This window comes from Ictalurus punctatus, chromosome 25 (assembly GCF_001660625.3).
Source record: "Ictalurus punctatus breed USDA103 chromosome 25, Coco_2.0, whole genome shotgun sequence".
NCBI lineage: Eukaryota > Metazoa > Chordata > Actinopteri > Siluriformes > Ictaluridae > Ictalurus > Ictalurus punctatus.
Window position 1 is genome coordinate 12,752,520 of NC_030440.2, and position 144,179 is coordinate 12,896,698.

Consider the following 144,179-nt stretch of genomic DNA (forward strand, 5'->3'; position numbering starts at 1 on the left):
CCGATGGCAAGTTAGCGCCTTGCATGGCAGATCTGCTACTATTGGTGTGTGAGTGTGTGTGTGAATGGGTGAGTGAGACACAGTGTAAAACGCTTTGTAGAACCGCTAAGGTTGAAAGGTGACCGTTTATAAATAAGCGTAGACTATTTACCATTTACAATCTCTGCTTAAAGAAAATTGATTTGATTATCAATAAGTCATGAGGCCATAGCTCACTCCACCTCCAAATGTATGCAGCTTAAAACTCCTGCGTTCCCAATGTAACAGTGACCCTGATCACCCCGTGTCCCTGAATAAAATATTCACCTTCAACATAAAAACATTATTCAGTTATTTGACATATATTGTAAATGATATGGTAATTATTCATTAACTATAGTAAACATTTATAGCATGTAGTCACAGGAAGCAGGATTCTACATCTGGACCCAAGAACAAATCCTTGGAGCTGAAATGATTGAATTACAACATCAGAAAAAATAATAGGTGCTTCAGTTTGGAATGAGTCATTTCAAATGAACGTTTTACATGGAGTGTAAGTGTTTAATATTTTGCAGGTTGGAGTGTGTTAATATCTGGAGTGGGTTAATCTGCTTTTACAACAGCAATTTTTGAAAGATTACGATGTTTAATCTATTAATGAATGACGCATCACATATTTTTAATGGTTTAGAGTTAGATTTAATGTTGTGGAATGTCCAAGAGAGAAGTTAGTCTCTGTTATCACTTTTTCTGTCTCAAAAACAAAACAAAACACACAGCTTGTCATATTATAGACAAACCAGAAACTGTAAACTCATCACTCCTGAAGACTTTCCTCTGCTGGGAAACTTTGCAAAGCACAATGACTGTTACAAAGTGCTGGCATGTGAGACTCCATCCATAAATGTTAAATAAACGTCTCCTAACAAAAAAAAAATCATCAGCACATCAATGACTATATGTTTCACTTTGTTAAACAATAACGTTTTATAAAAATTAAATCTGCTTTATATTACTCTAATGTATATGTACAGTGTCCGTCATATAAATCTCTGTGTATGAGCTGTTACTATAGAAACAATAATGTATTAGACCAAGCACATAAATAAACTCAGCAAAAAAATAAAAGTCCCTTTTTCAGGAGACTGTATTATAAAGAAAATTTTGTAAAATCCAAATAAGCTTTACAGATCTTTATTGGAAAGGTTTTAAACTATGTTTTTCATGCTTCTTCAATGAACCATAAACAATTATTTCACCTGCACGTGTGGAACAGTCATTAAGACACTAACAATTTACAGGCAGTAGGCGAATAATGTCACAGTTACAATAAGATAGGACACTAAAGAGACCTTTCTACTGACTCTGTAAAACACCAGAAGAAAGATGCTTAGGGTTCCTGCTCACCTGCGTACACATGCCATAGACCTGCTGCAGGGAGGCATGAGGACTGCACATGTAACCAGAGCAATAAACTGCAATGTCTGTAATGTAAGACGCCTGAGACAGTGCTACAGGGAGACAGGAAGGACAACTGATCGTCCTTGCGGTGGAAAATTACATGCAACCATGTGTCCCCCCAGACGTGATTGAGAACTTGCAAATACCTTGGTGGAAGAGTGGAGTAACATCTCACAGCAAGAACTGACCAATCTGGTGCAGTCCATGAGGATGAGATGCACTGTAGTACTTAAAGCAGCTGGTGGAAACACCACATAGTAACTGTTACTTTTAATATTGACACCTCTCCCCTCCCCCCCTTTGTTCAGGGACTCGTTATTCCATTTCTATTCATCAAATGTCTGTGAAACTTGTTCAGTTCATGTCTCAGCTGTTGAATCCATTTATGTTAATACAAATATTTACACATTAAGAAATTTGCTGGAATTAAAAGCAGTTGAATGTGAGTGGATGTTTCTTTTTTTTGCTGAGTGTATAAACCTGTCATTCAGGTTACAGCAGGAACTACTCTCCGAGCCGTGCTGTTATACAGAAATAATGCATACCTTCTCACCAATCAGATTCAAGAATCCTGCACTGGTATAAATGTAGATATCACATCTCTCAGAGCAAATAAGATAGCATTAAATAAGACAGTAACTGTATTATTTATGTACCTTTGGGTAGTTTGTGTTTGTTCCTGTTTTCCTGTACATGCATGTGACAAAGCTTTGAACCAGAAGTGACAAACAAAATGCCATAAATAATGAAGTCAAATCAAGGCAATAACTATAATAACAATAACTACAATAATCAGTTCCAATGAAATGACAGTGATGTGGCAAGGCACACATTCCCTTGAGTCATCTCGGTGGCCTGTTTCTCTGGAGCAGCAGGGTAGAGACATGTTTATCGGGGGAGACTGCTGAGTCATGGGTAGAGTCCTTTTGCAGAAGCACCACACTCACCCCTCCCTCTCTTGCTTTTCAACAGCTCTCCTACTCCATCCAGTCCTTTCTCTCTGGCCTGCACACCTCCTCCCACTCGCTCCCTCCCACTCAATCGCTCTCTCTCTCTCTCTCTCTCTCTCTCTCTCTCTCTCTCTCTCTCGCTCTGTTTCATCTCATCTCCCACTCATGCCTGTACAATATCTCCCTACTACCCCCTCCTAACATCACTCTCTCTCTCTCTCTCTGTCTGTCTGTCTCTCTATTTCTCTCTCCCTCTCTCTGCCATTTAATTAGGAAGAACCAGGCAGTGAGAGTAGGGTCAGAGGTCACTGATCAAGCACACACAGAGTCAATAATACATAGTATACAAATCTTCATTTGGACTAGCTGTCTCTGATTTAGCATTAAAAACAGATACCATATTAAAGAACTGATAAAAGATTCAGCTATCAGCACCATATAAGTAAACAGAGCAGACAGGCTATTCAGAGCGTAAGAGAGGACTCTCATTTGCACAGTCATGGCACCGCTCACATTCCAAAATGTGTCTTTATAACAATCGTATTAAAATGTAAACACAGCTTGATGGCTTATTGGTAACATTTGGTTGCTTTATAAAATGTAGTAATGAGATACTTTGAGTATCTGATCAGGTTGTGTGTGAGTAGGACCTTTTGACCTATTTCAAAATTTTGCAAGTCATTGGTGCTTTTTTATGCAAACTGTCAAATTGTTTACATCCTTCTGCCTTTGTACCATTTCCAGAATAAAGGGCTGTCAGAAGCTAAAGCCGAACTTTAGCGAAGTGAACAGTGTTATTTCTATCCCTCCATTCTATCTTTTTCTAGATCTTTAAAGTGGTGTGTGTGTGTGTGTGTGTGTGTGTGTGTGAGAGAGAGAGAGAGAGAGAGAGAAGGGGAAAATACAAGACAGTGGATACAAATGCATTCACTCCATTGCTAAGGTAGGCCTATAGTGGCTCATTTTTCAGTCTCGTCCTACCAAAGAAAAATATCAACATGACATTTTTTATTAGAAACCCTGCATTTTATATTAGAGCATGCAAAACCTGAACTAAAGCAATAATTAGCGAGCCTGCTGGCAAGCAACATAAATAAAGCAGGACGTACCAAGGGATTTTGTGCTTTACAAGAATTCTGGGAAATATGAGAAACACTCAGTGCCTTTTTCTTTTTTTTTCATTACTATTATTACGGGGGTTAGGGGTTTCATTCCCACCTCTGTCCTGTGTGTACAGGGAGTTTGCATGCTCTGCCCATACTTTAGGGTTTTCCTTCAGGTACACCGGTTTCCTCCCCCAGTCCAAAAATGTGCTGTAGGCTGGTATTTCCAAATTGTCCGTAGTGTGTGAACGTGTGTGCGATTGTACCCTGAGGTGGATTGGCACCCTTTCCAGGATGTCCCATGCCTTGTATCTCGAGTTACCTGGGATAGACTCCAGGCTCCCCCGCGACCTTGTGTACGATAAGCGGTACAGAAAATGGATGGATGGATGGGTTATTTGTTGCCTCAGACATATGCAAATACTGAAATACTTCTACATAATTACAGAAGATTCAGAAAACCGTAGAAGAATTATATTAAGCTGAATTATTTATAAATTATTATTATATACAAAATAATTTTTAAATTATGCAATATTAAAGAAAACAAAGAAAAAAGAAGACGAAAACAGATTTTCAGTTCATTATCTATCGTTATCCCCCACTCAAAAAAATGATCCCCCTGCAAACAAACAAACAAATAAACAAACAAAAATCCCACATTTTTGCTTCAAAATAAATGCCTCACACCACAATGGCAAGATGACATGATGACATATGAACAGCTCTTACACCATCACTAACTACATCACTAAGCTTTCTTGTTCTTATAAACTTTTGGGTTGGAAAATTATTGACGGTTAAAGAAAATCTATTTCATTCATTCATTCATTCATTCATTCATCCATCCATCCATCCATCCATTCATTCATTCATTCACGTGTTTTGTTGTCCCTGTAGCGTGTGCAAACACCGATTTCGGTTTTGGCCTCCTCTTCCCCCCCGCGCCAGACTACTATTAAAAGGCGCTGACGTCAAAGCGGCGGCCATGTTTGGCGCGGGCAGAGCGGGTCTCCATTGAAGAAGAAGCTGCAGTAAAGCCACGCAGTACCAGCAGGAGCGGGTTTCAAAGCGGTCAGCTGCTGAATAGTGCACATCATCAGGTAAGGGTCTATTCTTTTTAGAACTGTAAGACAATGTAAAAGAAAAAAGGCTCTCTTTCTCTCTCTTTCCCTCTCTCTCTCTTTCTCTCTCCTTTTTTTTTTTTTTTTAGAATGCTATAGAATGAAACCCCAAGAGAGATTTGTGCAGATTGACAATATTTTCCCTTAGAGCACTGAGCTAATGTGTGTATTTGGTCAGTGTTAGTGTTGTGATTAGAAAGGTGGATGTGGTGTGATATGATTAGGATGGTGCTGTCAGAGGGTTCTGTACTGGATGCCGCGGGCCGGTGCGCACGAGGTGGGCGGATTCTGCGCTTCAGCACCTTGGACAGCGACAGCGCTTTGAACACCTTCTGTTTCATCTGGTTTCTGGCACTGAATCATATTTAGCTAGATTATAGATTATAGATTATAACGTCGAAACGAACTGCACCTTTGTCTGGTACAAGGGTAAGGTTTTGGGGGGTTTTGTGCCTTGTTTATCTATATTCCACTAGATTTTTTCCCCCTTCAAATTCGATTTGACCATCAGTCATATTCTCTCTTCCGTCGATCACTACAATGTAAAATGTAAACTAACGTCGTGTTTATCTGGTCGCTGAGTTAACACGTCGTATTTAAACACACGTCTTGCTGCGGGGTTTTTACGCACCGCGTGTGCCTTTGGATTTTAGCCAAAATACTAGGAGAGGAGGAAAGCAAAGGAAAGGATTCAAATTGTATTGATAAACTGGCGTGACGTCGAGAAAAAAAAACAATCATATATAGGCTATGTATCATATATAGCCTTTATGATCGCGGAAACAGATCGACGAGATCACGGAAAGGGGTGGAATTGGTGTCAGATGGCGTGATAAACTGCGACATAACATGAGAGAGAGAGAGAGAGAGATTGGGTGTTGAGGACAAGACAGAAAGACATTATTAGTTCCTAAAAGAAAAAAGGGGAAAAAAGAAAGAAACGGCCATATCCTGTGTGTATTTACGTGACAGGGGCACTAATTACCGCCCGTGTCGTGTCAGTGATGGTCGGTGGGTGATGGGCGGGGCCTGGCTGGTGTGCGGTGCGGGGGCGGAGAGGGGAGAGACCCGCACTGAAGGCGCATCTGAGGGATCGCTGCTGTTCACGTTCTAACGCAGTATTTATTCATTTCAGCGTAACACAGTCATAATCAACATCATTAAACGAGAGCAGGTATTTTGGTTTGCTGCATGCAGATCTGTCTCTGTCACGTGCCTGTTTCGTTTTGTGTGTGTGCTTCAATTTATCTTCTTATATATTTTTTTTTTTTTCATTTAGGCTGTTATTGATGTTTTTGTTTTTGTGTTTGCTTAAGCCATGTTATGTTTACGCCATCTCCCTACCACTGATTAGTCATTGCACACTCGTGATGCAGGAGAGAGGGAGAGACAGCGAGAGAGAGAGAGAGAGAGAGAGAGAATAACATCTTCATGTCGTGCTTTCTGGGAGAGAGGCTGGAAAATCCCGAGAGCTCTTCTCAGTGACCTGAAATATTGATAAAGGCTTTTTTTTTTTTTTCAAACCAGACACCCGTAGTGGAAAGGCATCTATTGTGTAGGCCTACATTGTGTGGTTGTGTGTGCCTTTGTGAGAGGCAGGTGGGCTTGATCAGGGCACGACTGTTAATGCGGCTGTTGGACTGCAGAGCTGCTTCTGCTTCTGCATCTGCTGCTTCTCTCCCTGAAATGGTGACTCACGACGCCAACCACGTTCACCAATCTGCACCAATAGGCTATTCACACCATGGTGCTGCTTTTCATTAATAAAACGCGATGTTGTCGAGATGGAACAATTTGTTGATAGACACGGACGAGTGCTGATACACTGACTGCATTTTTAAATGTCGTTTTAACCCTTTCATGCATCAATGTTTTCAACATCCAGATTCTTTTTCGTAAGACCCCCCCAACCCAGATATTTATAATATTAAAAAAACAAATGCATTGTCCATGTGTAAGAATACCATGAGTTTTTTTATTTTTATTTTTTTAAATAATTAAAACATGATTGTTCAAATGTATGGCCTAAAATATTTAATGTTCATCACTAAAATGATAGAAAATATAGGCTATATGTTTTTTCATGCATCATTATCATCATTATATCATTTAGATATATTAGCCTACCATGTCATTTCTGACCAAAAAAAAAAAAAAAAAGGTAATATTGACATCTGTAACATTTACACTGTTTAGGGTTGGATTTCAGAGGTAAAAATATCGGTGTTGCGTTTCCACACACACACAAAAAAAAAGAAGAAGAAAGAAAAATAAAACGAAGCTAAGACATTCGATGGAGTATGGCACTTCATTGTTATTCTATTTTTCATTTAGTATTTTGTGTGGAAAGTATATAAATACATATCAGAGCCATCCTGCACTGGGAATAAACTGGACCGTCGAAAGCAAGACAGAAATCAAGACAATTATTCATATTTTAAACTGTAGTAATGATATCAAATTATTTGGTGGTGATTTAAAAAATATATATTTTCCTAAAAACATCCTTAAAATTGACTGTCCATAACTATTGTGCATGAAAGGGTTTAATTCGCTATACACAGCCACATATTCCAGGCTTAGCATGCAAAATGTGAACATATTTAAAAACAAAAATAGAGTAAAAGCTTAAAATGGCACTATTTATCCTAAATTCTGATAACTGTGTTTTGTATGCCGTTTTACAGACCAAATCCACTATCCACATTTTGCACTGTGTAGCGTATAATTAACACTTGAATGTTTGGAAAGTGTGAATTCCTGACTATAGGTAGTGCATTTACTGTATATAGACTAGATAGTAAAGGATTTGAGTGAATATTTGGCTTATTTTTTTGGGTTAGGTTGTTTAGTTTGGGCATCATGGCATTGTTTCAGAGTCAAGGGAATGCAACATCACAAAAGGATATTTGTCCTCGTAGCAACATTCTGGGGAGTTTTCCTTATACATGTATGAAACCCATTTTAATTCAATTTTAGTTTAGCCTGACAAATGTGTAGGCAGTTTTGTGGGCCTTTATATCAGCAGCCTGTTACAAATGTTAACATGTTAATTGAATGTTAACATTACACATATATGCAGGCAATCAAACATATCAGCATGCTTGTGATGCATGCAGTGCAATACATAAAACTATTCAATAACACCAAAAGAATGCCTTTATAATAATCTTTATACACTGTATGTGTCACTCCATTGTATCGTTACATAGCCCTTTTATACAAGTTGATGTTGTAAAGGCAAATCATTATTTATGATGTTGGACTTTACAGTTTGTAGTACAGCAAAAATAATGCATCATTAGTTAAAACATTTGCCTTCATGGTATTTGGCAGACACTCTTGTCCAGAGAGACTTGCTCAAGGGCCCAGCAGTGGCAGCTTGACGGTGCTGGGATTTGAACTCACAACTTTCCGATCAGTAGTCCAACGTCTTACGTAGTGAACGTCATATGAGATTTAATGCATAAGGAATTATTATCACATTGTATCGTCATAACAGCTTTAGCTCCTGTTTAAATCCTGTTGTGATATCGGAGAAATATAGGAAAGATGTAGTTCTCCATCATTCTCTGAAGAAGCAGATATTTTTCTTTTTCTTATCCATCTTTCATGCATAAATTATTTACAAATATATCTAGAGTAGTTTTGGGTTTGTTTGTTTTTTTGTTTGTTTGTTTGTTTGTTTGTTTGTTTTACGCGTATGACTAAAATATGACTTAAATTCAAAAGTAAATGGATTGACCATGTGTAGGAATACCAACGTGAAGAAATAATGAATATTCTTTCAACGTGTGAACAAAAACTGTTAACATTTAAGCCGGAAATATTTCATGTTGACCAAAAGGATATTGAACAAAAAATATAGCAGTATTCTGGAACAATTTTACACATTCATTTTAGATTATCATAACGTGGAGGGACTATTTTCAATAAAAAAAAATAGTTTAAATAAGATAAGGTGTTAATTCTTTGAAGCATAAAAATGTGGTTTAATGAATTTTAGATTTCGTGTAGAAAGCAACAGAAATTAAGGTAATGGTTTTTGTCAAACTACTGTAATAGCTGACTGTCTATAATTGTTGACTCTGTTGATAAAAGGGTAAAAAAAAAAAAATTGTTGCTGTTGAAAAGGTTAAGTGCTCCAAGTTGTTTTTAGACCTGTTCGTTCAGGCTGTATTACAGTTTTTAAATGGCAGATCCCTACTGCTGTATTTTTCGTGTTGGAACAGCTGCAATGCACTGGGTGTTGATGCCATATATATCTCCCCCTGTCCTCTTATTTATTAGGGATGCCTGTCTCCTGCTGCAGAATCCTCTGGCTGCACTTACTGTAGCCGAGGGGGTCTGAATAATCATCTCCTCACCTGCTCTTTATTTTCTTTTTCTTCAGTGACACTGCTGAGATTATTGGTTAGCTTACAGAGAGCACAAAGTGTGGATGAATAGAATTTGAGATTTAAAAAGACCACTAGACCAATAAAAAGTTGACCCTGTTCATAATGACGTGTTGGTAAGTTGAAAGCCAGTGGAATCGCAAATGTAGTGCGAAGGGAACTGAATGAGTTTTTCTTATTTCTGCTTTTTTATGAAAGAATGTAAGGATGCACAAACATGGCATTAAAAACAAGTATTGTATAATGAATGATGATAATGATAATGTGTCTTTATTGGTCACATATACATTACAGACAAATTCTTTTTTCTTCACATATCCCAGCATGTTAGGAGGTTGGGGTTAGAGCGCAGGGTCAGCCATGATACAGTGTCCCAGGAGCAGAGAGGGTTAAGGTTCAAGCTTGGCAGTCCCACGGCTTGAACCCGCATCTTTCTGATCAGTAACCCAGAGCCTGGCAATGCTTTTTACAAACCAGTTTGAGAGCTATCTGATATACAAGCTTCTGAGGATGGACAGATTAGAGAGGATGGATGGATATAGGAGATCAGATAAAGACCATTAAGGGGGGGTGGGGGTGGGGGGGGGGAGAGACAAGATGCCCAGCATAATTAGTCCTTCTTTTAATTAATGACTGTAGAGGGTGCAGGGGCTTGGGGTGGGATTGGGATGAGGGTGTCATCTGATGGTATTCAAACCTTCTGATACGTTTAAAAACAACATTTAAAAAGATACAGGAATTGATGTCTTTTGATTTTGCAGCACATGGCTGCAAGCCATAAGTTCGTGTTTGTATGCAAGTGCAAATCCGTTTGACTGAGGTCTGTCACAGGTCACAGCATGAGCCTGAGCATCTGGGATTATTATGCCACACACTAATCCCTTTCTCAATGCGTATGTTAGGCATTTATAGTCTCTTAACTTCTTTACTTTTACACTTGTATCCAATCACTCCAGCAAAAGGTCCTTCACATTCTTTTAGTTAATGGAAAATGATATTAGAGTAAGTATGATTGGAAAATACTTAATTCTTTCTTAACATAGCTTTCATTAGTTTGGAATCTATATTCTCTATTTGCTGTTCAAGCCTAGATTATTTTTCTGAATATTATATGCATTGATTTGAATGTGCCAATTTAAATCATCATGATGTAGGACTATTATTAATCACAGAAGCACAAATGCAAAGATTGTTCTTGTTACATTTGTTCCAAAAAAGGGTGTTTTCTTGGAGTAGAAGGTGTCTGCAGTGTTTTTTCTTATGAAAGTATATTATACTGTATGGCCTGGTTACTGCAAATCTTATAATTTCGAGAACCTAAGTGAAGGTATTGTTCATGTGTTCTGGCTTTTGGCTCCCTAATTGCTTTTTAATGTCTTTTTTTTTTTTGCTGCTCTTTAAATATTTATCAGTCACTGATGCCAAGACCTGCTGCTTTCAGTTGAAAAGCTTCTGAGCTTTACTCTTCTTCTCAGTGCATATAGTCAGGCCCTGATCCTCATCATCGTACCTGGTCATCAGCCTGGTTTTTGAGATGCAAATGTGAAATACTGTATAATAATAAGCCTAATAATAGGTATGAACATGTGCACATGCAACAAATACACTGCTTGTATTTAAGATATCTGATGAGCAAATGAAATAGTGATGCTCATTTTGTAGCTGAGGCTGATTGATGGTGAGGATGTGTAACGAGAAAGCTCCATTTTCGAAGCTGATTCGGTCCCTTCTGGACCATACTTGCAGTGCTAATTGCCTGTCATAAAATACAGTTGATCAGTTTGGCACCCTAAAGAGATCTGGCAAAAATGTTTGCTTAGATTTAGAATTTCTTGCTTACATTTAAACAAAAATGCAATGTTAATTGGATTACTGGTATTGTTAAGGTACCCTGTCCAGGGTGTACCCCGCCTTGTGCCCGTTGCTCCCTGGGATTGGCTCCAGGTTCCCCCGTGACCCTGAAAAGGAGTAAGCGGTAGAAGATGGCTGGATGGATGGATGGTATTGTTAAGGTTTAAGCCATTAGAAGTAGGTTGTTTGGAAAGTGTCATTAGAACTTCATGTGTTGTGGTCAGATGAGACCAAAACGGTTTTAGTCATGAACACCATCAGCACAAATATGTTACAGGAACACAAAATCAGTGTTTATCAACAGCCAACTCAGTCTCAACCCCAGATTTGAACAGTGGTGTGAATTACAGAGTGCAGTCCACATGTGCAAACCCAAGAATAGCATGAGCTTGAAATGTTCTGCATGGAAGACTGGTCCAAGATCCATCTACACGCTACAAAATACTGCACTAAAAACAACCCAAATCGGGTTATTTTTAGCCCAACAGCTGGGTAAATATAGGACAGAACACATTTTGGGCTAAACTAACCCATCAAGTTTGGTTGTTAATTTTGACCCAGCAAATGGGTTGTTTTTCAACCTAAAGGATGGTTTCAGTTTTACAAAAATGCTGGGTTAATTTTATTTCATAAATGGGATAATATTTTCAGGATAATTTTTTTACCCTTTGAGAATGTCTAATATACCACATCATAAACAAATACGTCAACATGGTATCTCCTTTATTTATACACAAAAAGGCGTTCACAAATGCATTGCTAGAGCTGCTAAAGTGGTGTTTATATATAGACTTTGAAATAAATGACTCAAATAGGTCATATATTTAAGACAAAAATGTCAGGTTTTGATAAAAGGAGACATTTAAAACAGAGTAACCAACTTATGATCCAGTGGGCATAGTGTCATGTAAACTGGATTGTTGTCGTATTTTTTGCTTTTCTAGTGTACAGTAATGGTTTTATAGATAAATATATTGATATGAACCTTGTTTCTCCAAATAAGTCTAACAGTCTGTCCATGAGAAAAGCGCTACCTCCACCTGAGGCCAAATTCGAACAGTCCGAGTTGATTTGATTTGACCCAAGGAGCTGGGCTGAGGCGTCGGGTGGGGGAGGGGTGCAGTGATTCAACTGTCAGTGAAAATGACCCAGCCACTAACCCATCGGTTGGGTTACACAAAACTACCCAAAAACTACTCAAGACTAAGAAAATAACCCAATTAAATGACCCGAAAGGCATTTTTTAGAGTGTACGAGTGTGGACATTAGAAGAAGAGGAAGAATTACAGAATGAGGCTTCAACAAATATTAGTTGTGGATGCCAATACTTAAGAAAAAAGTTTTAATGTTTAAATATATAGCATAATGCTTAAAATATCATCATGTTGTTTACCATGTTGATTTTTGGTCATTTTCATGAAGCATGCCCATATTTCTGGAATTTACTGCAACTTCAAGGAGTAAGGAGATGTAAGAGAAGAGTGAAGAATAAGACTACTAGTGTGCTTTTAACCCTTTCAGTCCTGCTTTTTACATACTTCAAAAATGTTCATGTGTTTGTTTTCACATCTATGCTTTTCATATTTTTTGATATTGATTTATATTTTCCTGTTCACCTTTTAATGTTTGCTATTGTTTCATATTTTGCCTTATTTCATATGCAGGGGTTTTTATATTTGTTTTTTTATTTTCATATCCACTGTTTAAATTTTTTTCTTCTCATATCTGCATAACTTTTCTATTTGTATTTGCATTCTTTATATACTTTAACCAAAACTGTCTGTTGATCAGCAAATTGAAAAAAAAAATATTATTATTATTATTATTATTATTATTATTATTATTATTATCATTATTATTATTTGAATCACGTGACAGAGATTACAGTGGATGCAAGGACTAAAAGGGTTCACGCGTGTGCACAATCCATCTTATTAAGGACAAACATAAGTCTGGCTCGGTATGTGGATAGACTGCAGGTGGACTGTTAGATGTCGGGGTTGGGAGGGGTTTCTGCAGAAGTCTGCAGTGGAATCTGGCACTTTTACTGCAGAAGGATCACAGATGGGCTTGTGAAATGCACCAGTGTTAGATCAACTGCAAAGACGTAAAGATTCTCATTATATCTCCAGCTTTCAGCAGTGGGCACAGGGAACGTACTCCAGCCATAACGACCCTTGTAACCTTATCATTCCAAGGTTTCCTATTGCGTCCACACAGAAATAAATGAATTGTCTTGCCTGATGATTAGAAATACAGTGGGCTAGTTTACATCAGTAAAAAGAAATATCATGTAAATTAGTAGCATGGCACTGTCAGCAGTATAAGCTCACAGCATTGTACTATAGGGACTGAGCAGTAATGCCTACTTTTGCATGATTTTTTCATGGTTTGTGGGGGTTTATTTGGCTTTTCTTCTAGTGTTCTGGGCTTCTGTGGATAGAGTATGTTAGAGATACGTACATTCCCTAATTTATCTCATTAAAAGGCTAGATCACATTATGAAAGTATATCTCACTGGCATTTCAAGTATACATAGAATTTAACCGTGTACATTAAATGTACAAGTGGTGTGTTGAGGTTGCAAGTGGTGTATGTTAAATAAACAAGTTTTGAAGAAGAAGCCTTTATTGGTCACATATACATTACAGCACAGGGAAATTCTTTTCTTTGCATATCCCAGCTTGTTAGAAAGTTGGGGTCAGCCATGATACAGTGCCCCTGGAGAAGAGAGTGTAAAGGGGCTTGCTTATGTGCCACCTCAGCTGTGCTGGGACTTGAACCCCCAACCATCTGATCAGTATCCCAGAGCCTCAACCATCAAGCCACCATCTAAAAATGGTTTGAAAAGGCTCTATTCAAGTTGCTACTCTATAAATAATATAAAACATTTCACGACAGTCAGATAAATTCACAAATGTGGATGCATCACTGAGAAAATAATGAATAGTGAGAAATGAACAACTATCAGAGCCCTGTATTTAACATATCCAGAATCCAGATTTCAGAGATAATATCACAGGACAGTTCTATTTCCTTAACTCTAAAATTCAAGGTCGAATGTAATACGTTTTCTGTCCCCTTTCAGGGGACAGAAATGCTATTAGAATGGCTACAGGAGAAACGGAGGCTGCAAAAACAAAATGGCAGCCAGACTGGCACAAAGACAAGCTGCTCTGATTAGGCCTGTGTAGGAAGGTGTTCCAAATTTTCACACCTCTCGCTATTTTTTTTTTTGGGGGGAGGGGGGGGTCTTGCAGATTCTCATATGAGTTCAAGTTCAAGCATCATATGCAGTGGGGGAAATATTACAAAACTGACTAGAGTAAAAGTGCTGCTACTGTGGTAATGGGTTACTTGAGTAAACAGAAAAGTAGCAATCAAGACAATGACTCAAGCAAGAGCAAATAAGAGGTCAACTGGTGAGTAATTACTTTACAAATGACTTTTTTTGTGCACATCTACAACTAACACAACTAATCCGAAAATGTTCTATATCTGAGAAATGCTTGTGTGAACAATTATGTGAACTAACCCATAGAGCTATGAAATGAACATGACATGTTAATTCATAGGTACACAGATAGCTATCTAGCAAAGATGCCACTTACACACTATCCTAGGGGGTTACCTATAGGTAACGCAACAGTCAATGCCACTGAACATCGACGTGACATCTTATGTTATACAGAGCTTTCATACTGTAAACCATTGAAGGATCTGGCTAGATCACGCTCACACTCTCCTTTGAAGCATTTAAAACTGAAGATACTTGATAAATTGGGCCAGGGATGCACGTCTGTCTTTAATGTCTCAGACATTTGGTGAATAACAACATAACAGCTCTATTTTGATTGGGTCTCAAATGTATTTATTATTATTATTATTTAAGCACTTTTTAATTGGCTTACAGAGTTTAATTGCATCATTATGATTATTATTTATACCCTGTAAGGGTGATCAACAATAAATGTAGCAAAGCTGAATGTTTGTAACAAGAAATACTGTAATGAGACTTTATCTAGACATTATGACACTTTAATCGATGACTATGCTTTTATAATTACTATGTTTTTGTGTCCTCGTGGTCTTTTTTTCCACATATACTGTACAATTTGGACAATTTGCTTAACTCGTGTGTTGGAGTTAATATCATGCCTGCATGAGTACAGATGTGAAATCAGAATCAGCTTTATTGTCAAGTATAGGGTTTACATGTACAAGGAATTTGTCTTGGTGTACTGGTGCTTAACAATGACAATAAAATACAAGAAATAAAATCATATTAATAAGATAAACACGAAAGAAAGTTATGAAAATTAGAAGCATTAAAAACTATAAAGCTATGTAAACTATGAAAAGAATTAATATAAAGATTTAGGAAACTAGAAATAAAGATATCATCTGTACATTAGTGCCGGATGTGCAAAAGTTGGCCAGTGCAAATGCTCACAGTTTTTCTGTGAATTGTTTGCCTTAATGACACACATATGAAACCATAATGTGGGGTTGTTGGTTAATGTAATGTATAATGTCCATGGAGGCAGATAAGAGACCTTGGTGGGTCCTGAGTATTGTTAATGAGGCCAGTTGCAGTTGGAAATAAACTGTACTTGTGCAGTGATGTTTTGGTCTTTATGGACTGCTTTGCGGGGGTTCTATCTCTTGAAGAGTCTGTTAACGTCTCTCTCATGGATGGAGAGAGTCATACTTGTGGTGGGAGAGGAGGTCGAGGTGAGGTGTGCAGCTGTGGGGAGGCCCCAACCTCTACTGTGGTGGAGGAGGTGAAGCTGGTGGGCTAGAGCTGAAGCTGATGTCTGGTATCACGGGGATGTTATCAGGACTGACTCATTGTCTTTCAAAGCAACAGTAAAACTCATTCAGGCTGTTGGCCAGACGCAAGTCGTTAGCAGAGTGGGGTGCTTTAGGTTTACTATAGAGAAAGTGAAAATAATGACAGCTTTCAGGGGACTGGAAATGAGGCACTCCATTTTTTTTTATTATTTTTTTTATCTTTTTCATTACACAGCAATAGTTGATTATGTTGCTGAGGACATTTCACAAACCAGTGCCTTTACAGTGTAATGAAATATTGATGGTAACAAAAGCTAAATAATTCATGCCTAATAAAGCCAAGACATGATGCTGATTGAGTATAAATGTGTTACATTACTGTGATCTGTCGAGTGAAAACAGGATTAATAAACCTGGTAGAAAAATTGTTACAACCTAAAGAAATTGTAATAATATGCACCGCTGCACTGTTCTCTGACATAGTCAGACTTTTATGCTTTTTTTATGCGTGTGTTTTGCCCTCTAAGGTGCTCTAGAGAGAATAGTCACTGTGCTCTGGGGGAGATCTTTGAGTCAGGGATTTCATCTCTGGACATACAGTAGGCTCTCATACCTTCACTGAAATATAGGGAAAACAGGATATCAGGTCACAATAGTCCGAGTCCAAACAGAATGGTCTCTCTCAATGCAAACTCTAGAAGGTGGATAGAATTGCAAAATTTCATTTCAAGTAATTATTAAGTGCATTCTTCTAAATATTTGATAGATCTATCACTTCGAATGACTTACACAACACAACAACAATTAAGGGATGCCATTTGTACAATAATGAAGAAAAAAAAATGACATCTTAGCAAGTTAAAATATCTTAAACATAGTGAAAATGATCTAATGATAAGAAACCAAATATAAGATTATTAAACCTATTTATAGACTATAAGTTTGAGTATATTCAAGATATTTTCAATACGATGTCATTTTTTGCAGTGCAGTACTTTAATGGTCTACGCTGAGGTTTTGTTTTTTTTAAATTTTTTAATTTTTTATTAATTATTTTTATTTTTTAGCAGCAGTCTGTGCATTCTCCTTGTTATTGTGTAATGTCTTTTCTGTTGTTTGGATCTCCGCTACATTGTTGTGGTTGTTATTCCGTGTTTCTATACACTGCCTTTCAGTTAACCTTGACCAGTCGAGGAAATCAGTGAGTAGCTTTTACATTGTCAGAACACATTTTACTGGTCAAACAGTTTACAAAGGCTTGTTTTATTCACTCAGCAAAGCACAAGCTGAGAGCGAATGACAGACTGCTAGAAATCGGGTAAATGACGCACTAAAGGAGCAGGAGGATTGAAAAATAACAGAACAGAAGAAAAGGCCAAAATGACAAGATGAACAATACAAAAGGATGACACTAGTTAAGCAAATACATATCTGCATAACATATTTGTTCAAATGTCAAAAAATGCTTGGCATTTTTAGCATAGATGGAACTTCACTCTGCAGTACTTTAATGAAGACATAGTATTTATTGTGCATTTAAGTGGGCGTGGCCTTGATTGTTTTTCATAGCAAGAGCTTTGGGTTTTTTCCTAAAAGTGTTTATTTGAAATCCATACCATTAAGTGAAATCAGCATTGCTATGATCTATTACAAATGTGTTTCCAAAGAATTAAGTTTTATGGCAAGGCTGAGCCTATGGCTTGTCTCAGTAATGTGTTAGGGTTAGCATTCTTTCAGTGCTATTCCTTATTGCAGAGTTACATATCCAAAGCTTGTGAAGGGTGAAAAAGGAAAGGCTGGGTGGCAAGACGGACAGTAAAGTAACTTGTAGTTTAATAGTACTGGGTTTAGGCTTAATATTGATTTTCTCTTCCATCTGTCAAGTGCCATGGGACTTCAATTTGGTTTACTTCAGAAATTCCCTCCACTGCATGAAGATAACGATAAAGATAAAGATAAAGTTCAGCCCTGGTGCTGCTTGGATTGTCTGGTTATTTTACGGCTGCTGTCGACTGATGTTTGTTTTAACATGTCCTTGTTTGACAGGCTGTCCGTGGTGAATATGGCTTGTTCATTAACATTTTGTTGGGGAAATTTCTAGAGATCATTTTAGACATTAACCATTAACACATGATCCAGACAAATAATATGAAAAAAGATAGAAATCCACATCTATTTCCTGTTCTGCCATTGATAAAGAGGCTTTGTACTGTATATTGACCTGGTGCCTTGGTCAGGTGAAGTCGTGATGAAGTAAGTTTCAGTGTCTCCATTTTCCATTGCAGTATAAGGTCAGACTGTCACATTAAATCTAAGTGCTCAACTTTGGTTCATGTAATGAACGAAGGGCATGTTCTGATTTTATAGCACATTTAATGTCTGTTCAGACCTAACTGAATTTTAATTGTAAATGCAATGTCTGAAGGGAGAATATGTGTGAACTCTATAGCCACTCTTCATATTTGACAAATGAATATGACGTAGCATACCTTTGTTCCTGTACTGCAAACTGTTTAATTCTAATATTTTTAAGAGTGATAGTTTTCTTTGGGAGCAAAGAATTCCACCAAAACGTTCTTCCAGAACCCTGGGGATCTTGCTAGCTGCTAGCAGAGAAAGTACATATTTATCTAGTAATGCACATGAGAAAAAAGTGATGGTTCACCAAACTCCTTGGGGTTGAATTTTTATAGGCTGAGTTCAACAGCCATGAAGATGCTTGTTACATTCCCACTCATAAAGGTTGCTCTGCCTTCATTGTTATGCAATTCCCTGCTGCGTCATCATTATACAATTCCCTAAAAACTCATCCAATACATAACACAGAGCCACTAGGTTATGGAACTGGCAAAGTAATCGTATAAGGAACCAGGCTTCCTTTTCCGAGGTGTTTATTGATGCCATTTAAAATAGCCTGGGTAAATGAAATGGCTTTACTGTGACTATAAATCCAGCTGACCTCTACAATTGCGAACGCTGTCATGGTGGATAAATCTTCGATGGAAATGGATCGGAGGAACATTTTAAATCTGACCCAGACTGACACAAATCCTCCCCCAACACTGGCCCCTATTTAGGAGACTTGCATGGTTAACTGATGTACTGTTATGTAGGAGCATCTTGAACTGTTGACTCAAGGGCAGTGCAGGATTAATAAACAGACATGTGATGTGAATAGTCTCACTCATGTATCTCCTCACTCTTTGTCCCATTTTCTTCCAGCTCTCCCCATTCTCCCTGTAGGACCCACACTTCCCAGTTGGAGGCCAGCTCCACCAACTCCACCCCAACAGCCATGGCAGATGACTCAGACATGCGCAATGAGCTCTCGGACATGCAGCAGCGTGCCGACCAGCTGGGCGATGAGGTGAGGACGAGTGCCAGATCTTAAATTACTTTCCATTAATGTCTGTTATAATGTTTCATGCAAGGGTTCAGTTATGATTCATTTCAGTGATCGTTAAATGGTAATTGTGTGGTGAGGTGAACTTTTGTAGTTTTTGAATATGTAGCTGATGTGGCAGTTCTTTCCTTTGCCTCTAGAATGCTTCAGGCTGTTTGTTGTGTTGCTACAGGGGGAAAAACTGGTTGGAATGTAGACATTGCAGATATTTCTGCCTCCATGTGCTAAAATGCATGTGATATATTTATGAGCAATGTGAGGAGCAAAGCTTGATCTCATGAGAAATTTGTACCAATTCAAATGAACTAGGGTGATGAGGTTGGAATCCTCCAACCTCATCACCCTATCCTCCAAAGATCGCTAGTTCAAATCCCAAGGTCATCCATGTCCAGAAGTCCAAGAGAGCAATTGGCCATGCTTTCAGTGAGAGAGAGGTGACATATTCTCCAACATTGGCCAATCATGGGCCTCTGTGATCTCATGCTTGCTGGACAAACAGTAATGACACAGAGTTTAGTATGTATGTGTAGTTTTGGATTAATTGTACAGTTTAGAAATAATAATTGTTCCAAAAATGTAATATTTGCCTCCTGGAAATTTTTTATATGTTGTATATGCTAGAGTGAAAGTTAAAAAAGAAGAATATCAGTAACTTAGTTCTGTCAATAAATATTAACTGCTCACTCATTAATTACCATGTACTTCTGTTCTCTACCCTGCTTCTCCCACATATCTCAGGTCTTAAAGCTTTTTATCATCTAACTTACTTCTGTTTATAATGTCTTCTCTCCCTTTCCACAGTCACTGGAAAGCACTCGTCGCATGCTGCAGCTGGTGGAAGAGGTAAGTCATGTACACAGTATATAGGATATACTATATAACAACTATATATATATATATATATATATATATATATATATATATATATATATATATATATATATATATATATATATATATATATACTTATTTATATATATATATATATATATATGTAATGCTATCCAATAAGGGGAATTAAATATGGACGATGCAATTTTAAAGGAGTACTTTAATACAAAAATGCTATCTATAATAATACCAGTAACAGTTTGAAATGTAATGGAAAACTAAAGAACCCCATTAGAGGCTGAGACTCCATTAACTGGCCCTTACCAGCACAAATTATTTTGTTAGGCATGTTAAAGAAAATTATTTTGAGTAAACTTGAGATTGTATTGTGGGAAGGGGGGAAGACAAATTACAATACGGGAATCAAAATGAAAACCACAAACTGATATCTGAATAAGAATTGTTGTGGTATATCAGTTGGGTTTCATAGCCTCTGTTGCATTTCTGTCTGCTGCCTGCTGACCTCAACTGACAGATGGACTTTGTGGCCAGGAGCAAGTTTAGTCTTTCTTAACAAGGCTAGACAGGATGACAGTTGGGTGAGATGGAGAAAGGAGATGGATGGAAAGAAGAGAGAGAGAGAGAGAGAGAGAGAGAGAGAGAGAGAGAGAGAGAGAGAGAGAGAGAATGACCTCTATGCCGTATATTTCAAGGTCATGTTTATAATCAGTAATAATACTCTTTAGGCAGAAAATAGGACAGCAGTGCATGGCCTCTAAAGTAAGGAGCAGTGCAGAATAAGGACAAACCATGGGTGATGGAGGGAAAGACTGACTGAACATTTAGACATACTGGCTCTCAGCAAATGATTATTCAGTTATTGACAAGACCTCATCATCTGGGTTGCAAAATGTGCCGTACATTCTCACAGAACAGACGGTCAGTAGCGTATTTCAGGTTTTCCAGAGCTGGATGGATAGCCTGACATGAACACATTAACACCCCTTAGGATTCATTTCCTTGCTGAAGCAGGGGTGGCTGCTGTTCTCCATCTCAGCCTGATTTATGCCACCATGCAGCCTCTTGATTATAGAAAACATTGATGATGCCTCCCTGCAAATGCTGACATGGCCGTTCTTCTGATTTAAGCTCAGGCACATCAACTAACACTTCCAAACAGCATAAAAGAGGACAGTGGAGCAAAAACATCCCATGAAACACAGCTGTTTTTTTTTGTTTGTTTGTTTTTTTGAAGAAGGGTTTTTTAAAAATAACTTTTGTATAAAAATAAGGTGAGAGGTGGGAGATGTATGCAGGCCAGCAGAAGTAAATTTTTCACTAAAGCTAATCAATGACTCAGTCAACTACTGAGTACTCAATATATTGATTTCTTTGACTTAGTCTTTCATAGAGTCACCCCAACATAGTCTCTTAGTGTAAAGGGTACAACTGAACTAGTACTGTTAAAACAAGCAAAAAAAAAAAAAAAAAAGGCCATGTGTGCCTTGTTCAAGAGTCAAGGACTCCACAATGCTCTAATTTTGTATAGAAATAAATACTAGATTCATTGAGCAATGACATATGTTTTTGTCTATAGAACAGTTTCCCTGCTTCATGGCATTTCACACATGTGGTAAAAATTAGCTGGATCATATAATAATACTAAGAAATGACATTCTGAATAAACATACCCTGATTTAAGTCATTCTCAATAGTGATGATTACCTGCACTTCAGCTTCCCAAGGCCAGAGTCCAACCCGGTATTATAATTCCCAGCAGTAACTATTTGCTGTATTATTTTCATAAGGGTTCAACACCCCTGAATCCTGAAGTCTATCTCCAAACTTCATCCATTCTAAAGGCTTCCTTAATCCTTGCTTATGGATGCCACTGAGCCATTCATTTCGGCCCTTTTATGGTTTCCATGATAAATAAGCTACAACAATAAGACTGTAATCATTGCTGACCCAGCCAATAGGTATCATCCTTATCACCCCGCTAACAGCTTTCTCAGAAGCATTGATGCATGTCGTACATAATTAAGCACAATAAGAACATAATTGCTTAAATCTGAGGAAAAGAAGAAGACAGTGTTTTTGGTAATGGTACATTCTTAACTGCTGATATTTATCTACACCTTTCCCATAAAACAGCTCTGTAACCCTGTAACCTGACATTTCGTTATCCTGTACCTTTCCTTGACTCCAACTCATAAAAGAATCCTGTAACTTCTCCTAGTGATCGTACCTCATCTTTGTTTCCACTCTTTCCTACTTTCTTTCACCATCATCTATGCCAACCTCTCCATGCCACTTGGTGCATAGAGTAAAGATGCTGGTATCAGGACTTTGGTTATGCTGGATGAGCAAGGAGGTAAGTCTAAATGCTTTACAGATGGATAATGAAAGCATGATCTGCTAAAACATGATTACTTATATAAAATATGTCATTTTCATTGTAAATACATATCAGGTATTAATTATATTAAGTAATCTAACTGATGACTTAATCCAATTGATTACTTAATAAACCGATGGATAATCAATTAATAAACTGATGGATAATTCAGTTTATTTATGTTTTAGAGTGTTTATTCACTGTTTTCCTTTCAATTAACATCTTTCTGAATCTTTCTTTATCCTTTATTTCTCTGTCCTCCACCCTTTTGTGCTTCTTTACTTCAAGATGCACACTATCAGAAAAAATATGGCTACTGAGACTCTACATCTGGCCAGTTTAAAACTGTACCATCAGTGGAGAAAATTTTAAATATAAAGAAGAGTGAGTTTCTTTCTCTGTGTGGGGAAAGAAATGATCGATTTAACTGGTGATGACAAACATCACTCTTTCCCATTAAACACTAATATCTTTTTTGTATAATCCCTGGTTACATGTGTCAAAATAAAGCTATGTTATGTGATTGTTTGGTCTATGGGATCAGTAAATGAATCCACAGTGCCAACCAACGTCCAGTGCCTTGAGCCCTTGGGGTTTGGGACATTTCAAGGAAATTGGAATTGTTTCATGTGAAGCAAGGCAAATTGTGATTCAGTAAATTTAATTGCCACTAAAACCATTACAATCTCATGACGGCAAATGTTTAAGAATCTCCATGAGGGTAATAATGGTTACAGTTAGGAAAACAGGTTTCTTTATGATAGTTTTTTTTTTTTTTTTTAATGACTTCACCTGCACTTAATTCAGTCAAGTTTTCCAAATTTTGTCTGAGATTTCTTTGAATACACCTACATACAAGAAACCAATAAATATGGCTTCAAAGCCAGGGATTCTACAAATTTGACAATGGTGCTGGGCTTTCTTCTTTCCAGACCCATCCACAGTCTGCCTTTCTTTTTCTACCCTAACAACATATCTAACAGTGCCAGACTGCATTCCCACTGATCACGCAGCCACCTCCGCCATGTTCATGCCTTACCCCCACCCAGACAAATAAACTGTGATTTACACACACTGTTTTAGTGAGACTTGCAGACTCTGACTCAGCATGCTATAGCCTTCGGGTTGGGGTGAGAGATTTCTATCCTGAGGTTTAATTAATGTCAAAAGAGCTTTGAAATGTTTCTGGGCTCTTGTCACTTACTGCTTTTGACCTCAGGGATCTGTTTTAATACTCTGTGGAACTTTCCATCCATCATTTTTTGTTCTCAAACCCATTATACTTTAGATGGAAATACTTTATATATACTGTATATATATGGAAAGTTTTCAAGCCTAGGTATCATGTTACTGTCAGTGGATGCACTCACATGCATGCTGTCCCCTCTAGATAAGCCACGTCCAGCTTGATAGTGTTCATTTCTCCAAAAGCCAGTAAAATTCATTCCACTGCTGTCATCCCTTTGTCCTGACCAGAACAACTCGATCGTGTTGAAGATGGCATGAACCATATCAACCAAGACATGAAGGAGGCCGAGAAAAATTTAAAAGATTTAGGGAAATGCTGTGGCCTTTTCATATGTCCGTGTAACAAGTAGGTACTGATCATGTGACGGAGGGGTCTTTTGCGTATGTGGTGGCGTCCGTTTTTTTTTCCTCCTTTGTTTTCCTTTTGTCACAGTGACTGTCTGAAGTTTTTTTTTCTTTCTGTCTTCTCTTCTTTGTCATCTCTTTCCTCTTTTTCTTTCTTTCCTCCCTGTCTTCTTCTGACGTGCTTCGTTCTGTGGGGGATAAATTGCTTGTTGTTTAATCAGAACAACTGGAACGCATCGAAGAGGGGATGGACCAAATCAATAAGGACATGAAGGATGCAGAAAAGAATTTGAACGATCTAGGAAAATTCTGTGGTCTTTGCTCCTGTCCATGTAACAAGTAGGTGCTGCTTGCCTGCCTGCCTGCCTGCCTAAAAATATTAGAACATAAAATAATACACCCTAGAAGTCTAGTAGCCCCATCCAGCAGTAGCCAAACTCACTACCCACGCTCTTCATCACGACCTGCCCCAAAGGAAGCAATAAGCATGAGCCATTGGTCGTGCACACACTCTCACACACACACGTCCAGCTGCCCTGCAGACTCGTCTCTGAGTCCTCTACGAAAGAGCGACTATCCATCAGATATATGAAGTAAGGCATGCTGCACTGATCCTACAGTCTGACTTTGCTATAAAACCTGCTCTGAGAACCGCATGCAAAGATGAATAGGATGGTCCTTTAGAAAACCTTAGCGTTTGAATTGTCAAAGGATCCGCAATAAAACTGTATGGATGTGCCAAAGTTGAATTATTAATGTAGGAATAGATTTATTAGTGTGAGTGTCAAATCGGACACAATAGTCATTTTGGTGGGCTTTTGGTGAGCTAATTCATCAATCACAAATCAAATCAGTCATGGAATTTTTTTTTAATTTAGCCTTGCTTTAATGTATTAGGAAAAAACAAATTCATTAAACATCATAAGCTGACCAAAGTAATAAACTACTGTCCATGCAACTTTGAGAGCACATCCATCAATGCCTCTGACTTGAATGACTGAAACAGCATGTCCCTGAATGCCAAATGCATGTTGATGCAACTCTTGCTATTAATGACATTAATGCTGCTACCTCTTAAACTTGTTAAACAATGGTGCATAATGAAATTCACAATGCTGAAGATGAACACATATTGTTTCTCGCTAAGCACATTAATTAACACAATAATTAAGCTAGTCTACATTAGGATTTAACACAAGAGTGGTAAGGAAAAAAGAAGATTATGAGATAGCATGTGCGGTGGAGAGAGCTATGTTTTCACTAGTTTCCCCGAAGGGGAGAGCAGGCCAGATCTAGGTCAGGCAGAGGGGACTACAGTGATGTCTGCTATCATTTGATTATATTAGCTAATGTTAGCAATGCCTTTAGTTGTATAAGTCAAATAAAAGAATATCTAAGTGTATAAACCATTTCTGTTTTAGCCTAGAGCTAATCTAACCCTGATTATAAGTAAGGAATAAACTGCGCACATCCTGAAGTGTTATATTCCTCTTATACTACAGCAATTTAATTTTGAAAGTATTAAAGAAGGAGACGTCATAATTTTTTTAACCATTTATGGTTTCATTTAATGTTTTACAATGTCCTTGAGAGATTAGTTAGTCAGCTGTTATCACTTAGATTATAGCAGCTCTATAAACAATCGCTCCTTCACTTTCATTTGAAGTTAATTAGACCAGAAAGAACAAAGTCCTAAAGTCTTGAAGACTTTCCTAGGGTGGAGAACTTATAATAGTAAAGTAATAGTTTTACCTCTGACTGTTACAAAGCCTTGGCTTGTGTGGAGCATCTGCCATACATGTCCTAACGAATTAGTATTTAATCACATTTAGCTTTAACAAATTTCAACTTTAGTAAAACATAAAATAAACAATTAGTAAGCAAGCTCTAACCTGTTTATTTATTTATTTATTTATTTATTTATTTATTTATTTATTTGGCAGTGTGATATAACACATGCTAAAGTTAGTTATAGCTCAGATGTTGGGCAATACAACATTTTTATTTACAGAATAAACTCAATTACTCCTTGAGATATATCATTCCTAAGAATAAATCTTTGATAAGTTCCTCAAAACAGCTTTTTTTTTTATTTTTTTTTTTTTTTATGAATTATGGTTACGTCATTTAGACAGAAATTGCTTAAACATATACTCAGGGGTTAGAAAAGGCATTTTTGGTTCAAATATCTCAACATCACCTCTTATGCAACTCTTCTGTTTCCTTGTCACATAGATTTTACATGACGTACAGTACATTGCTGTTGATTACATACTGTATAACATTTATTTGTATCACAGGCAATGTGGTGAAGCAGTTAAATCATCAACCAGTCTGCAACATTAAATAAAACTAAACACACTGCCAAGATCGTTAGATGGTGGAGAATATAAATAACACTGCAGTGGGCAGTCTGGCTTTTCCTCAGCTTAGCTTCAAGATCTGGATCCCTGATAACAGTATTTATCCATGCGAACGATACTGGAATTAAATGTTCCAGGTCATTTTAAACAAACGATGCGAAACTAGATTGCACTCCTGGAAGATAACAGATGTTCATATACTGAGTGGAACAGAATGAGAATAAAGGTTCAGTCTAAACGTGATGTTCTACTCCGGTCGTTGTCAATCAATGCAATTTTTTTTGAAGGACTTGCTGCATCTAATACTGTACATATCTTACTGTAGAGACAAATCTTTATATAATTAATTTGTTCCCTTTTATATGCCGAGCCAAATTGGTCAAGCCTATGGAATTTACCAAAATAATCACCAACAATACATATTAAGGGGAATAATTTTACCAGTGGAGCCCAAATTAAAATGGTGACCAAGGAATGGGTTCTCGTCCTTTCAGTTTCTTTTCTTTTGCAGTTGTTCACACTTGTCTCTGACAGTGTGGCAGTCCCGTTATTCTGTGTTGTCTGTCTGCCAAGGCTTGTCTTATTTGTTATTTGTCATAATCAGAGATAGGGAAACAAGACATTATCACTGGGAAGGGGAAACAGTCCAACAGGAAGTAATGCACGGATAACCTCTGAGACCCAGATTTCTGTTGTTAGCTAGTTAACCCTTGTTTTTTCTTTTGTCAAATACAGGTATGTGTTTTAGCCAATAAGCCATGTATATGTCAGCAAGGCCTAACATTTCAGATAGAACAGATTTAAGTATGCCTGTTAGTGCCTGCCTGTTCGTCTAGCATTTGTCCACTGTTGCTAGTGTGTGTGTGTGGGTAGAAACACTTGTCATATGGAAGCTTTCCGGCCACCTCGGCGTTCATGTTCTTCATTATTCATGCAGAATGAAGAGTGGGGGAAGCAAGGCCTGGGGCAACAACCAGGATGGTGTGGTGAACAGCCAGCCTGCCCGTGTTGTTGATGAGCGGGAACAGATGGCCATCAGTGGAGGTTTCATCCGCAGGTAAGGCTACCTCGGATGAGAACTTGACTTGAGATGAGAATGCAGGGATGGTTAAGACAGCTAAACTGCTGAGACCATTTTTGACAAGACCAATTGATGTCAAATATATGTTATATAGAAAGGGATGAGGCTAACTTAGATGTTGTGAGTGAATAATAATGTGCATGCTCAGAACAAGTACTCATTCATCTTCAGTAACCACTCCATCCAGGTAAGAGTTGACAGGGACATACCTAGGATAGGACATTAGTCCATCGTGCACACACACTGTGCACTCATTCATACCTATGGATAATTTAGAATCACCAATCCAACTAGTGGCTAGTCTCTGCAAAGTGGGAGGAAACCGGAGCACCCAGAGGAAACCCACTTGGAGAACATGCAAAAGACAGTAACCAAAGCCATGGAGCCATAAAACCATGAAATACTCCTGCAATGTACTCATGTCAAGTCCTATATGTGATCGTCTGTGCAGGGTAACAGATGATGCCCGGGAAAATGAGATGGATGAGAACTTGGAGCAGGTGGGAGGCATCATTGGTAACCTGCGCCACATGGCTCTTGACATGGGTAATGAGATTGACACCCAGAATCGCCAAATTGACAGGATCATGGACAAGGTAGGTCCCATTAGAACATTCAGATTTTTAAAGGAAAGATTTATCATGCTTCTGTCTATAAAAGTTCACATCACGTTAATAAATTCGTTTATGATTTTAACAAAATGAAATGCGTTTATACAGTCAGATGCTATTTGCACCTGGGCGAAAATAGGAATGTTGGAACCGTTAGTTGCTGCCAATATAATACCTAACATTAGCTAAGTAGTTAGCGGTCTTAGTTACGAGTTTTAAGGACACAATAGTTAGTCTAATAGTTAGCTAGCCAACTCGGCTAGGGAATTTTTGTTAAATTTACACATAAGCTAGCTTGCGAACAACCTGAGCGATATGGTTTATTTGCGCTATATACAACAGTTAGCCTAACATCAGCTAGGAACTTTTTCAAATCACCCAATATTGAAATGTTTACATTTGCTACTGTTACTATAAACTGTTATATTGAGTGACGGATATATGGTATTTTACGCTAGGCAATAATTCTAATGAGTCAGATTTAACACTGCATACTTGTGTTTGGGTACACTGCAAAGTACACAACAAAATGCTGTAATGACTTACATTTTCTTTTGTTTGTTGTCTCTTAGGCTGAGTCCAACAAGACCAGGATTGATGAAGCTAACCAGAGGGCCACAAAGATGCTTGGCAGCGGATAAGCGCCTGAATTGCCTGCTTTTACTAACCGTGCAGTTTGTCAAAAGGCGCAAACATGCTTTTATCTTGGTATTTACCTTCTAGGTTTGCACACATGCACATATCACTCCTACATTGTAAATGTTGTTCTGTGTGCTGTCTGTCGGCTTTTTCAATGATAGTCCTCGTAAAATGATTTCTTATACTCTGTATCATTCTTTCCAAAGGTTGTATATAGTGCTGGCTCGATGGCTCTAGCTCACTTGTGATGTTTTTATTCTTTTTTTTGTCACCTATATATGTATATGTATATATGTATACATATACACAGGCTTATATATATATGTATACATATATTATATATATATATATATTTATGATATATGATATAAACCTCTTTACTGGATGAAATATATAATAGGAATGCTCTACAAACTGTTTTTCCTTTTCAGTATCTCAGTATCGTCTTAGTAAAACTGTGCCATTTCATTAGGCTACTGTCATGCTCCTTATTTTGATGTTGTCATGGCAAATGATGAATGGGTAAAAGATGATTAATTATATGACAGTGATACCAATGCAAAAGCACTTACAGTATCCTTCCTTGGTTCATTTTCCTCATCATAAACATAATCAGTTACTGTTTAGACAAAGTGCAACTAGATTCTGTAGCTGTAATAGACATTGCATTCCAAGTGGTGTGAATTGTGCATTATGCATGACGAATAGTAGATTTTAGAGTCTTATAAATAAAACTTGTCTTAAAAATATATTAAAAAAAACAAACAAACATGGCAGTAGCAAAAATTGACAAAAGCATGCTCAGTATTAGGACACAGTTGAACGTTCCATATTCCTGCAAGTTTGCAATAGTGCTCTCTTTCTGTCAATATATATTTACAGACTGTGATCATTGATGTAACATAATGCAACTTGACCGAAAGAAGAACTGTAACAGACATGACAAAAATGATGGTTCTGCAAAAATGACCTGTTTTCTAAATGATTATGCAGCCTGGAAAAGATAATGACTGAAGTGTTGAATGGTGGAGAGTTGTTTTCTGTATCATAGGTTTTGGATGCTCTGAGAAAAAAAATAATAAATAAACAAATATTTGCAATGTAAAGCAAAGATGCATATTTCTGAGAGATCTTACTTTTATAAGAAGACTGTATCCTGTTATCCTGTTCCCTGTGTGGTTTGTTATTGGTTAAAAAAAAAAGAAAAAGAAAAAAAAAAAAGAAAGAAAATAATCCGTGACAAAAAAGAGGTTTTTGTTGCTTCTGTACTTTAGAGCTATGCACACCAAATTGCTACGATGTTGACTAGTCTGTATAAAAAGACAAATAAATACCTTACCTGAATGACACATAGGTTAAACTGTGAGACTGGTATCCTCAATGCATGTAATATTAAAAACTCCCACTGTATCTTGTCAGTCTGTGACGTGGTTGACATTTTGTAGCTAGGTGAATTAATTAAAATGAATATAACCCCTCCTGTATGGGTTGTCATTATTGTTTTGCATGGATGTATTGAACTGGAAACTATCAGAACTGTCTTTTTGGACAGATCCTGAGTGGTCATAGTTGATAACCCTGATAAAACCTAAGGGGGGGTTATGGATTCATCCAAATTTAACTATAAACTACAGTTATGCACTGTTGCGTAAATGACAGCATTGTTACTTCATAGCACATAACCCTGCTCACACCTGCCATTAACACTTGTCCTGAGTGATATGATCGAAAGCAGGTTTGGGAGGGTTACCTTAAAAATTTATTCCGTTACAGTTAGAAATTATTTCATAAAAATGTAATCAGTAACGTAATTCAAGTATCACAATATGAAACTAATGCAATTTGATTTACTTTTGGATTACTTCAAGATCACATGTGTAAATAAAGTCAAGAGGAACCCAATATGATCTAAAGTACTTTTATTTAGAGCTTATTTTAGAGCTTAAGATCATGTTCAATGTTCACATTTGTTTAAAGAAAATAAATAAATAAATGAATAAATAAAAGATCGCTGTCCCTGATGTGGGTAACGTTACATCACAAAAGTTTGGGTGACCCTATTCTGGTTTTCCAAAAAGAGGGCACCTTAAAAGTGTTCAGAACCGTGTTACCATGAATGCAGATTTATAATACATGAATGGCCATGTAATACGAAGCAATGTGATAACATGAAATTAAAATTACCTTATATGGCCATGGGCATTGTTTTGACTCAGGACAGCTGTCATTTGCTGCTATTGTCAAGCAACTGTTTGATGTCGTACACAGCAGCACTTCATCTTCGTGCGTTCACTGAGAGTAGGCTAACGGTTGAGTGGCAGGAATTTGGCCAATTAAATATAAACATAGCCGAACCTATCTGAAAAATACCTAATCATTTCGAGACACTGGATAAAGTTGATGCTATAACAGCACAGACAAAAGCAACTGCTTTTCCTAGATTCTTTCCTTGTCTCAGCTTCCATTTGTTTATAAGTTTCGTTTACAGACGTGACCGAAATGTTTGAAACAGCCTGTACAGGTACATGAAATTTCATAGGACAATTCTGCCTGCAAACAATTTAACGTTTAAAATGCCAGGTGTATACGTTTCGGCTGTCCACTTGTGAGCGGATCACTCGAGAAGGATGTGAATACCAGATGTGATCAAGGCCTAAGGTCTTAACTAGTAGCCTAATAAACAAAAATATCCACAGCAAAAACAATAAAGCAGCTTTTTAAAACCTCTTCAGTCTGTGTGGTATGGCGTCTATATTTGTGCTCTCGAAGTCTTCTTAGAACGGTGGATTGTGATACCTTGACACCTGCCCTGTGGATGTTGTTCCTGACTGTTGTTTTTGGGCTTTTCTTCACAGCTTTCTCAATGTTTCTGTCATCAACTGCTGTTCTTTACCTTGGGCGACTGGTTCCATGTCTTGTTGCTAGTACACCAGTGGTTTTGCACTCTTTCAGGACATTCCAAACTGTTGTAGTGGCTATTCCCAATGCTTGTGCCTCTTTTCTTCATGTTGGTTTATCTTTTTTAACAACAAATACAGTCTTCACTGTATTTGAAACCCAGGGCTCAAACCAAGAGTAGACATTCAGAGCTTTTTATTGTTTAAACAATCAATCTAACAGGACACACCTGGAGAGCAAGAAGAACCTATAAATCACATGTTTCAATATTTTTGATCACATGAAAAATGGATGGGTTCAAACAAAGGATACCATGTTCTAAGTACACCTAGATGTACTTAAGTATCAGGAAATGAAAGCTGGAATTCTGATCTATCATCATATTTTCTCATCGTCGTCATCTTTTGATCTCAAACCCAAATTTCTTCAGTGTATAGCAAAAGCAAAAGAATTGGCCTTGCCGTTCCAATACTTTCAGAGGGTACTGTATATGTTGCATTATATATGGATCTGTTGTTCAACATATGCTGTCTTACTGGTAGTGCTTCATTCATCGTCTCTTTCTGCATTGTAAATAGTCTGACATCTGTTGCGTTATATTCTGCAAACAGATCTGTCTGTTCATGCTGGCACTGTAAGGTTGTGTAGGAGAATAATACATGCCTTTGTTTTGTTCCTGAACCAGACATATACACAAGGCAGTGAGAGACACCTCTTTTCTCTGTTATTTCCCCTATCTGAGCTTGTAAAAACGAGCGTGTTGAGCCGTAGCCCCTCCTGCACTGGAGTAAATAGGATTTCCTCTCTCCCCCGCACCAGGATGACAGAGGAGGCACGGCTGGCTGTGTTTGCGCCACTGCAGTGGTGATTAAACATGATGGCAATTGATGAGGGAGAAACAGCCACCAACAGATGAAGGGACAGTCCCTGTTCAACACCACCTGCCCACAGTTAGCTTTCTGGATCCTTCACTTTTATTCTCTCCCTGTCTCACAATCTGAATTTCATGTCCTTAATAACTTTCCTGATATCCCATCACTTTTTCCCTTCTGCCCTACATCAAAGAAAATGTTGACAGGCTGAGCTGATAAAGGCCTAGCCCACGCTGCAGTGCCCACATGCGTCTTACTGCTCTGAGGTGTGGAATCTCCAGACAGCCCTCAAGGGAAGGGCAAGGGAATCTGAGAAGACACGAAAGAAAAAAGGGTGAGTGGAGGCGGCTGGTAAGCACTATGTTGGTATTGCAAAATCGAGTTAAGTGTGGGCGTATGTGATGGGAATACCTGAATGCAACAGAGCGGTGGAGGAGAGAGAGAGATGAGGAGAATAAGGGTGGGGCTCAGATCACACTGCATTCTCTTTCTCTCTCTCTCTGTCTGCCTCCTCTCTCCTCTCTCTCTTTCCCCATCCTCTCAGCTCCTCAGTAATGTAGGCATGTTATACACATTGCCTCAAATTATATCATCATTGTCATCATCATCTGTCCCATGAAGCGTGAACATGCAGGGAGAAAAAAAAGCTTAGGTGACTTCAGAGGTGACTGTCACATGATGTGTGACAGGATAATCTGCTATGCTGTGATTGGTACATCGAGCCGCTCACGTAAGATGGCTGACTCATAACCGCATAGTGACGGGAACTCCGGATCTTTTCACTGAGTCAGACCAAATGATTCTGACTCTTTCAGCTCGCCAATGACTCACTGACAGTTTTCATGAGAAAGCTGTTCAACTTTGTTTAGTAAAATTCAACAAAAAACTCATACTTTGCATTGAGATTGTTCTAAAAAATTGAATACAATTTTCATGTGTTTTATTAATTGTGTCATCGTGCAGCAGTGCAATCACACCCTCATATACACTCTCTCTCTCTCTCACTCTCTCTCTCTCTCTGTCTTTCTCCCTCTCTTTCTCTCTCACACACATACATAAATAAGGACATAGCCTCAAACAAAATGAAGTTGAGAGGCTGTCACGCTAGAGAACTGTTTAGAGTAATCCTTTAATAACAGTATCAGTTTTAGATGTACCTTCAAACTGAGAGCTGTCGACTCTTTTCAGAGCCAAGTAGAATGCTAGATGATGCCATCAACTAATTTGCATATTCATTTATTCATCATCATCATTTGCATACCAAATTACAAATTAGGGTACATGAAGAAGGAAGATTTTCATTTAGAATACAGAACAGAATCAAGTTTTATCAGAATAATAAAGAATTCATTATCATTTACACTCAACGTCGACTTTATTAGGAACATCCGTACACCTACACATTCATGCAGTTATCTAATCAGCAAATCATGTGGCAGCATCACAATGCGAAAACATCACGAAGATACAGATCAAGAGCTTCACTTAATGCTCACATCAAACATCAGAATGGGGGAACAGTATGATCTCTGTGCTTTAACCATGGCATGGTTGTTGGTACTATTTGGGTGGGTTTGAACATTTTAGAAACTGCTGATTTCCTGGGATTTTCACACACAACAGTCCCTAGAGTTTACACCACTGGTAAAAAATAATAACAATCCTGTGAGCAGAGAGTCTGCAGGCTAAAACCCCCTGTTGATGAGAGAGATCAGAGGAGAATGACCAGACTAGCCTGAGCTGACAGGAAGTCTATAGCATCTCAAATAAGCACTCTTTACAATCGTGGTAAGCAGAAAAGCATCTCAGAAAGCACAAAACTTCAAACCTTGACATGTATGGGATACAACTGCAGAAGTCCTCATCAGGTACCACTCCTTTCAGCGAGAACAGGAATCTGAAGCAATCACGGACACAGACTCACCCAAACTGGACAGCTGAAGACTGAAAAAAGACCAGGTGATTTTTTAAATAATTTTCAACTGTCCAGTTTATGTGAGCCTGTGCCCATGATAGGCTCAGACTGACTGGACAATATGTCAAATATTGAAATTATTATCACATCCCGGGGCACCAGGCTGATTGGCGTGTTTAAAGTGTCCGTAGTGTATCAATGGGTGTGTGTGTGTGTGTGTGTGAGTGTGTGTGTGATTGTTCCCTGCGATGGACTGACACCCCGTCCAGGGTGTACCCCACCTTGTGCCCAATGCTCCCTGGGATTGGCTCCAGGTTTCCCCGTGACCCTGAAGAAGGAGTAAGCGGTAGAAGATGGATGGATGGATGGATACCGGGGCACCTGAACGCACTCTCTCAGAGTGGAGATTATAAGAATACTAAGATTTGCTAACATTAATGGACTCAGCATCTTTGAATCCTTTGAATCCACCTCCTTAAATCCTTCACAAGACCAGTGGCATTGCAAGAGCTGCAGGATCACATTTACGAGGTGGCAGCTTTGCTTTTGCTACATTCTGTAAGCAGACACAAGCTATGTTTGCTGACATGATGCCAGGATGTCTGAAAGTGGGCCTTTTATTGATCAGTAATAGCTACAGCTAATGTTACAAGGAAAACAGTGTGTAATGAAGAGTCTACCTTGTAGATCACATTTAATACAGGATGCTAGTGACTGTGCAGAACGATATGGTTAGCCATCTTGCTGTATCAGTCTGGCTATTAAAAACTGTACTGCATTATCTAGATCCACACAGTGGCGCCATTTCCCAGCTTACTATTTATTTAATTATTCATTCATTCATTCATTGGTTTAATATTGTCTGAAATATTCCTCCACAGGTCCCACATGCAAGCAAACATTGAATAACTCTCATATCGGCTTTCATAACATAATGGCAGCATTGGAAAAGCAGCATTTTTAGTGCTGCATCTGTTCTCATTAGAAAGGTGTACCTCGCAGGCTGGTTTGCACAGCATTTATACAATGCACTTTTTCACTAGCTAAAGCAAAACGATGTACAGAATGAAAAACCTACAAGTGAAGGTTTTTCACAAAACAGTCTTTACAAATTCCAATCCCACTGGGACCCTCTTACGAAGATAATATTAACCTTTTAAACCACACAAGATTGAATCAAGGTGGCAGCCAGACAGGACAGACTTGATATTTAGTTCTACATGTATACTGCATCTAGTCATACTTTATATTTAGTGTTAATTTAGATAATTTATAATATAATTTAAAATCAGTGGAGGAAGAAAAGACAAAAGGACTCCTTAATGCTATTAGTAGGCCCCAATAAGTCAGATGTTAATGGCCAGAGTTCCTGCTCACTCTGCCGAGCCAAGATGGCTGACTTCCATTTCCCTCCATGATCACAGTCACAACTATGATGAAGACAGAAAGCTGAAGTTCAGCCAAAACACACTGCAGGTCACAAGTCAGACTCAGCATAGGTCTAATTCAAACAGCTGATTATAAGAGCCAAAAATATCCTTTCCAGTTGATAAATGTGCCTTAAACGAAAACAAATCTCATTAATGCCAAACCTTTTAAATCAGCTTTAATTTATTAAGAATTAATATGTAAAGAATGTTTCTTTTATACATGTCATTTTTTTGCAATTTGTGGGTGCCAATAATTGCAGGTTTGTTTGAATTTATATTCATAGTTGAATGTATTTAGCATAAAGGGTTATACACATTATACAATGAACTTTTCTGTCTGTGTGAATGAGGGCACACGTAACAAAAGCATCTTTTTCATATGGACTTTTAAAAATAGGACAATGAATATAGCTATAAATAAAGTTCGGAATAATTAAAAAATACACAGACACATTTCGGTGTTTGTTCCAACCAGTGTTGGGTAAGTTACTCAAAAAAGTAATCCACTATAGATGACTAATTACTACTTTAAAATTGTAATCTGATTACATTACTGATTACTTCATGTAAAAAGTAATCAGATTACTAATTACTTTACTTTCACTTTACTTTCAAAACCTCTGAAACCTACAAAAATACACTACAAAGTGAAACTCAGAGATCTTTCAGTAAGTTTTATAATAAAACTTGCGTCAGGTGTTATCACTGTTTGTAGGACTACCAGACTGATTAAATATAAAACTTTTCTAACTAGGCACTTTTGGTGTCACTAGCCAAGATCTCACTGTATGGGTTTAGCTGCTACAGTACCATGCTGAGTACATTATCTTTCCTTATGCTCTGCTCATATCATCTTCATGTAAACTGGAACTCATATAGACATTTACACACCTTGTTCTCCTGCTCAGCATCAGATGATGTTACTGTTTCAATTTCAACCCCTTTACTGGTGTATATATCCATTTTTCCTCACACTGTAGCGTTGGCAGAATTGAGAGCTGTCAGCCAATAAGACACAAGTATTTCCATGTATTTTCCTGTAAACCCTGTCTGATTGATCTTGTCTCCATTCACTGAAGATATAAAGTTACAGACAGTCTTCTTTTACTGACATTCAGTAAACTGCTCCAGACTGCTCCAAGTGGATAATTATTCGGGACTAAAGAAAAAATCTTTGGGGCAACAGCCCCCAATGCCCACCAGGTTACTCCCCTGGCAGCCGCGCAAAACGTGATTTATTTTAAAAATAAATTTACTTCATATTGTTTTCTTTAGAATAAATTTGTAATGCAAGTAATGTAATTTTATTGACATCAGTAACTGTAATCAAAGTATATCAATTTAAAATGTAATGCCTTACATTACTGCATCATCAGAAAAAGTAACAAAACGCGTTACAAAATAACACATTATACCCAAATCTGGTCACAAGTCTAGTCATAATTACTGTATAAACAAATGATTAAACAGGTTGTCTTAATAGTAAAATTAGAGCACATAATACCCTGCTTTTCATGTGGACCTGTGCTGTTGGTTCTCAGGTGCATCAAAGTGATCTGTTCATTTGCATCAATAGAAATACAGCCACAGTAACACTGAGCAATGCATTTCAATTTAGCACAGTGAAATTTCCAGATGTGTGCAACTGTGAGTAATAAAATATTGTGAGCATAAAATATTGTCTGACATTATAGAATACTAAACAAGGTTACATTTTTATAAGCAAGCAAATTATGTGGTGATTTGTGAATTGAACTGAAATGAAATTAATTAGTGAACTGATATTTTTTTAAGTTGACAATACATAATTATGGAATGTTATTGCTAACGAAACACAAAAGAAATAAAAATAGATCTGGTGAAACAAGCCACAAGAGCATAGAATTATCAGTTAATTAGATGCAGTAGTTAATATAATGTGAATTCTACACAATCTGTGTATAGTGGAAGATGAGCCTCCAGTAACTGACAATACTTTTACACTTGAATTGAGTTGTCCAGTTGTCTTCACCAGGTAAAGAGGTATCCTTTGTTTCTGCTGTTTGACGTTGAAATCATCAGATGAAGGAAAAACAGGAGTGTGTTACCAGTGCAACAGAACTATGATGATGCAGGAATGAACCAGGGTGTGAGAGTGTCCACCACTTGGTATACAAATCCAAAGTAAAAGTCCATGTTGTGTGAGAAATCCATGCAAATATTTGAATAAGCCCCACCCAGGAAGCAGTAGAGCATGGTACTGCCCATGCTGATGAGCACCGTTACCAGGCACAGGACAAGGAAGAATAAACAGGAGTCTTCACCAACTTCATCTGTACATTAATATGATACAAATATTAATACAACTAAGTTGTATCACACCAAGTATAAAATTCCACACAAGAAAATCATACCATTTTCCAGTAAGGCATCTGTTTCACTGAAGCGGACTTTGAATTTGGAGGAGCTTCTAGGTGGAGAGGGACTGACAGGACTGCATTCCTCTGGACATGCTCTCTTCTTCAAGATGGAGATGAGACCACTGGAGGGAAAGGTCTACAATAACAAATGCAGATACCCATTAAATACTGCACATCCCTCAAGACGAAAACATGGAGGGAAAGTGTTGCATGGGTTTGTTCAACCACCACCAATCACATAGATTAGAAAAGCACTGCAAAAGGATTGAGTTATCATATACAATTTTTATTACTGTGGTAATAAAAAAGAGTCACCACATGAGGTCAGTAGAAACAACAATTAATTCATCATCTCAGCCTACACCTATCACTTTTAAGCATTTAACCATGTTAGAGCCATGACTTGGAATAAATGTCAAATATTGTCTAATTGCACACAGTCCAAAGTAGCGAAACTTACTGAAGTGTCACAGAGCAGTTATTTCAGGCATTTTTTCGCACACAATATTTTATTTGATATAATGTAATCTATCTATCTAACTATATACAGACCATATATCTACAATGGTACTTGAAAGTTTGTGAATGCTTTTGAATTTTCTATATATCTGCATAAATATGACACAAGTCCTAAAAGTAGATAAAGAGAACCCAATTAAACAAATGAGACAAATATATAATATGTGGTCATTTAATTATTGAGGAAAATTATCTAATATTACATATCTGTGAGCAGCAAAAGTATGTGTAACTTCACTTTCAGTATCTGGTGTGACCCCCTTTCCTGATTCCTCATCCTGATTTCTTCTGTTTTTATGTATACCTCATACTAAATAGTTTTAGATTTTAGAATACAACATAAAACAAAGGCAACCTGAGTAAACACACAGCAAAGTTTTTTTTATTGAAGCAAAAAAAAGTTATCCAAAACCACCCATGTGAAAAACTAACTGCCCCATAAACTTAGAATCTATTGTGCCACCTTTAGCAGCAATAACTGCAACCAAACGCTTCTGATAACTGGAGATCAGACTTTCACTTACTTCTTGGACTAGGATTTACTCCTATAATTTGGATCATTGTCTTGCTGCATAATCCAGTTGTGCTTGAGTTTCAACTTATGGACTGAAGACCGGACAATCTCCTTTAGGATTTTCTGGTAGAGAGCAGAATTCATGTTTCCTTCAATAATTGCAAGTTGCCCAGACCCTGAAGCAGCAAAGCATCCCCACACCATCACACTTCCACCACCATGCTTGACCATAGGTATGACGTTCTTTTTGTGGAATTTTGTGTTTGGTTCCACTTTCGATTCATCCGACCACAGATTATACTCCCAATTGGTTTGAGGATCATCAAAGTACATTTTGGCAAAATTCAAACGACTTTTTTAAATCCAGAAATGTCTGATCTGCATTACTCCCAAAGGCTTCTTTGCTTTTTCATAGTACTGTAATTAATGGGGATTTGTACATGAGTGGTTTGTTCAATTTAAATACTAAGTGTAACTGGGAAATGCTAACATAACCAGCAATGATTGTTGTACCCTTTAATGTACAGTTTATGTAACAATTTAATTTTTCTGAACATCCTTTGTTTAGAGAATGTAGTACATCACCCTGGGCTTTTGAGTGAGCACATTAGACAGTTACATATGCATAAGTATGCCATTTGAGGCAAAGCCTAGGTTTCCTTTGATTAGTCCAAAAGAGTGAATATTTGCTGCTTTTCTCCTGAGGGCCTGTGTGTTATATAAGAGGCCCACACCCAGCTGATCCGCAAGTCATTACTTTCCCTCAAGTTGTTTTCCACAAATTTCTGCTGCTGCCTGTTGTAAGTCCTCCAGACAGCATTATAATATGTTGTTTTTTGAGACCTACTGGACTGACCAATGGAGTCAGATAACTAGAAGCAGATGCTTTGAGGTTTGGTCACTGATTACTGAACTGTAGAGCTGTTTACATCCTTAGCCAGGCAACTAAATGTCCAAAATCACAAATATAATGATAATATCTAGACTTACTGTGACACCAGTACAAATGTAAATTGATTCATAATGGAACTGCAATAGAGCAATGCGTTTGAACCAGTTTGACAAATAAAATCAAGTCATCCATATAATTAATAAAAAATAAATAAATAAAACACTCACTTCAAGGGTACATATTGAGGGTATTTTTTAGACTGAAAGGCTAACAAGTATTTGATGCACAAACCTACTTTTCAAGTCTTCTTACCTCCTCAACTTCAACTAGCTCAGTCAGTTCCTCCCCAGATAACTTCTGTCTTCTGGCCACCTCCTCCTGCACCACCTCTGGCAAACTTTCAGCATCCAGAGCCTCCTCTGTGTTCTCTTCTTCATCCCCATTTTCCTCTTCTGGGTCAGTCCATGGCTGCTCTGTCCACTCCTTCATTTGAAAAGGATTTCCAGTACTTGTCTGCTGAACTGTAACGCTCTCCTCGATTACCTGCTTTTTCAGTCTCAGACAAGCCATGTTATTAAAAAAAAACTCAGAATGTGTGGAAAAAATAGAGGAGAACTTTATATCTTACCTTTTCCACACTGTGATTAGGTCTGGGGAGAAAGAAGCTGTGTGAGTTCAGGCATGTTATCTGCACACTTAATAATGATTACATTTACACTGCAGCACTATGATAAAGGACTTACTATAATAAATTACTGTTGTAGGTGTGGTAGATCAGCAGTACAAGACCGACTACAAAAACACACTCCTATAAAACTAGAAAATTGTACTGAAGGAAAAGCCAAAAATCATAAATTCAGGAATGCATTATTAATAAGGTGTGGTTTCTTGTCTAGACAATTTTTTTTTTTTTTTTTTTTTGGGGGGGGGGTTAGCTGTGTTCACCCTGCCTTATAAACAAATCTATATTCAAGATTACCCAAAAATGTGTACACAAGTTTCAAGGCTCGTTAATATTGCTCAGTGAAAACCAAATGAGGGTTTTCATTCACAGCAGGTATACAGAACATATAAAAACATACAGTATTGTACACCATCACATTCTTTTAGCTTTTTCAAATAAGTCCTTGCTCTCAGGTGTAAAACTAATCTTGTTTGTGTCTGTTTGGAATGAATATGTATCTGGCCTCCAGAACTATGTTTACATTGCGTGAAGAAAAAAAATCAAGCCTTTGACCCACATGATTTTATACCTTTGGTGTGTTCTACAGATGCGTTTCAGAGAGTTCATGCGCTTTGCCTCAGTCTCGGTATAGTGGATCGTCACACGAGAACAGTTATTGGCTTGAGAGACAGCCTTCCACTGGGATTCTGAATGCAACCATGGCAAGGCACGCGCATACACACGCACACACAGACATACACACACTCACAAAATGAAAGTCTACTTTCACACTCAACAATGTCTACAATCATCATTACTATATTTGGCCTTTGCAATACTGATATTATATAATCAAGGATTTGCAGCATACTAATCACTAACCAAGCTTTTTTTTCTCCAAACATCTTGACCAGCCTCAGATCTTCTAGATAAGAGTTGTGAATGTGGATGTTTGATAACCAACATATGCAAATAGCAAAATAATCCAAATAATGGTGCTTTATAACCTAAACATTGATCTCTAAAAAAATCACAAGTTAACCAAGGCATTCAATAGCACTGGTTTTGAGTGCTGTCAAGTAAATCACGTACATACTACTGAGGAAAAGAGGAAACCTAACTACAATCTCAAAGCAGTTTTGTATATTAGAACAGAGGTCAAGATAACTCCTATCTGGAACAGTGCTTAAGTGCTGTAATGTTACTGGAGAGCAATTTTAGGCCTGCAGTGTTCCATATTCAGTTTTTGATCTAATTATTTTGCAAAGAGTTTGCTACTGTGCTAGCTTTGAAGCCTTTTTTAAAGCTTACTTACCCCAGTCCTTCTGCATAGAGAACAAGTTGGAAAGCAGTCTTTCATGATATAGCATCTCCAAATGCAGGAACTGAAATGCCCAATGATCTGCCAGAGTCAGCGAGTTAAAGCTAACACTAGTAGTAACATTCATAGTATGTAGTTGTGTATTGTATTGTATATTTCCTTTGCATACAGTTTTTTTTTTAATTAAAATATTTTAAAATAGATTTACCACCCTTTGAGACATGCTAAAACTCAACTCAAAATCCCACCCTCATTAGGGTTCCTGATCAATATGACTACAGTCATAACTCCATATTTTTGTAACACCATATAAAGGATACAGTCCTCTTCAAGAAAATAAGCTTCTGCTATCTATAAGAAAAGGAAGCTGTTAGAGGAATAAAAGCCTCCTACTTTAAGACAATTAAGTTTGTCTACAGAGTTCCTACAGTTGCAAGTGTTCATCTTAAAGCAAACATGGGTAACACTTGTACATGGGTACAAACATGGGTAACTGGAGACTACATCCTGGAGATTGCTGAGGATGGTACCGCTTGAAGTACCATGGAAATGGTTTTGGACGTCAATTCCACATGGACATTCTCGTTGTGGTTGCTGGGACTACGGTTGCTACTATGGCCTTGGAACTGCAAAACCACCTGCAGTTTTGCCATAATAAGCATTCTTTTACTTTCCCACTATCCGTTGTTACCCAGATGAGGGCGGGTTCCCTTCTGAGTCTGGTTCCTCTCAAGGTTTCTTCCTCATATCATCTTAGGGAGTTTTTCCCTCACCACCGTCACCACCCGCTCGCTCAAAAGGGATAAATTCACACACTTAAAATCTGTATCCTGTGTTTATATGCTTCTGTAAAGCTGCTTTTAGACAATGTCCATTGTTAAAAGTGCTACAAAAATCAAATTGAATTGAGTTGAATTGAACTTGTGACCTAATAAATGTTCAATTTTAAGATGGCACTTTTCAATATATCATGTTATCTGTTTCTGAAAACAGAAGATTATGAATGTAACCACGGTTCTATGACAGCAAGTGTGGTGAGGATAAGAATCACGCAGCATTTTGATTCTGTCCTTTATCGACGATAGGTATCACTCAAGCCCACTGCAGAGCACACTGGGTGCAATGAAGCAATATTCAACCTGTAAAATCTGATGAATCTGGACCATGACATCATGTTGCCACTTTACAAACATACAAAAGTCTGTGTGTGTGTGTGTGTGTGTGTGTGTGTGTGTAGAGTTTAGAGTCACTGATAAAATTCAACCATTTTAACTCTAGTAATGGCATGATGTTTCTGGGAAGCAGGAGGTGACAGTCTCATGCCTTCCAGGCCTGTGTGCCAAAGACATGTCTAGGTGGCACAGAAAGGTTTTTTTTCAGGCACTGGGAATGATATTTGAGCTAACCATATTTCCTTATAGTCTTCGTTAATAAACCTAATGATCTACTACAGTCCACTGCTCTGTTGCTTGAAATGTTGGATTGGACCCTGTAGGATTTCAGGTTGACTGCAGTTATGGGCATTATTTTTATTAAGAGCCAAGAGCAAACTGTGCCAGAGCATCAGAGGATGGATAATGAATTGTCAGCAGTATTTACAGTACCTAGCCTGCAATCTCAACATATCGCTGTTGGTATCATGTTGGAGTTAGGGCACTACAGGTATTCCAGTCACAAATAATTTGGGCATTGATTATTGTCTACCATCCAACTCCATCAACTCACTGTCCGGCCCTGAAAGCAGGTATGACATTAAAAAAAAAGTGTGGATAACATAGCAAAAGAACTCGCATACTGTTCTAAATCCACACATTGAGGATTGTTGAGCCTGGTAGTACTGAAATCAGTTTCAGCAATTTAATTACTTAATTTAATTAATTTAATGAGGCTTTAATTACTAATATTGCTAGTTCTGCAATCACTCAGGCTTGAAAATCATGTTACTATTAAGTCTAGCCTGTAAGCCTTTTAAGCCTGTAAAATCTGTAATGAACAGGAATATAAAGCTTTCATATGGACTTGAATTGCCATTCTAAACATCTAACCTCTAATACATATTAGAAGGTTTAATGAGAAATTCAACAAAATGAAAAGGAGTAATAATAATAATAATATTTAATGGGTTTATATTTAATTTAATATTTAAATTCTTGCTTATGTATCAACAGTTGCAGTGAAAAAATTTATATCTATCTATCTATCTATCTATATATATATATATATATATATATATATATATATATATATATATATATATATATATATATATATATATAGTCAATTTAAATAAATATACCATAGGACTTTTTAACACACACATAGGACATTCTCTGAATCTGCTATTTCTATACGCATGACTGCACAATCATTTTACAGTTAATTAAACCCACCTGATGTAAGGAGTGAGGCAAGAGCATGTGATCTGTGTGTTCACCCAGAGAACTCAGTGTGTCTAAAAAGGCAGGACTGGGCCCTGGAGCACTAGTACCTACAACACATAATTAATATCACTACATCATCAAGCCATCAAATGGCAAATATATTTTAAGCACTTTTTTGACCTTCTCTATCAGACTAAATGGAAATTCTCGTTGAGAAAAGATACTATACATCATATTTCAGAAGATCTTTCATATGACAGTGTTACAGGTTTATATACAGTATATATTTTGGCACCCTGGCACTTTTCAATTTTCATATCAATTAAAATAAATAGAGAGGCGAGTTCTACACAAAGCCACTTGAAAATATAAGAAGTTAATTTATTGGCAGCTTCGGAGGACAGATTGCCTGCAGCTCCAACTGTAGCCACAAGCTGTTGCAAAGATAGCTCCAAGACATACAAGAGCATGTACAAAGTGAGAAGATGAAAGGGACAAATAGACAACAACAGTGGAATTTTATATGAATTACTACATCATATAGTCACCTCATGACTTCTCCCCTTAGTGGGGGCGGGGGGGGGGGGGGGGGGTGATGAAACTCCATACTGAGAGTAACCCAAGCTTCAGGAGCCTGGGGTTGTGAAATGGCACTGCTACTCACTGTGCTAGCATGCCACCTAATTCCATTATTTATTTTCAATAAGAAATGTCTAATATTTTACTCAGTTTTCTAATGTTGTACATTGAGAATATAACATGGTAATGGACAAAACACTACTTCATGTTTCAGCCCATCAACAAAAAATTGCTAGGCTATAAATAGGATATGACGTGGCATAAAAATTCTGGCATACTTGAGACATGTTATGACAGACTGCAGGTGCAAATGTGTGCCATACATTCATGTGCTTTAATAGGAATGAAAGCTGACCCTAGCCTAACCTTTCAGAAAATTAGCGTCAAGAGGCTCTTTAGCTTGGAGTGGAAAGCCTAAGGCCTGTTCACTGCAGTGCACAGACAAGTTTACCTGATGCACTGCCGTCTAAGGAGAACCTTATGGTGTCGTTCTCAGATTTCTCTTCAGGTTTGTTATTAATCAAGTGTTGTTTCTCCGCTGGCCAATCCATAGTTCCTCTCATCATCAACTTGTGCTGGTTCTGATGAGAAACAGAGAGGTCTGAGCTGATGATGGCTTCAATACCATTGGGCCAGAGAGTGCTGCACTCATCATGTCTGATCATGTCCTCTTTTGTTTTGGGGTCTCCCATATTCTTGCAGGTGATTATTCCTTATTCAATGTTCAAATCTGCCAATGAGATTTTTTTTTAAATTTATTCTCTATCATAAAAAACTTACTATTTTTGTAAACACAGCTAATATAAACCAATATAGACTTTATGTTTAAATATACTGTACATTATGGTATATAGCAATGTTGCACACCACTCCAAAGCATGATCTTAATTGATGGAATAAAGATATCATTCACATTACTGCTGTTATAATGCGGTTAAAAACGTCTTATAGCTGCTCAAAAGTCTCACTTCAAATGCATATTAATACAGCAGTTTTACTACTTGCTTTACAATTACCTGATAGCTTCTGTATTGTCTAGAGCATTTTTACATCTTTATTTTGTAGTACTGAAAATAATATGTTAGGCTACAACAAGTCAGTTCGCTCATACTGAACACAAGCTAATGTTAATGGGTTTTAATGTTAATTAAGTCGGCTTGTCCCATGACCTATATATATAGAGTCAACTACATTCAAATTCACATTGTACCATAAAATGCCATTTATACATGCTGCAACCTGTTATGGACATATTTAATGTACTAGGCTTAAAAAATGATATTTTTACCTATAAAAAGATGCTCTTCTGGCTTCCTGATGAAACATGACATCTGTCCATACAGTACATAATTAATGTGTAAGCTCTCAACATTATCTAGACAGCCTATGTAGTATATTCCGTTGCTCTATTTATTGCATGGTACGTCCCTTCACTCTGTCACACAGCCTGTGCCTGCTCTTCAGCGTTTCATTTCCGAGCTAAACAGTGTTTCGTAAAGTATAGGTCTACTTACATTTGTATTGCAAAGTGGACATGATAAGACCTGCAGCTGTACTCGTAGTCCAGTGGTTTTCTGTATACAAAGCTTTGCCTGGTTGACACAGACATCTGGAATCAGGTTTTGGGTTTGGCCTTTACAGCTGTGCAGTTGTTTTCCATGCGGACTAGGGGCGTATATTCTTTGAGCCCTTGTTCCATGCTTTTAGTAAGTTTTTAGTGCCACTTGCTGGCTCACTGGCAGAAGTGCACCATATGGCTAAATGCTTCCCAGAAAACCCAGTTCATCATACGGATAATCTATTTAAAATAATTGTGAGGATGGATCGGTTATGTGATGGACATCCAACTAACATTCGGAGGCAGGTGCAGGAAACAGTAAAGTTCAGCGTTTTCATCAGCCATTTAGTGAGGATGTAGAAATGGTAAAACAAGAAAGAAAAACCCTGATAAAGCCTTACTTTCTCTATTGTTAATATTGTTAACGTTAGACAATGAGTAACTTTGTTACTTTCAACCACCAGAGCATCCATACACATGTCCAGAAAATATGAATTAATGAATTAAAAGCTTTTTAACTTTTCTGTGGTCGTGAACTCTTCTTCTCACCCTCTGTTTAATAATCACATTTGGATGACAACAATGAGAAGGAAAAAGCTGATCTGACTCAAACACTCCATGTTATTATGATAAAGTGGTCACTAAATCTTGCTCCAGTACATGCGCACAATTTAGGATTGGATTACAACTAACATAGAGATAAGAACAAATTTTATAAAGTCCGGTTTAGGAAACATGTAAACAGCTCATTCTGGATCTGAACTGGCATTAATTAATCCAAATTCACAAAAATCTTTGCATATAAAAATAGCCAATGACATGTTTACATTACTCAGTCATGTTACTAACGAATTATTCGGCTGCATGTCAACCAGTGACTTTATACAAGACAACACACAACACAGCAGTGCTGTGATTTGCCCTCACTCCTGCACCATTGGGGCTGGGAACCACGGTGCACACATGGACGAGATCATATCTGTATGCTTTCAACTGATCGCTCTGCTCCCGCAAGTTCTAGCTAGAGTTTGCCCCTATTGATGGAGCATCTGTCGGGCAACATCCTCTAACTTCGAGGTTTATGCATGGTGTCAGGCGGCTGAGGCCCATCTGCAGACCATGTATACCTTCCCTGGACCTTTCTGTGGTCCTGGAAACTCTGTCAGGTGCCCCATTTGAGCCCTTAGAGTCAGTCTCAGAGAAGCTTCTGACTCTAAAGGTAGCTCTTCTGCTGGCCCTGACATCTCTCAAGCGAGTAAGAGATCTACAAGCTCTCTCTGTTGTACCTTCCTGCCTTCACTTTGCCCCTCTATTAGCCAAGGCCTTCCTATATCCTAGGCCGGATTATATTCCTAAAGTACCTACATCTGCTGCCCACACCAGAACAAGAGAAATTGCACATACAATCCAGTAAGGGCTCTCTGTATGTCCACCCGCTACGGCCAGTGGTGTAAGTCGGAGCAGCTTCTGGTCTGCTTTGGCAGTGACAGTAAAGGTAATGTTGTGTCGAAGCAGCGCATCTCTAATTGCATAGTGGAAGCAATCTCTATCGCTTATGAGGTGCGTGGTCTCGCTACGCCTCAGGGCCTACGGGGTCATTCCACTAGGGGAGTCACCTCCTCGAAGGCTTTGTCCAAAGGGGTACCCTTACAGGATGTGTGTGCTGCGGCAGGGTGGTCTATGCCACACACTTTCATTCAATATTATAACCTGTATATACGTTCCACCTCGGGCTCAAGTGTCTTGCAGTGACCTTTTGTAGAGGCCATGTGCTCAGTATGATGGAGTGGGTATTCTCGTTCCCACAGCGTGGAGCTCACACAATTAGCTTTCGTTCACTTCTCAGGGAACATGCTTACATGCGTAACACAAATATTCCTTTTCAAAGGGAACTGAACGTTGCATAGCTTTGTCATACTGATGCATGTCTGTGAATTGTGTCTTCGCTTTAAATAATAGAGGTTGACATCGCGGTTCACAGGTGCTGGTTTTATATCATGCGATTCACTTAATTGCAATGTCACCTGATCACGGCAGGCCTATAAATAGGCATAATGTTACACAAGCTTCAGATACAGTTCATGCGCAAGGGCGCTTCCCACGGCATGAAGCTCACGCAACGTCTTGTTCCCTTCTCATGGAACAGGGTTACATGAGTAAACCAGACGTTCTTGAGAGTGTGAGGGGTAAATATATATTTAGAAATATTTGTGAATATGTATGAATATACTGTAGGTTTATAGCTTTTGTTTATTTGTGTGTGTGTGTGTGTGTGTGTGTGTGTGTGTGTGTGTGTTTCCTAAGTATTTGTTTTTTTCCTGTTGCAAAAGGGTGCTTTTTGATTTACGGATAAGTATATGTACATCTGCATAATTTTTTTTTTTTTTCTTCCTTTCTCTTTTTTTCTTTCCCCTTTGTTTTCTTAATAATAATTTTTTTAAAAAATAAATAAACATTTAAAAACTAAAGGAGCCTGATATATTTGGCATCTCCACCGTCTCACTGTTGACTAAGCATTTGGTACATGAAGTGTAGAATTTGTTCAGGCGATTGCTTTGATTTGATTGGCTTTGCAATTTTAATTATTTAACTAAAAGCACCTACTGTCTCACTTAAGTGTCTTACAGTCTGCAGTATTAATGCATTATTCATTATTAAATGCACAATAATAATTCATTCATCCGTGCATCCACCAGAGATTCCCGTTAGCACGATATCTCAAGAACAAGTGCTTGAATGTCTGTAGGATTTATATGGAATTATCATTGTAACCAGTAGATGAACTGATTCGATTTTGGAATTGATTCAAACAGGGCCACTGTTTGGATTTTCTTCAATAGCTTCCTTCCTGAATTATATCTTAAGGGTATTTCTGGCATAAAATTTGGTAACAAGGAGAACTAGACTTGTTGTCTGTTGGTGTGTTGAGTTCTACTTGTTTTACTTTGTAGCAGTAATCAAAAATAATTGTAGCAAAGTTTAATATATTATTTGAAAAAAATATATATATATAAAATAAAATAATAAATCAAGTAAAAGTAATATGATTTGATCATACTCGAAAGAGTACCATTACAGTGAATTTACTCAAGCACTGTAAGGAGAGTTACTTTTCACAAACTACATACTATTTACAGAAGTAGTAATTATAAAACAGGGACTAATCATCTTTCTTATAAAAGTGATTATTGAATATAACTACATGGGTTACTAACTGCAATTTCAGGAAAGCCATATCTTCTTCTGAGCACTCATTACAGATTCGTCCACCATGTTGGACGACAGGTTTGTGAGTGGGCGTGGATAAGCTTCACACTTTGTTCTGAACCTCATAACACGTTCTGGATAACACATTATCCACATTATCTTTAAACAATATGAATATCCAGGTTAATGAAGTAAAATGTTCTTACCTTGCACAAGTACTGGTTATGTCATTGTGTCTCCCTTATTCTGAATCAGTCTTCATCTACCGGTAACATAAAATTCTTTTGTTCTTTTAATAAGTATAAAAAAAGAGAGATACAGAAAGACCTATAGATATTTATGTAGATCTATCTATATATTCCATAGATGTTTTCTATAGAAATATAGAAACACCTATATTGGCACCCCCTCATGAATGAAACAAATGAGTATATAAAATGAATCACACACTTTATAGACTCTGTATTTTTTGATAACAGTTTTACCATGGTGTGATTTTCAAGACCCTACAATTGATAGGCTATTTGGTGCTGAAAATAACAGTACTGAGCCTCTTCTTCTAATGTCTAAGGTTGGAGACACTTGTAGAGACATCTTGGATTTCATACAGAGCATTTCAAGCTCTATAATATTCTTAAATTTGCACATCTTCATCAGTGTGTATAGGGCAGACTGCTCATCCTTTGTCTTAGTCCAACTGTTCCAGACTTTTTTTTTTTTTTTTTTTTACTTATTATGGCCCTGATAGTATTCCCTGGTAACTTTTTTAAATGTATTTATATTATCCATTACCTGATTTGTGCAGGTCAACCACTATATATCTCTTTTGTGTTCTTTGGTTTTCACCTTGGTGATTGCATGTCTGAAACCTCATTTATACCCCAAGAAAATACTCAGAGGCAACAATTGGGTTCTGTAGACTGTATGTAAAGAATGTAAAGAAAAGAGTATGTAAAGAAAAAATATATATATATGTATATGTAAAAAAATAATAATAATAATTAAATCAAGAATAATACACTGTTTTACATTAATTAAACAATTGAAGCTTTATGCACTTACATACAAAAAAGTCAAAAGGTGCACAATTAACAGTTAAAAGCCTGCAATACATAATCTTTCTCCAAGTATTTGTTTCTATAGATTTACATCTTAGAGTGGAGATAAATCTGTTATCAGCTCAAATGTAGGAACTGGAGCAGAAAGAGAAACAAAACACTACCCTGGAAAAAGGAATTCTGAGGTCTTACTGAGTATGACTACACAGAGCTGCTTTCCCTGTTTTATCTTAGATGAGACATATTCTTTCTGACAGGATAACGGGCTGGTTAGGTGAGTCACTTTTTGCATTACAGTTTACAGTGACCTTGAAATATATTTTTCACAGTATGTGATGACATTCCAGTTTTATTATTTAAAAAAAAAATTCACAGTAAATTTGAAAAAAAAAAAAAATTAAACACTACACAAATCCATTATAGGGGTGCATGGTGGCTTAGTGGTTAGCACATTTGCCTCACACCTCCAGGGTTGGGGGTTCGAGTCCCGCCGCTGCCCTGTGTGCAGAGATTGCATGTTCTCCCTGTGCTGTGGGGGTTTCCTCCGGGTACTCCAGTTTCCTCCCCCAGTCCAAAGACATGCATGGTAGGCTGATTGGCATGTCCAAAGTGTCCATAGTGTATGAATGGGTGTGTGAATGTGTATGCAATTGTGCCCTGCAATGGACTGGCACCCCGCCTTGTTCCCCATGCTCCCTGGGACAGGCTCCAGGTTCCCCGCGACCCAGCAGGATAAGCGGTATAGAAAATGGATGGATGGATGAACAAATCTGTTGTAAAGTGCTAAATAAATGAGTGCATGAAGAAATTTTATTAAAAGCATTAAAATTAATGATGAATACTATATGTAGTACGCAAAATGAGTATGTTTAATTACAGTGTGAAGTATCCTACAAACAGTATAAGGTTATTTGTTAGTGTATATTTGTGAGAACTTCGTGAGGATCAGTACAGTTCCCATATTATATACTGATTAAATTTTTATATACAGTGCCCTCCACTAATATTGGCACCATTGGTAAATATGAACAAATAAAGCTGTGAAAAATTGTTTAACTTTTTGATTTTTTGTTAAAACAATTCACAAATATAGTCTTCTCTCATAGATATCAAACAATTGCCAACACAACACAGGATTATTCAAAAATATCTTTGTTAAATATAGGTGTGCCACAATTATTGGCACCCCTATGAATTCATATGAGAAAATATATTTGAAGTATATTCCCATATATACATTATATGTAGATCTTTTAAATTTTTTATTACACCTAGGTGACATAGGTGTTTCACAGGTTTATAAATATGAGGTCACACATGGGCCTAATTCCCTTACTCATTCATAACAACGTTTAAGACCATGGAATAAAGCTGTGATGTTCAGCAAAAGGTTGTTGAGCTTCACAAAATGGGAAGAGGCTATAAGAAAATAGTACAAGCATTGAAAATGCCCATTTCCACCATCAGGGCAATAATTAAGAAGTTCCAGTCAACTGGAAATGTTATGAATCAACCTGGAATTGGACGTGTGTCAATATTGTCTTAACACACTGTGAACAGGATGGTCTGAGTGGCCAAAAAATCTCCAAGGATGACAGCTGGAGAATTGCAGAAGTTAGTTAGTCTTGGGGTCAGAAAGTCTCCAAAACTACAATCCGAAGTCACCTACATCACCACAAGTTGTTTGAAACTCAAGCATCTTCAGTTTGCCAGACACTACTGGAACTTCATAGGGGATCGGGTTCAACCAAAATAGAGCTTTTTGGCAATAAACACCAGAGGTGGTTTTGGCACAGACAGAGAGGCAGCCATAAAGTACCTCGTGTCCACATTTTAAAAATATGTTGGCTCTTTAATGTTATGGGTGTGTTTTTCTGCCAGAGGACCTGGACATTTTCTTAGGATACATGGCATCATGGACTCTATCAAATATGTTTGGATCTTCCAGCAGGACAATGATCCAAAACATACATCAAAATCAACACAAAAATGGTTTACTGACCACGAAATCAAGGTCCTGCCATGGCCATCCCAGTCCCATGAACCCCATGGAAAACCTGTGGGGTGAACTGAAGAAGAGAGTCCACCAGCGTGGACCTCGAAATTTGAAGGATCTGGAGAGATTCTGTATGGAGGAATGGTCTCAGAGCCCTTGCGATGTATTTTTGTGAATTTTTTTAACAAAAGATCAAAAGGTTAAACAATAATACAAATTTTCACTGCCTTCTTTGCTCATATTTACCAAGGGTGCCAATATTAGTTGAGGGCACTGTAAATAAGACCATTGCAAATAAATATGTATGAACTAATATGACCACTTGGAAAACATTTGTATTACCACATAAAAAACCTTACTACAAACTAGATTTTTTTTTTTAAACATACATATATATCATATATGAAGATGAATTTTCAAAGTGATGCATTTGGTATGTTGTTTGTATGGTTGGGGAAGCAAATTAGGAGCAAAGGCATTTGTAAACTAGTTTTATTGGCCAGCTTGATTTAGGACCTCCATCTGCCAGGGTCATTTGTATCTCTGCTCTCCAATATGTTGCCTTGACCTGTATCCAAGCATTAGCTGTCGCCAAAGTGGCCATTTGTTTTCAAGTCTGACATGACCAGCAGCAGTGTGTAATAGCTACATACATTAGTGGTACTTTAGAGCAGAGGTTCCCAAACATTTTTGTTTTCAGAGGTCTGGTGAAATGACCCCAAAAGGACATTATAAATTTTCTGTGACCCCAAGCTTTGACTTTCTTTAATCTTTGATTGAGGGTTTAGGACTATAATAACATTTGAAATTTTTTTGTTTGCAACATACGTATGTGTATCATAAGTGACTAAAAGCCAAATGATTATTTCTTGCTCTGACTTACCACTCTAGTGGGAATTATTGTTGTTAGAGGAAAGTAATCCATGCCAGGGTGATGTAATATGGCCTGAGGACTCTGGTTTATACGTGGCACATTACTTTGCATGCACTTGCAGAAGCAAAACTGTAAAACCTTTTTGCGTTTTCATGCAAAGCTATGTTAAACACACTGACTAGCTCTGTCTCTTTAAATTTTCAGCTGTCATCATGACTGTTATCATGATCAACTTCTCAAATCAAAAACTCTAACCTTACATTCAAAGGTATTTGCTAATCTAGAAAATTCAGAATACTGGTACATAAAACAGACCTTTCAGTAGGTTCAAAGGCCACATGTGAGGTTTTTAAAATCCAAACTTCAAAAACTGTAATAGGAAACCCGGTCAGTGTTACTATTCAAAAGTGCTCTAGAACAGTACCTAAGCATGGGATTTGAGAACCAATGTTAGTTTGTTTAGCAGAGATAGATGGACAGGGAAATTTGTCCATTTTTATTGCTGAACTACACCAGTGATGCATGTCAGGATAGTGAAGAATACTAAAATAACATGTACCTTATTCATTTTAATGTGTCTTGTTTGAATATGACTCCCAGTAACATTTCAAAATATTAGCACACAGTATCGGTCATTGGTATTTCTAATATTAAACTGTAAAATTATTGAATGGAAGAAAAGAAGAGATGATAAGTTTCTCTCGTGACCCCATTTGTAAATAAATAGTTTGGGAACCCCTGCCTTAGAGGCATACAAGATGGTTTCATTTCTCTTCTATTTTACCCCACCTAACTTGCAGTAAGAAACGCCTGGATACTTCCTTGTGCATATGCACATATGCTGAGATGTTCCATAAAGTCACATACTTATGATGCAGTACTTGCAATTAATACAGCCTTCATACAGCCATCTTTCATTTTTCCTTTCTTCTTTCTCTGGAAGCTGTGCACCAACTTTATGCAAGTTGCCTTATTATACAGTATGTTCTCAAGGATGCAGTGTCTGCCCACTGGTGAGAGATAATTGCTACAGATGCCTTTGTTATAGGCTGGGAAGTGGTGTGGTGTCACAAGGAAATGGTGGATATGTGGTCCCTTTTTGTAAGGTAACAACTAGAGATGCACCGATGTATTGGCTGATAAAGGCTATTTTTCACGCTATGGGCCATCAGCCAATCGTTTAAAAACATCTGATGTTCAGGGCCGATTATATCCTGTCAATCAAAAGAGGGCGGGAAAACACATGGATTTCGTGCTGTGTGTAAAGATGATGTCTCTTGTGTGGAATGACGACAAAACTGCAGTTTGTAATCTCTGTAATCTCTGCACTGCTAAAATTTTACACCGGAAGTGATCAGCGGTGAAGCGGGAGTTTTGGCGTTGAGTCCAAAATTTTTTTTTTAATTTAAATTTGCCACGCTGCTCGCGCTGAATTAAACACCCAGTACACCGGTGAAAGATTTAAATAAAGATGAGTTGACAAAAAAGTATATATTGCACAGAAAAAATATATTTGTAGAGTAGTATATTTCATATCCAGTTAATGTTAATATATAAAAAGGTTTATATTATATATTACCAGTTTGATGTTCAGTGATGAAGCACAAATGCTTTTGTTTGTGGTGAGTGAATGTGAGACTGATAGGAGTTTTTTTTTTTTTAGAATTCAGTCAATGTTAAAATGAATTAATAACATTCAATAAATTAAGAAATCTTACTTTAATCGTGAGAATTTAGTTCATGTGTTAATGTTAATTTGAGTAAGTTTTCTGTTTACGAGACCAGTTACTGTGAAACAACTTGTTCAAATGGAGAGATTAAAGCTTTTATTTGCATTTCCTACAGAACTGTGGAATTAATTATTATTAATAATTATTATGATTATATAATTTAAAAGAAGGCATAAAATGTAGAACTATCGGCATCGATTATCGGTATCGACCGATATCACTCTGCATAATCAGTTATCAGTATTGGCTGAGAAATTTAGTATCGGTGCATCTCTAGTAAAAACTCATAAACCAACCGGAATTGAGGAACAGCCATACGGCCCTTGAGTGCTTATTGCTTCTGAGATGTTGCCACATATTGGTCAGCCCAGGCAATGTTGTGACATCAGCTATATCAACCATTAGGATGGCACAAGGTCAAATGTCTCTCAACACCTTGAAGAGAATCTCCTCAGGTGGGTCCATCCACAACTAACCTCACTGAGGCCAATTCATCTGCCAGGACTGTACAATAATGCAGCAGGTACACTGTCCAGGAGAGTAATGTCTGCACCCAGAAGTGTTAGCCCAGATCTGGGAAATTTTTGGCAAGTTATAGGTGGACCTCTTCACCAAGGTAACCAAAAACTGAACAACCTGCTAGTATAGGATACTTTGGCCAACCACTGCACACAACCTACCTATGCCATTCTTCCTCAATTGCTGATTCTTGTTACTCTGCAACCGAGCAGTCCAGGAAACACTCCTGTACACAAGAGCCCCTAGCACACAGGTTTTTTATGCCATTAGGTGGGAGCTGTTCTGCAAGTGATGTTTACCTCATTGTGTGAACCCAGCCCAACTGCCAAGAACCTGGCTTTTTTCTTCAGGGACTGCAAGACTGCAGCGAATTCCATATCACCATGCATGGCATCACTGTGTGGTCTCAAAAAGGAGAGAAAGACCTCCATCTTTAATGAGCCCATGATGTCTTGAAATGGCCTGCTCGCTATTTTGCTTGGGATCACTTTGGCTAAAAGACTTGTTGAGCTGCATACTCCGGCCCCCCAATAAGTGCACCTCTAAAAGTTGTAGTCCTTTCTAATGGGCATTTATTAGGTGGGCTGCTCCAGGAAGTCTGTCTTATTGCTACTCGATATTACCATACACCTTCAACAGGTTCAACAAGGTTATCTTTCATTCCTATCTATCTTTCCTATCTAGATCTTTCCTATCTATCTATCATTCCAATACTGTGACTATGATGGTCATCTCTGAGCACCTTTCAGGGCAGACTTGACAGTCCAGTTCCTCATGACATTGTTGCTGTGGTTAGGAAGGGTGAAATAGCATACCAGTTACATACAATACGTAACTGGTTCTATTTATACAGTTATTGGCTTGAAGAGAAGGTTTCAGGGAAAGATGGCTGCATGACAGAGGTACAGGTATTTATTGCAAATACTACATCATACATCATTACAGGAAGGTCCTTGAATGCATGCACATGCATAGAAGGAGCTGTATTTCTCACCTGATAGTTTCAATGTTGGCAGTTATCCAGCATTCATAGAACCACAGTTAATGTACACACTGTATGAAACTAGCATTTTGTACATCGTTAAAAGTTAAAGGTAAAATTAATTTAAACTCTTGGTATGCTACATTCCTATGAACCCCTTATAATTGACAGGTGATCGGTATTTCTTCTTCTGTCTTCGCTTTGGTGACACATCAAAACTGGTTACCATCATGACATGCGCCTTGCAGCGGAAGACTTGGCACTCCAGACGCTGTGTGACCAGCTCAAGGGCCTCTAAGTGCTCCAAAGAATCTACTTCAAATGTCTGCCAGAGGTCAACTGTGATAACCAGAGTAGAAATTAATTATTGAAAATTGTAGAGCACTTGCTTTTTATATTATCTACAACAGTCTGTTATAATACTTAGTAATTAGTAACCAAATGTAAGAGTCAATTTGATGTGCTAAAGTATTTCCATTTTGTTGATACTTTAGTATGTCAAATTGACTCTTTAATTTGGTATAAAATGGTTTGTATGATAACTTTGTTACAAAGGACTGAGGAAAAATTGATGGAATATTGCCCATCTCAAACTATCAGTGTGCTCTACTTTATATGTAAGGGAAAAAAGACATTAGTCATAAAGCATGTCATAAAACTATAATGCCTTGTTTTATGGTATCATTATACAACTAATATTAAAACACATACTGGTCCAAGAGAGAGTTTTTTTTTTTTTTTTAAATTAGGAACTTTACTGGAATGGTGATCCATGACTAAATATTTTACATCATAAAGCTAATTGAAACAAACTGTCTTGAAAAATCAGTGTGTTTCTGGGCAAAACTTGTAAAAGAGCAATGACCAAAGTAAAACATTATAAATTTACTTTTGTCACTCACATTCATGGGTCCATTTCTCTGGATCCACCATCAGATGCTGTTTGGCTAGTTCCAGCTCTCTCTTTAGGGTGTTGTACTTGGCCCTCATCTCTGCAATCCTTTGTTGTCGATGCTCCAGGAATTTCAGCTTGGCACTGAAGCAGACAACACTCTGACAATATGGCCAAAATAAAGTCCCATTAACCACAGCCAAGACTATGAATGTATGCCAAATTTGAACTGAAATTCCAATGTGCCCATATAGCTTTCATTATTACCTTCACGGGTAGTGGTATAGGGACCAGTATTATAACATACTGTAACAACTAAGTAGGGATGTGGATGGATCCACCAAATGACAACTTAATATATTTACAGTATTTTTAGATATTACCTTGTTCCCTGCCTTTCCTCTCCTCTGCAAACTATCCACACTGTCGATCTCATAAACTTTAATTTCATATGCATCTGTGGTACCACGATCTACCCAGTGTATTTTGGACCCACTCACAGACCTTCTTAAAGATGAGAGGGTGTCCTGTGATGGATGTCTTTGATGGGATACTGTAAACAAAAATATCAATGTTAACAAATAACTGAGAATTAGTGGTGAAAAAGGCGTTAATTAACATTTAAAATAAAAATGATTCACAGCGCTTCACTTTTTCCACATTTTGTTATGTTACAGCCTTATTCCAAAATGGATTAAATTCATTATTTTCCTCAACATTCTAAAAACAATACCCCATAATGACAACATGAAAGAAGTTTGTTTGAAATCTTTGCAAATTTATTAAAAATAAAAAACAAAAAAAGCACATGTACATAAGTATTCACAGCCTTTGCTTGATACTTTGTTGAAGCACGTTTCGCACCAATTACAGCCTCAAGTCTTTTTGAGAATGATGCTACAAGCTTGGCACATCTATTTTTGGGCAGTTTCTCCCATTCTTCTTTGCAGGACCTCTCAAGCTCCATCAGGTTGGATGGGGAGCATCGGTGCACAGCCATTTTCAGATCTCTCCAGAGATGTTCAATCGGATTCAAGTCGGATTCAAGTCATTGTTTTTAGAATGTTGAGGAATACTTTCCAGATGCACTGTATCTATAAAGATTTTGCCTGATAGATGACTTACCTGTGTTGTTTCTTTTCTTGGAAATTCTGGCATCCTTTAGAGTACTGTAGAAGCAGCTCTGATCGCTGATTGAGTCATGTATTGAAGTACTACTATATGTGGTTTCACTGTCCCTCTTCAGGCTTTCATAACCACTGCTGACCATACTGTTGCGATGGTATAGCAATGCAGTCTTATACATGGCAGGAGGAAGCTCCCCACTCAGAACACTTGTGTTATCACTGGCATGTCCACTACAACTGTTTGGTTTACGTGGCGCTGTAATCCTACTGTATGGGGAAGATAAGGTTTGGTTCAACAGTTTCATTTTTCTTTTTGACTCCTCAAGATCGTCGATATCTGAGCTACCTTGGCTAGAGCTAGAGAGAGAGTCCTCACTTGCTCTAAGAAACTCAACCCGTCCATTCAATATTTTGCTTGGATATTTGGAGGAGATAGATGCTTTCACCTGCTTTCGGGATAAAGACTGGGATGACCATGAGATTTGTTTTCTGGAAAATCCATCAGATGTCAGACTTGAGCTTCTATTTATTGAGCGTCTGTTAGATTTTGGTGATACACATATATTGGGGGCCGTTCCAGACAACGTGTGAACTGCTGGGCTAGACAAAACCTTGTTTATACTTGACATATTAGGCTGACTATATTTGCAAGGCTGAGTAGTGTCACGTTCATCAACATCATAAAGTGGGAAAAACCTTGGAACTCTCCTAAGGCTATGATTAGCCTGAGACAAAGTGAGGATATCTGCTTCAGAAACTGTCAGCAAACCAGGACAGGCAGTGTTTTTGGCATGACCTAATGCATATTGTCCTTCCAAATGTCCTTTAGAACCCAAATCCTGGCAATTTTGCTTCTCAAGATGTCTGTTGACCCTTGGTGGGGTACAATTGCCCTCCATACTCCTTGAAGAACCCTGAATGAACACAGCATTGCTCTGCTCAAAAGGCTGTACAGCAACACACTCTACATGTGATCTACTTAGGGATCGGCTTCTGTTTGTTAGCTGCTCCAATTTTGCACTAAATAGCTTAGTGCTCTCATCAATAGGGGATTTGGGTCTTGCAGTTTTGAGCTGATTCTCTGAGTTTGTCTGGGTCATAGTAGGCTGCACATGTTTTCTGTTTATCTTAGGACTGCTGTTATCTGATCTTGGCACTGAAGGCATTGATTTACTATATTTTGCCCATTCTACAAGGCTTGGTTTCGCAACAGAATTTTTTTTTTCTAGCGTTGCTTTTGGATTATATGACGTCTCATTTTTCCAGCTTGTACAGGGATAAAGGGAGTCCTTACAGGCATGCTGTTTGTCAGTACCAAGCCAAGCTCTTGTAGGACTGCTTGTGTCATAAGTTGAATAACTACTGACTAGATTTTCTTCTGGTTTCATCGGAAAATCTTCTAATTTCGTCTGATTTGTTGGAGAAATCTTGTCTTTGAACTCACAACAAAGCTGCCCACTACTTTGGTTACACTTTCTCTTAACACATTCTTGCTCTGCTGCCATCTCAAATGCATACTCCCCGAACCTTGAGACCTCATATTGGGAAGTGGAGCCAAAATCAGTTTTGGCCACCTCTGTGACAGTCTTAGACTGGGATTCCTTTGACCTAACGTCAAGTGGAGAGGGATTATTATCAGTCTTTAAGTTGACAGCATGGTTTTGACCCATAGAAATGGTCTTGCCTGCAGATAAATCTGATGATGGCTTACCAATTGTACTTAAAGCCTGAACTTCGGATACAGAATCAGCAGCTGTTTGTTCCTTTCCAACACTGCCAATGATCTTCACAGGCTGAGACCCTAGTGGCAAGTTCTTAAGAGAATCAAGCTCAGCAATATTTGCTATTTTTGCAGATTTGCCTTTATTAACTGGGCTATTGACCTCCACTTCCTTAACCACAGAATATATAAGTTCATCATGTCCATTCAAATCCAGTGGCTGCTGAACTGTTACAGTGATGGTTGCTTTCTCTCCTTGGTTCTCTATAGGAAACTGTGGAATAACTTCACATCGGGTAATAGGGAAAGAAACTGGGGTCCCTAGGGCAGAAAACGGGGAGGATGAGCTTTTGCCCACAGGAGGTATCCGAATCTTGAGGGGCAATGTGGACTTATCAGATGACAGCCCTTCCACTGGAAAAGGTACAGAAGGAGTCGTGTCCATTGTTTTAGTAAGGCTTTGGGATTCAGTGACTTGTTCACATTGCATAGAGCTACTAGACATGCGAAATCTGGGTGAGCATGGGAGAATATTTTGAGTAATTTTGTCTTGACCACTATACTCGCAAGGTATTTCCTTAATGTCCTTCATAAAGGCATCTCTCTGAGTAGGTTGTCCTTGTTCCTGGTTATTAGCCTGTTTTTTACATTGAAATTGTTGAATCTCTGGCTTTTCAGCTGGTATCTTCACAACTTTGCTTGAGAGAGGTTCAGATTTAACGATAGCATTTGCAGGCTGTATCTTGCAAGAATGCAAGCCCACCATTTCACTTTCATCAATACATTCCAGTCGATTCTGTAGTTCAGCAAAGGTGTTGCACTTGAAACACTCCAAATCAGGAGTACTAGAATTTTGTTGAGCAGGAGGTTTTTTCATTTCTTTTGAATTTTGATTCGACTGTATGATATCACTGTGTTTTATAGAGAAAGAGCTTTTTAAGTCTGCCTTGTTCCTTTGCAAAGATGGAATTATTGGCACAAACTCTTGATTCCCTCTGACTCCTTTATTATCATGAAGGACACCTTTTGGATCCACACAGAACACAGTGTCGCATGACTTATCACTCTCAGAATAGTCTCCTGGATCGTCAAAGAGGTGAGGCAAAGAAAAAGTATGTTCCAATAAACCTGCATAGCGAAACGCTCTTAGCTTAGAGGAGTCGTTTGCTTTTTTTTCTTTGCCCAAGCTTCTTGATCCAGGTGAGTTGCAGGTTTGTTTCTAATAATGGGGGGGAAAAAAATCACTCAGTATCTTTAGTTGATTTAAGAGGACTGTCTCAATCATACATAGAATTAACTGCTTTTATCATAAGCAATAAATGCTTGTATTTAAATCTCATAAAAGCTTAAAAGACACACTCTGATCCTTTGTAATCTTCGAATGCGAGAGACAATCTGGATGGTGCACAGAGTTTCAGACAGGTCTTCATGAGAGGTGGAGACATGGGCTACAATCGTTGTGTGGCAGTTTACATTTCCAAGGGAGTCTTGCATGAGCATGGCCAGTTTACTCCCCCTGTTAAAAAAAAAAAAACCCAATGTGTCAATGCTCATATCCAGATTTTCCATACATGTATTTGATTTCAGTGTGTAACTAAAATATTTTACTGACGTACTTGTTAGGGACATGTTTGTGCCCATTTATCTTGGCCATAATAACATTGCCCAGGTCAAGAAGACAGACCTCTGTGTTGTTTTTACTTCTCTCTCTGGTACAGCTTCCTAAGTCAATTAGGCTCAGCTTGCTTTGTTCTACATACACTGAGGAAGAGTTCAGAGTGACACAACAACAATAGAATGGCTAAAACCAAACCCATTTATATTATTTTATAAATTATATATTATATAGATATGCATTTATTGCATTATTTTGGTCATAGAAAGCATGATATCAGAATCAGACACATCAGACATAGAATCAATAGAAATCAATAGAATCAGTGCTACTTACTCCCAGATGTGGGGCTGCTCTCTATGTGTTTTTGGCAGACATGAAGAGTGTAGAACATATGGCAGTGATGATGAAAAGTCCCTCTGCACCCTGCGATGCCTTTGTTGCGAGATGCTAAGGCGGTATCCAATAGGCAGGCTGCTCTTTCTGCTGTAGGAGCACTTACCACCCTGTTGTTGTAAAGCTAAAAGGAAATTTTGACATGAAATTTTAATTAACACAATTATAATGTCTGAATTATAATATTAATGAGGATTTGATTTATTCAACATGATTTTTGCTTCCTTATAAATATTCACATATGCCATAGTCAATGAATAATGCATTTATTTGGCCGTTTGTTGCCGCTCTACCATATGTTATCTCTTAATAATCTTTTCAATTGACATATCCGAGTCTCAAAACTGCATCTGAAGCCTTACCTGTATTCCACAAACAGGGTCCTCCTGGAGGTAAACATTTGGCTTATGGGTGTGATCACCAGCCTCAAAACCAGACAGTAAATCCTTGATCACTTCAGTCTCCCCGCACACCTCAACAGCTGACACAGATACTGAGATGTTTGCCCATGTCTTGTCCTTCTTCTTGTTAATGAGCTTGAAAAGCCAAGAAATGGCACAAGGGATGATCCCAAGGTTTGGTGTCCCATCATCACATCCGATCATTGTGTAAGATGTTCCTGTAAATAACAAATAGAGTGATCAGGAAAGATATAAGGAGAAAACAGAATATACAAGTATGTTTGTGTCACAGCTGTGTCAATTCAATTATTATTAATTCAATTCAATTCAATATCAATTCACATATGATGTAAAATATGTTCCTAGAATGTCATCTCCAATAAAATTGCAAGCCACCATTAGCCATACATAACTGCAATCTGCTTTAAAAGATTTATAACTTCTGACTCTGTGCCAGGAATCATGACTGATAGGCTGCAAATTCAATTAGTTAATAGCCAGTGATGTAATTCTCCAAGGTTGCTGCAAGGAAGAATTGTATTCATGATTTTAGGTGGATAACTATTAATAACCCTCTAAGTGGATAGACCACGATGACCTCCAATATAGAGACCCCACTAAAGAGAGGACAACATTAATGCACATCCATTAAGCATCACTCCAAGTCACTACCACTGACATTTTCAGAGTTGAATCTCAGCCTCTATGTGCTGATAAAGTAATTGGCGCATAGTGGCCTAAAACACTATACTGTGTTTTTGCTCTGTATAATTTATTAATTTAGCTTTAAGTGGGAAAATGAAAAAGTTAAAGACCTAGATGCAAGGCAGAGAGAAGAGTAATACATTTCTACTAAATACAGCTTTCAGCACCAGGTTTTAATATACAGTAGTATACACATTTACACATACCCACTTTGGTTTGTCCAAAACATAAGATGCAGCCATCTGCTCCAGCAACAACAGACTGGAGAACCTCATACAAACTCTTCTCACAGACCTTTGCCTAGTGAAAATATTAAATGAGTTAATGTAGTTTGTGCAAAAGAATTCGGGTTTGTCTGGTTTTTTTTCTTTTCTATCCTAGTCTGAATCGATTGCACTAAAGTACAAAGCGGAAGCTCTTCCAAAGAGATTTACCTGTAGGCTATTATACAGTAAAACTCCCCATAGTATTATAACACCTTTGGAGTATTTGAAATTTGCATCTAGCTCATGGCTACAGATTCCATTTGATGTTGATGAGCAATATATTGATACATGCTATGCAATTTTGTCCATGTCCCTTACCACTGAGCGTTAGTTATGATGGCTCAGTGGTTAAGAATTTGAGTTCATATGTTCAAATCCCAGCACTGCAAAGCTGCCATGGTTGGGTCCTTGAGCAAGAGATTTAACCTTCAGCTCGGTTGTGTCCTACATGAGCCACATTAGCAAATGTACTGGATTATGTTTTATTATATACTATAATTATATTTATATTGATTTTACTGTCAAAACGGAAACATGCAGTAATATACTGTAGATAGAATTACAGGAATTATCTGTAAAGATATTCCAGTACTTTGTAAAATACTTTGTAAATAAGTGCTTTGCTGGCAACGGCTTTACGGTGTGGCATCTTGACAGATTTAATTGATGCCACATTTTCATGCGAGATGAATATAAATCAATTGTAGTATAAATCTAACACACACACACACACACACACACACACACACACACACACTGATAACCTATGTTAAAATAATAGAGAATAGGAATTACGACCATGATTATTGTGAAGATTGCATGGTAAAGGTGTATGATTTGACAGAAGTAAGAAAAACAGTGTGATTAGTACCTGGGATGACTCAGGGCCAAAAGTAGCATCAAATGTGAACGTCTTTGGAGTGAAAGTGGTGCCTGATGCTGATCTCTGTGTGTTTTGTGTGACAGTATCCAACACTGTGACCTGTTTCTTATGTAGGTCCACTTTAAGGGCATGGGACTGAGACATGTCTGCCGTCAGAATCGGGTTGAGTCTCAGCATAACTCTGACCTGGAAACATGACAAAACATAAACAAATGTCAGCCAGTGAGGGGTTTATGAAAAACCAGTCCAACTTTCTAATACAAGAGTTAACACTTTTTATGAAGGCCACATGTATAATGACTTACAAATACATTTGTAACACATTATAATGCACTCATAACGAGGCATTATACTGTATGCATCATCATAACTATTTTTGAAAAGGCATTGCGGTTTGCAGCACTGTTTTTTTTTTTTTCATTTTTAAAGGAATACTTTAAAAGTAGTGCTTATAACACACTGTATCACCATTATATCTTCTCATAATGGATTTCAGAAAGTGGGGCTTGCTGATATATACAGTATAACATTTAGTAAACACTACTTAATACATTAATACTTCACACTTATGTTAACAATTCATAATGCATCACAACGATAGCTATAAAGTATACTGCATTTTCATAGATAATTCTAAAAATGTGTGTACTGCATTATAGCATAATAGTACATACAGTATGTGTTCATGGTTTATTGTAGATATTACCTTCATGGAAAGTGTTACCATGATTCTTTATATTAGCATTTATAATAATTTAAGTAAATGAGGAGTAAAAAAGTGTTACTTTGTTACTTATGGACTAAGTAATAATTACTTCTTTTTTTTTTCAAAAATCACAGCATAAACTGATATTCCATTTTTAAGCAAGAAATCAACAACTGTGACAAATACATCAACCTTTTTTTGGTTGTTGTGTTTTTGGGGGGGTTTTTTGTCCATAAGCTAAATATGAAGGTCACTCATAGATTTCTGGAAAGGTAATGTTCCTGATCTCCTGAGTGGCTATGTGATGATAAAAATTGATTACCCATTACTGAAGCCCTGAGATGACCTGTCTCAAGGAATTATATGATCGAATCGCTAGCTCACTAAACTTGAGTCTGATATTGAATGCACTTCTTCAATGACTAGCAAAAAGTCTTCTGAGTGTCCTTTTACATTGCGTTTATGAGAGATGAATTATTTAAAAGCCCATTTGCTCGGGCAGATTTTCTTGGTGCAGCCAGACTAAGTGCCTGTTCACCAGCAGGTGCTACTGTGAGAGCTATCTACTGTGAAACTCAAGAAGATCCTCCAGCAGTGTGAACTAGAAGACATGAAAGCAGCGTATGCTTCAATTAAACTGAATCGATTTTCCTACTCTTGGGAGAAGCCACAAAGTAGAGAAAGGGACAGTAAAAGGTTTAAGGGCTGTGTGGATGTGAACAAGTGAGAAATCCAGGATCAAATCCAATCAAATCTTATATCAAATATTATATTACCATATATAGATTAAATAATAATTAAATAGTTTCAAGCGTTTTAATTCTCATAATTTTTAATTCTATTTTAGCGATTTAGACGACAAATAAAACAGGTCAGTGGTACCTTTGCCATCTCTGGTAACTCTCTGCTCTTGCTGTGAGTCTGTAAAAGGTTTAACGGTACAGGAGGAGGGTCCTTCTGGAGAAGACCACAGAAGTTTGTGGGATAGCAATCATTATCAGAGCACTGCTTCTTCCTTCTTGAGGTCAAGTGCAACTTCTGGACAGCCCTGGGGACATGTGGTTTGGTGTTGTTAAAAGAAGTTGACACATTAATACCATTTTGTCTGCGAGTTCACTTCAGCAGTCCATCGTGTTTCAGTGTACTTCAAATGGAAACAATGCAAACTCCCATTTATAAAGGATTCAGCAACAGTTTTTTATAATTATTAATAATTAACTCTGCATCCTAATATATTTTCAATGATCATCAATTATATTTACTGTCTGATATAAAAAAAAAAAAACAATCCTCTCTCCTCGTGCTAAGAACACTTGTGATACCTGACGATGAAAGAGAAAGCTGCAGAGGTTCCAGCAGGCAGCATCGCGGCAACTTTGGAAGTGTTGAATGTCAAAGGACCACTGAAGCGGCAGAGAACCGTGGCCTCATCGTCTTTTTTCTTTTTCATACCATCCTGAGAAACCTACAGAATATAACATAACTTAATTTATCTACTCAAATATTAAGTTATTCTTTTAATTCTTTTTTTATTAGTGTCTGAGTCATACATTAGGCTTATGCAGATGAATTTATCTTTTGACAACAGCAATGTTATATTAAAGTAAATGCTTTTCTGTATTTTCACAGTGGCAGACCATGATCACAATTGTACAGGCTTGATCACTCCATCTTATTTTTGTACGTAGGTTTACATTCAGAGGAGCTGAGTCAAAATCACAGAAGGAGCACAACCTGATTCATATGGTTAGATGAGGTCATGAATGCTGGAATGAATGTAAAATGGCTGCCAGGGGCTACAGACACTGTCTGAAGATTTGTGACCCACTTATACAAGAAATCATACACACTGAAGGCACAGTGGATGGACTGTCTCCAACCGACAGTACCTGTCCACATCCACTGTGATTGGCTGGTAGATGGGTGTGAATAAATAAGTGATTGGCCAGTAGAGATGTGTGAAACCAGTGGGAGCTCACACCCTTTCCTCAGATGTGTTTATCACAGAAAGTGTTGGTTGTAGTGAACCTAACTGTATTTCTGTTAGGAAACATTCTTCCTCTCAAAGAAAGCAGCATCTAAATAGTGAAACTCTTTTATTGACACAATAGCAGAGACAAATGCTGTTTTTTTTTCTTTGTATACTAAGTATTTTTTTTAACTTATGGATGAACATGAAAAAATGAAAAAAAACAAAAAACAAAAACAGAAACATACAATAAGAATGAAAGGATGTTTATCTCCACTACTCACTCAATGACAAGTTCATTGGGTGGAGCCAGTTTATATTTAGAGCATGACTGGGTGGGAGGGATGGCACTACTCACGCCCCTGTCAATCAGAGTAACACTAGCCAATGATGGGCCGTCTGTGAGCACTACTCACTCCCCTGTCAATCAGAGTAACACTAGCCAATGATGGGCATTTTAGAGCACTACTCATTGCCCTGTCAATCACAGTAACATTAGCCAATGATGGGCATCTTACAGCACTACTCATTCCCCTGTCAGTCATAGTAACACTAGCCAATGATGGGCATCTTAGAGCACTACTCACTCCCCTGTAAATCAGAGTAACATTAGCCAATGATGGACATGTATGAGCTGACAGGACTGTCAGAGTGTGTTGTGCTTCCCTGTGATTTAGCATGAGCAGCAGTTTGAAAAGATCCAGTTGGCTGGCTTAACGTGTCTTGCAGGAAGCATGTAATAGCCCTCACCCTTCCCAGTTGGTCGCTAGGAGAGTGGGTTGAATGAGAGTGTGAATTGGCAAATGACCAAATTGGGAGAAAATGAGGTAAAAATCTAAGTAAGTGAATAAATAAATGTTTCCCAATCCTTTATTTGATTCTTTATAACCTTTTCAGAAATATAAACAGTAACATCCTGGTTGCAGTTGCCATTTTATTTGAACACACAACAATAAAATTGTGCTTTTCCATATTGCACTTTGCAGTTTACTAGCCACCCCCTTGTCTGATGGACATACTGCATAAAATCCTCCTTTGTTCCTGAGAGACTATAAAAGCTCTGAGCTTCATTTCATTTCAGTCAGCTCTTCAGCCCTTCAGACATCAGTCTGTGGCCCGTCTCTCCAAATCAGATCTCAGATCAGCTTGATCTTGATTATGGTCACTCACATTCATGAACACAGTAGGGGGGAACACTATGTACAACAAGGTCTGCCTTTATGCCTCATCGATGTTTTATTCCAGCTATGTGAAACGGGAGCCCGCTCCATGCTTTTCGAACAAGAAAATAATGCCAATCTGTAATGCCAGTTACTGCTGAGAGGGATCCTGTGACTCATTTGGGAGACTGGATGTGCTGAGGTCTCTGTACATCATACTGATACTCCCTCTGCTCGCTTTTTCTTTCCTTTGGCCTCTGTCTACTCTCACTTTGCGCTTAGCTTCTCCACTGGGAGGGGTGAGATTTAGTTACACATACATGCACTTCTTCAGCTGAGCCTCTAGCCCACCCCACATCAGCAGTGGAATACAGGAGCAAGCGCTATACAGAAACATTATTACTGTAGAAAGCTTTCCATTTTGTCTGTATTTATTGCCCTGCACAGTGAGAGTATGAATATTCCACTAGTCATTAAATATTACCATGATATTGATCATGTCCTTATTTCTGACTGGCTACTGTATGATAGGAATAAATCACTAAAGCACTTTGCCAGTAACTATATAAGGCACACAGCCAATTTCTTGGTTTCTAATTGAGATTGGTTAGAGCGGGTTGTGAATCACACACACACGTGCCCTGGACATCATCAGTGCGCGCATAAAATGAAAGTAAAGTGACATGTCATTACAAAATGCACAGGGATTGCATCATACACTGGGGATAATGGTTCACAGTTCATATCAAGTGCACAGAAATGCAATGGATAATCATTAGAAAACAGGGCCTGGGTTCTTTCAGTTGGGAGGTTATATATAAAAGGTTCTAAAGAAATAACTAAAGGTTTGTTCTATTGGAACCTTGTCTGGTAGGCAAATTCTCAGTTGTAGGGTTCTAGATTTTTAAAAAATAATATTCTAATAATTTGTGCAATCAATGCGAATAGTCAGCATTTTACAATAATAAAAAATGGATTAAATGTATTTAAACAGAGCCACCTACCGTGTCAGCAAAAGGTGATGTTTCATTATTTGCACACCACAGGGTCTCAAAGCGCGAGTGTTCTCTGACCCAGCTTTCCGTTCTCGGATTGCTGAACTTCTGCCGTTTATTGGGGCTTGGAGAACGAGCACTGATGGCTCTAGGCAGAGTGTGAGAACCCAAGGCATCGTAGCCGGGTGAGACGCCGGCAGGGGGAGAATTGGGCCAGATGGTCCGGTTTTGCTTTAGGAGCATGTGGATGGCCTCCCGCTTGAGCTGGCTCAGGTGAGTGAAGCAGACGTCACAGCAACCAGCAAGGCCAATCCAAGCAGGCACTCGCAAGCTCTCATAGAGAAGGATGGAGAGTTTTGGATCCTGATGTAAAAAGAGAGGGGAAAGAATGCAAGGCTATGGCATAAATAACTTGTCATTTAACATAGTTGCATAATGTTATTATTATTATTATTATTATTATTATTATTATTATTATTATTTATGCATGTGAATTAAACTGCAAATTCTGTGTAGTAGAGAATACATTCATGTCATAAACCAAGATGAATTCTGCATGTAAAGTCACATCCTTCCTTGCACAACTACAGAAAATGGACATCAGAATTAATTAGTGCATATGAAGCATGCAGAGTCTACAAGTCCAAGATGTTATGAGTGTGACTGGCTTACATTAAGGAGTGGTCCACTAACCCATTTAATCTACTGCATACTGTATTGACTGAGACAAATGCTGCCCACTGGTGCATCGCTGTCGTTTTAAATACATTACATTTTCATTTTATCCTCTCAGTAGGAACTGGGTTTTTTATATTCCGCCCATTATTTCCCATCTTCCCTGTGTAATGAGAGGTGGAGAGGGGGGAGACATGAAGTCACGGGCTCTATTGCAGAGCTTAATCGATTTAAACTCGTTTGAGAGAGAGCAAGGGAGAGAGAGAGAGAGAGAGAGAGAGAGAGAGAGAGATTAGCCTGTGCGTGTAATGTGTAATGGAGATTAAATTACAAAGTGTGTGTCAGTCCCATGTCACATGAAACTGTTGTATGAGGACTGTCAGTGTGCGCAAAGCAGTGACGCACAGACATGTCTTCACGTTATAGTGTCTCAAATACACCGATTGAGAGTAGGTATAGTGGAGATGTCCTTACTCTGGGGGAAAAGTGACCATCCTTTAACACTCGCAGAGCTTGTTCCTGTAAAACAAGCACTCGAGCGACGCATTCTTCACAGAAACGAGCCACGTCTGGTGTTACAGGTCTCTCGCTTTTGGTTGTGAGGGATTTTGAGTCTCCGGAAGCTCCTGAAGCTCCTGCGCCTTCTGGAGAGAGTCGCTCGGCGCGCGGGACACACACAGCGCTGAACTGAGCCTGAGAGAGCGACTTAGTGCCGGTCATCTGCGCAAGCTGGAGGCAGTCACATGCACAAGATCGGACATATCATCACTCCAGCCAAGTTAGACAGCCACATGTTTGTGCATGCCTGGATGCACTTATGCGTCATTAAACAACACCAACAAACAAACAAACAAAAACCGTATGAAACACCACCTGTACTTGCGTTTTATGCGCATTATCTTACTAGGTGCGTTAGATTCACGTGTGCCCGTCACGTAGCTTTATACTTACGTATCTTTGTTTCCGAGCTATTTCCGAAGACCCCATTGTATACAAAGACGCCCTTTTAAAGTACCGTTCAGTAACCTGTAGGTTATTCAGTTCGAGTGATGTGAAGAAGGCTGTGGGTGCAGCCGCACGCGCGTCAACACGGAAACTGTGTTTAAAGTGACCTGCGCTCGGTGCCTTGATGCACGCGCTTCATCCAGCTCCAAAAAAGCACTCAAATGTTCACTCGAAGACTCCAGTGATCAGTCTCTTGCATGACATTCCCCCACCCCACCCCCCCGGAGAAGTCCCGGAGACTCGCCTTATATTCACTTAACTCAAATGAACTGTGTTACGCTAATTATTAAATTGATAGGCGTAATAAATTTCCCTGGACTAGCTTGCTTAGCTGTGAATAATCTGTGAACAAAACAAAACAAAGAAGAAGAAGCGCTGTTTTTCCGCCTTCATTGTCTTTTCCAAGTCCGTACAGAAGAAGGGTGCCACCCAGTTATTGTCAGGAGACCTGAAGCTTGGGACCTGTTTTGGTTACCGCATGGTGAGATAGCCTACTGAAGGGAGATTCACAAACAGAATCGATTCATTTAAACGATTCTTTTCGATTTGCAAAGCAAAGGTTCTGCCCAAGTTGTGATTTTCATTATGTTTTATACAGTGTGGCTATATGGCATGCTTTTAAAAATTAAACTTTGGTTAATCTCCTTTTTACAGGTTTAAGCGTGAACTTGGTTTGTCACCACTCTATTATCACATAAATGCAAGATTCATACTATAAATCATCTCAATTATTTTATGTGACCTACACAACGTGACAGTATGAAGCTTTAAATATAGATTACTGAATTGGAAATCATGTAGATAATACACGATGTCACTAGGTGCTACTCTGATGACGCAAAGTCGGAAATTTCAATTCACTTAAACTGGTAGTTCAAAAGAATCGATTCAGTACAGTGAGTCCTTGTGCCCTTCACTACAACCATTAGCATATAGAAATAGCGCCCCCCATCGACAGGTAGATATGGGTAAGAAAATATTACCACCATACCAGTTTTCTGTCAATCACCTGTTGTAGACTAATCTCAATCAAATCTACTGTTGTACTTTTTGTAGATTCTGTGGTGTTGAAAGTATTCCAAAGAAAGTTATTAGAAACTGAAATCGCCACAAACCTCCTGTAAGAGTCTTATCAGAAAAATCCAGATATAATGTATTAATTTATTATTAATTGTTGACTTTGTTAGCTAATATTTAAGTAACTTCTGATTTATAATACGTGTTGTTAGGGTTTTTTAAGATTTAAAATTCAGAGAAATTACATTATTATCTATTATCTATCTATTATATATTATCTATTCTTAACATTCATTCATTCATTTTCAGTATCTTCTTTATACAGGTCAGGGTCACAGACTACAGGACACACAAGTAGCCTACATTATTATATATTATATACAGCATATTATTATAGCATTATTATATACAACTGACTGTATATTCAACAATCAGATAGATATAATAGATAATAGATAATAATAATAATGTAATTTCTCTGAATTTTAAATCTTAAAATAACAACACGTACTTTATAAATCAGAAGTTAATTAAATATTAGCTAACAAAGTCAACAATTAATACTAAATTAATATATTATATCTGGATTTGTCTGTTTTGGTTACCGCATGGTATGCGGTATGAGATGCTCATTCACAATGAGACGTTGGCTACCTCTCTTCTTCGTTGTAAAAAATTATTTCTGCGGTCGATAAATATATAACACATTAATTGCATAACTTATTTAAAATAATAATAATAATAATAATAATAATAATAATAATAATAATAATAATAATAGTAATAATATAGTTATCAACTGCAGATATCTGTGATTTTGGGTAAAAATCCACACCAGTTACCTAATTTTCTACAATAAAAAGACCCTTGAGAAATGCGAGTAAACTTAGCATTCTGCATATTATGTAGTACAAAATTTTAAGTAAAATCTACCACATGCAAAAGCCTCATTAAAATGTACCCAATTAAATTACAGCCACAGACAAGGGCATTAATCACAACCCATGCCGAAGGAAACCAGTTCTCCCTGGTTCAGTATTTCGGTGTGATTTTTTTGGCACACTGGCCATTCACAGGACATGACATTAAAAAGTGTGATATTTAATATAAGAGAAATTTTGCTCTTTGTGACAAACAATATAATTTCAGTTCATTTGTGAATGCCAATTAATTCAAATTTAATGTCCATTTTATCTGTACAATGCTTTTAACAATGGACATTGTCTCAAAGCAGGTTTACAGAAACATATAAATTCAGGATGTACATTTTAATTAATATATTTATCCATAATGAGCAAGCCAGAAGTTAATTAATGCTAGCTCGATTGTGGCTAAGCTAATTAAATGATAATTGCCGTTTGTTGGCAGCTAGCTTGGAGAACATAACATAGCAACCACTCCTGGCACATTACTACACAGACATATGCAAAAAATAAGAGTCAAGCACAGTTGTACATGTACTTCTAAATAAATAGTTTATGAGAAATTGTTAAATAGTGAGCTAACATTAATCATTGTGGCTAACTTAGTCCTTTCAAGTCCTGTCTCCACTGTCTCAGACATTGCGACCGCTTAGTAAGCATTTGATGCCTGATATAATAAGTAAAAAATAATGAACATGTAGAACCACCTTTAGCATCAATAACTTGAAGTAAACATTTTCTGTATGAGTTTTCTTCTTTACCACATTGCTTCAGTTCATTGAGGTTGAAGGGCATTCATTTATGCTGTGTTTGGGTTTCACTGTGTGCTGTGCATTAAGACCAAACATCTCCACCTTGGTCTCATCAGTCCAAAAGATATTGTTCCAAAACCTTTGTGGTTTATTCAGACGCAATATTGCAAACCTAAGTCATGCTCCATATTCTTTTTGGAGAAAAGGGGCTTTTTTTTTCATTCCAAGAAAGCCAAACTTGTTTTTTATTTTTCTGATTGAGCTGTCATAAACATTTAATGTGCTTACAGAGTTCTGTAGGTCATGATGTTGGGTTTTTCTTTATATCTCAGAGCATTAAACAGTCTGTCTTTGGACTGAATGTGCTGGGAATCTCACTCCTGGGAAGATTGGCAACTGTCTCAGTGGCTCTCCATTTGTCCATTTGTCTCCATCATCCTGCTCACTGTAGAATGGCGAATTTCAATTGTTTGAAGATGGCCTTATAACCCTTCCCAAATGGATGAGCAGCAACAGTTGCTTCTCTGAGGTCATGGCTGATGTCCTTTCTTCTTGGCATGATGTAGATACATACCTGAATGTTCCAGAACACCAAACTGCCAAAGGTTCAGCTCATATAGAGGTAGTCACACTTCTTAATGAAATCTTGAAATCTTGTGTGTTTCATTAGTAACACCTGGCTGCTAATGATTGTGGAAGTGGGAAGGGTGTACTTGTTTTTTCCCATCTGGTTTCTGAATGTGGGTTTACTTTTTGTCTTTTTTGAAGCCACCTGAGGTTATTTGTTTGTTTATAGAAGTTGGTGAGGACCACACACACTTGTTATTTAGGCCCTGATAAATAAAAAATGTATATAAAATTGAAGGATGGTGTATTTATTGAAGCAAAAAAAAATAATCTGGGCCTGTGTGAAAATGTTTTTGCCCCATAGTTACTAATTTCCCAAATCTACGAAACTGCATTCCTAATGGGGTTCAGCTGGAGTGTTTACAACCAGGTCTGATTACTGCAAACCCTGTTCAATAAAATCAACACTTTAATAGAACTTTTTCAACAGCACAACATTGGTTAAAAGGTCTTACCCAGTGACACACTATGCCAAAATTGAAAAAAAGAATCCAGAAATTAGGAGGAAGAAGGTGATTGAAATACATCAGTCTGGGAAGGGTTACAAAGCTATTTCAAAGGCTCTGGGACTCCAAAGAACCACCGTGAGAGCCATTGTCTCCAAATGGAAAAATTCGGCACAGTAGTGAACCTTCCCAGAAGTGACTGACCTTCCAGAATTCCTTCAGAGTACAGCAACGACTCATCCAGCAGGTCACAAAAGAGCCAAGGACAACATCAAAGGAACTACAGGCCTCTCTTACATCAATAAAGGTCACTGTTCATGACTCCACTATCACAAAGACACTGGGCAAAAAATGGCATCCATGGAAGAGTGGCTAGGTGAAAACTACTGCTAACCCAGAAGAACATTAAGGCTCATCTGAATTTTGCCAAAGCACGCCTTGATGATCCTCAAACCTTTTGGGAGAATGTTCTGTGGACTGATGAATTGAATGTGGAACTTTTTGGAAGACAGGGGTCCTGTTACATCTGGTATAAACCAAACCTAGAATTCCACAAAAAGAACATCATACCTATGGTCAAGCATGGTGGTGGAAGTGTGATGCTGTGGGGATGCTTTGCTGATTCAGGGTCTGGGCAACTTGCCATAATTGCGGGAAACATGAATTCTGCTCTCTACCAGAAAATCCTAAAGGAGAATGTCCGTTCTTCAGTCCGTAAGTTGAAACTCAAGCGCAACTGGTTTATGCAGCAAGACAGTGATCCAAAGTAAGTCCTAGTCCTAGAAGTAAGTGAAAGACTGACCTTCATTTATTCATCTTAATCTTAAAATAATGTGCAGCAACAGCCTTTTTTTTTTTGAAGACTCGTTTCTGCTCATGCTTGCACACGAAGAGTGTACCCCTTCACACTTGAGTCATGTGAGCTTTAATAGACCCTTCTCACAATGATGTCAGAAAACCTCCACCTTTCTGCAAAGCAGTGTATATGTACTTCTGTTTCACGTTAGGTTGCCATAGTACCATGGGTGGTGCAACTAACATTCCACTTTTGACAACAAAACAGTTTTCTTGCTGCTAAAATTAAACATTCTGGAGGGAGATGATCTTAAATAAAATTCACCAGTGTATATATGCATCAAATACTACAAGATGAAGGAGAAGCAGTGTGTGCAGGGCTATCTACCTGTGGCAAAACACAAGTGCTAATTAGTTTAGCTTAGCTTAAGGCCTTAGCGTGTTTAAAGCAAAATAATAATAATGAAGCACTCATTTTTTGTTGCAACTGAGCAAAATCCTATTTCAGCATCACCATCAGGGTGTCATTCACTATATGTTCAATAATGACCAGGAGCCGGACAGCAGTGTTTCCGGGGTGAAGAGTCCGGCTCGGTGCTGCTCGTTCTCGGGCGTCGAAGCAGCGACAAGTCGGACACTTCATCCAAGACAGGAGCTACACTGGGATTTTGCTTGATTGCAGCAAGAGTTTGCTGTCTGTATTACAGTAAATTCAATCAAGAACAAGGACTTAAAGACTTTCTATTTGCAGAAGAGAAAGCTAACAACTACCATTATCCAAACTCCACCGCTAACGTAAGCTGGGCTGGACAATACCAAAATGCTTCCCTTCATTATTAAACAGGTACTGCTCAATGAAGAATATGTATCCTATATCAGTTTAGAACGTGTCATAAGTGAAAATTACAAGTCGTTGTACATGATCTAGATGTATTTCTGGCAGATGTAGAAGAGATTGGGTAAACTCCATAGTTCCACTATGCTGGTGGAAGTAACCGTACACTGCTTTGAGTCAGAACGGAAGTAGCGTGATGTCATGTGTAAGGGGTCTATTCCTGAAAATGAAGATGACTTACTTATCTGGCAGCCAGAAGTGCAAGACAAAACAAGAGGAGGAAAAGAGGAAAGAGGACAAAGGCAATTGATGGAGATAATGATGAATGAATTAAGGATAACTAAAGACAAACAAACCCACATCTTGTTGAGCAATTTCAGTTTAATTTCACCTTATTATTTGCAAGATGAAATATTGGTAGGCCTAATAGTTAGCTAGGGTTAGCAAGTTTTGATTATCGAGGACATAGTGGCAGCATTCGCTTTAGCTAAGGCTCGTAAGCAGAGTTTTTAAGATGATAATGTACTGTTAAATGTTTAATGATGGACATTTTGTTTCCTCACTGAGGTTTGATTTCCTATTTGTAAAACACATTATGAAGATGTAAAAAAGGAACACTAGATGTTGTGTTAGATGTGTTTTGACCACTTTTAAATGTACATTGTATAATTATATCTTTGCATAACTTGAAGACTTAATAACAACAAAAATCTGTCAGAAGGGCCCCATGCATTTATTTTGCCTGGGGCACCCACATAATCTAGGTTCGCCTCTGTTTGCATCTCAAATACACACAGCAAAAATAGGCAGCATACAATTTGACAATAAGACATTCTGAACAGGTAATATAGGCTAAGGATACAAAACGAGGTAAAAAAAAAATAGAAACAAACAAACAAACAAATAGAGACCACAAGGCAAAATAAATCGCTAAGTAAATATAACATCAGCAGCAGAAATTTCGACATTAATGTGTATAATATGCAGGTCTTCTTAGTCATATTTTTCATGTATCTAAAACCCAGGAAAAAAAACTAAAACTACACCTATGAATAAGTAATTTCTCATTTGCGTGTGCACGAGCGGACCACAGCAACCAGTATTCAGGCCTTGAGGAGGGAGATGTCGTAATTGTGGGCGTGTTTAAAAGTGTGGCTCCGCCCAGCGCTGCCAAAGCGGGAGCGGATTTTACGACCATTGGCGCGGTCGAGGATCAACGCGACTCGGCGCTGTAGATACTGAAGCAGGCTGTTCATTGTTATCCTGAGGCGCGAAAGAAACATTTTACGTTCGAACCACTACAATCATTTCTACTTCTAAAGCAACGGAAAACATGAGTTCAATTAACGTGAAGAAGCTGAAGGTGAACGAGCTTAAGGATGAGCTGAAAAAGCGTCAGCTTTCGGACAAGGGCTTGAAGGCCGAGCTCATGGACCGGTTACAGGCCGCGCTCGATGCCGAGGCCCAAGCTGGAGACGCCGCGCTCGATGCGGAAGATGAAGAGGAGGAAAATGGCGCCGAGGGGCATGCCGCTGAGGTCGAACAAGAATGCATGGCCGAAGAGTTGGAGGAGGACGAAGAGCCTGCGGGCGAGAACATGGAGGCCGAGGAGGAAAATGGAGGCGGCGGTGTGCCGGAGAGCACACAGGGCAACTGCGAGGAGGACCTTGGGCAGGACGACGAAATGGCCGACGAAGAGGAGGAAGATGGAGACGCCGGGATTGAGATAGACAAAGCGTTCGACGACGAGGAGGAAGACGACGACGACGCCGCTGACAAAATCGACGAAGAAGATGGTGAGCAAGAGTCGCAGCCGACTGAGGGTGAGTGCCTGTGAAATGGGTTTCAAGCTGCTACCGAACGCTATGATTAACGCTATGATTGGTTTAGCGGCTTTGTCGCTCGGTGTATGAAAAAGGCTTAGCTTAGCATATGACAGGCGGCTTCTCGGCGGTTTTGTTTAACTTTATTTTACTGGTGTCGTGTTTTATTTTATTAGGTGAGTTTCTTGCTCTTATTGAGCAGGGTTTTTGGCGCAGTCTTTATTAGCGAGCCTCGTAAGGTTAACTCGGATACGGTCAGGTTTATGCTAGGCTAGTTTATTAGCCGTTCTCCCGGGACAATGGACCAAGAGAGAAAGACTGAGAGAGCGCTAACGCAATGGCGTCCATTGGACTCTTGTTTTTGGCAAGGCTATTATTGAACTTTCTTGTACGGGTTATTTTTCATCGTTTTAAAGAGATTTATTCGGTCACTAGAGCGCTTATTTCATAATTATGCGGCGGTGCTGGTGAGGAACCTGTATGGTGGGTTTTTTGTTGGTTTTTTTTTTTTTTTTGGTCTGGCATCACTTGCTATTTTGTTATGCATAGACCACTTGGAGGATTTAAGCGTGTACTTCGGTTTTGGTGCAGGACTGTAGCCTCGAGTTTACCTCCAAGTGGTTAGCCCTCTTTCTGTGTGTGTATAAGTATATTTATATAATGCGGGTATGTTGATTAAGCAGATCAGCTAGCAGGCTAAAGCTAACCGCTTCCTTTGCGAGGTCATGTTAGGTAACGCGTCTCTTCAGATTGAGTTGGAAAAATGATCAGCATGTAAGTAACTGGTCATGAAACTATAAAACCTTTTATAGGTGTATTCATACACGTGTATAATTCTCCCTTTCTTTTGTGTGGGAGGGGGACACAGTGTAAGATTAAATGTAAATATGAAACTATTCTTCCTCATTGCTCATATGATCTGAAATGTAATGTCAAGCTTCTCTTCTGGTATATTTCACCAGAATGGGCTTCTCACCTTGCTATATCTAGAGCATGAATACACTTCTTTCTTTATCTTTTTTTTTTGTTTGTTTGTTTTAACTCATCAGAGGTGGTCATCTGAATACTTAAGTAAAGGGGTGGGAAGGAGGCCTCTGAGAGCTCCCGGATGTGTGGACCACCCTTAACCAGGGTCCAACACGCCTGAGCATTTCATCACTGTTTGTTTTATTTTCAAAGGAGATGCGGACAAAGACATCAGTGCTGATCAGAAGAATAAGAAGGGTGTTAAGAGACGCCGAGAGGAACATGGAAGGGGCTACTTTGAATTTATTGAAGAAAGCAAATACAGCCGGTAAGGATGGGAGTAATGGCCTTCATTATCCCCGAAGTGCCACTTTTAATATGTATTGGCTTTAAGAGCCAATGCCTTACCTAATAATATAATAATAATAAAAAAAAAACACCCTCTTTAATAACTTATAAATAATTTGAGGGTTATTCTTTTTTTAAAAAAAAAACCTTACCTTGCAGTACTTTTGTGTAATATGTCTGAAGACTGCAGAATCTACATCTTTATTTGGATTTAAGTTTTAAAACCATGTCATTGTTCCTCATATTGTTTGGCAGGGACATTGTTGTACGCATTTGTGAAAGCACCCCTTTGGCTCAAAGGGACGAGGGGCGTTATGTCCAGATTTCAGCGTGTCATGTAGCCGAACGCATGCCTTGTGGCGATCGAGGTGTTCTGGTAATGAACCACATGCGGGAGATAACGAGCGGGATGGGGTCGTTGTAGCAATGTTCCCGCGTTCATTCTTCGTGGCTTGCATGCATTGCACATTTTAGTTGTTCTCTGACTTAATGTTCTCTTGCAGGATTGTTTCTTCAAAAAAATTTGTTTGTATGTTTTTCTCTGGACGTTAAATTTGTAATTGCGTTCCCTGTCTTTGTATTTTTTGGTATTGGTTTCGTTTTTAATTTGGGTGTGTGCGTTTGTGTGCGTGAAGGAAGGTAAGGTGGTAGGTTATTTCTTGCTTGTTAAACGGGTGAGTATGATATTTGATTTATACGGCATATTAGAATTGTACACATTTTCCTCCATTGCAATGCTTAGATCTTAAAATTGATTCGTTTCACACCTACCTTCTGTAGGGGTCCAGTTCTGTGTAAGTATTTGGCTCATCATGACCTACATGAGACACAGCTTGGGTATATAAATATACCAGAGGGCTTTTTAATAATTTAACAGCCTTGAAAATCATGTTTATGCTGATCAGTGATGAAAGCCTTTATCTGTTTTATTTGTTTCTGTAACAATGAAGCACTTTTTTTTTTTTTTTTTTTTTTTTTTTTTTAAATATTCGAACCCATGCTGTGTAATTAGCCCTTAAAGCCCCTTCCTGTGCAAAACCAAGCTAAGTCTTGTGTCCTGCCATAATGATGTCCATATTTAAAAAAAATAATAATAATAGTTTAAATCTCCCTGCTGTGGCAGAGGCAGTCCTTTTACCTGGATTGTTGTGCCAGTGCACTCCAGTCAGGGCTGGTTAGCCCGTTGTATCTTGTGTTTAATGGTTCTGCCTCGTCTGTTTCAGGGCCAAATCTCCCCTGCCACCTCTGGAGGAAGAGGATGAGGAGTTTGATGATACTCTGGTGTGTCTGGACCCATGTGAGTTATGTTTCTGTATGCGCACTCGACACCTTTTGTGTAGAGGTGTGTGCACATTCGTGAGTTTCATATCTCTTTGTTTGCGTAGACAACTGTGACCTACACTTCAAAGTGTCACGAGACCGCTACAGCGCCACTTCACTCACAATGGAGAGCTTTGCCTACCTTTGGGCAGGTGGCCGAGCTTCCTATGGTGTGAGCAAAGGCAAAGTCTGCATTGAAATGAAGGTGGGGATCGCATCAGTTCATACACTGCATATGCACAATCTCTCTGTAGAGTAAGTCGAGCATCTGAATGACGCGTAATTGTGAAACCTGCAGATTCTTGAGAAGATCCCTGTGAAGCATGTGAAGAGTAAAAACATGGATGTCCATGATGTGCAGATTGGCTGGTCCCTGGCTAATGGCAGTTTACTGCTAGGTAAGTAGCTGACCAGAACACTGTAGCCAGGTGTGTGTAATGCATCATTAGTGCGTAAACAAGGACCGTAAACAAATCTAATGAGTTATTAGCTGTAACTAAGCCATTGTAAAATTGGAATAAAATGATGCATACTTGCATGTGCTCTGTGGTGAACAGCAGTGGAGATACTTATTCAGTTCTTGTATAACAGTCATTCTGATAAACATCTCTTTTTCTTCATTTAATCCCCTGTTCATGTTTTGCAGATGAAGACATTCACAGCTTTATCTGTTCAGCTTATAATAATGATTAATTTAAAAGAATTCTGAAAGAAATTCCAATAACTTTATTCTCTCCATTTGAACAATTTGTTTCACAGTAACTGGTCTCGTAAATAGAACACACATTACTCAAATTAACATGAACTAAATTCTGAAGATTAAAGTAGATTTATTAACTTATTCAATGTTATTAATTCATATTAACATTGACTGAATTCTTTGAAACTGAACATCAAACTGGTAAAATATAATATAAACTTTATATATTAGCATTAACTGTATATGAAATGTACTTCTCTACAAATATATTCTTATGTGATATATACATACACTTTTTTGTCTATGTATCTTCAACTTAAGTCAAAATGGTGTGCTGGCCCTTTAATTTGGGGGGAATTGACTTGATTCCAAAACTTCTGTGTCATAAAAATTTTAGCAGTACAGAGATTACGAACTGCAGTTTTGTCGTCGTTCCACACGAGACGTCATCTTTACATACAGCATGAACTCGATGTTTTCCCGCCCTCTTTTGATTGACCAGAATATAACAGACTCTGATCATCGGCTGTTTTTAAACTAGTGGCAGATTGCCTTTATTGGTCGATACATCGGTGCATCTCTAGTTGGGCTCTGTCGGCGATTCCCAATTCTATTGTTAGTCGTCCCAAGCCTAGTATTTAGGTTTGTGTGCCATGAAAAGAACAGATCCATTCTGTGCTTTCCCCAGTGTATTACTCCACTTTAATGTGTGATTTATCTGGCTGGTGAAACATGTCTTTGATCCTCACCAGGTGAGGAGGAGCATTCTTATTCATTCGCTATCAAGGGGAAGAAGACGACAAATTGTGTGACTGAAGACTACGGCGAGGCTTTCGATGAAAATGATGTTGTTGGCTGCCTTATTGTAAGATTTGTACCTTGTATTTCAAAACATAGATTACGAGAATGCACCGTCCTCTTGTCTATGCTTTTATTGAACGTTTATCCGTTTATTCCATGCAGAATTTTGATGGGGATGAAGTTGAAATTTCATATTCTAAGAATGGGAAGGACCTTGGCGTGGCATTCAAAGCCAGTAAAGAGGCTCTGGCTGGACGTGCTCTATTCCCCCATGTCCTCTGCCACAACTGTGCTGTGGAGTTTAACTTTGGGCAGAAGGAGACGCCGTATTTTCCTCAGCCAGAGGGCTTCACCTTCCTCCAGCAAATCGCTGTGGATGAGCGTGTGCGTGGACCCAAGGGGCCTGAGACCAAGAAAGACTGCGAGGTAACTTCGACAGCCCAGCAAGTCAATTTGTAAAAAAAAATTTACTTTATTTTTTTTTAATTTGACATGTTCGCTGCCGTTATGTATCCTGTTAATATTATTTCAATTTGATCGTCTAGGTTATTGTCATGGTTGGCCTTCCTGGATCAGGGAAGACCACGTGGGTGACAAAACATGTCGAGGAGAACCCTGGCAAATACACAATTCTGGGAACTAACACCATTGTGGAGAAGATGATGGTGAGTAATCTCTCCTATTGCACTACTGCAACTTTTGCTGTCTTTTTATTTGAACTAGTTGTAAAGCATATGGCTAAACATCTCTGTCCATCTACAGATTAACAGTTTGAAGCGACAGAACAAAGACACAGCAAAACTCACTGCCATCTCCCAAAGTGCACCTCTCTTCCTTGGAAAGTTCATTGAGATTGCTGCCCGCAAGAAGAGGAACTACATTTTGGATCAGGTAAGAGCCTGTTGGCATGTTGTTCCCATATGGATGGCAAGAGGTTTGAGGGTTGTGTAGGTTTCTTTTTTTTGTGTGTGTTTATTGGCGTAGTAATGTTTGCTCACCCACTCCATGCCTTTCTCCCTTGCAAGACCAACGTTTCTGCTGCTGCCCAGAGGAGGAAGATGTGCCTATTTGCTGGCTTCCAGCGCAAAGCTGTTGTGCTCTTGCCCACAGATGAGGCTTACAAGGAGCGCACTCAGAAGAAAGCCGAAACTGATGGCAAAGATGTCCCTGAGCATGCTGTGCTAAAGATGAAGGGTGAGCTGTACAGAATTTGAATACAAGGAGTGTTCTGGGTACTGTCGTTGAAATTTTATTGAATAAAGAAGCTACTATATCTCAATCATTTTCTTATTCATGGAAAGAACACCTAACTCTTTAAGGACAGGAATTTTATTGATTCCCAATCACTACCACCATTGGAAAATACCTGTGTGAAGCATGGTTGTTACTGTGCTGAAAATTTAGTGCTTATTTTTTCCTCTATCTTGAAATAGACAAAAATAAGCACTGTAAATTCAGTACAGTAACATATATAAACAAAACACCAGGCTTCACATAGGTATTTTCCAGTGGTGGTAGATGAGCCATAACGTCGACATTGGCAGACCCTTGTTCTTCACTTGACGTGTACATATGCCGATAATGTTCATTAGTGCAATGGAAAACAGAAATGCATTTGCACTACCTACAACTATACAGGTTGACCATTCGTGACCATAGTATTATAAGGTTCTACCTGCCATTCAATCTTAACTCGGATAAAACTGTATTATACCTTCATAAGAATGACATGTCTTGTGGTTGTTTTTATTGGCTCAAATAGAACTGTACAAGCAGTGCAGCAATAAAACAATTGACAGTGAACAAGCTACCTAGTGCATAGCATTACGATGTCCAGTAGTCACCAGTCAGTTACGCTGTAGTCTGGCGTGGTCTTTAATCACTATAGCAATTTTTACCTTGATGTGTTCTTTTGTTTTTAAAAGTGTAAGGTAAAAATGCCATATTTTTTGTGACAGATAAATTTGCTGAGAAAAGGGTGTGTGTGAGTGTTGCAATAAAAAGAAGTGTCCAGCACTAGTTAACACAATGCCCTTGATTTTTGGCTCTTCAAATGCTGATGTGGCCCAAGCTGAAATTGAGTTTGATGCCTCTCCTGTACAGGCATATACACACTGCCAGAAGTGGGCGACTGCTTCTCAGAGGTCACGTATGTGGAACTGCAGAAGGAGGAGGCTACCAAGCTCTTGGAGCAATACAAAGAGGAGAGCAAGAGTGCCCTACCTCCAGAGAAGAAGCCTAACCAAGGCACACCCAAGAAAGGTGGTGCTCGTAGCCGAGGGGGCAAAGGCCAGTTCAACAGGGGTGGTGGCCCTCCACGAGGGGGCAGAGGAGGTTTCCAGAATCGTGGCAATTTCAGAGGAAGTAAGGACATCACCTTCTCCTAAGCATACATTTCTCCTCTTGATGTATGATCAAATTTGTAGCCATGTTTTAAATGTAGATACTAGACCATGTGCGGCCTGGCATCTGGATATTTAATACACTAGTAGTCCTAGTAGTCGGTACCGATACCACCAAAAGTACACGGTACTTGATACCACGGTGTGGTTTAAATATAAAATAAATTTTAAAATTTCATTAAAAACTCTCCTGGAGGTCATCCTCCTCTGACTGATACTGGCAAAAAGAGAGAGAGGTGGTATTTTAGTTATCAAACACTGTCTGACAATGAGTGGAGGTGCACTCCTAAGCACGCACACACCCCTTATACTCTGAATGCAAGCATTAGTTTAAATTTGCTGATATGGTTGCAGGCAAAAAGATTTATTAAAAGCATGAACATGTGAATAATCATTATGACATTAGGCTACATTTTGCTGACAGGACACGGGCTGAATGGCGATGCATGGTGGCCCATTAGGAGGTAGTTTATAACATTGCAATGCTTTAGCGTCGTTAACAAATAACTGGCTATCGCAAACATTACATGGATCATAACGCTAGCTGGTTTCATGGCCACAATCCCAGCTGCCTCAAACATAATATAGGACCATCTTTCAGGTGTTTCCTTGCTTTTTTTTTTTAATGAATGATTGCATCTGTTGCGCACCGGCTTCAGAGCATCAGTTCTGTTTGTCTTCTGCCTCGAATGTGAAGTATTTCTATATTCCATAGCACCTTTCTCCTCAACGAGTTGTGGTGGAGCTAAACTTCTGTAGTTTTTCCTGTGTGCTTGTAGGTGGTGTTCTTCACCACTTGGACCGACTAAAACACTTGCGCGTATTTGCTGCCCCCTTCAGGTCCGGAATAATTGCAACTGCGATACCTCCATTAGAATCGTTTCCAATGTTGCTCCAGAAAAACAAGTACCGTCACGTTTTAAGAATGTTGGTAGAGACTTGGTACCAAAGTATCGGTTCTCGTGACATCCCTACTTTAGGATTAACAATGCTTAAGTTGAAGCATTTGATACCAACCTCTATACTGACATCTGCTGGAGCATTACATCTCTTAGACCATGAGTGTGTAGTCATGGGCTGTTTGCTTTATAATATACTTTCTGAAAGCTGAGCTTTACCAAACACTTGAGGTAAAAACATGTTTAAGGCGGTATAATACTGCAAAACCACATCTATTGCAAAATGTTCCAAAATTCTTATACTCCTGAGGGTTAATTTTAACCCTCCTATTATGTCAGGGGGTGGGGGTTCATCCATTATGTCATGGGTCAAAATTACTTCCACAGTTTAAATACACACAAAGAACAGCTTAAAACAGTATGGCTTGTCCAAGACAAGCCATAAGAAGAAATATTTGCATACAAGTTTATGACCCTAAATGAGGAAATCAATGAATTTCAACCGGAATGAGATTAACCAGTATTTCAGACATCTCAAATGTGGAAATGTGTCAAATTGACCCAAAACAGATCTGTTCTTTGTTCTCATAATGACACTCGGGTCACATGAGTGGTGGGAGAAATGCTTTCCAAAAGTAACAAATGAGGTCGCCTGGGTTTAAATGAGACACTTGTTAGGGTTCTAGTTATCTTCTTGAGGCAGAGCTGTTTGACTCCGGTGCCCATCAGTGCAGAACCAGATGTCCAGGGGATGAAGTCTGTTTGTTCTGTTTGTGCATCATCTCAGGGGTTGGGTTAGGTTTATAGGGTCTGGTCCAACTCCACTCCCAGGACTTTTGGTTCCTCAGCCAGTGCTATCTCCTTGCACCCAAGGTCTGAATACCTTGTTCTTCCAGGATACTGATTTACTGTTTTCTGTTAGTGCCTGGTCCCCGTGGAGGCTTCCATCGGCCGCCCCGAGGCGCTCTGCCACCTCCTGCCTTTAGAGGTGGCTACCCAAGCCGTGGCAGCTTTGGCCGAGGTGCTGGAGGACCCCCCAATAGAAGCATGGTGCCTAGAGGAGCTCCTGCAAGAGGTGGCATGGGTGGCATCTCGAACAGAGGTGGAGCCATGAACCGTGGAAAGCCAATGCACAGGGGCAACATGAACCGTGGGGGTGGACACGGTGGTGGACCCAGCAGGGGCAATTTCAACCAGGTAAGTCTGGCTGACATGCAGAGATCCTTTCTGTAGTTTATCTTAAAGTAAACTAGTTTCATGTGCACATATGTAAGGTGTGAATGTTTGATTGATTATAGAAATTCCGTGGACGCGGAGGAAACCAGCAGAATCGTGGTGGATTTGGCAACAGGAATGGAAACTTTGGCATGAATAAAGCCCAAGCCTTCAATCAGAGCTGGCAGCAGGGGGTAAGCATTTAAAAGCACACCCGTTGTAAGGACTGCTTTGTAAACGAGAGCCTCTGATTCTTAACTAGTAAATTCAATTCGAGCCAGAAGAATAACTGACTGTATTGATCTTCTTTCTTATGATTACGATTAACTAGATCTCTTTCTTAATCCCTTAGTTCTGGAACCAGAAGCCATGGAGTCAGCAGTACCACCCAGGATATTACTAAGCGGGCTTTTGTATTAAAGACTGGTGGCATGTGGAGGACTTGCAGAGCCCCAAATTATCTACTTTTACTGTCTTTTAAAAAAAAAAAGAAAAAAAAAAGAGAATAAAACGTGTTTTAAGATAATTTACACGTGGACATGCATTCCACATCCCAACATCAGGTCCCCTGTAGATGTGAGGGCTTCCCTTTTCCATACCCGTTTGTAAAAAAAACTTTCTCCCTCTCTCCTTATTTTAGACCTCATGTTTTGATATATTGATGCAAGAACCACATTGTTTTGTTTGTTCTGCATGGGATGCTTTTGAATTTCAGAGTTGTGGATTTTATTGTCATTTTTACTCAATGTAAATTATTATTTTGCAAGTATGTTTTTGTTTAAGGATCATGGCAGATCTCATGGTCGCATTTTAGAGGCTATTATAGGCAGTTGTAGTGATTTAGCAGCAGAAAGCCTATTTGTTCGTCAGAAAAACATTCTATTTTACCCATAACTCGTTACTTTTCCTGTCATTTTGTGTTTCAGTCCAATATGTACAAGTAAAACTCCATAGGTTTACAATAAATGGGTTATTGCTTTTGTACAACTTGGGTGGTTTTTGTTTTTTGTTTTTTTTTGTGTTTTTTTTTATCTTTGTTTTTTCTTCCACTTCTACAAGCTACATCAAATAAGTTAGTCTTTTGAAGAAGTTGATTTCACTTATCTCCAGCCCTTCTGGGCTTTAGAATATGAAACCTTAAGAGAAATTCTGAGCTTATTCTTAAACTTGGTTATGTCTGAAAGATACCTTGTACAGAGGCACTGATCCTACTCATATTGGGGATTTTTGTCACATACTCGCACCACATTGATCAGGTCTGTTCATAAGCCCCGTAATGATATTTTTAGTGCAAGCACTACTTTATTAGTAACCTTGCAATATGTTACACAAACTGCAACTTCTTAAGTGTACTATAGGCCTACATGCTTCTCGTTGTAGGAAACAATTTCTTCTGACTGGCCAAGCAAAGTTTTACCTGCTTTATAGAAATGTCAAGCATGTCATTACACTCCAATTGATGTATAAAGATCTATTGAGTGTCCATTTCAGTGCAGATCCATTACACCATTTTATTTTGAGTGTGTACAGGGAGGAGTAGAACATGTAGAACTGACCAGTATGTAGCCACTGATGGAATATTATTTCTTTTGCAGCTGGTTACAAAAATTTATCATGGACAAAAGTCTGTCAGTACCAAGATTATCTTGTTACTTAGCAGCCTTGTTCTTTTGTGTATGAATGTTTTTGTCTTTGAGTGGTGCAATTCTCGGTATGTGGTGGAAAAAGACCACCAATATCTTGGCAGCTATTTTATTAACTAATTAGAAAACTCACACCATACTCAAGTTTGTGCTTAACCATTGCGCATACTAAACAGGTATACCACACTGGCATTTCTTTCCCCTTTAAATTAGGCCTTTTCCCTATAAATACTGTATTAATATACTTCTGGAAGAGCATGAGAGTTGAGAATCTTACTTGAGTGGGTTTAAGGCATTGTGGCTTGATGCATTAAGTGTCCTTTGATTTACTTATAAAGTTTTGTATTGTGCTATTTATCTTACAAGGTTAACCTGTTCTAGTTTGATATTGCAACAGTGTCCATGGAGTTAAAGGCTGTAATAAATATATGAAACGGTTTCCGGTGGTGCTGTTTGCCTTACTTCACCAGTCCTCCTGTGCTTCCAAATGTTTATGCATTTTGGGCAAAATCGGTTGAATAGCGAAACGTTCATATGGGAGTTATTTGCAGCACCTTCTGTAGGATGAAGGTCACATTCTGCACCACACTAATTTAAGCATGCCTGTGTTTTCACTATGGAATTTGCATACGGTTTTAAGAACAGTCTTCTGGATTTTTGTTTTTTTGTGTGTGTATGGTCAATGTTTTGCAGTTTGTTTGTTTTTTTTTTTTGTTTTTTTTAAAATCCCAGTGAAGTGTGTGTGTGTGTGTGTGTACAATGTTGCTTGCAGCCAGACTGATTTCTTATAACATGATCTCCTTTTATTCCTTATGTATCATTTGACAGCAGAAAGAGATGCATTTATTCAAACAACAACTTGACTTTGAGAAGTTAACTCTGCAAGGAGTTGTCCTTTGGTTTTTGTCACTTGCTGTTTACAGTACTGCTAAAATTTGTAAATGTAAAATTTAACAAATGTAGTTTGGGGGCATTTGGGGGAGCTGGTCAAATGTTTGAGAAACCCTTTATCACTGCTTGCACCATAGACTTTCTTAGGTGTAATGCAGCAGTGTAATGCAAAACAATCATGCAGATACAGGTCACGAATGTCAGTTAATATTCACATCAAACATCAGAATAGAGACAAAGTGTGATCTCTGACTTTAACTGTGGCATGGATGTTGTTACCAGATGGGTGGGTTTGAGTATTTCAGAAACTGCAGATCTCCTTGGATTTTCACACACAACAGTCTCTAGAGTTTACAAAAATGGTGTGAAAGACATCCTGTGAGCAGAGGGGCTGCAGGCTGAAACACCTTGTTGTTGAGAGACATCAGAGGAGAATGACCAGACTGATTTGAAGTCTATATTAACTCATTCATTTTTACAACTGTGGTGAGCAGAAAAGTATCAGAAAGCACAATGCATCGAGCCTTGAGGTGACCACATCAGGTTTCTCTCCTGGCCTTCCCCAGATAGTAGGGCTAACTGACTGAATGCCCACTGTGTTTCTGGTAAGCCCCATGTTTCTTCACTAATTTCCCAATTTATAGGCAATTTTCCCCTTAAATTCAGTATGAACAGACTCATTAAAAATCACCACTGCTGTAAGGTTTTACAAGTTACATTTTGTTATTTATTTCTTACGGTAGTGGCATAAAACGATTATAAAATAAACATTAATATCAGTCTCTAAAATGTAATGGGGAAGAAGCAGTAGACAGGACAGTTCATTACAGGGTTATGGGTTTTTAGCCAAATTGGGATACTTTAAAAATATTCTACGACCACCAAGATACTGTTTTATAGCAAATGACTGAAATCAACTATAATACATTTGGCATAGTTTAAGTGCAGACAGTCTGTCTGTGATGTACAGAACCATTTCTGTTGTAAGATATATTTCAAAGACCAGGAGAAAGAAAGGGGGATTGTGGAGTTCATTATGTCAGAACATAGGCTGAGAAAAACATTTATCCATTATCCAATGGCTGAATCTTCTGAGCTAGTTTCAGTCTTTTGTGTGGTGAGATGTAGTTGGGCTGAACATTTTGCTGAAATTTGGCAACCCATTATCTCACTTCACTTTAGCTCTCTCCGCTTATTGTATTAAACTGTACCATGCTGTGCCAAATTTAGGACATTTTGAAACTCAATAAATTATAAAAACATGCCTTATTTGAAATAATTTATAACATATGTCATTAGCATAGGATTAACCTTTGTTTCATGCTGACCACACCCTTTCATATGATGCTACATGAATTAAGTCATGCCACTTCTATCATCAGTTCCACCACAAGGGCTTAGTAGCATACAGTTAAGTTAAATTTTCCCAATATACACTATATGCTCAAATGTTGTACACCTGACCATCACACTGTTGTGGATAAAAATGACATGAAATAAATGTCATTATAAGTAATATGTAATTTTATTGAAAATTCACAGGACTGGTGGGTGTGTAATCCTGAGGAGAGCGGTAGGGGGAAGAAAATGGGGGGTGTCCTGGGGACATGGGATAGCCAGCAAGGGTGAAATAAGGAGAATACTGAGAGTACGGCGGACTGACAGGTGAGAAGAGGGAAGAATGGTCAGAGCCCAGATCAGAGAAGGCGATATCATCCTCAGAATGAAAGCTGGAGGGAGGGTCAGGCAGAGGGTTTGTTTGTGTAGAGGCGTCAATACACACATTCGCGGGGTGGATTCTGTATCTGAGAGGGGGGGAACCCCGCATTTCCATTTCCAGAGGGGGTGCTGCGAAGAATGTCAAGTAGCACTATGATGTCAGCAGTGAGATGCGCAAGCTGATAGTGTTCAGATCCAAATCCAGCCCCTCCAGTAAAGGAGAGACACACAGAAGCGGTATTAGGCGGATATTGACGAATTGGATTCACACTTTAAGATCTTTAAGAGTAACACACTATGGTTTATTAGTCACAAAGAAATATAAGAGCTGAGGAGTGCAGGCTGAGAAACACACACACTCTCGTACAGTCAAGGGCGGGCGTGCAGACATAACACACCCAAAGGCCCCACACACATAACATTATGAGAAACAACATTAGACCAAGGTCTCTGTAAATTGTTTTCTCTCTCTCCCACTTTCAATCCTAATGGTAGTCAGAAAGTCCTCTTTCAAAACATCATGGTAAATTTGATAAGCCTTTTTTTAAACATGATGGTAAATTTGGTAAGCCTTTTTTTTAAACATCATGGTAATGTAGATAAGCTCTTTTTAACCCTATTGGTATTGATATCATAGTCTTTCTAAAATATATTGGTTATCTACTGTGTAAATCCAATATAAATACTGGAGCTTGAGCTCCAGGTGTCAGATCACTTCTGAGAATTCTTATTGATGTAGATCTCGTGAGGTGGAAATAAAATCTGGACCCTTGCTTCTCACTCACGGCTGGTGTCTTTTTTTCTATCTCCAACTGGGTTTACAGATGTGAGTATTTGCTTCTATGTTGAATTTTAAGTGTCTTTGGGTAATATGCTAAATTTGGGCCAGTAACACCCATATGTGTTTGTTGAACATATTGAGCACAGGGGCATTGTGATGCTGGAACAGGTTTGGGCCTCTTAGTTCCAGTGAAGGGAAATTGTAAAGCTGCAGCATACAAAGACTTTCTATACAATTGTGTGCTTCCAACTATGTGGCAAAGGTTTTGGGGAAAACCACATTGCCTATGGGTGTGATGAGCAGGTGTCCACATACTTTTTGCCCATACGGTATAGTGTACCCGAATTCATCTTATATGACAAATCTGATATTAAATAACATGTTATTTTCCAAATCTCTCAAGGTATGATTAAAAATGGTGGTTTTCATTTTGATAAATGAGTTGCTGTTAGACTATGTTCTGTATTGCCAACCTTCATACTTTACTCAAGCGCAAAAACTTTAATGTTTTTGGCCCTATTTTCAGCATGCTGCTAGCGTTTCCATTTAGTGATCTACGTGTGTGCGCAAATTCACCACACTTAGAGAGAACTAGCCTGAACGGATCCTTCTGACGCGCAGCCTACACCCTGCAGCCCGTGTGCATTCACGTCTACTCTTACGTTACACGTCGTTATACGTCACTCACGTCGAGCATAGTCCTCTTGCCAGAGTTTTAAAAGACAGTTGACGTTTTTTCCCTCTTCAAATGTCAAATATAGTGCTCCGGTGCACGCTGTGCAGGTCGTGTATGTAAAACAGAGTAAACAAAGCTGTGATGGACTTGTGTGCCAACAGTCTGCGCTCCATGCAAACACAAACACTGCAATAACCAAAGCTGTAATCCAACTGAACACACACACACACACACACACACACACACACACACACACACACACACACACACAGAGAGTGAAAAATAGTTTACTTCATACACTAACACAGTGAAAACGCAGTCCAAAATATAACTTCTAATTAATTCCAGTGTTTAATGCGGCGTCGTACCGGTTGCCAATGCAAAAATGATTATAATTAAAAAATATAATAATAATAATAATAATACGTTTAATTACACCAAATACATACAAAGTTAATATACAAAGTGCTTGATGTCATTCAGCCAGGCCAGAGGCCAATGTTCATACAAAAAGAAAGAAAGAAAGAAAAGAAAAAAGTCCAAGCTTAATAGAAGCTGTAAGTACTGTGCGTCTGGAACGGGGGTTTTGGGGTCACACAAGGGAGGTGTTGTCCATGGCGCAGCCGCACTCCTCCACGATCATGTTCGGAAATTCGGCCACTTCGATTTCGGTGTAATCGCCCTTCTTCACCAGGTACATCATTGGCAGCGGGGAGCTTTCCACCACCGCGCATTTCCTCTGGCCGTAAGTGTAAAGCCCTCGCTGTGGCTGCCTGCAGCCCCCCGCACAGCGGAACGCCTGGTACCCCGCAGGCTCGATCACCCAGTACTGCGTCCAGGTCAGAGCGCGGAAATTAATGAAGTACTCCTCACGGCAGCACACGTCCTTGTGTTTGTTTGGCTCGCAGTCGCCGTGTGAACTAGAGAAAGGAGGGAAGTGAATATTTGATCAATAGAGCATTGTGCATTCATATTTTTAGACATAATAATAATGATAATAATAATAATAATAATGAAGAAGAATATGTAGTCTACATATGTAAGTAAAGAGCTCTAGTAAATAAATGCGTAAAAATTAAAGCTGTACATGGCTATATAAATACTTTATACAATATGAAGTTGGTTAAATGTTTGGTTATGTAATAATGTAATATGCCATAATTGCATTCAAATATAACAAAATTGTGGATGTAAATAGCTACACTTTTTGTACTTTTATCTTCTGTATATTTTACCTATGCGTACTTCTACGTGGAAGGCAGAGGAAATATACACGTGAGGATACCAAACCAGCAACAAGAAAAGGTTTATAGTTTAGCATTATTTTTTCAGAGGCACACTTCAGTTTATAATTCAGACTAAAGCAATCTGGTAGAGTACACACATTTTCTTGAGACTGACACACAGAAATGTTTCCATGCTTACCCAAACTCTTCAAGGTTAAGTGTGTAGAGGACGAGTTCGGGTTTCCCCAGGATGTCGCTCGGCTCCTGAGTGGTAAACTGGACGTTCTTGGCCATTTCCGCCGCGTAACTGCCGGGTCTCTCGCCCTCGATCCACACCTCCAGGTGCATGGGTGCGTTCCGCTCACTCTTGGACCAATAATGTATAGCCTGCGTGACATCGAAGCTTTTCCAGCCCGCTTCATGGATGGGAATCAACCTGGAGAGAACGTGTGCGCGCACAGTGAGCGTCGGTGCGCGTGACAGAAAACGTGTGCACTAGTGATAGGAAATGATTCATAGCGACACATGGCGTGTGCGCTCTCGGCCTACCTGGAATCGACGAGGGAAGTGCGGTTCGAGCCGTTCCCGAGCATATCCACCCAGTAAATGCTGACTCGCGCGTTGTTTACTGGCCTCTGACCCTTCCTCTCGGGCATGGATCGCTTGTGCGACGCTTTCTTATACAGCTTCAGCTCGGCCATGGTCACCTCGCTGTTGTCCGGAATCCTTGAGTTCATCTCGAACACCACGCGCTGACGGGTCGTGTCAGAATACACGAACTCCCCAGAGATGTCTAAAAGAAATAACACCTATTAACTTAACGACCTAATCGACTTCGTGTTGCCAATAAGATTAAACATTGCGCGCAAATTTATATTCTATAGGTATTCTATTCTAAAGGAACAACAACAACAACAACAACAACAACAACAACAACAATAATAATAATAATAATAATAATAATAATAATAAATAAACCCACCTGCGTTACCCGGGATGCCGCGTAAAATCCCTGCCAAACTGGGAAGAGAGCGGCGCCTCCTTTCGTGGTGCAGCTTCAGCATGGACACGTACTTGTTCTTAATGTGCGCCGGTACCACCAGGTTCTCCAGGTCCCGCTTATGAATCTGAGGAACTTCGCTGAGTCCTAGTTTTTTCAGCAGGGAATCCTTCATGTCGTCGTGCGTAAAGGCTTCTGTCAGTGCCAGAATGAGCGCGCAGAGGAAGCAGGAGGCAAGAACAGAAGTCATGGTTAGCTCCGAAGAAGTTCTGAAGTTCGTAGTCCTTCTAGCACAGACTGGAAGTGAAACACTGGCGCTTTGACAGCGAGCTTCGCACTTAAATGCACCCGCGACCCCCAACTGTTCACGCGCTGACAAAGGTGAAAAGGGAGTGTGTGTGTGTGCGTGTGTGTGTGTGTGTGTGTGTCTGTGTGAAATCGGGGGGGGGGGGGGGGTTGGAGAGAGTTGGCGACATAAAAGCAGCCATGTATATAAAATGCTTAAATTAAACGTCTAAAATTGGCCCAGGATTCAGTCACGGAATGTCCTGGAATTCAAATCTAATCGTTTCCCACTGTGACCAATTACTAGCTCTTAGTAACCCTTTATTAGTTTCTTTGTAGTACCAGCCATAATTTGAACAACATACTGTATATGATGATTTAAAGGTGATCTATTGGCACAATCTTCCTTTAAAATGTTTGCACCTACAGTAGGTTATATCACACCTGGATCTTATAAAAATGCTGGCAAAAATGAAATCAAGGAGTATATATATACACACATTTCTGCCTTCATGTCTTCATAAGTTTTGGAACATACCTATCCAATAGTCTGATATCACAATAATTCACCTAATGAACAATACTCCTTCAACTACGAAAGGACACAAGCAGGTGCATGTGTTCTAAACCAATTACTGACAAATAAATGCTATTCAACATCCATTTAATCTCTGATTATTGATTACATACTTATCCAGACACAGTGAACCTTGGATTCACTTTCTTGTCCAGGTTGCTCGAGTGTCGCTGTACCACCCTCTTTCTTCATGTGTACATTCCCCTGGACGTTGTAAAACATTCCTAGTCTGGCAAGTGGACATCTCAATTTATGTGCCTGACAGCCAATTCTGGTGATCAACTTTAACCATAAGGCTCATTATCAACTGATAAGTCTTGAAGGCAGTTGGGGAAATTGGATGTTTATTCCAAGACTACCACCCTGTTTCTACATCCCCAGATTAAAATTATTAGCCAAACAGACAGTTAATCCAGGGAGGCCATGTGGATGTGGATTGGGGAGCTCTTCACAGGTTGGTGATCATCTGATTCCATTGCCAAATTTGCTATGCCTTGTTTGGTCACACCAACATAAGAAAAGGGCCTAGTGGTAGTGAGGGGCCACTGTCTGAGTTTGTGTATTGGCCCCTCTGTTTGCTCTGAGATGTCAGACAGACTGAGGTAGCTTGCAGCAAAGGAAGGGCAGATGACTTTTCTTGTGGGTTTTGAAGGAATGAATGGAACACACATGTAGACACGAGCTTATTGACATGACCGAGGATTGGCATTTGTGTGTTAGACTTTATTTATATTTAAATATAGGACACATTGGTGCATACATACATACATGCAAACGTCAAGGGTTTAAGAAAAAGATTTTCAAGAGTGACACTGTAGGGTCAGGCCAAATGCATATAAAATTGTTGCATATAATACAATTCCATTATATATATATATATATATATATATATATATATATATATATATATATATATATATATATATATATACTACATGATGAAGAATAAATGGAGCAATGTTTTTCATGTTGTGAATTCTGACAATAAAACCACATCTTAGTCTCTGTTGTACAATACACACACACACACACACACACACACACACACACACACACACACACTTCAGCAAATGAGAAAGCCTGAATCCCTTGTGTGATATGTCAGTCTTCTCCCCTTCCCTTGTCAATTATCCACAACACGGGGGAACTCGCGGATGCCACAGCCCTTAATCAAAGGACAGAAAGGAGTCCCAATCAACAAAACACGTGCTAATTAGCACCTAGCTATTGCATATGAAAAGCAGTTCTGTTTATACGGATCCCCGCCTCTGGTTCGTAAAACAACAAACAATGCCGCTCCAGTGAAATGTAACGACGTAAAACAGATTACAAATCGGTCCTGACCCACCTCAACACAAGCTGCTCACGTGGTTTATCCCCCAAAACCCCCAGCACACCACAGTATCCCACTATACTATGTAGCACGCGCCTCTCTAACTTCAGCGCAAGCTACTATTTCAGTACATACTATTTAAACGTGATTACAGGTTAACAAATATACTTCCGGTTTAGTCTCTTACATGGGATCTTACATCAAATGTTTTGACACGAAAGGCATGATTAGCACCTTGTTAATCGCTGTGTGTGTGTGTGTGTGTGGGTGGGGGGGGGGGGGGGGGGGGGGGGGGTTATTGGGTTTGATCTAAATTTGCTTGAACACCTCCATAAAAGTTCAAAAGAGCTCTTGTCACAGGTTCTGCCTCACATGGTGCACAGAACCTTTACATGAGCATCAAGAAATGGCTTTAGAGTGCATGTGCTACTGTATGTAGGGGCTTTTGTTGTTGTTTATTTTACACGTTTATGATGCATATATGCATGTTCTAGTTTAAAATAAGATAATAATCATAGATAGATAGATAGATAGATAGATAGACAGATATATAGATAGACAGGTAGACAGAGTACTTTTTTGACTTCTGAGGGAAATGGTTTTGTCACAGCAGACAGACATAAAACATGACATTACAGACTATTCCCAAGACACACTTATTTGTAAGTTGACAAATAAGGTATATGCATACAGTGTCATGTGGCATAACATACAGTGTCATGTGGAATAAAGTGTCAATAGTGTAGAACTGAATCGTTTTCCAGATCTCCCAAATGACATAATGGTTTGAAGTGAAGGGACTGAATGACTGCATGAACAAATCACTCCACAGTTTTGGTTAAATGATACACTGATGACTTTTATGTTAATTCAGTGGTGTTTTTGAAAGATCTTAATAATCAGGGGCGTAAGGTAGTGTGGGAGATAAAGAACATTACTCAAGCCTACTACTTAGTATGGGTACATTTTACTTATTGTATTACAGACATAGAGTTAAAGAGATTGGTGTTGGTAATTTTTTTATAGTCCAGTATTATGTTGCTACTGCAAGAAATAAATTATAAAATGTTACTTATGCTTCAGTGATTTTTTTTTATTATTTAAATGTGATATGTTCATACTGAATTTTAGAAAAGATTGTCCAATCCCAGTTATTGTTGTTATTGCTGTGAGAAATGTGAGAATGTTACTCGGGCCAACATCTATTGTCTTCATATAGCCTAATAGTAGAATATGATGATGATGAATTTGAAGAAGAAGAAGAAGAAGAAGAAGAAGAAGAAGAAGAAGAAGAAGAAGCCTTCATTTGTCACATTATTTTTTTTTCACATATCCCAGCTTGTTAGGAAGTTGGGGTCAGAGAACAGAAGATTTGGAGATTTTTTTTCTAATTCTATTATTGACATTTGATTTATTGATGCTATGAATTAGTGTGCTACAAATGTAAAAATGAAGGCAAAAGCCAAAACACAGCATCAGAGGGTCTTATGTGTATATATTGTTATTTTTTCAAATTATTATTATTATTATTATTATTATTATTATTATTATTATTATTATTATTTTGCATGTTAAAATGTATTAACCAGCTGTGACCAGAAGATGGCAGTAATGCTCATTTTTTCAGTAAAATAACCCATAACTTGTAGCATGTAACTAGATTGTGTTTGTGGCCTGTGAATTCGCAAATGTTAGGATAACAAAACAATGATGTTCTCTTTTATCCATCCATCCATCTTCTGTACCACTTACCTTATGCAGGGTTGCGGGGAGCTTGGAGCCTATCCCAGGGAACTCGGGGTACGAGGCTGAGGACACCCTGGACAAGGTGCCGACCCAATCACCATCACACACACATTCACACACTACAGACAATTTGGAAATGCCGATCAGCCTACAACGCTTGTTTCTGACAGGGGGAGGAAACTGCAGTACCCAGAGAAAACCAGTGAAGCACGGGGAGAACATGCAAATTCCACACACACAGGGTGGAGACAGGAAGCGAACCCCCAACCTTAGTGCGAGGAAAACGTGCTAATAACTAATCCACCATGCCCCATTCTCTTTTATATGCATACATTTTTTTGTGATCGGCATCTTCTAGGATGACATTGTCCCTAGTCACAGGGCATGAGAGGTCACTAGATGCTTTGATGATTATGAGAGCACATATAGGAGATTTTGGTGATGCTGTGTTATGTAGCACTCTTTAACATTTACACTACATTTACATTTGTAGCATTTGGCAGACACCCTAATCCAGTACAACTTTCAGAAGTGCTTTGACATCTTTGTCAATAAATACATCCTGCTACTGGTTCACTAGGTCATGGGCTAAGAATACCATTTTTACCAGTTTTTCCAATTTTTGTACACTATACAACCACCTATACGTGCTTGTTGAACATCCCATTTCAGATTTAGTCCTCCTTTTGTTGTTGTAAATAACCTCCGCTCTTCTGGGAAGGCTTTCCACTAGATTTTGGGGCGTGGCTGTGGGTTAATTCAGCTACAAGAGCATTAGTGAAATCAGGTACTGATGTTGTGTTGAGGAGGTCTGGGGTGCAGTCGGTGTTCTAGTTCATCCCAAAGGTGTACAGTGGGGTTGAGGTAAGGAGTCTGTGCAGGACACTCAAGTTCTTCCATGCCGGCTTTGACAAACCATGTCTTCATGGAGTTTGCTTTGTGAACAGGGGCATTGTCGTGCTGGAACATGTTTAGGCCTCTGTGAGGAGAAACTGTAATATACATGATATACAATTGTGTGCTTCAGACTTTGTGGCAACAGTTTAGGGAAGAACCACATACAGGTGTGATGGTCAAGTGTGGAAATACTTTTGGCCATCTAGTGTATGTGAGTGAGTCTGTGTCCACTGTAGCCTCAGATTCCTGTTCTTTACTGACAGGAGTGAAACCTGATGTGGTCTTCTGCTGAGGTAGCCCAGTTACTTCATGTTTTAACAAGTTGTGTGTTCTGAGATGCTTTTGTGCTTAGCATGGTTGTAATTCTTTGTAAAATGACTGAGAGCCATTATTTGGTTTACTGTAGCCTTCTTGTCAGCATGAACCAGTCTGGCCATTCTCCTCTGACCTCACAAGGCATTTCTGCCCTTGTCACTCACTGCATGCTTTTTTGTTTTCTGAACTCAAACCAGTCAGTCTGGCACCAACAACAGTGCTGTGATTAAAGTCACTCAGATCACGTTTCCCAATTCTACATTTTATGGTATTTTGGCAGACGCCCTTATCCACAGTGACTTATAGTTATCTCATTTATACAACTGAGGCTCATTTAAACAACTGAACTATACAATTCTAATGTTTGATGTGAACATTAATTGAAGCACTTGACCTGTATCTGTATTTATACATTGCTGCTGCTACATGATTGGCTTACTGAATAACTGAAGGAATGAGCAGGTGTTCTTATTAAAGTATAATATATTATATATAATACCAAAAAAATACATACAACCCACCAACCACTTAAATAATGCTAAATAAAGGTAAATAACATCATTCAAAGCCTGCCTTAAACTCGCTCATATTAATTCTGTGCTTCTACAGTGTACTGTGGTACTCGCTGTACTCAGTCTCTATTGGCAAAGCTCCAGTATAAAAAAAAAAGCTAGGATGTTTTTATAGTTATTGGGTTTAACTTGGTGGGTCAGGTTTGAATTGACCCAGATCGGGTTGATAATGGGATAACCAATATGTGGGATTGGTGATACAGACTTTTAAGGGGACAGGAATATTACATCAAGATTCATTTTCTGGAAATTTCCACTGTGACTGTTGAGTGGCAGCAACTGTAAGAAATGTACATTTTTGTTCAGATTTAACCTTTTTTTAATCTTCACACTTAATTTATAATTTAGTTGAACATTATTTATTATTATGTATTTTATTTATATAGTATACTGTATGTTATAATTATATTTCTATAAACATAACATTTTAACATGTACTTTGGCTTGATAGCCAAATGTTATCCTGCAGAGAAAATATATACTAGAGAACTTTATTTTTTATTTTTTAATATGGCTGATGTTGGGTTAAGGTAATAGATAAGTTAAATTAATATTTTGGAGTAAAACTTTAAAGATGAGAATTCATTGTTATATAATCATATTTACAGTCACTAATTTTGATCATAATTAATTTTGACCTGTTAATTGTGGTGGTATTTCTATAAGGGAAGGTGGGGCAGAGCCCCATATTTTCAAACATTAATCTCCATAAAGTCCATACATTTGAAACGTCATTTAAATACTATCTTTTTTTTGAGTGACCACCGGCTTTTAAAAAAAACAACAACAAAAAAACAAAACACAAACAAACAAACAAAAAAATGCTGCTATTTGACAGATATAAACCGATGTTCTGTTAATTTAGGTTCTTTTCTGGATGCAGCGCCACTTGGCTTCCATAGAGTTATTAGGCCCCTAGTGGTCAAAAATGGAAACTGCAGCAAGTGCTAATAGAGGCCCATTGAGGGAAGAATCACGTTGCCCTGTGCTTGCGTTTCAGTGGAGTAGTTTAAACACTCTGTGACTGCCAAGATCTGGTTTTATTGCCTGTCATTATTAAATCTAATCTTATTAAATATCATATTGAATCTAATTTTCACAAAAAAAACCTTTTTAACACTTTTTTTAACAAAAAAAAAACACTGTATGTACACACAATGTGTCTGTAATGTACAGAACCATGTCTCTTGTGAGATATTTTACACAGACGGGAGAGAGAAAGAGGGATTATGGACTGGACAACAAGTATTTCACACTCTGAGAAAGGCTGAGAAAAAGAAGAAAATATCTCTCCTTTAGCCAATTTTGTGGGCTACTTTCAGGTCTTTTTTGAGATGTTGTTGGAATGGAAATGTTGCTGAAACCTTTCAACCTTGGTTACCGCGAACACAGCCGAACAAAGGTGCTGCTCAAAAGGAGTTGCTAGACTGTAGAGGGAAAGCACTGCCTGAAGCTTCTTTTGTACTGATAAATATTTCATAATTTTTTCCCCACAAGTTGGGATCAAAATGCAAGCCAGTGTGCTGGGCCAGCATCATAACCCACCCTCTCTGGGTTGACCCATACTGGACCTAGCCCTGAATTTTTTTTTCTTTTCTTTCAATTTGATTCAAATCAGTTTATTTTTAACCCAGCAGTTTTAGTGAATAGAAGTGTTGTACTGTATCTGCTGGGATGAACAGGTGAAGCCTGTCTCCATCATTTGAAATGATTTTTCCTTTGCAGCTTGCAGTTTAAAAAAAAAAAGGAAAAATCAGAAAACGCTAGGCGGAATATAAAAATGGAAAATAGCAAAGATTTCACCCCCCTGATTTTCCCCCTAATTTAGTCTTGGCCAATTTCTACCCATCGTATGACAACTACCAATCTGGCAGTGTGAAGGTGCACTCATGCTTCCTCCGAGACATTTGAAGCCAGCATCCATCATCTGTTCGAACTTGCTGTGCCACAGGCTGTGTAAAACCCTTGGAGGAAAGCTCCAAGTGCCTACCCACCCCCTTCCACATGGATAATCTCACAGACACCCATGATTGGTTACTGACTGACAAAAGTATGCCATCCCTTCCAACCACAGAGCACAACCAATTTTACTCTCTTTAGTTAAATAAGGCTTGAATTCCCAACCATTGATGGCTGTGGTTTCAACTAAAAAGGCGAATTGAAATGGATATAGAATAGAGCAGTGGTCACCAACCCTGTTCCTGGACCTCTACCTTCCTGAAGACTTTAGCTCCAACCATAATTGTGCCCACCTGACCATCTAATCATCGCCTTAAGAAGTTCTTGAGCAACTAAAACAGGTGTGTTAGATTTTTGGTTGGAGATGAAACCTGCAGTAAGGTCGATCTCAAGGAAAAGGGTTGGTGACCAGTGGAATAGAGAGTACAGAAATTAAAATATAAAAATATAAAAATATAAAAATAGAGGGGGGGGGGGGGGGGGGATTAAACAATAAAATAGATATTCACTGACTTTGAAACCCTCAAGATGTGCAGGCTATTGGATTTAAAACGATGCGTAATCCTTTTGCTTTGCATTAACTTTTTTTATTTTATTTTATTTTTTAATTTTTTTTTTTACTACTGATTATGTGGTGTCTGTGCTATATGCATGCCCTCCTCCACCAAGAAAAAAAAACAATAAAATGTATTGATAATGTATTGAAAATGTATTAAAACTGATGGCGCCTCTACGTCATAATGTCAAGGCAGCGATATTATGATGACGTCCGCCATGATGTTGCCGGATCCTGCAGTGACGCTACTGCTGAGAGAGAGAGAGAGAGAGAGAGAGAGAGGAGAAAAAGCCAGAGCATGAACAAGGACGTGTTTCAATGGAGCTGTTTGTAGCAGGGCTGTATTTCCTAGGAATAAATAAAATCGTGTCCCACAGAGGAACATTTCATCTGCAGCCGCAATTTGAAGGGGACAAAAACTAAACGAGCCGGTTATGCCTTTTCGCAGAGGAGGGGCGTACGCGCTTTTGTAGCATTGCAGATCCCGGACTGATGCATACTCATTGTGTGTGTGTGTGTGTGTGTGTGTGTGTGTTAGTACATGACGGATGAGCGCATATATAATATATGTATAGGCTATATCGAGAACTGAGGAGGTCGCCTTTTTGTTGCAAGCACTGTCCTTCAAAAGAAAAAAGGATCGGATGGGTCTGATTGTAAATAGGAAAGAAGACACTTGAGTCTCTGGAGACGTCAAATCTACCGGCCAAGGCAGGCTAGCATATCCTCTTTAATGCGTATAAATAGATGTTGGGAAAATTATATTATTTGCCACACCGACGTTACATCAAGGTGTGTATTTGTGTGTGTTTGTGTGTGTGTGTGTGGGATCATGACTGAACTGTTTTAGCTATGCAGCACTTCAGCTCTTAAATGCCGACGCTACTCGGACGTGCCACCCGTGTAGTCCAATCGAGTTTGGAAGCTGGATATTGAACCAAACACACACCAGAAGCAGCTGTGCGTCATGTCGGGAGAGGTGCGTTTAAAACAGCTGGAGGAGTTGGTGCTGGCCGGACCGGCTCGCGCGGGGGGTCAGTGTCTCAGCGTGGAGACGCTGCTCGATGTCCTCGTCTGTCTCTTCGACGAGTGCAACAACTCTCCCCTCAGACGAGAGAAAAACATCCTGGAATTTCTTGACTGGGGTAAAAAGAAAAAAAAAAAAAAAAAAAAAATATATATATATATATATATATATATATATATATATATATATATATATATATCATGTTGTTACAGAATGTTTTTTGTTTTGTTTACAGCTGTTACACAATAACTCAGTAGCTGAGCATGTAAATAACCTTTATTCCTGTAGAGTGTTATCTCTTTTGTTACACTTGCATGCCCAGTAACCTCAGGGAAATGTGTGTGACCCAGCTCAGACAACACAAACCACTTCAGAAAAGGGGGGGGAAATGACATGACATCATCAACTGACTGGTTTGTGCATGAAAGTGGAATGTAAAAGGTTCTTCTCTTTAACCCAGCTGCCTGTTCCCAGTGTTTTGGCCCTAAACAAGGACAGAAAGCTGGATGGAGTTAAACATGTGTCCTTAGTGGACAGCGCTGAATTCAGGTGTCCAATGTCTCTGATCACGCAAGCTACCTATAGGACGCACATGACCACGTATTATTAGTAGTGTGAACGCAAAAGCGTCCTGAACAGCAACGAAGGACCGCCTCATTGACTACGTCATTGCCCTAGCTGGAAAATGCGTACACGTAGCAAGACAGTTTGGAAACTGGTGACACTAACGAAATATCTTTCGACATCTCATCTCCCGTCCATTTATGCAATTTTTTTTTAGCACATCATGCAATTGAAACGTTTCGAACAGTTCGTACAGTTACATGAGATGAAGATAGGATATGACTGATGTAATAAATGTGCACAGCAAGCTGTGTGTTTCAGCTGTTCATTTAAGATCGGAGCACTTGAGATGGATGTTGAGACCAGGTGTGAACAGGGCCTGACAGGTAGCACTGACGTCAACAGCCAATCATAAGCCACCATAGCACTTCTTCTAAGATATATTACTGTTGATGTATGCCTTAGATGCTTTTAATGATGTCAGTTAATGGTGGATGCCTACAAATCAGATAAAGTATGTAAAGAGGAGCTGACTTGACTTGATAACTTGACTTGTTAACTTGTCAGTAGTATTTGACTTATCTTGACATACTGAGTGGGATGTCAGAACCTGAAGTTACATAATGTTCTACTTCTATGAATTCGAGCTACAAATTGGGTGGGGGGTGTTTTTTGTGGGAAGCATGGGTGCCTCTATGTTCACTTTTTTTTTTAGCAACTACCTAGCCTGCAAACTGATGAGTGATGTATATTTTCCTCCTCAAAACAGTAAACTGTAGAATCAGTGTTATAGATTGAACAAGCTATTATGTCTGTATGTTGATTGATCTAAAGTAAATACTTGTATAAACAGTGAAACTCATTTAAAGGTAAACAAGTGTTACTTTGTTTACTGCTAATGCTGTGAGCAGCCATGTTGATTTGACATCACTTCCCGAATTCAGGGATGAGGAGACCGTCTTGAGTTTATGTTTTGCTTTTCCTAGTTGGAGGTCGGGGACTCTGAGTTATGAGTTTTAATCGAATGCAGCATTAGCCTGTTGTAGCTGTATGCAGATCCAGGTCAAGAGCTTCAGTTAATATTCACATCAAACATAAAAATTTGAATAAAAGTCTGATCTCTGTGATTTTAACTGTGGCATGGTTGTTGGTACCAGATGGGTTGGTTTGAGTATTTCAGAAACCGCTGATGTCCTGGGAATTTCGCACACAACAGTCTTTAGAGTTTACACAGAATGGTGTGAAAAATAAACAAAAAAACATTGAGTGAGCGCGAAACAGTTCAGTGGGTGGAAACGCCTTGTTTATAGGAGAGATCAGAGGAAATTGGCCAGATTGGTTTGATTGGTGCATTTTTGTCTGTATGAAATGAAAATGTAAAAAAGGCTACTAACAGAGGTTTAAGATTGTAAACAAAATGTATCGCAGGCTCTCTTCACTGTCTCACATTGTGAGGTTGTTGGATTTGTGTCCTCATAAGTTAAAGTTAGTTGATCTAGTTAGTTGAGATGTTCTTCAATGGGTTTGACCAGTACCTACTTCCCAGGAAGTGGTGTTATTGACAAGAAAACTGAAATCTTTATCTATACATATATAGGAAGACATTTTAAATAGTAAGATTAGTTTGTAAAGCTGTCACATCTTTATGAACTACATCATTATGGAGGCCAGCTGGAAGGACATTGGTGTAAAAGTTACTCTTCAGCCTAAAGTTCAGGATAGAGTGTGTGTGCGAGGGTTTGAATGTATTTGTGTGCCCTTTTCCTGTGGGAAGCTCGCCAGGGCAGAGGCAGGAAGCAGCCAGCAGCCACTGGACACACGGTGATGTCATACAGGGAAACGGCTGCACTTTGTGTTTGTCCTCTTTGTGTGCACGACTATTTAAAGAGCCTCCGGATAGATCCTTTGCTCGTGAGCTCATTAACTGACCTACACACACACACACACACACACACACACACACACACACACATTTCCATTCACTCCAGAATGAATGTCCTTAGGCCATGGAGGTTTGGTGACTTCACCAGGGACTCTGTGTCCTGTCTCTTTACATCACCACATTTACAACATGTATTTAACATCCGTAATATTTCAGTCAACCTGCTCAGGGGTTCAGGAACATAGAGAAGGAAGCCAGAGATTAGTTTTGGTTTCCCTAGTCAAGGAAAGCCTTAGCACTACATCTGCTCTTCCTCCTCATGTGTTCCCAAAGGACATCAGTTTATTAGTCCTTTCTGTGGACAGTGGGTGCTGGTTCCAGTTTACCACCATCCTGCTTCACTCTTTTCCTGAAGCAAGCTCATAAGGCCAACTCAACTCCCCTGCTTCTGTCAAGAAGCTTGAAATGAGTAAAAAAAAAAAGAAATCTAGAAATAGATAATATAAGTAATCTTGTATTTGGTTCATTGCAGTTGTATAATGGGAAATACTAGATGAATGTGACTATATTCAAGATGTTTTCACTTGCTATAAGATATTTTTTGCTGTGGATTTGCCATTTGATAAGTGTTTGTTTACTATAGTGCTGCTACATTCTTGATTGTGATTGGTCAGAAGCGAGAATCATATTAATATCGATTTGGTAAAGCTTTCTGTAAGTAGACAATTATTAAACCTTTATACAGTCCTTCCAGGATTTTGCGATCGCAGAAATGAACGCAAAATCAAGGAAATTCTGCAATATTTTGTGGATCTTGTAGTTTCATGTGACATCATCACAGCACACAATCAGCCCGAGGCCTCGTCGATTCATGAGCGTCGAACATGAGTACAGCTAAAAGGTCTCACTTACCAACAGACATCACTGTGAAAGGGAAAACAATTTTGTGCAATTGCAAATTCGACAAATTCAAGTAGTTTTCTACAAAAAGAAAAAAATTAACTCTGTAAGGTGCATCACAAATTTTGAAAAAAAGCTGCAGCAAAATCAAAAAATTTTGGCCGCAACAATCACAAAAAAAACCTGTGAAATCCTGTACAGATCCTTCTATACTGTTTATATAAGGAGTCTCTGATGTCAGGGCTTTGTAAGAGTCAGTAAGACAGAGGAATTTATGCTTTTCCGGTTTCTGTATGTGTGTTTTTTTTATTGACATCAAGAAAGAGATAAAAAGAGCAGTTGGTGTGGGAACAACTGCTTATAGCTGCTGTAACATAACAGGAACTAACTTGTCTTTTGGACGTTCCACAACATTAAATATCTGTGATCTGTGGAATTAAACACTTTCAGATGTGCTGTTATCGGAGCATAATCAACGTTAGGGTGTTAAGAGTAAGTCTGCTTCGCATCAGGCCACACCACACCACCCCATCGCTGATTATTTTTCTATAACAGCCTGCACCATCATACTTTATTCCTTACATAATAATAGTGCAGTTAAGGACAGGGTCTGGGTTAAGTGGAATCTTGAAATGCTCATAGTGAAAAATTGGAGTCACATGTACACAAAGAAGAGACTACTATTCTGTGCTTAAGTGAAGAACTCTGTGGAATGCTGTAAACGGTCAGTAAACAGACGCCCAGGCTTAAACTACGCATGATGAATGATTCATTCCCAATTTGCTCCTTTCTATGCTAACCAAATCCAGCCTCTAGCTATCTCTTGGTCCTGATTCTAATTTCACTTCTGAAAGGGTGAATTCATGCAGGCTGGATCCATCACGACCCTGTCCACTGAAAATAAATGAATGGACGAATGGTGTAGCTTTTTAATGTTGGATCTACATCCAGATTCCAATATTGCTTACGTGCTTGTTTTGACTGAATCCTTAGAGGAGTTGAAGCACAATGAGCTAGGGCTTGGTGATGTAACAACATCATAGCACAATTCTCTGAGGCGTTTCTACAATAAATAAGTACTATATCATGATATAAACATTTGCTCTCAAACCTTTTTGAGGAATGCAATGCATTTAAAGAAAGCTTGTTTAAAATATAATAATTTAATGTAACAAAAATACATAAAAATACTTATATTTATATAATATATATATATAAATATATTCTTATATTTTATATATATATATATATATATATATATATATATAAAACAATTTTAATTGTTTAATTTAATTTTAATTGTAAAAAATTTACATTTAGAATTTTTTCATTTTACATTTTCTACACTAGCTGCTTTCTGTCAGTTTGCAATTAAATATCTTTAAAAAATTTAAAAAAACATTTAAAAAAAATTCTGAAAAGATATCACAATATCCATGAAATCTCCAAAATCATAGTCTGAATTTATTATAATATCATATATATATATATATATATATATATATATATATATATATATATATATATATATATATATATATATATATATATATATCAGTAAACTTGCATTCGTAAACATACAGTCAAGGGTAAAAGTTTCCCAATAGCTTCACCCCATGACTTTTAAATAGTCATATGACGAATGCAAGTTTACAGATATAACATAGTCTTTTCTGTTTAGCATTTTTTTAAGACAGTCACATGGTTAAATCTGTTTTATACAACAGCGAGGTTGAATCTTAATTTTCTCATCTCGACATGACATGTTTTCTCGTGATGACGACTTTGTTTGATGACTACTGTGTACTCGACATAACGTTGCTTTTATTGTTCTGGAGGCAGCAAAAGCTGAGCGGAATGCTGCAGCATCATGGAGGAACAAATAAGTTTGTTACTTTGATCAGGCACTCCCTCAAGCTGAAATAGCTCTGTGTCTGTCAGTGACCGACAACTTTCACATTAGAGTCCGACACTTGAGAAGGGGACATCCATCTCTCTTAATGCGGAGATAAAATCTCTACAGTGGGCATTTATTACATTTATGATGGTGATGGCATAGACGCCAACGTGCATGCAACACCAGTCCCATTCACAAGGCGCGAGATTTTCTCAGGATAAAATGACGTAGTTAGAAAACAACTTCTGTTATGTTGAGATCAGGAGAAAACAATTATCTTGTTATGTTCAGATCATAAGAAAATTAAGTCGAAATCACGAGAAAACAAGAAGGTAAAAAAATGATATTACATGGCTGCTTAGGGCTTCCGTAGTTAAGAGACTTTTGTTTAACATTTGGAAGGAGTCTCAATTAAGTAAAATGGGCGCATGTAAACATACCTTAGACTTAACTTTAAATGCTGGACATAACTTTACCAGACACATTCAGTTCCCTCCAGAGGACTTGGCACCCAAGGCCCGGTGGTAATAGTATGGTTTAAAGTGGATTTGCTCTTTCAAGTGCCTTTACAGACATATTTATCTACAGTGTGCAAAGTGCATGTGTGTTGTAAATACTGAAAGTATTTCTGACAAACACGGACTGGTTTGGGGTTTGGGTGGTGTGTTTGAACCTTCAGGCATAGCTGTAGGTGAAGCATCACTGCATCCAGTTCAGGCATGAGCGGCTCTGGATGGGGGTGGGGGAGAAGAAATCGCTGACTCAGAGCTCCAGTTTGCAGAACGAGGACATGCACGGTACACACAGCTGCTGGATTCGCTTCTCTCTCTATATTGCTGAGTTTTACATAGATATAACTATATACATATGAATCATATATAGACAGATTTGCCTACATGTTCATCAATATATATTTAGATTTTTCTCTCTCTTTTCATATTCATATGGGTGTATATGCTTGGTTTAGTCTGTTTGTCTTTGTGACTGTCTCAGGTCTACATTAGTGAGCAGTCTTGACAGTACTGAAGAGCAGGTGCTGTTCGATGTCCTCTAATTCTGCTGACTTGCTGTATCGAGCAGGAAAGGATCAGCTTGCTGTGCTGTCATTTGATTGATCTGAATACTGTGTGTGAGTGTGTGTGTGCGTGTTTGTGTGTGTGTGTTTGTAGTTCTCTTAGTGCTATGCCCTTCTTTTTAGTGCATTGCTGCAATACAGGGTCAGCCGGTCTATTTTGGGGGATGCTGTACCGCATGCAGAACGATGCTTGGCTGCATCCTAAATAATTCCCTCTTGCTGAAGGCAGACACAATTTATCATCTAATATGAGGTGATCGTTTTATTTTCAGCCTGTTGGATTATTACGTGTCTCAGTTGTCACTGAGATAGCTGTAGATCAATAGATAGCAGTAGAGCTCAGTATTATCATTATGTCTATGATAAAGATGGCAGTCATAGAGCATGCAGCATAAAGGGAATCTTATCTGATAGGGTTGGTAAATACTTCAGCACTGAAGCATATTCATGTTGCCATGCAGAGAGGGGATGAACTTGTGAGTGCGGCGTGCTATTATCATAACTGCGTGTAGGATTTGTTGTCATCAGTGTGTGAACCAACCTTTAGGTGAACCCGATTATCCCATATTATCAATTAAGGCATGACTTTTTCTATGGAGAAAAAAAATCCAAACTGTGTCCTATCTGCTGGACTTTCATGTGGTATGTATGACTTAGAACCAGAGCTGCAACAGCTAATCGATAAAATCCATAATAATCGATTATGAAAATCGTTGTCTTGACGTTACTTCTGTTCCCAAAACGCATTGGAGAGTACAAAGCTGTGTCCCAAAATAACGTACTATACATTTGCATTATGCATTATGTACTCTACTGTCTAGCATAGGAATTTTAGAAAGGTAATATAATCTCAAATGGAACACTAGCAGTTTTTCACTAACCGGAAGTATAAGCCGTTTCCCATTCGATGGCGCATAACGTCAAACACATGTAATGCTACACCGCTAGCTTTAGCAGAATCTCTAGAATGAACGACAATAACTTTCTTCAGTTTACTGTTTTATGTCAACGTTACCTTTTATACCCAACATGACCTCACTCACCATCAGACGGAGGAGTAATCATCAAGTGACCACGGAAAAAAGCGTGTGACCCAAGTTCTCTAAGGCAGGGGATCATTTTATATTAAATACATTGAAGAACATTGTAATCTGCAAACTTTATAAAGCCGAGTTTGTGTAGCACGGACACACGACACTGACGCACGAGCACAAACTTCCACTGTGTGCAAGGGGTTTGGGAAACTGGTGCCAGTGGTGTGTCGGAAATGTAACGCCCCTTAGCATAATCGCCAGCTTCAGCGTCCAAGGCTTCTTAAGCAATTATAAGCACAGTTAATAATGTCGAGGGTTTTACCGTATCAGTTCGAGACCGAATCAGATTCTGAAAATGTGCATGATCGAGCAGATCAATTGGAAGCAACTTTGCTAGCACGACTTGAGCAAAAACATTTCATAGTGGTAAGTTTTTATTCTGTAACTCTCTTACCTTTCAGATATGATGTTATAACGGTTTAATTTGTCTTCTTCACTGTAACAACTTTATGTCCTGAAGTGACAACATAAAATACAGTTTAAAACAAATTTAATTAATTAGAAGTTAAACAAATTAATGCGGCTTTATGCTGATCTTTCAAATTCTGACATAGACGTTTGCAGAAGTAATATCTGAACTTCAATCGAGGTGTTTTAGGCAGGTCTAGAGCAGTGTTCTCTGTTAGATAGAATAAATCCCTTTGTGGGAGACTAACTTTTACATGGACAACAATAATCCGATATTAACCCTATTAAGACGATACTCTGATTAAGAAACTAGCATATAAACAGCAATTTTTAATTACCTTAATCCGACTAAAGTCATACTTGACGTAAACACAAATCGAACTAAGACATGTGTAGTACTCCAGTTTTAGTCGCATTATCGACGTGCATTACAGACATGTACACTCCTTAATCACACTATTAACATCATGTGGGATTTTTCACTGCATTTTGCGACAGGACACGTACACACACGGCAGTGATCAACCGTCTGACGGCAAACAAGGGAGCACGGCTGCATCCCAAACCACGTACTTACCTACTATAGGTCTGTAGTGGGGAAAAATACATGTATCTTGGCTACTATACAGACGGTAGGTACGCGGTTTGGGATGCAGCCCACGACTTCAAGCAGTCGTCTGTTTGCACGTATAGTATGACAAATAATTAAATGCACTTGAAGCGTTCGTAAATGTTTTTAATAAAAACACCCAAAACTGTATACGGTACCATAACGAAGATGAACTTTATGCCGATACGTGAAATTCTGTAGGGAACGTCGGACGGTGTTGTGTGGTGACGTATGACGTGTGCTGTTAATCGATCTATGTTTTATAACATGTAAAACGGGTACATGAAAGGAGTATTCTAAAAGCGACTCATGTAAACACCTTAATCACAATATTGTCTTACTCAGAGTAAGGTCAATAATTAGATTACTGCTGTCCATGTAAACATAGTCAATGAGCTTTGTAACTTTGCGATCTTATACGTGCACAAACAGATACATTACACACTAAAGGGAAGGGACAACATTAAAAAGCATCATATCACCCCTTTAACACAAAAAAGGCTTAGCACCACACTCATTAATGCATCCTGAGTATCTGTCTCACTCGTAAGGCTGAGTGCACGCTACACAACTCTCAAAACCTCTGAATCACTGACCCTTTCATTCTACATCATTTTAATTGCTTGTGATTAATTGTTTGGTGTTTTAAGGGAGTGCACTACATGATCGCTTGCAGGCGAGGCTCACACACTACACAATCATTCACTGTGCCGAAGCATGCCCGGACCCCAAATCCCACTTTCCCAGAAAAATAAAACTGCGAGCTGTCTATCCTGTGACTGTCTCCATTTTACACAGAAACAAGAAAAAAGAGACATAAAAGAAAATGTAGAAGGAATATTGGTTGGGGAGACACAGACAGTGAGGCTTGTCTGTTCTGCAAAGAGAACCAGAAGTATTTATTTTTACTGTATGCAACCAGGAATCATGTGGTGTTTGTTTGAATTTTTTACTGCTTCTAACAGCCGTCTAGGTCTGACGTGCTGAATGATTTCTTATAGAAGCATTATTATTGTTATCACATTTTGTCCTCACATGTCCACTCAAACAGATGGATGTTAAACTGGAATCAGGGATCTGCTGGACATGAGCTCAGAGGAATTTGATTTCCTCTCAGACTCTCATTGTTCTTCTCTCATCACACTTTGCACTTGCACCTAATTGTAGAGGCGCTCACACTAGGTGAATCATCCCCGAGAAAATCAAACATCATTGAAAATGTTCAAGCCTCAGGCATCGCTCGTAAGCTGAGAAAATCGCATCGCTGAATCGTTTGCACTACATGAGCAGTTGCAGTGGAAGTGCACAGTGACGGGATTAGTCACCGAGCCCCATGATAAGTCAGCGAGTGGGAAATTGGAGCTAAAATCATGTAGTGTGCAGTAAGCTGAACACATGCTGTGCAGAATTTTTAATCCGGTGTAAATATGAAAACGATGCAGTAGTGCACAACAAACGAATGATTTCTTCATGTCTGTACAAACTGAGATCCTTCTCGTCACATTTTATAGAGCAGTTTGTTTTGAACAGCAAAATAAGGGTTCAAATAGCAATTTTTACGCTGGCCCAGACATGCAAAACTGATTAATAAGCAAAAAACTTGGTAGAAAATAAGAAAACACAACAGCAAATTCAGCAACACATGAACTCAAAATGAAAAGTGTAGATCTTTATTGCTCGCTGCTGATTGGACATACCATACTATCACAAGGAAAATAAATAGCACTTTTTCAGTCTAGTTAGCCTAGCGAACAACCCGTCTTACTTTAGGTGGACTCTGTGGAAAGGTGACAACATATCTAAATGAACATCATACGAATACCCTTGATCAAAATAGGCATGCATAAAAACTTAGGTAGATTTATTTTGTCTCATAAATATGAGTGGAAATCTTCCTACTGTAAACATCCTCCACCTCTCTGTTTTCTGTGATCTCTGAGTGCTGGACGCTGTACCCAATCAGCAACGAGCATGTGATGTGAAGCAAGGACCTACCCTCTCCGTTTTCATTTGATGTTCTGAATTTGTTGCATTTTCACACTTGTTGGGGCATTTTCTGATTTGTTAATGTGTTTTGGGTTTGCTGGCCACCGTAAACTTATCACTTGCATAAAAACTTACTATGAAGATCACTGTGGTTCATCACCTGTCTTTTGTGAAAGTGAAGTGCATGGTGCATGTGTGTATGGCTTGTTAACTGTTCTAATATTGAACAGTGTTATGTTGTCCGATACCAGCAAGAAATAGTGGATCAGACCTCAGAGAAAACATATCAGAGATCGGCTCCTGTAACAAATTGCAAAGATTGGAATTGGGTTTGGAAAAGTTTACATCAAAGGAGATTATATATATATTTTTTGAATGATCAGAGATTTGAATTATCATATTTTTTTTAAATGTGCCTGACTGACTATCTTAGATTTGCTTCATACTTTGATGCCACTATTCCCAGTATATACTGTGCAAAATTTCAGACTTGTCTCTATATTTGAAATATAGAGGCTTTAATAAGAATGTCGTCTGATCATATGCTTCAATAGAAGAGATTAGACATGAGGAAAATCTGACCTTTTGTGCACAGCAGTTAACATGGTCAAGATCACACATTTGCTTACATTTAAATAGAGACTTAGAAATAGTGCAAAATCTTGAATATTAAATATTCAGGATATTGAACATTTACTGTCTTTGTTTTAAATATTTCAAAATTCGAAAACCTTCAGTTTATTTCCAATTTTAAATGAAAAAAAGTGGTCTCAGACTTTTGGACGCCACTGTGTGTCTAGATTTTTTTTTTCATGCTTTAGCCGTCTAAAACACAGCGCTTTCAAATGTTCGTAGCTATTACTATAGCAGGTATAGTTTTTTTTTTTTTTTTTCAACTAGTTGTACATCTGAAATCTCTGATTTGTGAGGTGTTACAAATGAAAGAAATCATGTATGACAAGTTCTCAAAATGTACCTTAAATGGTAAGGCAATTCCTTTGGTAGTAGAACATGGCTTATTCAATAATGTAAGGATTGATTGATTGAAACAAAACAGTATTGGCTGATATTCAAGGTTTCAATAACGATATATATATTTATGAGAAAAAGTGGTATTGTGCCACATTTACCGTTCACCTTGATCAGATTTAGTTCAAGATGGCTGCAGGCTAACTGGCCTCCTGCAGGCTGCAGGCTAACCAGAGAAGGGCGGGCTTGGCTCCTGTCATATTAGTGATATGAAGGTCAAAGACAGCTTCCATCTCATTATGAGTGCTGAGTGAGTCTCTGACCTGCTGGAGGAAGATGGAGGGGGGTGGAATTTTAATAGTAGTAGGGGATTAAAGCATCCACCAGCCTGTGTGTCATTCATGCAGTGTGACAAAACTGGCAAATTTAACTGAGCTGTGGTGTTAACAGTTTGGTCCTGTAACAGTATCATGCTTTGTTATGCAGAACAAATCAAGCTGTGTGTGTGTATACACTCTCTCCTCCTGTGCTGAAAGTACATGATTCGCTCTCTTTCCTATCCTCTACTGCTTATCTGTTCACCGGGCCAGATGTTTTGCAATATCTCTTTTGCGAGGTGATCTTCTCTCTACACTCGTCGGAACATGTTTTGCCATAATGCATATTTTCAGGATAGCTGTGGGTTTATGACCCAGCCATGACACCTTTCTTCTGCAGGTTATAATTAGTGCTTTGTTTCCCAGCCTGTGGGATCAGCTGTGGCCTAGAAAGTGTCTGTTCTGGAACACTGCAGAGAAAACATGCTGTTTACATGCTGTTTGTGTATATTTATTACTTATCTTTATATTTTAATCATATGCCTTTCAGAAGTTAATTTTTTTCACAGGCTGTGTGATGTGGAGGGAAAATACACAATACATACATACATTTTATATATATACATACATATATATACACACACACACATATATATATATACATATATATATATATATACATATATATATATATACATATATATATATATATATATATATATATATATATATATATATATATATATATATATATAGATAGATAGATAAAACACAAGCAGCCCTTATTACCACAGATCTTACTGTGATTCTCCCTAAAGCTTCATTTTAAGGTATACGATACGTAAATTAATAAACTTCTTCTTGGGAACACACGGTGACAGTTGCCATGAAAAACTCCCCAAGAGAGCACAAGGAAGAAACCAGACTCCAAAGGGAAGCCGTCATCTTCTGCATGATGGCAGAGAATGGGATTTTCATTTTAGTGGATGATGCTAATGCTTGAATATCAAGGGAGAATAAAACACTATTGTCCTGATATGTTGGACAGCTGATGTATCAATATGTGTAGTATTTTACTCTTAGCCAAAACGTGAAGTTGACCTATGGTCACTTTTTGCCGGAGAACATGGTCAAATTTTGGTGCATCCCAGTATTAAAATTTTTTGGAATCCATTTTCGTTTCTCTTCATTCTCATTATCTGGTTAATAAGTATGCCAGTTTTTCGATATGCTTTCCTGCTGTTTGTTTTCCTTTGAAAACATCATGACCAGCTAGAACAGGATTCAATGTTTTGTACGGGCTCTCTAAAGGGAGATTCCCAGCCTTTATTAATGAAGTAGAAATGCTGATCTAACATCTGGGTTTGTTTAGTGGCATAGTGATAGGTTTGTTGGTGCATAGAAGAAGAGATACATACAAATAGATGATACTTGGACTTCCTGTTTCATTGAAACTACTGTATTTCTCTGTATGTCATATGTTTTCAATTTATAAAATTATAAAATAAATCAGAAACTGTTTATTTGTACAAAGGAATTTGAAGCAGTGACTTTGCCCCCTTGAGCTGGACCGATTGTGAATGCGGGATCAGTTCAGGACGTGGTCTGAGTACGGTTCGTTTCAAGTCTGCTTTGTGGGTCATACACTGTGAAGAGCTTCAGTCCAAAAAGGAACAAGTGTGAATTGGAAATAGATGGAGGCCTTATAAGAGCTGAACCAGGAAGTGAACTGAGAGTGCTTTCAAGGCCAGAGACAGTATGAATGCAAAGAAAGCTGTTTTCTTTCTATCGGCCCACTTTCTGGTCCACTTTAAGTGGATTGAGTTTGGTTCTTTTAAAGAGGGACATATGTGAAAACACCCTTAGTAAACCAGCACAAAAAGTCTGAACAGACTAAAGGTACTTTCACACATACAGTGACTCGAAGTGACAAAGTGACCGGAGACAATTCATTTATAACAAGAGCTAGCAACTTCCGGCGACATGAGCGACAGCGACCGTTGGTGACTAGATGTGACCGTGTTCAGCGACATGACAGAGTTGAGAAAAGTTGAACTTTATGCAAATTTGGAGCAGCGAATACCAATGGGAGTGAAGACTGTAGAGCGCACATGATGCGTGAGCTGCTATGCTACTTGCAAGTCTGAATTATTTTGTGGACAGTCCGGTGCTTGTACTTTTGCTGCTTCTCCTTCATCTCGTAGGATATGGTGAATATATACACTGGTGAATTTTATATACAAACTCTCTCCCTCCAGAGTGTTTCATTTTAGTGGCAAGAAAACTGATGTGTTGTCAAAAGTGGAATGCTAGTTGTGCCACTACTGATAAATGTTACCATGGCAACCTACTGGTAGGAACACCTACTGGTGACTTCATAGTACAGTGACTGGTGACTTGCAGCAATAAAAAAAAATCGCTTTAATGTGCGTTCTCACTAGCAAGTGCCAAAGTGACAGGAGACCATTCATGTATGTACATATGTGACACGCAAAGCTGTGATTCCAGTGAGAGCAACAAGCTACTTATCCTGTTTTATATATATATGTGTGTGACCTCTTGTTAAAGGTGTCTAGAGACGTTACAAAGAAAAATAAAGCTTGGAAGGAAGTAGCGGAGATTGTTGGTGTCTTTGGAGAGTGTATTGTAATACAAGTGCATGAAGTTTCCGCTGCTAATCAGCAAATAGGTTATATGAAGCCTGGCACGAAAAACAAACAACTAAATTTTCACACGATTAGCGTGTTATTTAATTTGTGTTTCACTAGTAATCAATCGATCAATCAATCAACGTTGCTAGTAGCTAGCACACACTGCTTATCTGCTAACAATGCTAATACTTAACCATATACTTATATTTCTAGATAAAGCAACAAAACAAGCAAGTGCAGACTGACATAATAAAACTGAAGTGTTGAACACAACGAGTGTAACTCAAGAGTAAGTAAAAGAGAGTTTGTCATTATTGGTGAGTTTGTTACACATAATTACACGGCACATAAAAAACAGTCTGCATAGTCTTTATTTGTGTCATTTCCTTGTGAAGGTGGCAGCCAATCATTATTTTCAACCAAATACGCCTTTTCACTCTGAAATAAGTCCCACTGTTGCAGAAAAATGCATTTCGATTTCTGTTAAAGGATGTCTATAGCAGTGGGGTTTTTACCACAAGCTCTGTGTTAAAACACTTCACCTGAGGTTCTGAGACTCCTGGATCATAGATCCCTGGTCTTTGGTATGGTCTGTGTTTGTGTTAACACTGTTTAGACCTTCTCTGTATGGCTGTGTCTTTTTGAGACCGTCCTGTCCTTGTGTGTATGCTACTCCTTTTGTTCTTTAGAAGACTGAGGAACTTTTTTAAAGCAGAAGAACATTGCTTTTGAAGTTCAATGTAGCTGTAAACCCAATTTAACGCCCCACTGCATGTGTATTCAGTATGAAAGTGATTCTCGCACACATTTCACTAGGTTTGGATAGTGTGAATGATTTACAGCTTTCCCCTGTCCCTGATGCGTGTGTGTGTATGTGTGTCACTCCCCACAAACTGCATGAATTACAGGCCTTCTACTCTGTATTTGATTTTGGCCAGCTGTTCTCTTTTAATATCACCATCCGCCTTCAGATCACATTCTGCCCATGAATGAAAGCCCACAGCTACAATTTCCCTCTGTAATTTATCGATGCAGTGCCACAGTGTATTCGAGACAATGTTAACCACTAGGGAGAGTCTATCACCCTTCTCGCTGCTCTCAAGTCTCGTGTGAAGCCATGTATGCTATTTACATTTACATTAGTGCCAATTTGGGGAAAAAATCTAGGTATCAGTATTCGGATTTAAGTGGGCATGGCCTTGCTTCCGGGCGCACAGTGGCTTAGTGGTTATCTGCCCTGTGTGTGTGGAGTTTGCGTGTTCTCCCCGTGCTTCAGGGGTTTCCTCCGGGTACTCTGGTTTCCTCCCCTAGGCCAAAGACATGCATGGTAGGCTGATTGACATGTCCAAAGTGTCTGTAGTGTATGAATGGGTGAGTGAACGTGTGTGTGAGTGTGCCCTGCGATGGATTGGCACCCCATCCAGGGTGTACCCCACCTTATTCCCCATGCTCCCTGGGATAGGCTCCAGACCCCCCACGACCCAGTAGTATAAGCGGTATAGAAAATGGATGGATGGATGGATGGCCTTGCTTCCTTCGTTCTGTCCTTCCCTCCATCCTGTTTCTGTTCCAGATGTAAAAGTGCCAGCACTGTGTGAATTCTGGTTCTCACAGGGCCAAATTGTGATGGTTAAATGACCGGGTCAGAGTATCTCCAAAATGGAAGGTCTTGTGGGGTGTTCCCAGTATGCAGTGGCTAGTACCTACCAAAAGTGGTCCAAGGAAGGACAACTGGTTCATGGGCGCCCAAATGGGGAGTGAAGGCTAGACCATCTGATCCAATCCCAGAGAAGTGCTAATGCAACATATGTGTGTGTGTGTGTGTATGTGTGTGTATATATATATATATATATATATATATATATATATATATATATATATATACACACACATATATTTATCTATATATCTATATCTATCTATCTATCTATCTATATATATATATATATATATATATATATATATATACATACATACATATATAAACTGTATGTTACTCAATCACGTGAAATGTTGTCTTAATATTATCATGGAGTCATTGGGATGTTTTTGCACTGCTAAATGCCTCTACACTTTGGAAGGTGGCAGGGGAAGCCATTTCCAAGGTCCTTCATTTGCCTCGAGGAGGCATTTTTGTGCTTTTACCTCACCGCAGCCATAAATAATTTCTCTTATGGCTTCCAGATGTCCCATTGCCAGATCTGCAGCACAACACACACAGAGCACATACACACAAATATATACTTATATACCACTACTTATATACATAGACTTCTCTACATCCTTTGCTGCAAACCCCTCAATCTTAAACTGAGAGAAAAGCAAGTTTATATCAGCACTCACTGGTTCTCATGAGCCTACAAACCCCTCACACTCTCTCAGCCAGCCATGAACATGTTTTTACAGTCTCACACTGCAACAAGTTCTCTCAGTGCAACAAGTCACTTTTGTTCAGAATACAGGTGGGACTGAATGATCAGTCCAGTATCACAGTATTCTGTGTATCAGGGCACCTAAATGCAGATACTGGGTTTCTTACGACTGCAAATTTTCAGAATAAATGACATAATTGATCTACAACAGTGGCAGTGTAAATGTAGGTTTATTTGGGCTGGGAAACTTAATCAGGAAAGAACATGATCAAGGTTGCTCTTTGCCTTAAGTAATTTGTTTATGTTTTCCATGATTTACACCTATGTTTTAGTGACATTTCATGTACTATTCTATAATTTACAGTGCTGTTGAACTCTCTATTCTGATTGGTCAGAAGGTGTTGATTTTCTTCAAAAGTAGTTCACCTGAAAGGAGAGTCCCAGGTTTATATTAATGAACTAATAATATATCCTAATATATCCATAATAAATCCTCATAATAAACAAATTTAAAAAATGAAAGTCTTCTGTACTGTGGACTTTGGCGCTTTGTGAGAAGTTCAATTTCTTTGTCTTATTAACTTCAAGAGAGAAATATACATAAATGCTAAACTGTGTATCAGGACAGTCTGTGAAGTGGATCGTGACACTGATATATGTATCTCAGTGTGTTTATTCTGTTGAGAGGTGGATACAGAAGTCCATGATAATTGCAATCGGGATGAGGCAGTACTCCAGTATAATGACATACGGTGCCACTCTTATGTAAAAAAAAAAAAAAAAATATTTCTGGATAAGTTGTGTCCCTTGACATATGACATATAAGAATTGTTTCAAAAGAATATCATATCATTTACATATATATATATATATATATATATATATATATATATATATATATATATATATATACACATATCAAAGTCAAAAAAGAATCTGTGGTACTAAAGTGATCATATTTCTGTTTAGGATGTCTCATTTTTTATGAAAAAAACAAAAAACACTTTAAATGACTAGCTGTGATTTCGGAAAAAGTGTGCTGTGGCCACAAACTGGAACAAATTACATAGCATGTCATTATTAAAAGCCTAAGTAGTGTTGATGTAGCTACTGTTCAAGTGCTTCCATGTGAGCTGAGTCAGCGTGGGAGTGTAGAGAGGCCTAGCATGACCTTTTTTGAAGCAAAAAAAAAAAAAGTTATCCAACACCTATCACCCATGTGAATAACTAATTGCTCCTTTAAATTTAAAATCTGGTTGTGCCACCTTTAGCAGAAATAACTGCAACCAAATGCTTCTGATAACTGGAGATCAGACTTCCACTTACTTCTAGGACTAGGACTTACTCCTATGCTTGGGATCATTGTCTTGCTGCATAATCCAGTTGCACTTGAATTTCAACTTACGGACTGAAGACCAGACATTCTCCTTTAGGATTTTCTGGTAGAGAGCAGAATTCATGTTTCCCTCAATTATTGCAAGTTGCCCAGGCCCCAAAGCAGCAAAGCATCCCCACACTATCACACTTCCACCACCATGCTTGACCATAGGTATGATGTTCTTTTTGTGGAATTCTGTGTTTGGTTTACACCAGATGCAACCCCTGTCTTACAAAAAGTTCCACTTTCGACTAATCAATCTACAGAACATTCTCCAAAAAGGTTTGAGGATCATCATGGCATGTTTTGGCAAAATTCAGATGAGCCTTAATGTTCTTCTGGGTTAGCAGTTGTTTTCACCTCACCACTCTTCCATGGATGCCATTTTTGCCCAGTGTCTTTGTGATAGTGGAGTCATGAACAGTGACCTTTATTGATGCAAGAGAGACCGTAGGGCCTTTCTTGTTGTCCTTGGCTCTTTTCTGACTTGGATGAGTCATTGCTGTGCTTAAGGAGGAATTTTGGAAGGTCAGTCACTTCTGGGAAGGTTCACTACTGTGCCTAGTTTCTCCATTTGGAGATAATGTCTCTCACAGTGGTTCTTCGGAGTCCCAGAACCTTTGAAATAGCTTTGTAACCCTTCCCAGACTGATGTATTTCATTCACCTACTTCCTCATCATTTCTGGAATTTCTTTCAATTTTGGCATCGTGTGTTACTGGGTAAGACCTTTTAACCAACTTCATGCTGTTGAAAAAGTTCTAGTTTTGATTTGAAGTGTTGATTTGATTGAACAGGGTTTGCAGTAATCAGGCCTGGTTGTGTCTAGTCCAGATAAACCCTATTATGAATGCAGTTTTATAAGCCACTTTTCCACTGCACGGTATGACTCGACTCGACTCGGCTTGCTTTACTTTTGTGAGCTTGCTTTTCCACTGCAGTTTAGTGCCGCCACAACGTAGGTGCCATTTTCCACTCGCCTTCACGCAGGAATAATGTTGTATTCCAAATGCCTTTCCTGTTCACTGAACATGGACCCTATTAAGGATGTAAAATAACGGCAGTCTAGACCCTATGTAGTACTCGAAATGACTAAGTTAGATTCATTTGTGAAAGGAGTGACTTCGATAAACGCCTGTTTGGAAATTGGTAACATGCGTAAAATTCTGGTAAAGCGTGGTAAAAATCTAAGACAGAATCCTTTGTTGTAATTTTATCTGTAATGAGATAAATAATACATTATTTTCAATTAATAGAATATTACCATATGCAAAGTATACATTAAATGGCACAAATTTATTCAGGCAAAATACAGAACCACTCGTTAAGGAGAATTCCCTACTCCCTCAGTGCGTGGCTCGCATTTAGTGTCGGCTCGGCCCACGTGGAACCTCGACCAGGGTGGTAATAATAAAAGTACCAGGTACTATCCACATTGGAAAGCCCCCAAAAAGCGACCAGAGTCGAGTCGAGCCGTACCATGCAGTGGAAAAGTTCCAATAGATTTGAGGAATTAGTAACTATGGGGGCAAATACATTTCCACACAGGCCCAGTTGGTAATTGATAACTTTTTTGCTTCAGTAAATTACATAATAACATTATCATTTAAAAAGTGTATTTTGTGTTTACTCAGGTAGCCTTTGTTTAATCTTAGATTTTGTCTGAAACAATTTAATATGAGATATACACAAAAACAGAAGAAATCAGGGTGGGGCAAATACCTTTTCACAATACTGTATATATATATTCAGGATTATTTTAAACAGAAGTAGTAACGAGAGGTGTAGGTGGTGTGATCGTGTTCGTGATGCGGATAAAGGCGACCCACTTCTTTATCAGAGTGCTGGCCTGAAATCCTGCGTCTGCCCTTTTCAGATTCCAGTTTCTGCTGCTCCTCAGAGAGTTGAGCTCCTTCATCCTAGATGTACTGTAACACTGGAGACAAGTCAGTTATAACGTTCAACAGCAATAATAACTGTTGTGTCTGTTGTACCAGTGTGACAGCCAATTTGGAGAGCAATGTGTTTAAATGCAGTGTCACTTTTGGATGTTCTGCTGCTCAGATACTCAAAGGATTGATTTTTGTATCATCCTCATGGTGTATAGGACAAGGAAAACCTGCTATACTCACTGTACTGTGCCTCAGATTCCTGTTCTTGGCTGACAGGACTGGAACATGATGATCTTCCGCTTGTGTGGCACATCTGCCTCAATGTTTGACATGTTGTGTGTTCTGAGATGCTTTTCTGCTCACCATGATTGTAAAGGGTTATTCTTAAAATGAGGATATTCTTCCTGTCAGATTGAACCAGTCTGCCCATTCTTCTCTGACTTCTCTGATCAGCTAGGTGTTTCCAATCACAGAACTGTCACTTAGTGGAGTGTGTGTGTAAACTCTAGAGAATGTTGCGTGAAAATCTAAGGAGTTTCTGAAATTCTTAAATGAACCCATCTGACACCATCAACCATGCCATAGTCATGGGACAAGGGACTTTTTTCCCCCATTCTGATACTTGAACTTTAACGGCAGTTCAGATGCAGAATTTATGAAATCCTTGTTATCCTGTGGATCAGGTTGTTTTAATCCCAGCTCCTCATATGTGATTAGGTATATCTTATACATGTAATCAGTGCCTTTGGAAATTTACCTCCCATTGTTTGCAGTGTTAGCATTTATTACTGAGGTATTTCTACCCTTTGAATTGATGCTTATCTGATCATATCTTGTCTCTCTACAGCCAAACCCTTCACCTCCAAAGTGAAGCAGATGCGCCTGCACAAGGAGGACTTTGAGATCCTGAAGGTGATTGGTCGAGGAGCGTTTGGAGAGGTACGCATGTAGCTCGTGTAATGAGTTATGTCATTTTGCCCCATAAAGCCCGCCGTATCATTTTATCGGAAGGAGTTGTCCGTATAAAACCATTTTGAATTGCCTCAGAGGATGGTTTAATATGCTGCGAAAAAAAAAAGCAAAAAGTGCGGTAGGATAATCATAAATCTAATTACATAAAAGTGTATCTGTCTTCACATTTTCTTTTTGTTTAAGTTGGTGAGGATAGAGGATAGGCAACAGTCTGCTCCTCCATATAAATTTCTTCAATGTATTTCAATTTAATATTTTTTTTTAAATTCTCAGCAATAGCCAGTGGGATCATGATTCAGAAATATGGAGCATGTTTACACTGTAATATCAGCTTCTAGAGTCCAAAAAACCTATTTGGTCAAGAACTTAAAGGGTGCAGATTTATTATCATAGACTCCTTGTAAGCATGCAAGAATGTTTATTATACTCAGAAGATGGGTAAAGGGCTCTCTTCGATACTTCTGTAGAATAACTGGTAATGTCACTAAACATGATGCGTTCACTGTGGAATGTGTGGTAGACAGGTATGCCAAGAAAGCCAATGCTTTTTTGCCAAGACCTGGTTGTTGAGCATTGGCCCTGTGAACTAGAGGGCTCTGGAGAGAGGCCCAGCGTTAAAGCCCACATGGCTGGTTGTTTTTATTGGGGTTTTATTTCACAGTATCTCTGCTTTGTCTCTCAGCCTGTGCCAGAATAGCCTGTATTGCTTTAACACATGGAAAACATTCTTAAGCCAGAGTCAAAAATGACTCTGCCAAAATGATTTGGCAACCTGTTGCAAATTAACAAGGCAATTTATTCATTTGTGCTAAGGCGCATTCTGAATCTCGCCCTTCCTGTCAGACACAGCTGGAACCAGCAGCATATGAAAATAAATACAGCACTTCTTTTATATTATGAAGCCTTTTCCAAGGAAGTGAAGCTGAGGGGAATTGGGCAGGGAAACGGTTTGGGACAAGTTATCTTCATGCACCAGTGGGATTGGGATATTTGAGTGACCCTGTGTTTGGAACAGGATTCTATTTTCAGCAGGTGTTTTACATTATATTATTGCTTATTTAGTAGCAAGCCATCCCAAGCCATCTAATTGTAATACCTACCAAGACTAACAGGACTCCTGGAGTGAACTACAGGTGAAATAGAGATTAAACATGGAGTCATTTACAAAGACAAAATGTTCATAAGTTGCTCAGTGTGGCCATGCAAATCCTGAACTGACACACACCAGTGGTCGTAATTTTTCTGTTTTTATAAAGTTTTCTATGTTTTAACTGTTGCACAGGAGTGGCTTGATGAAAGCCTCAGACTGAGGAACTGGCATTTTAAATGTTAGGGAGCGAAGAGAACTGTGAAAGCTAGTCCACCACGAGTAAAGCCAGAGGCCAAGAGCAGCGTGTTCCCTCCCTGATCAAATCACCATGTAGGGAACAAAAACACTGCCAAAGAATTAGTATTGTGTTACTGTATGCCTAGTGGGCACTGCACAACTTTTGAAATCCCACACTATGTGACATTTAGTGTCTGCGGTCTGTTGTTTGGTTGTTGTAGAGGTGTGCACTAAAGAAGCAAGCGTGAAAGTTGATTGTCAGAAGAAGAAAAAAAATCACAAAATTTGTTCACACCTTTTTGTTCATGAGTTTTTCTTTCTTTCTTTAAAAAAAAAAAAATTTTTTTTGTCAATTGTAGTTTAAGGTCCCATGTCATTTCTCTAAAGCTTAGTTACAAGTCTACCAGTATCTTAACATAGTTCCTGTCAATTTTAACCCACATTTTCATTAAATGGATGCAGTCGGTGCACATTTATCCATGTGTGCAACTTGTTTAATGTACAGTGACCTCCACTAATATTGGCACCCATGGTAAATATGAGTAGAGAAGGCTGTGAAAAATTGTCTTTATTGTTTAACCTTTTGATCTTTTCTTTAAAAAATTCACAAAAATACTCTGCTCTCATGGATATAAAACAATTGCAAACGCAACACAGGTTTATTAAAAATTAAAAATGAAAATATAAATGGGAATATACTTCAAATATATTTTTCTCATATGAGTTCATAGGGGTGCCAATAATTGTTGCACACATATATTTAACAAAGTATTTTTTTTTTTTTATAAACTTGTGCTTTGTTTGCAATTGTTTGGTATGCACGAGAGCGGAGTATTTTTGTGAATATTTTGAATGAAAGATCAAAAGATTAAACAAGAAAGACAATTTTCCACAGCCTTATTTGCTCATATTTACCAAGGGCAGGGGCGGACTGGCAACAAAAACCAGCCCGGGAATTTGCTGTCAAGCAGCCCCAATTTGTCACACCAAATTTGAACTGACACAACATGTTTCTCGATCAATGAATCATTGATTAAAAAAACACACACAATCTGTTCATTTTCATTGTTTGTGTAAATCTAATGTGTATATATCTGTACATAGGCTATATACTGCCGGGGTTTGTAAAAAAAGACCGGCTTGCTCAAGACTGGCCTACCGAAAAAAACCCCGAACTTCGCAGTGGCCAGTCCGCGCCTGACCAAGGGTGCCAAAATTAGTGGAGGGCAGTGTATAATTTGGTGCTGCAATTGATGGATAAAATATTTTTATTCCTCTGTGAAACTTGCATTTTAAAAGTAAAAATGACGTGTTTCTGTTTTGAAACAATGTATTTGGGTCATTTAAATCTGCTTAGGAAGAAATAAAATAAAATAAAATTTAAAAAGCCCTGGCCAAAATTCTGACACCAAGTCCTCTCTTTGGCCTTTTGTATGGTTGAGAATATTTCAGTATACTTTATTTTCATACATGTGGGGAAAAGGGTAGTGGTGGGACTCTCCACTCATGAAGGTCATGAATTCACATGCTTGCACCACCAGTCCACCATGGCTGGGTCTTTGAGCAAGACCCCTCATGCTCAAGGCCTCAACTGCTTAATTATATCCTTTCTCAATGGTAAGTTGCTTTGGGTGTATGTGTGTGTGAGTGTGCCCTGTCCAGGGTGTCCCCTGCCTTGCGCCCCAAGTTTCCTGGGATAGGCTCCAGGCTTACCCACAGCCCTGTGATAAGCGGTACAGAAAATGGATGTATGGATGGAAGTTGCTTTGGGTAAAAGTGCCAGGCAAATGTAAAAATATGTCCTGTATTTCCATTTTCTTGAGTTGCTTGTACAGCTTTTTTTTTTACTTAACTTTGTGGATTGTCTTTGGGCTTTGGAAAGATTTTTATTTCAAATGATTTAAATGAATAATTCATTAATTCAATGGATTATTCCTGTGAGAAGTGAGTGGTTGTCTGCAGCTCACAGGGGGACATGGCTAGTGTAGTTAGAATGGCGTTTAGTGGGGGGCATTTTAAACAATCTCAAGCATAAAGAATGATGGTCAAGTTTCATTGTTAGCTCAAAGTTATATGTTGCAGTTGTGCAGAGATTCAGCCTCAGTTAATGATTTCTAGTTACTAAGATTACTGTACAAGCAGCATAATGTTTAAGATGGTATTAGAATGAACTTTGAAGCTTTAGAGCTTTGAGCAGAGTGTACAAATGGGGAGATGAGAAAGCTGGATAGAGTTCAAAGGTGCACTAAAGCATTTCTCCCTGTAGAGATAAAGCGAGGGATAATCAGTCCCTCCAGGATGTTGTTATCACAGAAATTAATGCAAAATCAAGCAAACTCCACAATATTCAGAGGAGCTTGCAATTTTTTTTTAATTACCGTAGATTTGGGCCAAGACGCATCATGTGACATAATCACAACATGTGCATCGAACATGAGTACAATTAAAAGGTCTCATTTACCAACAAACATCACTGTGAAAGAGTTTTGTGTGATTGCAATTTCGCCAATTCAGAAAGTTTTTTGCAAAAAAAGCATTAAAACAACTCCAAGTTTCATCACAAATTTTGAAAAAGCTGCAACAAAATCAAGCACTTTTGGCCACAAAGATCACAAAATACTCTGCGAAATCCTGTATGGACAGTGTAATATTAAATAAAAATGGTATCGTGGCTAATGAAGGAAATCTTGGATCAAAGTGAAAAAAGGTAAACGTGTTAATTATGAAGATTACTATGCTTTCTTGTTGTCATTATCATTGCCAATGCAGAAAATGCTCTCATTCACAGGTAGCTGTTGTGAAGGTGAAGAACGCAGACAAAGTGTTTGCCATGAAGATCCTAAACAAATGGAAGATGCTGAAGAGGGCTGAGGTGGGCATGGCTTTAGAATCCAAGCTTCGTTTTTCCAGCACGATGCACACTACACTACAATGGGTTTGAGGATTTGGACCTAAACCTAATGACCTTTTCATTATTAGCCTGAGACTGGAGTGGTCATGGAGTGTTTAGGAGTTGCTCAACCTTGTAGATCAGCACTAAACATATCCTTATCCTTGATTCATGTTATTGGAACGTATTCAAAACAGTAATAAATACATAAGTAATAAATAAAGGTTTTCATTCTATGACTTCATTTTACACAGATGAAGAAACAAGGAATCTTTGGGTTTTTTTCTTGGTTCAGAAATGCACTGTGAAAATGGACTTTCACATGGTTTTTCACCTTCCTTTCTCAGACGGCGTGTTTTCGGGAGGAGCGGGACGTTCTGGTGTACGGGGACAGCCAGTGGATCACCACTTTACATTACGCCTTCCAGGATGAGAACAACTTGGTGAGGAACTTCCCATGATTTTGCTTGGTAGTAATATTATTGGATGATTGTCGGAGGACAGAGCAACCACACCATTAGTGAGCTTTCTGGTTCTCAAAGATATTTTAATAATGAAAGGAAAAGATCACTGTGGTTACTGGCTGTTGTCTGGCTGTTGATGTCAGATAAGCTTTGGAACTGAAAAGATGGGCTTTTCCCTGAATCTAATGTTATAGACGGAACCTTTCAGGGGAAATGATCTCACAGCTGGTGTGTGTGTGTGTTTGACTCCTGCTGAGAGAGACTTTCCCATGTCTGTGTTTATGGAGCAGTGAAAAGAGAGAGGGGTGTGTTGTAGATTATCTGTGTGATTCAACTCTAACAAATGATTTTTGTAGCTGCAATGAGGAAAACTTGTTATGGCATTCAAAGATTTCTGCATTTCAGAGTCTGATTGCTCGTCTGTTTTTTAAGTAGATTGGCATGATTGTGGCATGGCAGTGATGTGACTAAACAGGGCACTTTAGTTACAGTCACAGTCTGCTGACTGCAGAGACTTAAGTTGTTATTTTGATTAATGTACACATAATTGTGGCGCACAGTTTGTGAGAAAAGAACACTAAGAAAGCATTCATAGAGGATGTGAGGTAATTAGATGGTAGCCTGAGTGTGAAGTAGAAAATAGGTCTGGGTTATGGAGTGATGGAGGGGTATCACACCTCTTGGTGTACTGCAGCAGTATAAACTTCTTCACTCGCATCTACTGAGCTGTGAATAAAATAAAGTTTCAGCAGAAATGTTCAGCAGAAATGTTCAATAAAAATGAAACTGGAAAAAAAAAATGAAGTTAAGTAAGAACGAGAGAATGTAGGATAAGATCGTCAGGAAAGGGAATGGGTATGGAATGTCTCAACCAGTGCTCAGTAGTCAGGGAGTCGGACATTTTAAGTGCTGTCTCAATCGCAAAATATTTCTAGTCCACTGGAACGTTTTCTCCCTAAAAAGATCCCACAATGCACCACAAAAACCAGCGAGCATCAATGCTCACTATATTCCCTTACTGGAAATGGCGTCATATTTTCTGAAGCCACTCAAAAAATGTTGGACGAACTCTCACCCAACTTCGTCTACCAATGTAAGTAGTTTGTTATTGTTCTTGTGGCTCTCAATTGATTACTTACGTTAGAGATTTCGAACTTCATTTAATGTTTGTTTGAATCTAATAACTTTTAGCTAGTCCTCTAGCTAGCCTGCGAAGTACCGTGACAGAAATGTGTGATTAAGCTAACAAATATATAAGGCATATAATGTCAGAAAGATAGCAGTCCTGTCTGATGTTGATAAATACCATTGGTGAAATTTTACAATGTGAGTATGTACAGTGGTGCTTGAAAGTTTGTGAACCCTTTTGAATAGAATGTTCTATATTTCTGCATAATATACAACCAAAAACATCAGATTTTTTCATTCCTAAAAGTCCTAAAAATAGACAACAAGAACCCAATTAAACAAATGAGACAAAAAGTATGTGAACCTTTGCTTTCAGTATCTGCTGTGAGCCCCTTGTTCAGTAATAACTGCGACTAAACGTTTCCGGTAACTGTTGATCAGTCAGCTTGGAGGAATTTTAGCCTATTCCTCAGTACAGAACAGCTCTGTGTGCTTAGGCTCATTGTCTTGCTGCATTTCCCATTTTCTCTTGAGATTCAATTCATGGATAGATATCCTGACATTTTCCTTTAGAATTCACTGCTATAATTCAGAAGTCATTGTTCCATCAACAATGTCGGCCTTCCCCATATGCAGCAAAACAGGCCCAAACCATGAAACTACCATCACCATGTTTCACAGAGGGGATAAGGTTCTTATGCTGGAATGTGGTGTTTTCTTTTCTCCAAACATAACACTTCTCATTTAAACCAAAAAAAAATAGTTTGGTCTCATCCATCCACAAAACATTTTTCCATTAGCCTTCTGGCTCGTGCACATGATCTTTAGCAAACTGCAGAAGAGCAGCAGCGTTCTCTTTTGGAAAGCCGTGGCTTTCTCCTTGCAACCCTGCCATGCTCACCATTATTGTTCAGTGTTCTGCTGATGGTGGACTCATGAACATTAACATTAGCCAATGTGAGGGCAACAATGGTCGTGAATTTCCTCCATTTATACACAATCTGTCTGACTGTGGATTGGTGGAGTCCAAACTCTTTAGAGATGGTTTTGTGACCTTTTCCAGCCTGATGAGCAATAACTCCTTTTCTGAGGTCCTCAGAAATCTCCTTTGTTCATGCCATGATACACACTTCCACAAACATGTGTTGTGAAGATCCCTGGTTTTTAAATAAAACAGGGCACTCACTCACTCACACCAGTCTTGTCATCCTGTTGATTGAAAACACAGTTAGCTGGCTAGCTTGTTGCTTGCAAAAGACAAACATGACCGCCTCCATGTTTTTTAAAATTCCCCTTAAATGCATATTTAATGATAATGATATCATTCCAAGCTGAAGCTGACGTCCCACTTCTGAGGTTATTTGAATGCAGCATAAGACTTTGGGTTACTGATCAGAAGGTCAGGGGTTCAAGCCCCAGCACTGCCAAACTGCCAGTATAGGGCCCGTAAACCTATCTGTTCTAGAGACTCCATAACATGACTGATTCTGCGCTCTGACCCCAACTTCTGAGAATTTGTGTTTGTGAACCGTTATGTCAGTGGAAATGTACCTAGTGATGGGTTTCACTTTCTGATCTATTAGATGATCTTTCTCTATCGGTTTTGTTTATTCCCATAGTCTCGTATTAGTTCTTCTTTCTCCTTTCTCCTGCAGTACTTGGTGATGGACTACTATGTCGGTGGTGATCTGCTGACTTTGCTCAGCAAGTTCGAGGACCGCTTGCCTGAGGACATGGCTAAATTTTACCTGGCAGAGATGGTGATGGCTATCGACTCGGTCCACCAGCTGCACTACATCCACAGGTAAGCCAGTTGTATAGGCTTTAGGAGGGTTTCACTCTGGCAGTTTAGTCCGAAACAGAGAATGGTTTGCATGAAAAATTAGCAATGTGAACGCTGTCATGTGGACCAGGAAGTGCATGACGGTACCGAACACGAGACTACCTCTAGGTTGCACTGGAAATGTGCTGCGATTCCCGTGAATGTGAACTAGACTCGTACTTGGGTCCGCACTTGTTCAGGAAGTAAAGTAACCTGCACGTGTGTTCTAGCCAATGACGACATCATTAGTTTCCACAACACACATGTACCATGAGTGGCAGGGGATTTTGTGGGACACCGAAGAGGTGTATAATATCCGCTGCACGTAATAACACCAAAATATATATTTTTTTAAATACGGTGAGTCGTATTGTGTTGTCCATGCTAGTTTGTGTTGACGTAAGATGAACGCAAATGGGTTCGATAGAATCAACCCGAGTCTGAAACCAGACCAACGCCGCAGAGGCACTGGGAACAATCGCACTCGGATTCGGACCGCAGCAAATGTGCCCAGTGTGAAAACCACATCAGAGTCTCATCAACTTGCCTTAGCTTAACTTAGCTTAGCTTAGCTTGTCACGGGGACCATTCTGCAGTTTCACGATGTTTTGACTTGAATTATGTTCCCGTTATTGTAAAGCTTGTAATCATAAAAATGAATGACTTCCAATAGTGAGCATCAGTCATCATGGAAGTCATTCATTTGTAATAAGATGGAGACTGACCGAATGACAGAGCAAAGTGGGCGGAGCTACACAAAGACGTTGAGCTGAATTTAAATTTAATCAAATAAGAAGCAAAGCTACAGTATGTGGCAGTTTTTTGGTTCCTATTAGATGTTTGCGATTTTTTACACATGGATAACATTTATGCACGAGTCCTTTCCCTCCAGTTGAGGTAATACATCTGGTTTGTGGTCAAAACGAATGAAACATCTCATTTTCAGTGGAACGATGTTTGATTTGTGGTCTAATAAGTGGTTTAACATACATTCTGTACGTAGCTGTGTAGTTTGTGTGGGTATATCGCAGTAAGCAGGCACTATCGGGGAACTCCTAGCATCCAGCAGTGAACAATAAGTGATTTATGTGACACAAGGTTAAAACAATAAATAGTGAAAACGCAGGTTTAGATCTTTCGAAATCTTGAACTCTTATCCCATCACAATTCTGCTTAGAGTGTGAAATGTAGTACGCTGTTTGCGCTAAAGGTTTCAGCCCTGACAAAGAGATGCTCATGAATAAAAATCATGTAAAGCAAATGCCAGATTGCTGTGGTGTAACAGGATTTTCTTCAGTCAGACAGACACACGTGTGAGTGTTGCTGGGAAACCTGGCGCTGTAAATACACAGGAAGTGGCTCGTCCTCGTTTGCTTAAAGATGAGCACCGGTCGCTCCAAGCTTTGCTGTGATTGATGTGTTTGCGCTTGTGAAGGGTGGGACTTTATTCAACCCTGCAGAGAGAAATACACCCCGCCCCCCAACACCCTCTAAAACACATAATCACATTCTCACATACATTTATGTTTATGCACACCCCCAACACACACGCGTTCTATTCTTGCCGTGATAATTGCATGCTGGTTTTGGGGTTAGTGGGGGGAAGCAGTGAGGCTGTAATGAAGGGGTGAGAGGTGTGGTCAGCTTGCTCTTATGAGAGCTTGGCACATCTTGCTAAGGGAGGGTGGGGACAGTGTGGCCGACTCCCCTGAGAGTAAACAGTGTGTGTGTGTGTGTGTGTGTGTGTGTGTGTGTGTGTGTGTCTGTTCTGTGTAACATATAAAAATAACTAGTGAACAGGCATTCTTGATGCATAGTTGTATTTCAGTAAAAATAACACAGACAGACAGAAATATCCAAATTGTGGTGCACCAAGACAGAACATGGTGCACCAATAAAGAAAAGCTTATGTGAATAAATAGTAAATAAGTACAGGCTAGAAATGGCAGCATGGCACACACTTTCTTTACAAACACTCATATTAAGCCTCTTACAGTCCCTTATGCAAGTATTGGAACAACAAGGCCAATTCTTTTGTTTTGCTATACACTGAAGGGTCATTCCGTCTCAAGTGGTCCAATAATTGTAAAGTTGATTGCTTGACTGTTTTTAATTGATCAGTTTTTTTGAGTGATTACCTCTATGTATTGTCAGAGCAAAACCACCAAAATGTTGTGTTATTTGGTTTAACTACGACAACCATTTTTGTGTCATGGCACACAACTAATTTTGGTTATACAGCTGTTTAAACTAGCTCTGTAAGCAGTGGACCCTCAAACTCAAAACTTTTACAGCAGAATGCTACTATAGAGGACTTATTTGTGTGAAAATGTCAGGTGCGTATTTGGTCCCCAACCAGAGATATTCAATCCAAAAATGTCTCGCTCACATAAAAAAGAGAAGTCTCAAACCTGAAATGTTCTGCATACATATACTTGCCCCCTAAAAACTCAAACCCTTCTCATTATAAATTAACCCTAAATGTAGAACTGTGAGCAATCTTGAGCATTACATTTGGACTTAGGTTCTAAGTCTAAGGAATAAGAATGTGCAAAATGATTAAATATGTACCTTATAATGTGCTCTAGAAATCAGTTTAGTTCCAAGGAGCTAGGAGCATCCTGAGCCGAGATGTTGAAGTTTCCGTAAACAGCTGAATAACCAAAATTTGTTGTGTGCCATGACACAAAGATATCTGTCGTAGTTAAACCGAGTCATATAAAAAAGAGGTAATCACTCAAAAAAACAGAAAAATAAAAATGGTCGAGCAACCTTCATTGGACCACTTGAGATGGAATGACCCTGAAGACATTTGGGTTTGAGATGACAAGATGAACAAGACGACGTATCAGAATTTCAGCTTTCATTTCTGATATTTACATCTAGTTGTGTTAAACAACCTAGAACATGGCACCTTTGGTCACAAAATACACGATTTTTAGGCGAGCAACAGTATTGGAACAGATATTAATCTTGGCTTGATTTTCTCCCATGGACAGCTCTCTGATCTTTATGTTGGTTTAGCTTTTTTAACAACAAATGCAGTCTTCACAGGTGAAACCCAGGGCTTAAACCAAGAGTAGACATTCAGAGCTATTAAATGTTTAACCAATCAGTCTAACAGGGCACACCAGGGCAGCAAAAAACACCTGTCAGTCACAGGTTCCAATATTTTTGATCACTTGAAAAATAGGTGGGTCCAAACAAAAGGTGTTTAACACATATAGATGTAAATATCATGAAATTAAAGCTGAAATTGTGATCTATCATCTCATTCATCTTTTGATCTCAAAACCAAATCTTTTCAGTGTATAGCAAAAGCAGTAGAATTGGCCTTGCTGTTCCAATACATTTGGGGGAACTGTACAGTGCAGTGCTGTGCCTCATCCTGATTTCTTCTGTTTTTGAGTATCTCTCATACTAAATTGTTTCAGAAATTAAAACGAAATGTTATATAAAACAAAGGCAACTTGAGTAAACACAGAATAGAGTTTTTAAATAATAATGTTAATTATTGAAGCAAAAAACTTATTCAGTACCAACTGGGTCTGTGTGAAAATGTATTTGCCCCTGTAGTTACTAATTCTGCGAATGTATGAAACTGCATTCATAATGGGGTTCAGCTGGACTAGACGCAACCAGGCCTGATTACTGCAAACCCTGTTCAATCAAATCAACACTTAAATAGAACTTTTTCAACAGCATGAAGTTGGTTAAAAGGCCTAATCAGTAACACACTGTGGAAATTCCAGAAATGATGAAGAAGAAGGTGATTGAAATACATCAGTCTGGGAAGGGTTACAAAGCTATTTCAAATGCTCTGGGACTCCAAAGAAACACAGTGAGAGCCGTTATCTCCAAATGGAAAAACTCGGCACAGCAGTGAACCTTCCCAGAAGTGTCTGACCTTCCAGAATTCCTCCAAGAGCACAGCAACGATTCATCCAGGAAGTCACAAAAGAGCCAAGGACAACATCAAAGGACCTACAGGCCTCTATTACATCAATAAAGGTCACTGTTCATGACTCCACTATCACAAAGACGCTGGGCAAAAAATGGCATCCATGGAAGAGTGGTGAGGGGAAAACCACCGCTAACCCAGAAGAACATTAAGGCTTATCTGAGTTTTGCCAAAACACACCTTGATGATCCTCACAACTTTTGGGAAAATGTTCTGTAGACTGATCTATAGTGGAACTGTTTGGAAGACAGGGGTCCCGTTATATCGGGTGTAAACCAAACACAGAATTCCATAAAAAGATCATCATACCTACGGTCAAGCATGGTGGTGGAAGTGTGATGGTGTGGGGATGCTTTACTGCTTCAGGGCCTGGGCAACTTGCAATAATTGAGGGAAACATGAATTCTCCTCTCTACCAGAAAATCCTAAAGGAGAATGTCCGGTCTTCAGTCCATAAGCTGAAACTCAAGTGCAACTGGATTATGCAGTAAGACAATGATCCAATACATAGGAGTAAGTCCTAGTCCTAGAAGTAAGTGAAAGTCTGATCTCCAGTTATCTGAAGCGTTTGGTTGCAGTTATTCCTGCTAAAGGTGGCACAACCAGATTTCAAGTTTAAGGGGGAAATTAGTTTTTCACATGGGTGATACGTGTTGGAGAACTTTTTTGGTTCAATAAAATAAATAAATAAAAACTGTATTGTGTGTTTATTCAGGTTGCCTTTGTTTTATGTTGTATTTTGTTTGAAGATCTAAAGCTATTTAGTATGAGATACACAAAAACAGAATAAATCAGGATCAAGATGACTTTCTCTGTGTCTGATAATATTTTTCCCATTTTAGCATTAGATTTGTTCAAATGCCTCCATACACGTCAGCCTCATGCCGAAGATGACATGATGATGCTAATTCTCTGATCAGCGCAAAAGTGGCCAGACTAGAGAGAGAAACGCAGTGTTTAAGAGCTGTGCTCTCCTGCCCCAGATATTTGCATGAGCTCCTGCTGTGTTCAGTAAACCCTCAGCAAAGAGGAGTGGCCCATGTTTCTGTAGCCACAACTGAACCTTTCTCCACCAGACACAGCTGCATCTGTCCCTTTGTGTGTATATGTGTGCTGTGTTTGTGTGTGTGTGGGTTTGTGGGTGCGTGACCACTGCATTGTGTGTGTGCAGCAGGATATTGACCTGAGCCATATGCGCATTGTATTATTGATTAGTGCCATGTGTGCGATCGCGGAAGCTGAGCTGAGCTCAATTTTGGTTAACAAAACCTAACGACTGCTTCTTAAAACAGCATCGCATGACTCATGCTGGCTATGCAGATGACCTAACAAAGAGAGACAGGTACAGTCACCTTGGGCTGCAGTTCATTTTGTTTGAAAAAGTACCAGCGCATGCAGATGAGCTCAGCAAGAGATTAATTTATTGTTTTTTATTGGAAATTTGTTGCTGAAATGGATTCAGTGTTGCAGCTTTAATCGTAAATCTGCAAAGCAGGGTTTCACTGCCAAAGAGACCCGCATTAACACCCTTCCTCACTCACTTCCCATTCTTTGTCTCATTCTCATTCTTTTTGTCTTATTCGCAGCCTGGTGGACAGGAAGCACACCTACGTGGCTGTAACAAATGGATTAGCACTAAACCACAACGAGATCATGAGCCTAGCTTGGTGTTGAAGCAAGATGAGCGTCATGTCTGCCAGTAATCATTATTAGTCTATGACTAGACTAGATATGGCTAAAACATCCAGGCTGTTTGTTTTAAAGTAGCTTGTGTTGTTGCGTAAGTGATTTCATATATTCTTTTGGTTTAAAGCTAATTTCCACCAGGCCACCAGGTTAGGAGTCCATTCAACCACCTTCAAACCCAACTCTTCTGTCCGCTCTCTCACTGCAGTTGTAAGAAAATACTGAACAAAGGTAATCCATGAAAAGAAACCCCAACAACCCCATCTACACAGGTTTATAGCGTTAGTTTGCTGTGCAGCTGGTTGCTTGGATTGAAAGTCTGCAGCCACAACAGTGATTTTATCCAAGCAAATGACACTCAGAGCTTAACAAAGGTGAACACCTTAGTGTTGCTAATCATGTAACTATCAACTTGGCATACCAACTAGATGTGACTAGAGAACATATGCACAGTATTATTTTGAGAAAGTAACTAACAACATTTTTGAAATGGGACAAATTTTATTTAGGTGGCTGTTTTCCAGTTTTCCTTCCATCTCCTAAAAACATGCAAATAGGTGGATAAATTACCCCTACGTGTGAATGAGTGTGTGAATGTGTGTGGGTATGCATGATGCCCTGCAATGGACTGGCATTCCCACCTCACACACAACGTTCCCAGGATAAACTCAAGATTTACCCTGACCAGGCTAAAGCACTTACTGAACATGAATGGAGGTATGTATACTTGGGAGGGCCCTGAAGTATATAACCTGTGCGAATGGTATTTCTCTTGAATGCTTCCACTTATGGACGGATGGAAGGACTTTATTGATCCCCAAGGGGGAATTTGGGATAATTTTTCAGCAACACATTTAATGTGTGGACTCAGTAATGACCCTGTGTTATCTGTACTCGCTGACGCCCGAACATTTCACAAGACTGTTACACATTAGAAGAATCTCTTATGAATCTGTTCATGTTAGTCATGTTTACATGTTTGGTAAGTCTCTCTGGATGAGAGTATATACTAAATGTCTGTTGGACTAAGCGATAAGTCCTGAAATGCTTCTACACTGATTGGCTGAGGCTCAATAATGATTCGTTCACACCCGTCTTAATGTGTTGACTCCAGCGGGAGCCTGTTTGTTTATTTGCTCTACACTTGTTGATGACTCAGTGTTGATGACTTCCAGCTCTGTAATTGGTTTACCGGCAACCCGTCTACCTCACACTGCTATTTTAAACATGTTTCAGGAGACTTTTTTAATGATGTGCTGACACTATCACAATCAAGGAATGGAATCTTTTAGGAGCGGGTGTAGGGACGCACCAATTCCACTTTTTTTTCATTTTTGATATGATCTTCCTAATTTTACCGATACTGATCCAGTACTTACATCCGAGTCCTGATGGGATAAATTCATACATTTAAAATATATATCCTGAATTGATATATTCCTGTAAAGCTGCTTTAGGACAATGTCCATTGTTAAACCACGATACAAATACAATTGAATTGAATTGAATTGAATGACTGAGTCCGTCTTGTTAAACATCAGAGCAGCAAAGATATGCTTCAAGACGTGCACAGGACCTGTTCAGTCAGTCAACTCATTTACATTTACCTCAGCAAAATGTTTCAATGTGCTGGAGCAAGAAAAGTATAATTCGTACACAACTATAAAGTGTTTTGTCTCTTGCCTCCATGGAAGGCATGAATTCCATCTAATTTCAAAAAGCATGTTGAGGTAAGTTTTGCTAATTTGCGAATATTATCTGGTCATTATCTGGTCTAAGTTCATCTGTTTCCTTTGCTAATGCTAGGCTAGAATAGCATCAATTCCAGTCGCTAACATAATTGGCGATGCAGCCAATGGTAAATATCACAAACGTACAGAGATTGAATGATGTTTTCAGGCAAATCGGCATAGTTATTCAAGCAAAAATCATCTAACTGTTTTAGATAAGTAATAAAAGTTGATTTTCACATGAAAACATGACATTAAGTTAGTTTCATCAGTTACAAGATTTACTTTTGACCCTTTAATGCTTGAGTATGTTTAAAAGTTCCAACTTTTTTTGACTGAAGATATCAAGATATTATCTACAGTATATACTTTCATGTAACTACAACCCCAATTCCGAAAAAGTTGGGACAGTATGGAAAATGCTAATAAAAACATAGAGGAGTGATTTGTAAATGTACTTTGACTTGAATTTAAACAAAAAACATATAAAGACAAGTTATTTGATGTTTTGTCTAATCAACTGTATTTTTTTGAAGGTACACGTTTATTTTGAAATTGATGCATGCAAAATGTTCCAAAAAAGTTGGGACATGGGGCAGTTTAGGACTAATAGCGATGTGACGAGTTGAAATAAGAAGGTGATGTGAAACAGGTGAGGCAATCATCTAATCATAGTATATAAGGAGCCTCCAAAAAAGGCTCCAACACAATTAAAAGATTCAAGGAATCCGGTCAAATCTCGGAGGGTAAACGAAGGCCTCGTACAGTTGCTCAGCTGAAGAAATTTATAATGGATGAATGGGGGAAAATTCCGCTTAGTAAACTTAACCAATTGGTGTCTTCACTCAGCGCCCAAACGCTTAATAAGTGTTATTAAAAGAAAAGTTGATGTTACACAGTGCTAAACAGTCGACTGTCCCAACTTTTTTGGAGTGTGTTGCAGTCATTATATTTGAAATGAATAATAAATTAAATTCACAAAGTAAAACATCAAAAATGTGTTAATAATGTGTTTTCAATATAGTACAAGGTGAACTGAATTTTCAAAAGACTCTTTTTGTTTACTTTTTTTTTGCATTTTCCATACTGTCCCAACGTTTTTCAGATTTAGGTTTGTATTATTTCTCAGTACTTTGTCCACACCTGCTCACAAATAATGTTGTTATGCCAATAATATTAGCTTTATTATAACTTGCATATTAAAAGAAGAGTAAATAATCCAATAAACAGTTTTTGTCCACCAGACCACAATAAATAAGAAAATTCATCATAATGTTATATTATGGCATTTTGTGTTTGTTGGCTTTTTGAAATAAATAAATAAATAAATGTTTTCATTTTATATCAGGTGAAGTAAAGTCGAGGATGGAAAAGCCGTGTCCTCACAATATCGGTGTTTGACCTTTATTTTGTGTGAAGATCACAAAGTGAGACAGTCATCTTTTACCTCTTTACAGTTCGACACGATTTGCATCCACATACTTCTCCATTGTAGTGCTTAACAGCATGTCTCACCTCAATTCAGCACACACACACACACGCACGCACATATATGGGACACACTTATGCTAAACACTCCATTGTCATGCTCAAAGTTAACAATCAACATCTGTAGAAAAAAAAAAACTTCCATCAAATGCTGACTCATTTCTTTCTTCACAGTGGAAATTCGCAACATATGCACACACACACATAACACGTGCAAGGGTACTTGCTCTTAATGGCTACATTTATTGGTAGCTGTTAAGAATGCTGGTTAACAATGTGCTATTATGACACTATTAAAAGCACAGACCTGTGCATGGTGTTTGTGTGTGTGTCCACTTTAAATGATTCATTTATGTCATTAGTCATGTTTTGCAATATAAACTACACAGTATCTTGATCTCTTGAATGATAATGAGAAAATGAATCAGGAGTAATATGGAGACTTTTCCCCTTTTGAACTCTTGATCTGTCTGGAGAGCTGAAGTTGTTTTAAAGGTGCAAAAACTGCTTAAAGGTGCACACTAAAATTCACACACACAAAAATCGGTCTCTCAGTAGTGTCATCAGAGCAAACACACAAACAGCTGGAGGAAATGAGCATGCAAATAAAAACCAGACTAAAACTGGTTCTTCCTGAATTCTCAAGTGATCTGTCAATCAGCTCTCCCTTAGTATAACGTTCATAACATATCAGCAACCACGAGAAAACATATCGCTGAAGTCAACCAGGCAGTCCACAGGCTTGTGTAATTTGGGAAAATATGATAAACAGTTATGATGAATGCAGACAAACATACTTGTGGGCGTTCTGCAGCGTGAACAACTGCTTTGTAATGCTGTAATGCTACTACATTTCTTCAGTTTTATGAGCCTGTGTCCTGAGAAGTGTCCTGAAGTGTTTTATTCTTCTCATATCAGAGCAATTTGCCAACAATGACATTTTTAAAAATGTATTAATGAATGAATCATCATATTTAAAAAAAAAACAAAACAAAAAAACATTTATAGTTATTTAACTACATGTTATGGAATGTCTGCAAGACAAGTTCGTTTCTGTTATCACTTATAGCAGCTTTACTTCCTCTCCCATGGCTGGAACATTACTGACTAAATGCTTTAGCTTCCACATTTCTGGACAGTCAGTTTAAGACAGTTTTTGTGAAAATATAAGATCTCCAAATGACATAAGAGCATTGCTGTAACTTTCCACACAAAATTTTTTATTAATTTTTTTTTTTTTATATATATATAAATCTTCAGACTCCAATGAACTTATTTAAAAACATTTTTTTTTCAAAACAATAGATTTTTTACCTCTGAAATCATGCAACAGTCCTAAACTGCACACTGCAACTTCACATAAGAGTTTAAAAAACAAACAAGCATGCATATATACTATATATATATATATATATATATATATATATATATATATATATATATATATATATATATATGTGTGTGTGTGTGTGTGTGTGTGTGTGTGTGTGAGTGTGTGTATATATATATATATATATATATATATATATATATATATATATATATATATATATAATATAAAATAGATACACACATATACATATACATATATACACAAGAGATATTCAACATCATTGTAGTAGGATGTACCTTCTCTCTTCTTACAGCAAAAATACTAGGTTCCAAATGTTCTTAATTCTGTCTCTCATCTTGCACTTAAACCTGCTGTCAATCTCTCTATCCTAAACCTCTTCAGTGTTGATTCTTCCTCTGTTCATAACTTCTTCTTTTTCAACATAATTTACCGCACACTTCTCTTCTGAGGGCTGATAACATTCTTCTTTTTGTTGATGTTGGTGTGCTTTTTCTTCTTTTTCCTCGACCTCTGTGCTGTGTTTTTATAATGTAACTCATAATATATACTTTCATTCTTTCTCCTGGATTGGTATTGAAGCCTGTTTTACATCGCCTCACCGCAAAACATTTGAAGAACATAAATCCTTCTACAACCCTTTGCTCACGGATTAGTTTTTGGTCCATATTCTTGCTCTATAGACACTATAAATGCAAAAGTTTGTGGACACCTGACACTCTAACTATTCATTTATTCTGAATTTGGCGTTATAATAAGCTCCAGTCTTCTGGGATGCCTTTCCACTAGATTTAGGAGCGTGGCTGTGGGGATTTGTGTTCATTCAGCTACAAGAGCATTAGAGAGATCAGGTACTGATCTTGCGTGAGGAGGTCTGGGGTTCAGTCGGT

The 144,179-nt window shown here is 38.5% G+C and overlaps 6 protein-coding genes across 19 annotated transcripts in view; 3 read left to right on the plus strand and 3 right to left on the minus strand.

Annotated features, from left to right (window-relative positions):
• Positions 1–4,457: 4,457 nt before the first annotated feature.
• snap25a (synaptosome associated protein 25a) lies at positions 4,458–30,075 on the plus strand. 2 transcript variants are annotated; one of them, XM_017455737.3, is made up of 8 exons: positions 4,458–4,599; positions 18,885–19,029; positions 19,867–19,908; positions 22,222–22,270; positions 23,771–23,888; positions 27,188–27,307; positions 27,783–27,927; positions 28,515–30,075. In XM_017455737.3, the coding sequence occupies exons 2-8, from the start codon at positions 18,958–18,960 to the stop codon at positions 28,581–28,583; spliced, it is 615 nt and encodes a 204-aa protein (XP_017311226.1). In that variant the 5' UTR covers positions 4,458–4,599; positions 18,885–18,957; the 3' UTR covers positions 28,584–30,075. The 2 variants fall into 2 exon arrangements, with proteins under 2 accessions (XP_017311226.1, XP_017311225.1); XM_017455736.3 differs by lacking the exon at positions 23,771–23,888 and adding an exon at positions 24,109–24,226.
• A 6,909-nt stretch (positions 30,076–36,984) lies between these two features.
• cnstb (consortin, connexin sorting protein b) lies at positions 36,985–46,630 on the minus strand. Of its 7 annotated transcripts, XM_017455730.3 has the most exons (11): positions 46,480–46,519; positions 46,254–46,296; positions 45,417–45,546; positions 44,396–44,493; positions 42,326–42,356; positions 42,000–42,086; positions 41,262–41,391; positions 40,649–40,670; positions 40,333–40,566; positions 38,090–38,231; positions 36,985–38,008 (listed from the first exon to the last, which is right to left on the minus strand). In XM_017455730.3, the coding sequence occupies exons 3-11, from the start codon at positions 45,529–45,531 to the stop codon at positions 37,797–37,799; spliced, it is 1,071 nt and encodes a 356-aa protein (XP_017311219.1). In that variant the 5' UTR covers positions 45,532–45,546; positions 46,254–46,296; positions 46,480–46,519; the 3' UTR covers positions 36,985–37,796. The 7 variants fall into 7 exon arrangements, with proteins under 7 accessions (XP_017311219.1, XP_017311218.1, XP_017311217.1 ...); XM_017455729.3 differs by lacking the exon at positions 46,254–46,296 and having other exon boundaries at positions 40,333–40,563; positions 41,274–41,391; positions 45,417–45,695; positions 46,480–46,598; XM_017455728.3 differs by lacking the exon at positions 46,254–46,296 and having other exon boundaries at positions 41,274–41,391; positions 45,417–45,695; positions 46,480–46,598.
• Positions 46,631–50,476: 3,846 nt separating this feature from the next.
• kif26bb (kinesin family member 26Bb) lies at positions 50,477–71,581 on the minus strand. Of its 2 annotated transcripts, none has more exons than XM_053675898.1 (15): positions 71,351–71,581; positions 70,874–71,128; positions 69,734–70,087; positions 66,923–67,065; positions 66,483–66,648; positions 64,883–65,080; positions 63,952–64,045; positions 63,002–63,258; positions 62,580–62,763; positions 62,245–62,389; positions 61,988–62,144; positions 58,907–61,847; positions 58,165–58,334; positions 57,792–57,942; positions 50,477–57,228 (listed from the first exon to the last, which is right to left on the minus strand). In XM_053675898.1, exons 1-15 carry the CDS (start codon positions 71,384–71,386, stop codon positions 57,029–57,031), a joined length of 5,451 nt encoding a protein of 1,816 aa, XP_053531873.1. In that variant the 5' UTR covers positions 71,387–71,581; the 3' UTR covers positions 50,477–57,028. The 2 variants fall into 2 exon arrangements, with proteins under 2 accessions (XP_053531873.1, XP_017311197.2); XM_017455708.3 differs by having other exon boundaries at positions 57,111–57,228; positions 57,792–57,925.
• A 6,398-nt stretch (positions 71,582–77,979) lies between these two features.
• hnrnpub (heterogeneous nuclear ribonucleoprotein Ub) lies at positions 77,980–88,260 on the plus strand. The gene is made up of 14 exons (XM_017455710.3): positions 77,980–78,622; positions 79,802–79,916; positions 81,160–81,233; positions 81,322–81,461; positions 81,555–81,654; positions 82,709–82,821; positions 82,920–83,183; positions 83,303–83,422; positions 83,520–83,648; positions 83,783–83,951; positions 84,861–85,121; positions 86,981–87,255; positions 87,357–87,467; positions 87,626–88,260. The coding sequence occupies exons 1-14, from the start codon at positions 78,133–78,135 to the stop codon at positions 87,674–87,676; spliced, it is 2,412 nt and encodes an 803-aa protein (XP_017311199.1). The 5' UTR covers positions 77,980–78,132; the 3' UTR covers positions 87,677–88,260.
• Positions 88,261–93,280: 5,020 nt separating this feature from the next.
• Positions 93,281–95,565, minus strand: lft1 (lefty1). Its single transcript, XM_017455734.3, has 4 exons — positions 95,192–95,565; positions 94,759–95,002; positions 94,409–94,645; positions 93,281–93,903 (listed from the first exon to the last, which is right to left on the minus strand). The coding sequence occupies exons 1-4, from the start codon at positions 95,457–95,459 to the stop codon at positions 93,576–93,578; spliced, it is 1,077 nt and encodes a 358-aa protein (XP_017311223.1). The 5' UTR covers positions 95,460–95,565; the 3' UTR covers positions 93,281–93,575.
• An 8,111-nt stretch (positions 95,566–103,676) lies between these two features.
• cdc42bpab (CDC42 binding protein kinase alpha (DMPK-like) b) overlaps positions 103,677–144,179 on the plus strand; it is a 75,082-nt gene continuing 34,579 nt past the window's right edge. For 2 of the 6 annotated variants that reach the window (XM_047150808.2, XM_047150811.2), the window contains exons 1-5: positions 103,678–104,594; positions 125,318–125,409; positions 129,558–129,641; positions 130,007–130,102; positions 132,907–133,055. In XM_047150808.2, coding sequence (XP_047006764.1) covers positions 104,417–104,594; positions 125,318–125,409; positions 129,558–129,641; positions 130,007–130,102; positions 132,907–133,055 — 599 coding nt within the window. In that variant the 5' untranslated portion in view covers positions 103,678–104,416. Of the gene's footprint in view, positions 104,595–125,317; positions 125,410–129,557; positions 129,642–130,006; positions 130,103–132,906; positions 133,056–144,179 lie in introns of all 6 variants that reach the window. The other 4 variants (XM_047150812.2, XM_017455699.3, XM_047150809.2 and 1 more) reach the window with 3 other exon arrangements.

Coding starts and splice junctions, on each gene's coding strand:
- snap25a (XM_017455737.3), top strand. CDS start 18,958: ATGGCAGATGACTCAGACATGCGCAATGAGCTCTCGGACATGCAGCAG. Junction 19,909..22,221: donor TGCTGCAGCTGGTGGAAGAG/GTAAGTCATGTA, acceptor CTTGGTGCATAG/AGTAAAGATGCTGGTATCAG. Junction 27,308..27,782: donor AGTGGAGGTTTCATCCGCAG/GTAAGGCTACCT, acceptor TCGTCTGTGCAG/GGTAACAGATGATGCCCGGG.
- cnstb (XM_017455727.3), bottom strand. CDS start 45,657: ATGGGAGACCCCAAAACAAAAGAGGACATGATCAGACATGATGAGTGC. Junction 44,494..45,416: donor CTTAGACGGCAGTGCATCAG/GTAAACTTGTCT, acceptor TATGTGTTGTAG/GTACTAGTGCTCCAGGGCCC. Junction 42,357..44,395: donor TGCCTCACTCCTTACATCAG/GTGGGTTTAATT, acceptor CTTTTCTTATAG/ATAGCAGAAGCTTATTTTCT.
- kif26bb (XM_053675898.1), bottom strand. CDS start 71,386: ATGGGGTCTTCGGAAATAGCTCGGAAACAAAGATAC. Junction 65,081..66,482: donor AGTTACCAGAGATGGCAAAG/GTACCACTGACC, acceptor TCATGTTTCCAG/GTCAGAGTTATGCTGAGACT. Junction 57,229..57,791: donor AGAGAAATGGACCCATGAAT/GTGAGTGACAAA, acceptor TGGTTATCACAG/TTGACCTCTGGCAGACATTT.
- hnrnpub (XM_017455710.3), top strand. CDS start 78,133: ATGAGTTCAATTAACGTGAAGAAGCTGAAGGTGAACGAGCTTAAGGAT. Junction 79,917..81,159: donor GAAGAAAGCAAATACAGCCG/GTAAGGATGGGA, acceptor CGTCTGTTTCAG/GGCCAAATCTCCCCTGCCAC. Junction 82,822..82,919: donor ATGTTGTTGGCTGCCTTATT/GTAAGATTTGTA, acceptor TATTCCATGCAG/AATTTTGATGGGGATGAAGT.
- lft1 (XM_017455734.3), bottom strand. CDS start 95,459: ATGACTTCTGTTCTTGCCTCCTGCTTCCTCTGCGCGCTCATTCTGGCA. Junction 95,003..95,191: donor CGGCATCCCGGGTAACGCAG/GTGGGTTTATTT, acceptor TATTTCTTTTAG/ACATCTCTGGGGAGTTCGTG. Junction 94,646..94,758: donor ACTTCCCTCGTCGATTCCAG/GTAGGCCGAGAG, acceptor CGTTCTCTCCAG/GTTGATTCCCATCCATGAAG.